At 35.5% G+C, this 144,179-nt stretch overlaps 1 long non-coding RNA gene across 1 annotated transcript; it reads right to left on the bottom strand.

Moving 5' to 3' along the window:
* Nucleotides 1-50,853: 50,853 nt before the first annotated feature.
* Nucleotides 50,854-123,934, bottom strand: LOC308654648. The gene is made up of 3 exons (XR_014023310.1): nt 123,852-123,934; nt 62,087-62,184; nt 50,854-50,967 (listed from the first exon to the last, which is right to left on the bottom strand). It is a non-coding gene; the product is annotated as an uncharacterized lncRNA (long non-coding RNA).
* Between the last annotated feature and the right edge of the window lie 20,245 nt (nt 123,935-144,179).

The following is a 144,179-nucleotide window of genomic DNA, read 5'->3' as shown; positions in this document are numbered from 1 at the left end:
CTCTCATCTTTCAGTTTAAATACCACTTGCTTCAGGGTGTCCTTACATCCTACTCCTAATAATACAAGGTGCCTCTTCTTGTCTTCCCTTTTCCCTCTGTACTTTCCCTCCTCTTGCTCTCAGCACACTATTCCAACAGCTTGCTCAATTACACAGTGTCCCTACAGCCTTATCATCACATTCCCAAGTCAAGTTTAGAGCCTGATGCGAAAGTCTATTTTCTGTAATAAATGAATGACAATGAGACTATATTAGGTTTATATTTTCTGAATAAAACAGTTAACAAAATAATGTCTCTGTCCTCATAAAATTGATATACTAGGGAATTAATTGAATAATACACATAACATGTTCTGAAATACAAGAAGAAAAATTAATAGCATATCAAATATGGAGTGATTTTTTTTTGTTGTTGTTGTTTGCTTGCTTTTTTTGGTTTGTTTGTTTTCAGTCATCTCCAAAGCAAGCAATCAACTGCATCAGCCATTCTGTATGGAATGTTATCCTTTGCATAGAATAAAACAACACTTAAGCATTTTATCAATTATGTTCTCATGGAGTCCTTATTATGGTGTTATTGGAAGCAGCAGAACTTGTGGCCAAACTTCAGATGGTGGGGGCCAGGGTAGTAGTGCCAAGTGTTTCTGATGTGATCATGTTGATAGTGCTACAGAAACTATTGGGAGGATGTGAATGATAGTACAAAGGGCAGCAAATGACAGTGATAACAATGTAGCCATCATGTGATAATGATGATAAGGCACCACATGGGTCAGATTAGGATGCCATCCTGATTTATGCACAGGACTTATCCTATCATCTGAGATGGTATTTAAGCTTTCTGATTATCTATAAAATGGAAGTAACACTGATTATCGCAACATTGAAGTGAAAATTAAGTGTCTTTTGTTTTGTTTTGGTATTGAAGATCCAACCCATTGCATTGAGCATGAGTGAGTGCTCTACCACTTAGTTACACTCCTAACCCTATATAAGATTATTTTCATATTATTAATATTAAATATTATTTTAATTCTTCAGACACCTAGCAGATGTTTACTAACAGCTTTGGGGGTCATTTTGTTTTCATTTCATTCCTATAGTCAATCTTCAAGATTCCACTGTCTCTGGCAGTTTAAATTCTTTGCTCCATTTAAATCTGTCTTGGGCCAATTACTTCACCACTCTTTTCAATATGTAGTGATAGTTCATTTTTATATATAACCTATATCATTCAAGAATCAGTGGAGGCCCTCTTCCTTTAACTGACTATGTGACAGTTTCCTCTCATCTGATGCAGCATTGTATCACTCAGGATTCTGGACCACAAACAACAAGAGCTTGACTTAAGCTTGTAGAGCAAAACACACATGTCCATGCTCATGCACACACATGCAATTTATTTTTTTCTACTAAACTAGAAAGTCAGAAAGTAATACAACAAAATTTAAGAATTTAAGCACACTCATTCAAATACTTCAACTAATTTTTATCAACCACGGGAAAACTTCATGTAGTACAAAAAGGAAGTTTTCAGAAAACTCTAGTGCTTATCTTTGGCAAAAATTGATGTTTCCTTAAATGTCCATTTCTAATTCTTCCCTAAATAATAGATTTTAAGGCATTTGGTTAGACAAGCAATGGTTTCTTTCCCAAGCCCTCCTTACGACTGTGTTCATATGATTATGGCTAATATGATCTGAACAGAGGTCAATATGATCTGAACATGCACATCTCCTACGAATGTCCATAAGGATAGGGTGTGCATGCCCCCTCCCCCATCCCTTTTGATTCTCTTCCTTCCCACTGGCTGTAATGCAGACACAGGGTGGAAACTGGAGCAGTCATCTTGAGCCATGAGACAGAAGCTCTGTGTTTAGTATTGCAGGATAACAAGATAGAATGATCTTGAATGCTTAATGACTTAGTTGACAAGAGTTACCAGAAAGCTCGAACTTTCTCACAATAGATTGGTAAAATTATATGTTGTTTAAACTAATGCTAACTTCAACTGAATTAGAATCTAACAAATGCAGTACCCTTTAAACATTATTAACCCAAACTGCAAGATTCATCTCCTAACTCCAAAATGAGAACTTATAGAGAACATAAACTTGCTTGTTTTGAGTCGCTTGCCTACTTTTGAGTCAATCAACAACAACAACAACAAAAAGAGAATTAAAATAAAATTTTAAAAGGTCTAGGTCTCACACCCATTCCTGTGTCCTAATGAGTGCAATATTATTCCAGGAAGCCTTGACAGAGTCAGACTGAATGGAAAAGCAGCCATTTGTGAGAAAAAGGATAGTGGGGCATCATCAAAAATGAGATTTTCTGTAGAGACTAGAAAATGTGAAAACTTTAGTAGTAAAGTGTATTTTCGTGTATTTGAAAATGCTGGGAAAGAAACAACAAAGCTTTTCTAATTGAGAAAAGGGTCCACCTTGCAAATAATGTTACCAAAATCAAGAACAAAATCAGTCTGAAAATATAGACCATCTATGGTATTTATGACCTGATGCCTTCTCTTCTGAAATTGTCCTCGTTTTCCTAGAGGCTTGATAAAACTAAAGCAAGCCTTCTAATCAGTGGTTTATCAATTTGCTTTTTGACTTTGATTCTTTTCCAAACAGCTGGTCCTGTTTTAGCAGGAGATTTTGAAGATCCTGGACTTTGAACAGGAGATGAAGATTCTAAATCCTCTCTTCTCTGCTACTAAGTTTTATCTTCTCGATGAAGTACCTCATGCACAAAAGAAAGAATTTATGCCTGGTATGCATAAAAGTGTTTAAGGATTCTCCTATCCTCCATGTGCTCCTTCACAACTGTCCCAATTTGTATAACGCTATCAAAGAGCTCCACTATCTGTACTACACATGCTGAACTTGGCATCAAATATTTTTCATATTCTTTTTGTGGACTTAGCTTCAGTCTGCATTTTACTTCTTTCTGTGTCTTCCAAAAGATCCTCTTTTCTTGATATATCTTCATCCATTCATTTTTGTGATGTCTGGACTCATAAAATCATTTTTTTCTGGATACTCTTAAGGATGACTTTGGTTCTTTTCTTTTCAGGAGTGCATACATCGTCTACATGGGTTAGGATCTTCTGGGGTTTATATTAGCTCCCTGAATTTTGTAAAGCCAACTGCTCCTGTAAGACTGCCCCATCATCAATCCATTCATTAGTGTGTCTTGGTCTGATGGCCATAGCCCATTTTACACCAGCATATTAGAGTGTAAAGGCAGAGTTAGAAGTTGAAACAGGTACATCATTCAAAATTTATTTGGTTTCTGATTCACTTATCTAAGCCCCCTTTTCAATCCAAGTTACAAATGTTATTTTTCAGAGAAATTTAATGTCTAAGTAGCTTTTCAATCCTTCAGTTAAACTATTCCAAAGAGTCTCCTAAGAAAAGGAAATGACTGATTTTCTAAAAGCAAATTCAGTTAAATAAGAAAAATCTTGAAATAGGTTTCAAACTTTGAACATGTTTTCTGAGCAGGATTCTATACTTAGCAAAATATTATCCAAATTTTGTTTATCATATTATTTGTTTAAACACAGTTGAAAGATAACAAATAACAGATAACATGTTCATTATCTTTTTTCTTCATGTTAAAGTCTTTCTTATAGGAAGGCTAACTTCTTTTCTTCAAGTAATCACATTGGACAATATCTTCCTTGAGAGATTTCTGGTATTCTTAAAACTCAGACACTGGTAATCATTTGATTTTGATATGCTTCCTTTTGTCACTAAAACAAACCAACCAATTCTGTGTACAAGAAGAATCCTTTTATATTGTGGCATAATAATCATAAATATTTTCTAAAAGTATGGTTGGAGAACAATTCCAAGTCTGGCAACAGAAAACTCTTAATTCCTGAAAAGTGATTGCCTCCTATAATGAAAACAGAAATCTTGTGTCAAACATTTAACATAACCCAAAATCATTGTTATAAAAAAAAGTATTCGAGTAAAGGTCAAAGGGCAGATTTCTAGATTTAGACTGATTCTTCTTTTTCTAAATACAGGGCTAACTTAAATTAAGATTAACATTTTTACTATGAATATCTCATAATTTAAACACTTTTAATTATACTGTGGTTACAAAATTGCATATTGTCTTTAATTTCAAAGTTAATGGTCAGAAGAAAAACCACTTCCTCTTCTGGTTCCTTGATGTTTTTTATTTCCTTGTTCAAGTTTCAGAAATAAAATTGTGATTGTCTACAAATCTGAAGATAAACTCAGTGTTGAGCAACATATGGAAATCTGGGACTGGATAGATGTCCAGTCTAACTCAGAACTTTAGTATGAAATAAGAAAGAATGATAATCCAGAAAAAAATGTCTAGTCACTTAATGCACACTATAAATACTAAAATATGTAGAATTAGAATGGAGAGATTCTTTGTGCATGCTAATCTGTAGGAAACAGCTTAATTTGCAAATTTAACTCTAAAAGGTATTGGTGGCCAGAAAAATCAAGATTCCTGAATTTATTCAAACTCTCCTTCATACCAACTAGCCTTGCCCTCCTACCACAGGAAAATGAGGAGTCCAACTAACAAGAATAAAGAAATAAATAATGAATTTCAGAGCACCAAAGAGGGTAGAAAGTTTGCATTATCATACCTAGAAATTATGGAGTTATTCCCGAGATAACATAGGAAAATTGTGTTTTCTTAAAAGACTAGTAAGTGAAAAGTTTACAATTTTTCCATTAGTGTGAGAAGTAGGAATTTGTAGAAAAAACTAGAAAGAGCAAAATTCTGAAGAAAAAATATAATTGCAAAAGCGAAAGGGTCAAGGAGCCATTGTACAAATAACAGCCTCCTTCAAAGTTGAAATTTGCACATTCTTGAACTCTGGTTTTCACATGTCCAGAAATAGTGTGCAAAACCTATTGTCAGTATCTGTGTATGGAACAGAAGTCTATTCATTCACTGTGGTTTATCAAAATGGAGTTAGGAAGGGTTATGCTTAACAACACAAATGATCCAAAACAGACCCTGTCAAAAGATTCATTATCCATCATAAAGAGCCAGACTTCACTTTTCTATACTTGGCTTATGACTAGCATTAGAGTTTAAGGCAAAGTTCAAAAGACCATGGGTATAAGGGTATTCATCAAACTGAAATGTGTGCCATTAGATTCCAAGCTTAATATTCATTGCTATTAGATATTTCATCACCATGACACTCTTGATAAAAAATTTTGCTTGTTGATACTGTGCATGCTTCAGAAGGCTGATAAAATTTCTAAATCTACTTATAAGGTGAAAAGAAGGGCCCCTGGACTTTCAAATTATAAATATCTCACTAAATAAATAAATAGTACAAAAAATTTTAAAAGCTCACTCTAATCTCATGAGAGATAAAAACACATTTGGAATTTTAAAAATCTTATCTGACTCTAGAAACTCAGGCTTATATAATGTTACCACCAGTTATGGTGGTAAGTTAAAGTCACAGCTTTGCTCTAAACTCTCAATATTTAATAAGCTTCACAAAAGCCAATTGTGTACACTTAATATTTGCAATTTATGGACATGTAACTTGCTTTGAGTTTATAAAATAAGATCTATTTGCAAACATTATGATTTACTATCTAGAATTTCCCTTAAGAACCAAGCCTAGGACTCATGAATATTGACCATTGACAGCTCACACTGAGTTCCTTCCCAGGAGTTACCTACAAAAATCTAAAAGAGATGACTAAACCAATATTCAGATCAACAGTAACCATTCAATCACTGGCCTAACTAGCTCCACACTCCTCTCTCTGCCCACTCATGCTTTCTTATTTTCCATCAGTAGTCTTGAATAAAATTTCTGCATGTAAATCTTTGTCTCAAACACAGACCTTCCTAAATTAATGATATACATGAAATATACTCAAAGATAAAGACATAATGTGGTTGCCACATAAAATCTAGAATTACAATATTAGTTCTGTTTGTCCCATTAATAAAAAGCCTGTGGGAAATTATAACAAAATAACTAAAATGTATTATTTACAATTTCCCAGAAGTAAGTGCCTTTAAATTTCACAACAAATCTGTGAGATAGATGAAATTATCTCCATTTTGTATATTAAAAAATTGAGATATGGAGATGTTAAATGGCTTGTTTGCTGTCACATGGCAGAACTAGAAGCCCCCACAAATATAGTCAACTAATTCGGACAAAGAGCAAAGGCAAGTCAATTGAGAAAGAATAAGTTTTCAATAAATGATGCTGATAAAACTGAATATCCACTTACAAAAAAGAATCTAATCAAAAATAGACCTTTAATCTTTCACAACAATTAACTCAGAATGGACCATAATGTAAAATGCAAAACCATAAAAATTCTAGGAACAAATCCAGGTAAGTTTGAGTTCGGTGAAGAGATTTTATGTGAAACACTATGAACATTATCTATGAAAGAAAAAATCAGTAAGTTGAACTTTATTAATATTAAAACTTATCTCCATAAGGCCACTGTTAAGACTATGAAAAGATGAGCCATAGAGTGGGAAAAAAATCTTTGCAAATCACATATCTGATAAAAGGTGCTTGCCAAAATAAACAATGAACAACTCAATTTAAAAATGGTCTAAGCCAGGCCTGGTAGTGCCCACCTGTAATCCCAGCTGTTCAGGAGGCTGAGGCAGAAGGATCTCAAGTTCAAAGCCAGTCTCAGCAATTAATCAAGGCCCTAAGCAATTCAGTGAGAACCCGTCTCTAAATATAATATTAACAAGGGCTGGGGATGTGGCTCAGTGATTAAGCGCCTCTGGGTTCAATCCCAGGTACTAAAAAAAAAAAAAATACTACCAAATAGACACCTCATCATAGATGGAAAGCAAGCATAAGAAAACACTATTCATCATTAGGTAGCTGCAAATTAAACCAACAATGAGATCCCATCACACATCACACATCACACATCTATCAGAAAAAAACAAAATCTGAAATTCTGTCAACACCCAATTCTGGCAAGGATATAGAACAACAGGAAATCTCATTCACTGATGGTGGGAATAAAAAATAGTACAGGCATTTTGAAAGATCACTAGGTAGTTTTATGCAAAACTAAACACTGTCTTGCCCTAAAATCTAGCAATCACTCTGTTAGGTATTTACCCAACTCATTTGAAAAGTTATATCAGCACAAAAAGTCTGCTTATGAATTTTTTCAAAAATATTTATTTTTTAGTTTTAAGTGGACACAATATCTTTATTTTATTTTTATGTGGTGCTGAGGATCGAATCTAGTGTCTCACATGTGCTAGGCGAGCACTCTACCACTTGAGTCACAACCTCAGCCCTGCTTATTAATGTTTATATTAATTCTATTAGTAAATGTAAAAACTTAGAAGAAGCCAATGTAGTAAATGCATAATAAATTGTGTTTATATCCACATAATGGTACATTATTCTGCGATAAAGAGAAACGAGTCATCAAAATGTAAAAATCATGAACAAATCTTAAAGGCATATTGCTGGTGAAAGAAACTAATCTGAGAAGGCCATATTTCATGTGGTCTCACTGAATTAGATTAAATTCTAAAAAATTAAGATTATAGAGAAATCTGTCTCTTTGTAGGATTCAGAGGAAGGAAAGAAAGTTGAAGACGGGAAGCACAGGGCATATCTCAGTTCAGTTAAACTATTCTTTATAATTTTGAATACACAATATTCTGCATTTCTCAAAAGCTGGAGAACTTTACAACTCAGAGAGTGCATCCTAATATATGCAAACTAAAAAATTCATTTAGGAGTCAGTGGATCCCAGAACAGAAAGCAGAATGCATCAAAACTCCATGAAACAACCTCACTGAAGAGGGTAGGGAAAAAGGTACTGACCTAAGAACTTTGGAAATGAGTGGAGTCCATATGACTAAATACTAAAGGAACTGTAGCATCACTGGACTCTATATGACAAAGTTGGTTCCCATGGGAGTATGGGTAACCAGGTCTGATACTACTGTACATGCACTCTGGAATAAAACAAGTAGGTAAGTGGATGGTGTCAGACGACATCAACAGTGATAAAGTGCATTGACTGTGTGGATCTTTCAGATGGTATGATGGAAATGGCACATTACCCATGTAGTCTCTCTTCAAAAAAAAAAAAAAAAAAAAAAGAAAAAGAAAAATTTTTAAAAAGTAACCCCCGATCCAATAAAGAGAAAATATTCACAAATTCCAAATGGGAAACATCCTGCAAAATAACTGATCAATAAAGGATATTTTACAAACTATCTCAGCCAAAGGAGCCTAAAGAACCATAAACAATGGTGATATAGTATGAATGAGATCCTGGAAAATAAAAATTACCTCAGGTAAAAAACAAAGAAAATCTGAATAAAATATAGACTACAGTTATAATAATTGTATCAATATTGGTCCATTAATTGTAACAAATCAGGAGTTGGAAATGCGACTCAGTGGTACAGCACTAGTTTGGCTTGCTTGAGAGCCTGGTTAAAAAAAAATAAAAAAGTACAACCAGAGACATGAAAAAAAAAGTGCTCTATATGTGTACTATGAATTGAAATGCATTCTGCTGTCATGGAAAAGAAATTAGAGTAAATAAATAATATTTTTAAAAAATAGAAAAACACTCCATTCACAATATCCTCAAAAAAAAAAATACTTGGGAATCAACCTAACAAAAGAGGTGAAAGATTTATATAATGAAAACTACAGAACCCTAAAGAGAGAAGTTGATGAAGATCTTAGAAGATGGAAAAATATACCCTGTTCATGGATAGGCAGAACTAACATCATCAAAATGGCGATATTACCAAAAGTTCTCTATAGATTTAATGCAATGCCAATCAAAATCCCAACAGCATTTCTTGTAGAAATAGATAAAGCAATCATGAAATTCATATGGAAAAATAAAAGACCCAGAATAGCAAAAGCAATTCTAAGCAGGAAGTGTGAATCAGGCGGTATAGTGATACCAGATTTCAAACTATATTACAGAGCAATAGTGACAAAAACAGCATGGTACTGGTACCAAAACAGGCGGGTGGACCAATGGTACAGAATAGAGGACACAGAGACTAATCCACAAAGCTACAACTATCTTATATTTGATAAAGGAGCTAAAAGCATGCAATGGAGGAAGGATAGCATCTTCAACAAATGGTGCTGGGAAAACTGGAAATCCATATGCAACAAAATGAAACTGAATCCCCTCCTCTCGCCATGCACAAAAGTTAACTCAAAGTGGATCAAGGAGCTTGATATCAAATCAGAGACTCTGCATCTGATAGAAGAAAAAGTTGGCTCCGATCTACAGATTGTGGGGTCGGGCTCCAAATTCCTTAATAGGACACCCATAGCACAAGAGTTAATAACAAGAATCAACAGATGGGACTTACTTAAACTGAAAAGTTTTTTCTCAGCAAGAGAAACAATAAGAGAGGTAAATAGGGAGCCTACATCATGGGAACAAATTTTTACTCCTCACACTTCAGATAGAGCCCTAATATCCAGAGTATACAGAGAACTCAAAAAATTAAACAATAAGAAAACAAATAACCCAATCAACAAATGGGCCAAAGACCTGAACAGACACTTCTCTGAGGAGGACATACAATCAATCAACAAATACATGAAAAAATGCTCACCATCTCTAGCAGTCAGAGAAATGCAAATCAAAACCACCCTAAGATACCATCTCACTCCAGTAAGATTGCCAGCCATTATGAAGTCAAACAACAACAAGTGCTGGCGAGGATGTGGGGAAAAGGGTACTCTTGCACATTGCTGGTGGGGCTGCAAACTGGTGCGGCCAATTTGGAAAGCAGTATGGAGATTCCTGGGAAAGCTGGGAATGGAACCACCATTCGACCCAGCTATTGCCCTTCTCGGACTATTCCCTGAAGACCTTAAAAGAGCGTACTACAGGGATACTGCCACATCGATGTTCATAGCAGCACAATTCACAATTGCTAGACTGTGGAACCAACCCAGATGCCCTTCAATAGATGAATGGATAAAAAAATGTGGCATTTATACATCATGGAATATTATGCAGCACTAAAAATGACAAAATCATGGAATTTGCAGGGAAATGGATGGCACTAGAGCAGATTATGCTTAGTGAAGCTAGCCAATCCCTAAAAAACAAATACCAAATGTCTTCTTTGATATAATGAGAACAACTAAGAACAGAGCAGGGAGGAAGAGCAGGAAGAAAAGATCAACATTAAACAGATACATTAGGTGGGAGGGAAAGGGAGAGAAAAGCAAAATTGCATGGTAATGGAGGGAGACCCTCATTGTTATACAAAATTTCACATAAGAGGTTGTGAGGGGAACAGGAAAATAAACAAGGAGAGAAATGAATTACAGTAGATGGGGTAGAGAGAGAAGATGGGAGGGTAGGGGAGGGGGGATAGTAGAGGATAGGAAAGGTAGCAGAATACAACAGTTACTAATAGGGCATTATGTAAAACTGTGGATGTGTAACCGATGTGATTCTGCAATCTGTATATGGGGTAAAATTGGGAGTTCATAACCAACTTGAATCTAATGTATAAAACATGATATGTCAAGAGCTTTGTAATGTTTTGAACAACCAATAAAAAAAAAGACTTGTTCTATTAGGTATGTACATATATGGATAAATTTTTGTTCTCTTTTACATATCCCAAGTTTACAAATGAATTAAAAGCATTTTAGTCCTTTAAAGGCATAATATTTATAATTTAGCTCTTCCAGTGTTACCAAAAATGATATATAGCACAAAAGTTATTATTTTAGCATATATACGAACATGTAAATTATATAGAATATATGAATATATATGTGTATGCAGAGACACATTTCTGACTGACTTTGTGTTATTTCAAATAAATTGAAATTAAGACTAAAAAAAATAGAAGCAAAGTTTCAAAAAAAAAAAGTACAAATCATATTGACATTAAACTAGTAATAGGGTAAATTGGTTATGGTGGTTGATAAGAAATCTTTTCACATTTTTTTTCTTTTGGTAAATCTAAAGCTGTTCTATAAAATAAAATTTTATTATTTTAAAAGAAACTAGTTGGAGATTGTATAACTAGAAAATGAATAAAAGAAATAAAATTGCCAATCAAGGACCACTGCAAAGTTAGAAACTATCATTAGTCAAAATGCATCACAGCAAAAGCAAAAGTACCAGTCCAAATGTTTTCAATAATTAATTATCTATATTTCAATTTTAAGATGAAATTTCTAGTCACAATATCTTACTTGCCTTGAACCTAGAAATGGATTTTAAAAATGTCAATAACAAATCTACTCTTAATTGTGAATGATACCAATATTCATAGGAGAAGTTTGCCTTTCTTTTATGCTCAAGTCTTCAAATAAATACTATAAATTGAGATGTAGTCTGATAATTACAAGCAACAAAGCATACTAAATATTTATTGAGAAGAGACCAAGGATTGGAAATTGAAATCAAGGGAGAAAGTTGAAGGTAAAGAAATAGTTGATAAGTTTGGAAGTTGGTTTAATAATTTTAAAAATTTCATAATTTTATGCATCAGATGCAGTCCACTCTGTTTAATCTTTAAACAAACAAGGAAAAGTATTTGGTTTTTAAAAATAGTTTAAAATGTATTATTGATTGAAATCACGAACACATTTTATATAAGACAAAAAAAGATAGCCTTATGCATTTTTGAGATATTTTGACTGATTGGTGCGCGCTTACTCATTTGTTCCTTCCAGAACATTTCATTATCGACTAGAGATAACATAGATGAAAGTTTGATCGCCCTAAGTTTCTAGCTACAGTTTAAAAAGCACACTGATACAACACTCTGATAAAATAAATCAGAATCACTATTAGGTTATCATCATTGAGTTATGTATATATCAGTAGATATCATCTTCAAAAGACAAAGAAAAGTAGATAAAGGGAAGCTGATAAGGTGGAGGCAGGTGCTTTTATAATTCATTAGCTATATTTGTGACAGCCTTTGAAGACAGATATGACAAGCATGATTATGACTTTCCTTTGAGGCCCACATTCAATGGCAGATTAGTAACCTGATAACTTTTCTATATTTATCTCCATAACAGAGCTCCATTTTCAAATCAGCTAACACAAAGCATGGTTTCTTTTTATGTTATTGCAACACCCAGTGATAGGAGGGGCCATCTGGACAGATTGGCTGGAGGTTGCAGATTACTCGGGAGATGCCTGTAATGAATAATTGTTACCTCTGTGAAACTGTTGGGAGGCAAAGGACATTTTTCCTGAATGGCCAGTATGCTGTTTACAATGACTTTTCTCAGAATAAACTATTGCTCTTTTAAGAGAAAAGAGTGCCTTTTTTTTGTGTGTTCACTTGCACAAATCAATAAACAGCAAAGAAAGAGCACTGAGCTCAGCTCCTATCTTGTCATGCATGGTGGGAAGGAGCGTGGGTGGGTGGGTGGGATGTTTAAAAGGTATGTATGGATGTTCTAAGTCTCACTTCAAAGAAGTAGGCTTCCTGTCCCTTGGACTGGAGAACAGCCCATTCCAGTCAAGAAACAGGAAACGGCCTGCAGTGCACTAGCCACAGAAAGACACAAGCCCCTTCAAGAACATGTGCTAATTCTTCTTCTTTCATCAAAGGTTTCTTCTTCTCAAGAAAAAAAGTACTTTCTCATCTTCTATCTTGTAGTCAGTCTGGAAGGTTTTTTTTAGTTTTATTTATTTATTTTTTTTTCAAGCATCCCTGATAGGCTAACCTTCTTCTGTGCATCTGAGTGCTAGTTGTCCTCTGTGGATTCAGAGCAGAGTTGAAAGAGACAAATGCAAGAATAGGTTTCTCTGCCATGCCCAGTGGAAGGCCTTTTAATTTTTCTGGTATAAGATTTTCTGAATCAAAAAGGGAAACAGAGGTCTGTAGTCCTTGTTATTAACTTAGAGATAGGTCTGGAATATTTACTTAGAATCTAATGACCCATTGACCAGTGCTTAACATAGAGGCAGAAATGTGTACTAAAATGTCTGTGCCTCTCCCTCCTCCATGTTTCTCCTTTCCATTTCCTGAAATAATCTCTTGCTTTAGGTGTCTTTGCAATCCACAAAGTAGAAGATGCTTGAAGTCAAACATTTTTCTAACTTTTGGAAAAGAATTTAAATTCATTGAAAAAACTATCCCAGATATTCCGGAGGGAAATGAAGTGACTCTGTGGACAATAAGGGATAGAGAAAATTCTTAGAAATTGGAAAGAGAACAAGGGTATCTGGGTCTTAACTGGAACCTGTATGGACAGGGAGGCCTCAGAGAGAATTGCTGGGCTACTTACCACCAAGGCCCAACCAGGGATCCTGGTTCCTAGGTTTTCCAAAGATGCAACCCCATTCCCAGATCAGTTAAGAGGCACTAAAGCTGCCACAGCCTGAGGGACTGCTCAGGACTAGGGTAACAGACTTCTCACTAATGACCATCAAGACTCCCACTATCTCCTTTCTGACATGGAAGACATCTGGCTCAACCTTGATGGGGAAGCAGGTTACAGAGAGAAGAGTCTGAAGTTCCTTTAAACTACGTGTCAAATTCAATTGATTAAATAAAAAATAAAGAAATTCACTGGGCGCAGTGACACACGCCTGTAATTCCAGTGGCTCAGGAGGCTGAGGCGGGAGGATCAAGAGTTCAAAGGCAGCTTCAGCAAAATCAAAGCACTAAGCAACTCAGTGACACCCTGTCTCTAAATAAAATACAAGACTGGGCTGGGGATGTGGCTCAGTGGTCAAGTACCTCTGTGTTCAATGCCTGGTACCAAAAATAAAAAGAAAAAAAATGGAATAATGTTTTCACAGATAAATTTTTAGTTAGAACTTCTAACTTGATACTTGCAGCTTGTCTTTCTTAATTCTCAAAACGACTCGTGACAGAAGAATGAATCAATGTCCCCTTTTATCTCCTGAATGACTGCAATAGTTACATATGATTTTTGTTCTAGATATCAAGTATAATGTTAGTTTAATCATAATTTTTGGCACATGGCACATTCTTAATATTGATTGAAATTGAACCTTTTTTAAGGAGTTAGCAAATTTTCAGTTATTTTTAATTCTATATTAGGCATATATGAACCCGCCCTTCAAAATAAAAGCTAGAACCTTGTCATAGACCTACTTACTTCCCTCTATTAGCCCTCTGCTTCCCGTATCCATGATAATTACCACTTCAAATCTTTGTCCTTTGCTTCCTTTTTAAACATGGTCTTATTAGCTATACTTGCATTCTTTTAAGGTTTGTTTATACTTTTACTGCTTTCAACATTATGAAAAGGGTATCAGGCCATATGTGAACTTTTTGAGTTTCATACTTAATTTGATATTACTATGTTTCATCCATATTACTGGGTGGGACTGTAATCTATTCATTTGACAGTTATACAATGTTCTATTGTATGACTATACCATCATCATTCATCCCCTCCTCCAAAGGGCATTTGGATTGCTTCCAGCTTTTCCTATTATAAACAGTGCTAAGAAATTTTTTGTATATGTTCCCTATTGAACACTGGACTCTGTACCTCTGTTTCCCACCACCTCATACTCCAGCCCATGCCCAGTACTACTTTCAAAAGAGCAAGTCTAACACATGCACCTTGGCTGGAATTCAGGGGAGTTCCACAGTCTGCAAAGGACCTCCTCTGCAGAGACCATATGGAAAAGTGATATGGCTCTATGACAGGAAAAGGGAAAAATTTATCAAAATGGAGAGAAAACAATGGTTACCATAAGCAAAAATAAATAAGTCAGTCCCCACCCTAAAGAAGCCTATGAGTGTTCAGTGATGTGAGCGTTGGGCTCCAGCAAAAGCAACTTAAGTTGCCAAGTTAGAGGTTTAACAGCCATGAGGTTTAGGGAGTGCAAATAATGGGAATTGGAGCAACCCCACAGATCAGGGAGTGTCAGTGATCCCAGGCTTGGAGGAGCCAGACACACAGTCAGCCTCAGCTAGCTTGGGCAGTGTACTCAAAATTGAACTTATGTCGCATGGGGATTAAGGCAATGTTCTCTTTTTTTACACCAATCTCAGAATTACCCTTGACAAGTTTCAATACACTATGTTACTATGGTATCCTATGTTTCAAATATTCCCAGGAAAATGGACATGAGACAAAAAAATATAAACCAACCTATCAACATCTAATTTGAAGCAAAATGTCTATAAAAAACTACTGTCATAGCAAAAAAAAAAACCCTGAAAATATCAATAATTTTTCAACATTTTGACATTCCCATTTCTACCATTAGGCATAAAGCAAAAGACCCCTCATCAGGTGACTCTTGTTTCTTTCCCATCTCCTCTCCCACCAATCCTCAAAACCTCCAATCATCCTAGTTATACAGATCTACTACTATGCCCCTAAATTGCCATGATTAGGAACGCTGTTTTGTTTGGGCTGTTCCAACTATCTGAAACACATTTCCCAAGCCATCCATGAACTTCTAAATGATCTCCAGCAGTTACCTCAAAGTCACTCCGTTTGGTTTCATTTGATTAGTCCTTCAGTAACCCTATAGAGTCTCTCTCTGCCATTAGATCTTGAATTCATTTGGATGAGAGTTGTAGTAAACAGCAGCTAGTAACATTCAACAAAAGTTGGTAAGTGCTGTAAGTGAACTACCCTACTCCGCTTCACCTTCTGGGACATTTCATCTTCCAGGTGCTGAGCAAAGTGTGGCTACAATCTTCTACAATCCCTACAATCTTCTCAGGACAATTTCCCTTGACTGACAGGAGCCAACTAGCCAGATGTCAACCTGAAGGAGGATAAGCCAAGCTTTTGTTGGAGTCTGCCAATGATTATGAAAGAGATACAAAAACTCTGCCTCTTTCTCTGGTGGGACAAACATTGCCATCAAATAATGTATGTCTTATAATCTGGTGCGTCAGACCAAGGCTAGACTTTGCCTGAGATCACATCCTTCCTGTACTCTTTCCACTTTTGTATCCTGGTTCCCTTTTTCCTTTATTGTATTTTTCTGAAGAGAACTCCCTCTATAAAGCATATGCACCCACATCCCTGCTTTAGGTTCTACATCAAGAGAATAAGCTTGGGATATTTGGTCTTGCTTAATTGCATTTCATTGAATTTGTATAACTTGCCCAAGGGGAGCTAATAGTTTAGCTTAAATCTCTATTACAGTAAAGTCCCTGGCTTCCCACTATATAAAATGTCTCCAACAGGTAAAAAGTTGTGAGTAATAATCATATGACATTAAATATGCACAGCATTATATACAATACTGTGTATCTCTGTACTCTTCACCACTCGCTAACAGAGAAACATAGGATAATTAATTTACTCCCCAAGTCTCAGCTTCTCATCTGGTAAATGAGGATGACTATCCCATAGGATTATTAAGTAGCTTATAATAGATAACAATAAATTACCTGCCATATAATAAATGCTCAGAAAACAGTATTGAATAGATTATTTTGGAAACCAAGTGCATAGACAACGGTGCCAAGAAAGAAACGAAATGGATTAAGGCAATTCTCTTATATTTAGTAAGACATCCACTCAACGTACAGGAAAGTGAAATGGGATCAACTTCTATCAATTAGAGCCCCTGAGAGTATTTTGTGTCAGATTATAGAAAAATGTGAGTTTTGAATTTGCACACTCATAAATTATAGTGAATAGGCTTACCGTGATTGATGATGTGCTTGCTACTGGGTGCGTACACACACACTTAAAATGAAATGTTAGTCTGTCTCACTGAAGTCTGGAAAAAAGAGGAAGCTCCTGCACTCCCACCGTTTAAATCAGAGGCATTTTTCCCAGCCCATGCTTAGGTGACATCTGGGAAATGTGTGTTTTGCTCTTAATTGGGAAGTTTTCCTCTCTTCCAAGTAGCCCTATTTTCCCAAATATCGTGGACTGAAGGAAACTGGTTTTTATTTCGAGTCTACTCCAAATCAGTAGCTCTCTGTCAAAAGGGGACAGGGGAGAAGTTGTAAAGGGGAAAAGCAGAGAGGTCTGAAAACTGAGTATCTCTACCATTCGTCTCAGTTCCCAAATTCTGATGTTCTAAAGTGAATTTTTTTCCTCACCATATAAAAAAGTAAAAATAAAACTTTGCCATTAGTTGGCTTCACTTAAAATAAACTCTCCAGGCTCCCATCTTTTTCTTCTTTCCCCATGACCAGCACCCACAGAGAATGTGGTGACAGTTCAGATGGGGGCAGGGAGGAGGGAAAGGGGAGCAAACCAGGAGGAAATGGCTCCCAGAGAAAGTTATTCTCACCTCCCAGGGCCTGGGTTGACTTACATCAGCAGCAATAAAGCTCAAGTATCAGAAAGGGGGACCGATTTCTTTGTCTTGAGTAAAATGCAGGTTATTTCCAATGACTAGAAATTGATGTTTATTAAGCTACTGTAGTCTGAAAGAGCTGTCATTTCATAGAAAGGAGCAATCACAGGAAGTGGACCACACAGAGTGCTCCAAGCAGAGAAGGATATAGATTCAGTCCCTGCCAAGATGTAGGAAAAAAAAATGCCTAGAAAAGGTCAATTTGATTTAGAGGGGATTTATTCATATTTTTTTATTTTGATTTTTTTTAAGCTCTGTTTAACTTTGCATGGCTCAGTGGAGAACAAAGAAAAACAACATATTTGGTTTTATTTTCCCAGGATGTGAAATGCTTTAACAAACAAAACTTCCAACAAATTTAATCAGGCATTGAATGATTGCCCATATTGAAAACATGCATCTCAACATAAACTGGCAAAAATATTTTGATACAACCTTGATAGTTATCTTCTAAACTAAATTATAGTGAAGTACCACCCCAGGCTTTTGGCGAAATCCTACAAATACTGCAAGTGGGAAAAAAAAAAAAAACCTTCAAATTCTATATTTGTGAAGTGCTTTCTTTTTCATTTTGTTTGTTAATCATCTTACCAATTTGTATAAATCCTAGATGAGGAAGAAGTTGTCCATGAGAAATACTCATGTGGACTAAGCAGTTGTAAATTGAATGTATATGGAATGAATTTGACTACAGGGAGGAACTGTTGAATGTAAATAGAGAAGATATAAAAATCAAATATATGTAGTAAGACTCCAAAGTAGATGTCATTAGCTAAAACTTTGTTTTTCTTTAAATATTTATTGACCTTGCAGGGTTTTCTCAAGAAACAGTAGCTTCAATAAATGTTTTCTGTTCACATTTCTTGTGTCAAATTAAGCCCCTAGAATTAAGTTATACAGGGATTTGATCGACCATATTATTCTGCCCCAATTTCGATACTGAATATAAACATTTCTTAATGTATCAGGCATAAAACTTCAAATCAGAAGAAAATTACTTCAGTGAGTTCTGAGTAATTAGAGATTCCCAAGCAGATTCTCCAGGTTCATGAAAGGTATATGTTCTTGAAAAGATTTGATTAGCTGTTCTTCATTTTTCCATTTGACTTTTAAGTTCTTACAAGCCTAAGATAAGGGCTAAAAATATAGCTCAGTGGTACAAGCACTTGCCTGGTATGGGTAAGGCCCTGGGTTCAATCCCCAGTACCACAAAAACAAACAAACAAACAAAAGTCTAAGATAAGATGCTTCTAGTACCATCTCTCCAGTGCACATATTTTTCAGCTACATCTCTGGCCACAGGCCATATTAGCCACAGCTTCTCCATTTCCATTAATGGAAACTACTACCTCAGGACAGAGCATGCCCTAACAATTCTAGATAACTCAGATGAAATGCTTTTCCCGACTTGAGCCTTGACCCTGCTTCCTGTCCCCTGCTTCTCCTCCTTCTCAGACCTCTCTCAAGGTCACAGCCTTCCTCAACGCCTCCCCTTTTCTCTCATTCTTCAGTCAGCTGTCTGCTCCATTTCCTCCAGTCTCCTGAAAACAGTATGGATATGCATCACTTACATTTTAAAAAGAAAATGAAAGGAAAAAGTAAATATACTAAACACATATTTTAAAACATAAAGATCATGCTTTGATAAAGCTATAAAATTTTTATAATACCTGCTATTGGCTATAGAATGGGGAAACCCATTCGTTTCCCACTGTAAGAATATGCATTGACAGAACATCTTTTGAAAGGCAATTGGGCAAAAGCAAAGTAAACTAGAACCATCTGCTCTTTGACTCAGAAATAACTCCCATTTCTGGAACTTTATTCTACATAAATATGTGTGAAGAAATATTCATTCAAGAATGTCCTTGTATTGCTGACTCTAAGAACAGCAAAAATAAAATATAATCATATAAACATAATAAGAAAACAGGAAAAAACCTGAAGATCCATCATCAGGGAACTGTGCAAACTAGGCACAAGAAATGTATGCAATAGCATATAAACAGTCATTAAATATGAAGCAGTAGATTTGTGTCTGAAGTAGAAAACCTATCCCCAGTATCTATTAATATGTAAAAACATGCAATTCATTGAATATATGATAAGCTCTTTGTGTGTAAATATATAAAGGTATGAGTATAAAGTGCATAATATTTTAGGAAGAGTAGTTTAAAAACCATGCATATTAGTCTACTTTCCATTGCTATTACAAAATACCTGATACTTGGTACTCTAAAGAATAGAGGTTTAGTTGGGCATGGTTGTACGCTCCTGAAAGTCTAATGACTCAGGAGGCTGAGGATAACAAATTTAAGGCCAGCTTTGGCAATTTAGGGAGGCCCTAAGCATTTTGGTAAGATCCCATCTCAATATAAAAAATCAAAAGGGTTGACAATGTGGCTCAATGGGAAAGTGCCCCTGAGTTCAATCTCCAGTACAAAAAAAAAGAAAAGAGGTTTGTCTAGTTCACAGTTTTAAAGACTGAAAGGCCAAGACTGGATAGTCTCATCTGTTTGGCCACTTGGCTGCATCACATCATGAAAGTTAGCATTGTGGTGATAGTACATGCAAGAGGGAGAGATCAAATGCCAAAACAGGAAACCAGAAAGGGATTCAGGGTTCAGGCTCCCTCATTTATAACAAATCACTCTCATAAAGACTAACTAGGGTCACCTAAGAACTACATTAATCCCTTCAGGGACAGCACCTCCAATGATCTAAGCACCTCCTGGTAGGCTCCACCTCCTAAATGTTCAAGTACCTTCCACATCACCACACCAAAGACCAGTCTTTCAACACATGCACCTTTGAGGGACACACTTTAACATACGCAAGTCATAGCCCCATGTTTGGTGGCAACCTCTATGGAGTGGAACCGAGATGAGGCAGTTCCAGGATGCTTTGAAGGGAGAGCATCAGGTTATTTTATGACCTTTTGTACTATTTGCATTATTTTCCAGATTATGTGGTCTCTCTTGTAACAACAAAGAGTAAAAAGTCTTTTACTTTTAAGTTTTTGCCCACACACAGTATGAAAGATATTTTTGCAGCCTGGCCTATTAATTTGATAATTCACATTTCCTTATCTGAGTTATGTAATCTTTAGATGTAAAAATTCTAGAGGGCTTTTTTTCTTTTCCAGAAACTGTTGAATTGTTGAACAAAAGTCGTATCAATGCCAATCCCTGAGAACCTCACTGTTTACCTTTTCTAACAAAAAAATGTCCATTTGTCACTACTCTTTATTCCTGTTTCTAGGCCAATTCCTACACACAACAAAACATTTTCCCAGTTCCATGGTGACATGATTTTTTTCCAGTAGCTTTTGAAGCAGAATGTTGCCAAAGGTTCTTGAAAAGTGAAGGTAGATTACATTTGAGCTTTATACTTGACTGCAGTCTTACATGCAATTCCTTTCCATTGAAACATGGGAGGTGATCAGGTATAATTTTCCCCTCCAGCCATGGCATAGCTTTCACCACAGTTTAAATTTCCAGTAGTTTTCACTTCCATTTTTAATTTTTCTCTAAGTTGACTACCTTCATAGAAGTGAAATCAATTAATGTGTAATTTCAGAGTCCTAGCTGAACCTCTTTCATAAATTCATAACCAATGACATCTTCAGATGTGGATATTTGTCACTGAAATCTCCTCATTTTGTTCTCTGACATTTGAACATTAAACATCTTCAAAATTACCAGTATTTCCCACCTTTTTCCTATACTTTCCATCTGGTTTCCAATTATACATAGATGTTTAAGAGATATGTGGAGGAATCAGAGTGTTAAGCATTAATCTTATATATATATATATATATATATATATATAGGCAGTACTAGAGGTTGGACCCAAAGTCTTGAGCATCCTAGGCAAATGCTGAACAAATGAGATGTCTCCAATTTCCCACAAATATCTAAAGTAGGAGGATGTATCCAAAAGGAGCGTGTATTCTTACTGTTTAAGCATAACTTTAGTATATCCAATTTTAAAGGATTGCTTCAGCCTCCATCTTGACATTATTTGTCAAATCACCAATGTTATTGTTTGGATCACTTTGTCATGGAAGTTCTTAGGTTTTCTTTCCAGGCATGCTAGAAACTTTCACAAAAATGCTAAAAAAAAAAAAAGATATTTATTAGGATGTTTATTAGTATGTGCCAGACACTCTAATTATTGCTAACAATACTATTGTGAGCAAGACAGGCACTCCCTTCTGTTATTTCATTATTAAGCTGATAGTCCAATGAAAATGACAATTTTTGCATAATCACAGAAATGTGTAATTACTAAGTTTGATAAATGATATAAAAATATGCAAAGAGGTTTGAGAGAATGCAATTCATCTGGGGATAAGGGTGGTGCTGTTGGAAAGAATATGAACCAGATTCAAACAAAGGCTGAATCATTACCAGAGGGTACACTTAACTATTTAAGACCCAAGTACACTTGCCAGTTTTCTTCTGTAAAAGAGCTGAACTGTTTCTATGCCTACTCTTTCCTGATTCAGACCTGGTGCACTCCTGATCATGGTTTAGGTTTAGTCCCCTCACCAACTTTCCTCTCCTTAACTGTCTTCCCATCTGGTTTATCCAAGACCAGGAGCCTCATGTGTCTCAATTGAGTATGGCTCTTCTGGAAAAGGTTTGCTTTTTTAGACAAAACTTGATTTTCAGTTAGCCACTTAAAATGAAAGCTCAGAAAAGCCTAAGTTTCTTTATCCACCATGAATATGTTTTACCTAATATCTGGCTTACTACCACTTACTCTATCCTTATAAAACCAATTGGTAGAGGAACCTTTCCTTAAAATTTTATACACTGGGGCTGGGGATGTGGCTCAAGCGGTAACGCACTCGCCTGGCATGTGCGAGCACTGGGTTCGATCCTCAGCACCACATAAAAATAAAATAAAGATGTTGTGTCCACCGAAAACTGAAAAAAATAAATATTAAAACTCTCTCTCTCTCTCTCTCTCTCTCTCTCTCTCTCTCTCAAAAAAAAAAAAAAATTATATACCCAAGTCTCAGGTAAAGAGCATACTAATATATCTTCTAACAATTATTTAAAAAAATAATTTATTGGGTAATGTTTGATTCCTACTTATAGATTAGGAAAATTTTATTTCCTATTTATAGTGGGAAATAGTTTTAATAATTATTTTAAAGATATTCAGTTATTTTTCTTTTATACAATGACACCTAAATTTCTACATATTCCTCTAGATGATCAATCATGTTCCCAAATATCCTAGATTTCATCAAAACAGTAGTAAACTCATAAGACAACTAAAAGGAAATTCCTATGTCCTGAATGTACCAAAGTAGATATTACAATAAACAGTATTTATACTATTTTCTCCATAGCCACCATGGCTGCCAATTTCTTCTGATCTTTCTTGGCCTATAATTCTTGATTTTCCATTTTTTTTCCACCCTCAATCACCTTTGCTTCCTCATGCTTAAACTATAACAAGGGCTCCCTTAACTTGATAAATGTTTATGAATGAATGGATGAATGAATGACAAATGAACGTGTGCTTTTCTTACATATCTAACCTACTTTTCCAGCATCCTCTTTACATTTCTTTTTACACATCCAGATCTTAACTTTCTTATAGGTCTAGTCTTATAAAATTCATAGTGATGAATTTCTGTGGTGATGACCTAGGATCTCATGGTCTTCAAAAATAATGTAAAATTATTTTCCAGTGGATAGAAGATAAAAGTAGTGATATCCACTAAACTTCTTTGGCATGGCATAATACAATATGGATTTAGATGTGAAAAATTCAACCAACTAAAAACTGAAATCTGTTACAGACCCAGAGTTGTAGTAACATCACTGATGACCCAAATGTCTTTTTATGAGTTTATGACTCATTGTTCTCTAACCAAAAATTTTGGCCAAAAATATAGAGAGGAAAAATCGTCCAAAATTGCTTACATAAAAATGTAAATTATCTGCCTGCACTTGTGGGCAGCGCAGTCTTCAAAGAAAAGTGTGTAGGGATATAAGTAGAATGAGTTCAAAGGAATCTTTAGATGTGTGAAGAAATATATACGCTATTCTTCCACCCCCACCCCAAGGAAATAGTACACAGCCAAATCTTTTTTTGTGGATAGACTGGGGGGCATGTAGTTTAGGGTCAGACATTTCAAGTTTGCTTGGATAAAGTGAGCCATTCAACTCCTGGTGTGTCTCATTTTATAATTATATCCTGCTCTTCTCATCAGGTCTAGAAGGAGATAACTTCACCTTCTGACCTTCTCCTCCTCTAGGTATTCTGATGTTTGAATGGGGATGAGAATGCTAAGATATTCCTTCTAGCTTAATCTACTATTCTATACAAAGTAAATCTTTTCTCCATCAGGACTTAGAAAAATCTAACTTTTAAGCATAGTGAATCCCTTTCCCATGTTATATTCCATAGGAATGACCAGGACACAATATAGCCATGAAGTAGTAGGTGATTGCTTCCTATCCTATCCTTCCGAAGAATCCTTCTCTGTCATAGGCTATGGTCATGCCATCACTGGATCAAAAGCCTCACATAGATTCTCATTTGTGATGTGTTGTATACATTTCCCATAAAATCTGCTATTCAATTTGCCACTTAAGGATTGTCCTAGCATGGTCCCCACTTTCCTGTTCTATTTCATCTCTTTGTGCTTTCATATTTTACTGTACCATACTATTTGCATTCCTCTGGACACTGCCTGTATTTCATGTCTATTTTTCTTTTGCTATTCCCTCTACCAGACGTGTCTTTTTCCTGACATTTTTGACCTATTCAAGTCCACACCAGAAAGGGTCCTATTTATCCTGCTAAGGAACTCAGACTTTAGTTTTATATATATTTTAGTTGTAGATGGACACAATATCTTTATTTTTATTTACTTATTTATATGTGTTGCTGAGGATTGAACCCAGGGCCTCACACATGCGAGACAAGTGCTCTACCACTGAGCTACAACCCCAGCCCTCAGACTTTAATTTTTATTGTTATAGACAGACATCTAATGATTCTTAAGCAGAAAAATTACATAATTAGTTTTGTATTGGAACAGATTGAGACCCAGAGAAGACAGCAATGGAGAAATTCTTAACGGTAATCATAGAAAGAATAGAAGAATACCAAAACTTAGATGCAACCAAGTAGGGAATAGAGAAAGAAACAATTGGTACTGATTTTAAGCTACCAATAAAAGCTGCTGGAGATGGATTGTATGCCAGAGGTATCAGAAAGGATAGACAGGATAAATAATGGACTTCTAGTGTGAGTGTGTGGTTGTGGTAGAAAAAGATCCTAAGTTGGACACTAGGCAAGTTGAGTTTGAGGAATCTGTGTATACCTTTGATGTGCTGGTGCTGATCCTCCAAATGGCTTACTTTTAAAGCCATGGTTGTGGGGGTGGAGGTTAGAAATAATAAGGAGGCCAGATAAATGAGTCCACCTAAACCCCTCATTCATTTGTTCTGATTCCAGCATTGAAGCTTTTGGAATGATAGGTTTTGAAACTACCAAAATAAACATCTAATATTAAGAGAAAAAAGATTTTGTCTTTTCATAGTCTTGAACATGCTCCTTATGGCTCCCAAATGAAAGCCTTTCCAATCAATTCTCCTTCTGTTGAAGGTAGAAAGGGGAAATTGGGAATTGTTCAATGTTAAGAGCTTTACAGAAATTGCATTTTTAATTCCTACAATAAACCTCCCTAAATTGGTTTATTATCCCAATTTTACAGATGAGAAACCCCAAAGCCCAGAGAAGCTAATAGACTTTCTCAAGGTCCCCCACCTGGCAGGTAGTAGAGGCAAGATATAAATCTACAGATGTCTCATTCTAAAGTCCAAGCTTCCTCCATGACTTGAGGTTGGATGTTGACTACTCAGGGAATATCTTGGCTCCAGAAATCATACTGAGGAAAATAGTGAATTATGGGAAAACTGAAGGGGCTCCCTGTCCCTTAAGCTATAACCTACTCTAAAAAAACATTCCTCGGCAGAAGCATTTCTGCCAAGTACACACACTCAATTTCAGAAATGATCATACTTATCTTATTCCATCCAAGAAATTCTTCCTATAATTTAGCTGAGTCTAAATGAAAAACTACCCCATCAAATAATGAATGTTTGGTGAGAAAAACATAATAGTTATGAAAAATTCCTTTCAAATCTATATGGAGTTTCACATCTACCAATTGGGATGTAATCCATACAAACTTCTTTAATGAGACAGTGAACCTGCCAATACTGGCTTCCAGTGCTTCCCCCATCTACTAAAAGTTCCTCAGCCCTAATAGGACTGGGGTGACTACAGAGGCCAGAATTCTCTCATAATCCCTGTGTTAAGAAATCAAAATGCCATTTAAACCAAGAACAAATACTGCTTAATTGAAGGATCACTCCATTGCATGTCTTCGTCAGCATTCTCCGCTGGTATTTATCATCCCAGATTACTACACTGCATGCCTCCATCGGCATCTCTGCTGGTACTTATCGTATCCAGCAAAGCACACAGGCACCTTGCCCTTATTCCAAGGAAACTTCAAAGCAGCCTTCCCCTGACCCTGGGAAGATGTGAGTGGTAAAACAACTGCTTGGAAAGAAGTTTGCATTCCCTTAATAGCTCTAACCACACTATACAACATATGTCAGAATTTTAAAGAGAACAGAAACTCCTAATGCTTTGTGCAATGTATACAGTTCCTGGGCTTTGATGTTTCTCTTTCTGCCCCTTTATTTGTACAAAATTGTCTGGTATTTTTTTTAAAAAATCTTTTATGTCTCACGACTGACCTGTCAAACATTATTTTAACTTTAAGAATAGCCGACTCCATGCAGTAAACCTTGAAAAGCCTCCTGTTTAAAAACAATCAGCCTTTATGCTATACATATTAAATATAGCTGTTTTATTACAAGCAACAAGTCACTGAGAGAAATTTTATACATAGGTTTGCACGTCAGAATGAATGCAGCCACATAAGAGTCTCAGCTGCCACCATCGCTTTTACTAATACCCAATGCCTGTGTCTCAGTGGATTAAAGTGGAAATTCAGAGCCTCCGACAAAGTCATCTGCACAATCATTCAGGGCTCCCTTCACACCCAAATTATTCTCTTAACAGCATTTTTCTAATTATGCATTTTCACAAATTTAAAGCTATCACTGTTGAATCAATTCATTCTCTTTGGAAGGAATTAAACATTTCTTTCAGGCTCAGTAAAAATCACTCCTCCCTTTCCACCACCACCACCAACACTCACATTTTTTTGTCATTGTTTGGCAAGCATGACTTGATTTCCCTTTCTTCCCCCCACCCCCTGGCCAGTTTTGTACCCCTCCAGAGCAGACTGTTTGAAGTGCTTCCCAGCAGCCTCGCTGAGGAGGTGGTAACAATGCACAGAAATGCTGTGTGACTTGGGGAGTTTGAACGATCTAGACATCAGAGGGAAGGAAGTGGGGGATCTGCATAAAAGAGGTTTTCTTCATGATTAAACTGAATGGAATTGTTTTGGAGGAAGTGATCCATGTTCCCATTCTCGGGTGGCAGGGTTCCTTCCACTGAAAGGCAGAAGGTAGCAGGAGATGCTATAAATGGACTCTTACAAATGTTTAAAAGCCCAGGCATCATTATCAATGGCACTTTTTCCATTTATATCCTGCAATTGTTAGTCATTGTTTCTGAGAATACTGGAATCTTAGCCTTGTATTTCTTTGCCATTATGGGAATTACTATAATTGATGAACAAGCTGTAGTCAGTTTCAAAGTCAGTCTTGTGTAATACCTCAGAGATACCCAATAGCCTCCATTGAGATGATGATAAATAAGGGTATGTTGGCAACAACACTAAGTAAAGGGTCAAATAAAAGTGCACTGACTTAGAATTTTCCTAACTTTATTTTGAAGACTGAATGAAAGTTTAGAAAAGGGAATTCTTAACTACAGGCCCTGTATTTTTTTTTTTTTTGAGTACCTTTCTCTAGGAGTCAGTGGCTAAATTTCTCCCTGATTTCTATCTAGTTTCAGTAATTCTTAAGACCTCAAGATTACATTCTCTTATACCCTTTGCTTCCCAAGTTTGATAACACACACTTACCCAGAAAAAAAAAATTTAAATGAAGCCAGGGCACTGTCTGTTGGACTCAGATCTGAATACACCCCCCTGTAACTCCAAGCATCTTGGAAGAAGTAAACCATTCATTGCTCATTAGTTAAGTTTGCACATTTCATTCTTGATCTATTTCATTCTCCATATATTTTTTTAATGAGCATGCTTGTGTCTAAGGAAAGCTGTAGTGAAAGGAACACAGGTTGAAAAACTTAAAAAGCCTGAATCTGCTGTAGGCGGGAATCTGCTATATGACCTTGGCTTCTCATCTCCTTAGTTCTCTCCTTTGTGAAAGAAGAGGATTAGACTAAATTCCTGAGATTTCATTAGTCTAGGTATAATACTCCAAAAATAAATAAATAAATTCAGAGTAAAGAACCAACTTGGGAGAGTAAAACCAGACATTCCTATTGTTGAAATCTTCCACAGATAGGCATTGAGTTGCTCATCCATTTTCTAATTCATTGACTAATTACTTGTTTATTCATTCATGCTTCAGCCATAGTCCTTGAACATCAGTTTCTTTAGGCTCTGAATTATAAATATAATTAGTATTCCCCAAGGGACTCTCACAGTGAGGAATCGGCATGCTCATAATTTTTCTCATAGCTCCGCCTTTTGCATTATGTGCTCAGAACATATTTTTAAAGTAATGCCATTTTGACTTCCCACTTGCCAGAAGAGGTTTTGATAAATAAGATCTACTTAACTAACATGGTTTCTATTATTTGAGAAGTAACATACTGATGAAAATTTTCATTGTGGATTGGAGAAGGGGTGAACATATTAGTAGTTTTTAAAACATCAGTTAAATTCAATATATATATATATATATATATTTTTTTCTTTTTCTCAACTACAAATGCTCATTTGTACATGTATAGGGAATGTTTTGTGGATTCCCAAAGGTCTTTCCTTCTGGAGTCCTTTTCCTTTCCTCTCCTTTTAAATATCTGTCTTCATATTTTTTAAGTCTAAATGAATGTAACTGGGGAATTATGAATTGATTTATTTTTGCTCCCTTTCATATAAATATGTCCAATTAGTTAATTTTATGATTATTAAGTATCAATTGTTTCTGACATAGGTGACTTCGCCTACATCATTCTTGCATTTTTCTGTTGGGGCTTCTCTTCCCAGGGAAAGTGCTTAGGATGTGCTTCACATGCTAGCATAGCAAATGTGGTTCACTTGCTCTTTTATAGTTGTTGCTATTTCACTTAAATCATGTTACTTCAACTTATTTCTTTTTCTTTTAATATTTTTAGTTATACATGGACACAATATCTTTATTTTGTTTATTTGTTTTTATATGGTGCTGAGGATCGAATCCAGAATCTCACATGTGCAAGGTTGAGCCTTCTACCACTGAGCCACAGCCCCAACCCTCAACTTCTTTCTTTTTCAATTACTTCTCTTTCTCTAACTCTAGATAAACTTCTGTGAAACATCAAAATGCTCATTTCCTTTTATTTTTAAATAAATAAATTGGACAGTAGAACTTACCCTAAAATCTCCCAACAGGAACTCTCTGACAAAGGTCAGGTTGCATAGAATGCTTTGGATTGTCTTCTTTAAGTGACTATTAAGTGAAGATGTATCACATCATATCTAGCTTGCAGCAATCTTTGTGCAAATAGAGGAAATTGTGAAAATGTTAAAAAGAAGTTAATTTTGAAGAAAATAACTGCGACTTGATAGAATTTCAGATTTTAAAGAAACAGTCAAGGGAAATAAAATGTAGTTTTAAAAAATAAAGCAAAGTAATGTCAACCATAGTTTCAACAGACTTGGAAGGTAACTGAAAAGATGTGCTAGGTAATATACTGGTGGTTTATGAGGAGATAATCAAACTATCGAAAAATTCATAGTTATAGGTGAAAACCAGAAGCTCTATAAGCCCTAAGACGAAACACCAACCTCTTCACAGAGCCCAGTGGTCATGCAGCTGTTACACTGATGTTTGTTTCTAATATAATGAATGAGCACAGCTCCTGGCATAATTAAAAGATGCTTTTCTATGTCCCTTTAAAGTGCATTGACTGGTGGCACCAAAAAATTTTTAGAACTGATAAGTAAATTTAATAAAGTCACAGGACAAAAAATCAAAATCACTCACATTTCCATGTACCAACAGTCTGGAAAAAAATTAAGCAGCTCCACTTATAATAGCATTAAAAAGAATCAGATACTTAAAAATTCATTTAAGAAAAAAGGTGAAATATTTTTATATTGCAAACTCTAAGACATTGATGACAGAAATTAAAGGAGATCATATAAGTTAAACAATATCCTGTATTTGTAGAGCAGATTTAATATTGTTAAAATGACCATGCTACCAAAGATTCAGTGTATTTCTGTCAAAATTCCAGTGGCATTTTTTCACAGAAATAGCAAAAATGATACAATAAAACTTATATGTAAACACAAAAGACCCAAAATAGCCGAAACAATTTTGAGAAAGAGGAACAAAGCCAAAGGCATCACAATTCCTGATTTCAAATTATATTGCAAAGCTATAGTAATTGAAACTGTAAGGTGACAACATAAAAACAGACACATAAATCACCAGGACAGAGTGGAGAACACAGAAATAAACCCAGGAACACAAAATGTGGGAAAGATGTTCTCTTTAATAAAGAGGGCTGGGAAAACTGGCTATTCACATGCACAGGAATTAAATTAGTTTCCCATTCAGCAAGATTCACAAAAAAAAAAAAAAATTCATTCAAAATATCTTAAAGTTTTACATGTAAGACATAAACTCAAAAAAACTCTATCAAGAAAGCATAGAGAATAAAGCTGCTTGACATTGTTCTTAGTAATGATTTTGGATAGAACACAAAAAGCACAGGCAACAAAAGCAAAATTAAATAAGTAGAATATCAAACTCAAAAGTGTCAGCAAAGCAAAGGAAGCCACCAATAAAATTAAAAGGCAACCTACCAAATAGTAAGAATTATTTGTGAACCATATATCTGATAAGGGGTTAATAGTCAAAATATATAAGGAACTCGATACAACTTCATAGCAAAGTAAAAAATAATTCTATTTCTAAAAAAGGCAAAGGATCTGAGTTTTTTTTCCAAAGGAGACACATAAATAGCCAATAGGTACATGAAAATGTGATTAGCATCACTAATCATCAGGGAAATGCAAATCAGAACCACCATGTAGTATCACCTCCTATCTTTTAGAACAGCTATTGTCAAAAACAACAAGTGTTGGCAAGAATGTGAAGCAAAGGGGATCCTTCTGTACTGTACTGCTGGTAGGAATGTCTTCCATTATGGAAAATGGGATGGGAGTTCACCAAAAAATTAAAAATAGAATTACGATAAGATTCAGTAATCTCATTTCTAGATTTGAATCCTGAGGAGACAAAATCAGAATCCCAGAGACATCTGTTCTCCTATGTCTACTGCAGTTTTATTAACAATAGTAAAGAAATGGAAGTGTCTGTCCTTGGATGTATGGATAAGGAAAATATTGTATGTATGTATTCATCAGCATTCATCGCACATGTACACACACACACACACACACACACACACACACACATTCACACATCCACACAATGAAATGTTATTCATCCATAAAATTTAAAGGGATACTGCCATTTGGGACAACATGAATGAAAAAAGAATGTTATGCTAACTGAAGTAAGCCAGGCAGTATCTGATATGAACCATATATCTAATAAGGAGTTAATAGTCAAATATTATAGGATCCTACTTATATGGGAAATTCTAAAAGTCAAACTCATAGAAAAACAGAGTAGAATGGTAGATGCCAGGGATGGTATGGGAGAAATGTGGAGATGTTGGTCAAAGGGTTCAAATTTTCAGTTATAAGTGAATAAGTTATAAAGATCTACTGTACAGCATGATGGCAATAGTTAATAACATCATATTTTATACTTGAAATTTGCTAAGAGAGTTGCTCTTAAGTGTTCCCACCACACATGCAAAAAGTGATGGATGTGTTAACCAACTTGATTGTGATAAGCATTCCACAATACATATACAGTCCCCATCATCGCATTGTGTGCCTTAATTTCTATAGGGTTTTTTTTTGACAATTTTACCTCAATGATGCTGAGAAAATATTAAACACATAAATAAACACATGCTGATATCTTCAATTAGAATAATAATATAAATAAAATGTATTCAGTGGTGATAATCTTCTGACCCTGATGAGAATTTGAGAAATCACATGCCTTTTAATGATGATATTAAAGTGCTAACATTCTTAAGGCCACTGTAAGTTGCAAACATGGCTTTGATTTGGTAAGTAATGCAAAATTCCATGTAATGTACTTTCAACGCGGTGTAGCAGTAAGTATTCTTTCCTTCCTAGTGAGCTAAAACCTGTGGAGTCTGGACTGGAATGTGTGGTGAGTTTTTCTTTGCTTTTCTCCTCCCTCTTCCCTCTCTTACTTGGACTCTCATCCTTGTTCCTGTGAGGCTGTCCACTCCTCCCAGCCTCTTACAATTGAGTCCCTACCCTCCTGGCTGAAGAAGATTCAGAACAGGTTCTCTTTTGATGGCTACCCTACATCTGGTTTGCTGAAAAGTTTTCTCCATAGGCAACAGAAATATAAGTACCACCCAAATGTGATGTTTCTCTTTCCTGCTTGAAGTGTTTTAAAAAAAAATTGTTCAGGAGTCACACTAAAATATAAATTCCCATAAAAGAATATCACTTTGTGAATATCTCTTTCTTACAATGCCTTCAAGAACATCCAACTTTCACAGGCCTGTGTTTGCTGACTCCAGGGAGAGTCAAGCAGGGTAGCTCAAATGCCAACTTTGTCCTGAAAATACAGCTCAGTGTGGAAACAAACATGGTGTTCTCTTTCTATACAAATAATACATGCAGGACAATCAGTGCTAATATGGAAGAGGGTGGGGTGGTGGGGTAAATGTACTTTTCTTGTTCTCGATGGAAGCTATTTTTTACCTCCTCGTGCATTTACAAATAGCCAGATGAATAAAAGAAACAGAACAGGTTTCCTTTAATCACCCTAATCCTGGACTAAGCATACTCCTCTTTCTGCTTTGCTTTGACTGTTCAAGTGTTGGTGCTGATATAAGTGTTGAAGGTCATTATCTACCAAGGGATTAACCCATTGAGCAGTTGCATTTGCAACCTAAATTCAAAACATTTTTTTACATGCTTTGAAACAACAGGGTTTAAGTTGCTGAATCTTAAATGCCATCCCAAGAACCCAAATGAAATATTATAATATACACAAAGTGGACCTCAACAGCCACTGTCCCCTCCTTCACCAACACATACCCAGGGGAGTGGGGGAGAATCATCTTTAAAAGAATACTTCTTGGATTGTGGGGAGAGGGGCTTCATTTTGTAGTATTCAGTCTACTTTTGTTTATGTTTAACAATTTTTATGACAAAATGTTGAAAATGCAGTAGATACTTGGTTATAACAAATAATTACCAACACAAGTGAAACCTAAGACTATTGGTCATAAGTGACTTTTATTTTCAGGTAAACTCATCATAATATAGTCATCTTGCCATGAAAATTGCATGTAATATCTCCCATTGATTCAACCCCAAACCAAATATTTACATAGCTACTCATTTCCATTGATTGCATTTGATAGGCTCAGGTAACTTTAGTTTTGATATATTTTGATGTATTAGTAACAGTGTTAACTCAGAATGGCTTAACAACTATATAAGGAATTGCTTATCTTAATTAACTTGATGTAGTTGCTTCACATTTCAGGTGGGTGCAGTGGCACACACCTGTGATCCCTGTGACTCAGGATGCTGGAGCAGAAGGAGCATGAGTTCAAAGCCAGCCTCAGCAATTTAGTGGGGCCCTAAGCAACTTAGTGAGACCTCTGTCTCAGAACAAAAAATATGAAAAGGGCTGGCTGGCTGGGGATGTAGCTCAGCGGTTAAAAACCCTGGGTTCAATCCCTGGTACCAAAATACCAAAAAATAATAATCATGTATACATATTTCAAAACATCAGAAAATGTATCTCCAGGTTGTTGACATACTTTGAAAATGACCATAACTATATATACATATGGATATGTATTTAAATAGAGACATGGGAACAGATGCATAGAGATTTCTTTTCAATCTTAGTTCTAAAGAGTTAAGCATTTGTTGAAATGGATTCAATTATAACACAAAATTGAATTGCTTAACACTCAAAATCTTAATTTATAACAGCATGTGCTAATTTATGGCACTCAACTTGTAATGTTTAAGGCAACATTGCTCTTTTGAGTGACACATACCTAAACTTAATAAGCTAAAATTTATACCTTCATTTCTAGAGTTTTTAAAATGACTTACAACAGAATAAAAATCTCACAATTTGGGGCTTCTGCAGAGCAAAAGTGGTAGGTTAAAACATTTTGTTGTTACAGTTTCTTCAAACTTTCAATATTAAAGGGAAAGATATTTTTATTAGAGTCAGAAAATGGAGAGGAGGAAACTCTAGCCAGAGCGTTGTCACATTAAAAACAGAGCCCTCTTGATTTTCTCCAGTTTTTCCTTCAAGCAAATCAAAGATTCCTCACTTATTTTAAGAGACCAATCTGCCTGTGATCTGCTTCATTTAAAAGCCAGAACATTTTGGATGGGCCTAGAAACACATCTTCATTAGCAGCAGCTTTAGAAAGTAAGATGTACAAGACAACATATGATCTGAAAGCTATGCAGAGTAGAGATGTTCAAGAAGGTTTGGTTAAGAAGAACTCTGAAAAGGAAGAGAAATATTTGCTGAAGCCAAGCACTTTTTTCAGAAAGATGACCTTTTCTACTTTAGGACAATAAATTATATGTTCATGGTAAAACAACACCAAAAGTCAAGCAGTTTCCAAAAAAATTTTCATTAAATGAATTGATATTCACATTGACTTTCAAAATTGTTGTCTGTAAGCAACATTTTCTGGGGTACCAGGTCCTGAGATATGGTTATCTGATTCATTTAGTAAGAAAAACTATATAAAATATGGATCAAGAGCTGATATCTTATAAGGTCCACATTCAAAAGTAGCATAAATAAGACAAATATGGCAAGTCTCTGATCAAAAGGTACAATAATACTCTATGAACTTTATGGCATTTCCCTTCAAAGACTTCAAAGCCTCTGATAAAAATATGTCATGAGCCATTCCATAGACAGGAGACAGATAAGGGGGAAAATACCATTCTTCTTACTGTGTGGGCATAAACTGAAAAGATGAAAAGAGAAACAACCCTAACCCAGGCTTCTCTTTAGTTAAAAAAAAAAAAAAAAAGCATAAGTCTAAATAATGCATCCAGCTACAGCTATGTGCTTAACTTAGGCAAAAACTACTGATATTCTTAGTTACTTTGATAATTTTGGCAAAAACAAATTGTTTCACTGAATTTCCAGTTTGTCTACTGCTTTCTTCTCTGCCCTATCCTCCAAACTGCCTGACAGGTTTCCAAAATATAATCTGGTCCTTTCATTATCTTAATTAAAATTTTTACTGGATCCGATTACTCTACATACACTAGATTAACTAACGCATCCTCTAAGTAGCAGTCTTCAGTTTATGCCACTCCTCATTCATTTATTCATTCATTCAACAAATATCTTCCTCTGCCACATTTACTGCAATACAACCATACCAAGATGCTTAATATTATTTGTAAAAGGTGACAGATTTCAATGATTTGGAATCAAACTAAAAAGTTTCTTCTCAGCAAAAGAAACAATCTGTGAGATGAACAGAGAGCCTACATCCTGGGAGCAAATTTTTACCTCACACATTTCAGACAGAGCACTAATCTCTAAGTATGTAAAGAACTCAAAAAGCTAAGCACCAAAAAAACAAATAACCCAATCAACAAATGGACCAAGGACCAGAACAGACACTTTCAGAAGAGGATATACAATCAATCAACAAGTATATGAAAAAATGCTCATCATCTCTAACCATCAGAGAAATGCAAATCAAAACTAAACTAAGATATCATCTCACACAAGTCAGAATGGCAGCTATTATGAAGACAAACAACAATAGTGTTGGTGAGGATGTGGAGAAAAAGGTACACTCATACATTGCTGGTGGGACTGCAAATTGGTGCAGCCAATATGGAAAGCAGTATGGAGATTCCTTGGAAATCTGGGAATGGAACCACCATTTGACCCAGCTATTCCTCTCCTCTGTCTATACCCAAAAGACTTAAAAACAGCATACTACAGGGACACAGCCACATCAATGTTTATAGCAGCACAATTCACAATAGCTAAACTGTGGAGCCAACCTAGATGCCCTTCAGTGGATGAATGGATTAAAAAATGTGGCATATATACCCAATGGAATATTATTCAGCAATAAAAGAGAACAAAATCATGGCATTTGCAGGTAAATGGATAGCGTTGGAGAAGATAATGCTAAGTGAAGTTAGCCAATCCAAAAAAAAAAAAAAAAACAACAAATGCCAAATGTTTTCTCTGATATAAGAAAGTTGACTCATAGTGGGGTAGGGAGGGGGAGCATGGGAGGAATTGATGAATTCTAGATAGGGCAGAGGGGTAGGAGAGAAAGGGAGGGGGCAAGAGATTATCAAGGGCGGTAGAATGTGATGGACATCATTATCCAAAGTACAAGTATGAAGACACAAATTGGGTGTCAACATACTTTATATACAAACAGAGATATGACAAATTGTGATATATATAAAATAAGAATTGTAGTGCAAAAAAAACCAAAATACTTGTATAAAGACATGAATTGGTGTGAACATACTTTGTATACAAAGATATGAAAAATTGTGCTCTATATGTGTAATAAGAATTTTAATGCATTCCTCTGTTGTGTATTTTTAAAAATAAAATCAATTTTTTAAATTTTTTTATTTCAAATAAAAAAATCAATGATTTTAAAGCTTTCCTATTCATTTTTGTTGGTAGAAATTCTTCATCTTTGTTCATCTGACAAAAGAAAATTCTAATTCATAACAAAATGAAATTCACATATTTTGTCCTTGAGAATAAATCCTGAATATTCTACCTAAGAAAATGAATTATTTCTTACTGTGTGCTTTCATACGCATTTATTCATATCATCAATAATGTGCTTATTGCAATATAGCTAGTTTTATACATTTTGGGGTTTTCTTTGTTGTTTTAACTAGATCTTAGGTACTATGATTTATTGACAGCTATAAAATTTAAACACTGCTAATGTTGCCTATAACATTGAGTAACTCAATGATCATTTATTAAATTGGAAGAAATTACAGAGAAATATTCCTAGAACACATTATATTTTTAACATTAATATTTTAGGTCTGGTACAGTGGCACACACCTGTAATCTTAGCAGCACATGAGGCTGAAGAAAGAAGATCAAAAGTTCAAAACCAGCCTCAGCAACTTAGCAAAGCTCTAAGCAACATAGCAAGATTCTGTCTCAAAATTAAAAATAAAACAAATAGAAAGGGCTAGGGATGTGGCCCCATGGTTAAGGACTCCTGGGTTCAGTTCCTAGTATGAAAAAAAATAGGAGTCAGTAGTGTATTTATGTTTCTGTCCAAGAAGGTGGGGATATTCTCAGGATGTAATGTCTCTGCTTTTGATAATAATCAGGTGAAAAGAAGACAAGTCAGTATCAATAACACCATTCTACCAGTGTGGTAGCTGATATCTGATTTAGACACTTCTGTTATTTTCATTTCATACTGCCTGCTAAGAAACATTATATATTATACTAAAGTTTATATCATTCTTTCTGAAGAAATTCTCTGTTTGTACCAAACAAAATATTTACCCAACTTTAGCCCTTATAGAGGTCCTCAACTCTAATTAATACTGAACATAATTGTCAACATGAAAGCTAGGACTCACATGTGTTCCTCTTACCGATGAATTTAGAGTGAAGGAAGATTATTGTTTTTTGCTACAATTTCTCTGAAGCATGGAGAAACTGAATTATTTTGAAAATCTCAGAGCTACAAATCAGGTAGTTTTAAATTTCTAAATGAATCTTCAGGACAGACAAACCTTCCAGACATCCCATCATACAAGATGGTACCATTTTTGCCCCTTGTTAGTGTTTCCACTTTATAACTGAATCATTCTTTTAAAACAAGCTTTCAGTGATGAACAGAACAAATAATTTTATAAAACTTGTTGATTTCAAATGATCACTCTGTGGAAAGTGTATTTATAGTAATGTTAGTTCACATGTGATTATTAAATGTAGTACATAATCCTAAATAAAGTAAATGGGCTAATATGAACTTCCTTTCAGTCAATCAAAGTTTTTGAACTTTTTGGACTCTGTAGAGGGACCTAAGTTACTAAGAATCTCTGACTTTGACGGTAAGCTTTATTTGTCAACATACCAATAAAAAGAAAGAGTGTATTTGAATCTAAATTATTCCAGGTCATTTCTGTACAAAAGCACACAATGTACTCTTTTAAGACAGGGGGATGACTTTACTTTTAGATATAAACAATAAAATTTCCTCAGATAAATATGATGCAATGTGAGGTATGACCTCTGATATGTAATGAAGCCAGCAATCTCTAGGAAAATTGCCATTCAGAGGACCAGTGTATGGGCTATATGCCAAATGAAAATTTTACTCTGTTGGAGCATGCTTGGGTTTCAATTCAAGGAAGGAAGAATAAAATGGTATGTAGGATTATGCAGGAAATTTACATTTTAGAGACATGATAGGAAAAGAAATATATCTCAAGAGACAACCATAGAGAAAAGGGTCATTCCTGAGACTTTCCACGTTTCCAGAAAGCCATTGCACAAATTCTTCCATACATAGAAAATCCAATGAGGAGGTTAGGGAAGAGGGATTGAAGATACTTAGATGGAGAATTCTTAATGTTTTTAAGTAAACTGATAATTTTGCAGAGCCACTGAAATCTTTAAAACATCTATCACTTATTCTAGATTTAGTAAACACAGAAAGATGTACTGTGGCATTTATTTATTTAGGCGTTACTTTTGTGATAATCTCTGGTATAAGAACTTGTTTTGGCTTTGGTTTGGCTCTTATTAGAAAGTCTCTCTCTCTCTCTCTCTCTCTCTCTCTCTCTCTCTCTCTCACACACACACACACACACACACACACACACACACATCTTCAGTCTCATTTGAGGCAGATGTAAACACCTAGAAAAAATTCATTCATACTAAGTACACATGACTTATCATTATGATAAATTAACTATTCCAGTCATATTGTGAGGAAAAGGGGATACATAACTGCTCTAAAGAAAAACATTTCAGATGTCCCATCACACAAGATGGTACCATTTTTCATTTTTGCCCCTTGTTAGTTGTTCCACTTTATAACTGAATCACTCATTTAAGACAAGCTTTCAGTAACGAACAGAACAAATAATTTTGTAAAACTAGTTGATTTCAAATGATCACCCCCGGAAAGTGTATTCATAGTAATGTTAGTTCACATGTGAATATTAAATGTAATACCTAATGTAGTATATTTCATTCAGATTATTTCACTAAAGTAACATTATTTATACAATGCATATAAGAAGTACCAGAGGGTGTTTTTGAAGTCAAAGAACATAATGCATTTGTATTTTTTACAATTTTTCTATTGAGTAAAACAAATTATTTCTCAGTTCTTACATTTTCATGCTTGTCTTGGAAATAAATTCACCTACTTCAGTGTTGATCCCAGTTATTTTCACATGTCTTATCTCTAAAAGGTGCCAACATTTATTTCCTTCTATGCAAAATTATTTCAGAGAAATTCACATGTATCCCAATCTTCAAATGACATTTGGTTATCATTAAAGAAATATGGTGAAACAGAAAAGAAGAAAGGAGAAGCATTCCAGTTCTTAGGCACAGTCAACTCAGAATTCTTGAACTCCTTTACAACCAAGAATTCTTTGTTCCATTAGCAGAACAATAGCTTTTTTAGACTAGGAAAATACAAAAGAGAGATCTGTGTCAAAAGAGTAGCAAGGCATAGTATTTTTGAGCTGTCATTAAAATATACATTCTGTCTCCAACTCCATGCCAGTTTTCTCCTTGATAAACGACAAATATATATTTCTTGGATGAAGGTTTTATTCAAAAAGGACATATTGGTGGCAAGATTTATTTTACTAGGTTTCAATGTTACAATTGGTTGAATCTTTTTCTTTCCCTAGTCCATTTGTGATTAAAATTAATCCAGAATAATATATATAGTTTTCTTTACTTTAGTTTGGCAAAAACTAGTTTTAATCTTGCCTCAATGATGTGCTGTCTGGGGCAGGTGCTCTCTATGGATCTGCTGGGAGAGCCATAGCTCCACTGGAAGAAGGGTGAAAGAAATGGACCACAAACTAATTATATGACAATTTTCAAGGACACAAAGGTTTTGACATTCTGATTCTCTCCACTTTCCTTTTACAGATTTCATCGATATGTTTGATGAGCAAAACTATGTCCAATATTGAGAACAGAATCAATTTTTTTTCTCTCTAATGCTTATGACAAGACTATCTTCACAAACCAACAGGGCTGTCCATGGGAAACTGGTTTTGCTTGTTAACTATTATCAGGAAAGATGGCTTAAAATCATTTACTTCAAAACCAAAATCATTATTTGAGTCAGTTATCTTTCAAAATGTAATTGGTTATATCAACACCATGTAACAAGATAAGTAATTTATTTGGTTACTTAAGTGTACATTTGTAAATAATTCATCTTGGCAGATTCACCAAGAAAATTAGTTTCTCAAAACCAGATGTTCTATCAGTGCATTTGTTGGGCTTTCTTTCTTTCTTTCTTTCTTTTTTCTATAGCCATAGTGGGTGGTTGGTAACTTATGCTTTGAAAATGTTCCAGTCTTAATCATCTTGGTCACATGGTAGGTTAAAGAACTTTGGAGGCATAATAATTCATTTATTTATATGCTAAAAAAGACTCAGGAACTCTTTCTTCCGTAAATTTTGGACCTGCCTGCTTTGTCAGCCCACCTCAATGAGGAGATTGGGTGGCCATCTCTTCGAGAAGCAGTGTTGACTTGGGATCTAGTTTTCACAAGAGGTTGTCAACCCTCCTATTCATCTGGTTGATTTTTAAAATCCAGAGTCTGTCCTTAATCAGTAATAAAGAACTAACTGTTCCTTGCCAGAGAACATGCTTCAAACTCTTTGTTAGCTAACTTCTATCAGAAGCCATTTGAAAGGAATTTCATTCCTGGAAATTGTTTTGAAAAATAAAATACATGTCTTTCTCTAGACATCCATCTTTTTAACTCCTAAATCATGCTGTACTAACAAAACATGGTACATTTAAACCATATTTTCTCAGCCTCTGACAAGACATTTTCTTTGTTATACTTGGCCCTCAGCTTACAGTTATGGGTGCCCTAGAAGCACCTGGAAAGGTTTACAAAATAGACAACTACTGCCACTTAATAGTGCTATTGAAATGTCACCCACTAGTACCCAGAGTCCTCCATGCAAAAACCCATCTACAACATGGGCTTCTGTGTGCGACCTTACAAACAGGGCGTTTTCTCCTTAGAGAGAACATCATTCTTGTAAAGCTATCCTGTTTCTGTTCAACTACCAAGAAACTCAGGGTTAAAGTTGTTAACTAAAAAGCACGGAACTGTTTAAGTTGTGTTTAAGTCATTACAACATGCCTTTCTTTGTTCTAAATTCTCCCTGAATTTGCTTTTCTATAGTTTTCATGGCCTTGACTTTTTAATTTAGGCATTTCTTTCTGGATTTTATACATTGAAATTTTGTGGAACAAAAATGAGCCATTGCTAAAGAGAGAAAAAAATAAAACTAGATACTTCAGGATATTGCAAAAAAAAAAAAAAAAAGATTCTGAAAGGGAGAGGAGAAAAAGGTGAGATAAAGGGATGAAAAAAAATCACTGAGCACTAGTAGTCAATAAGAGATAGTAATATCAATAGAGATAGAAATCCATAAACTTAGAAGTAAAGAATATGGAAGTTAGTACATGATAAGATTGAAGGAATCTCTGACAAAATCAAAGGGGAAAAATACATGCCAGAATGTAGTAAATTAAAAGAAATATAAACAGAGAGACAGAGTCTGTAGACAGGATAGGAATAAACTGAATACTTTGATATATCTATGGAAGTAAAGCCATTCAAAACACATGCTGACTGAAGAATGCACACTGTTCCTGTGTATTAACTAGGCTGTATTTCAGAGAAACCAAAATGAGGCTGCCATCTTCCATACCACCACTACAGGGTTGATTCAAGGTGTATCAAAGATCCAATTATTCCAAAGTTTTTCTTAATATTCCCAAGTCCATGGATTCTCTTTTTGATCAATAAGCTCAAAATCACTGAACTCAAAATGATCTGAGTCCTGACTCCTAAGCATTGAATTTTGAAGGATGAGGCAGGTCTGATAGAAGGGGTCATGGAGGAAAAGCTGATAATGATCCTTTTAGGGGCCCAAGGAAGCTGGCCAATGCTTCTCTTTCTGTAGAGCTTCCCAAATGATTCATTTGCATTTCCCTTTTCCCTCTCAATAATTTACTGTTGCCAATGAGGAAGTCACTGAATAGCTACAGCATTGATTTTTGAAGTTTGATCTCTGTGCTCGCTTCGGCAGCACATATACTAAAATTGAAGTTTGATCTCTGAGACCAGCAGCATCAGTGTTACCTGGGAATATTACAAATGCAAGTCCAGGATCTGCCCTAGATCTGTGGAATCAGAAATTCTAGGAGTGGGGCCTTGCACTTGGCATTTCAACAGCTCTCCAGGTGTTGTAATACACAGTAAAGTCCGAGAACCACTGGATGAGGAACCACAGTGTTTTGGTCTATTAATTCACAAGTGTACTGAACGTGAGTGACAACACACAAGAATAGAGCCAGGGTTCTTTCAACTAAGAACAGAACAGGGAGGAAGAACAGGAAGAAAAGATTAACATTAAACAGAGACATGAGGTGGGAGGGAAAGGGAGAAAAAAAGGGAAATTGCATGGAAATGGAGGGAGACCCTCATTGTTATACAAAATTACATATAAGAGGTTATGAGGGGAATGGGATAACAAACATGGAGGGAAATGAATTACAGTAGATAAGGTAGAGAGAGAAGATGGGAGGGGAGGGGAGGGGGGATAGTAGAGGATAGGAAAGGTAGCAGAATACAACAGTCACTAATATGGCAGTATGTAAAAATGTGATGTGTAACCGATGTGATTCTGCAATCTGTATTTGGGGTAAAAATGGGAGTTCATAACCCACTTGATTCTAATGTATGAAATATGATATGTCAAGAGCTTTGTAATGTTGTGAACAACCAATAAATAAAAATAAAAGTCATGCTGAAGCAATAAAAAAAAAAAAAGAATAGAGCCAGGGTTAGAAAAGGAGAATGCAGGAAAAATCTAAATGAAATATTCCTATTTCAAAAGCTCACATGTGAGCATGTATGCTCACACTCAAATTTTATTTTTAATTCACTATTTGTATCTTTGTGTCTCCATGGTTTTTATTCTTGGTGTATTACTGAAAAAAAAAAGAAAAGAAACTCTAACATTAAGTTTACCATGGAAAACTAGAACTAAGACTTTATATTCTTTAGATTTCTTAATTCATTATTCTCAAACAGACAACATAATTTACTCCCAGTTCCTAAGTCACTCTGCAAACGATCAAGTTTCCTCCCAGTTTTAGCTCCACGTAGGGATCAACATCACCAGTGCAATTTAGTCACCCCTAAGGTAAAAGTCTGCAGCTGTTTAAACAGTGCATGGCCCATAACAACATGACAGTGTAGGGCAGGAAGCAAAGAAGGATTCTATTTCTAATTGAACCTCTGACGGGAATTAAAATAGGTGGTATCTGATTTCACCAACGAGAGTTCATTTTCTTATCATAAACTTTTCAGCCACACACTTGCTGTCTTCCTCCAAGTACTATCACTCTTAACACTGCCACTCCTTAAGCTACTCCTTCATTATGGACTTCAATGTTGGATCTGATGCTATCATCTTTCAAAACAGGCAATTTTAGCTTTGAAATGTCTCCATGCTATTATGGACTGAAAATTACAAACTTCTTCATTATCACTAGAGAAGACTTACAGAAAAAAATATGGACCTAAAAAGATTTGCTTATATATTGGATGGTTTGGCCTGATTTCGAGAGGATAAATAGATAGGGTGACTACATAATTCACACATTTCCAAATCTGGGAAACATTTCAGAGATGGGAGGGGGCAGCTATCACAACAGACCCACACTAGGACTGTCTTGAGCTAACAGTGAAAGTGCTAATTCTATGAATAGGAAACACTATGAAGTCCATCACATATGAAATCAATATACAAAGGATTTTAACAAGGAAAATCTTTATCATTTACTCTCTCTATCCTTGAAAGACTAAATAAGTAGAAAAACAAGGGGAAACTTCTGTTGTCATTATTTATTCATTTATGTTTATTGAGGGCCTAAGTGCCATCATTGGGCTCTTTATCTCATTACTATATATGTTTACATAAATGAATAAGTTCATTATCCAGTTGTTAGACATAATTAAATCATCTTGACTTTCAAATATTAATGATATCAATAGATACTGAGGGAGGTGTAGAGTTGCCACCCATGGGAATTGCTGCTCCTGCTAATAACTGTCCTCAAACATAATAGAAGACCAATCAGTTTTGTGAATTATATTAAAATTATTCAAATATACACCTCTCTAGAAGCAAAATACCAAGATGTTATTTCTATGTTCCTTTCTAACCTACAGTGTCCAAGAATTCATCTCTGTTCTTTGGAAGCTTTGCATACATAGCTAACCCCTCCTCTTGTCTAGCACAATTGAGGATTGGATTACAGAAAGTCATTCATGAAAGTATAGCAAAGCAGTTCCACACTTTTCCGTCAGTATTATTTTTATAATATACCCGCCAATACTCTTTTCTGTAGATCATTTTTTCCTTTGAAGCATTTATGATCACTACAATATAAAGCCTGAGACTTATCTGATGGGTCAAATTAATTATGAAAATTGGCATGGTCAGATTTAATCATGAAATCAGACACTAGCAGAATCTTGACTTTCAGGGGAACAATTTCCTACCACATATATTCAGGGAAGGAAGGGAAAGAGGAAGGGACGAAAAGAGGAAGGAAGGAGGAGGGGTATATACACAAATTGTCTAAATCAAGACTTCTCCAAAATATTTTATATATCTTTAAATGTACTAGAAGTAATATCAACTTTTGTCGTATATTTTTAATTGAATCCAGATCTCTTGATATAAAGACAAAATTTTAAAATCATGAAGAATGGAGCACATGTTTTTATAAAGTGAAAAATGAGAAATATCTGGAATGATTAATAAGTTATACCTCAAAAAAATCATTAAGGCAATACAGTTGACCAATTCAGTGACTTAAAGATTAAAAACAACAATAACAATTCTTATACCAGTGTCAAGGATTCAAAATGAGCTGTTTGTTGAGATTTTATTTTATTTCCTTTTTACGTCTTAGTCAATTGACCTAACATTGGCTATATAAGCCCTAGGAATCATCACATACACAGCATGACCAGCCTTCAACACTGTTACCTGCTAAATACATATTTCCTCTTATCTCATTACAATATTACATGGAACTCACAATAGTGCCAAATAAGCAATACAGAGAGGTGATCCTTCATGGGAAGAGATCATTTCTATATAGGAGGTCCTTGGAAGGCTTCACAAAGTAGAGCTTTGTATGCAGTATATCAAGAGGTAAAGTGAGAGAAAATAGGAATCCATAGAACAAACTTGTTTTCCTAAAGGTTTCATTGGAGATAGTGATGTGAGAGAAAGTCATTTTATTGAAAGGAGGTTTCTTGCCAAGGGAATTAAATTATACCTTGTGATCTGAGGGAAACATTGAAAATTGGTAGAAGGAGATGTGGGGATCCATGAAAATTATTCTAACAGCAATGCATAGGTGAGACTAAGTTCAGAAACAAGTAAACCAGCATGGACTTTATGTCAGTTATACAGAGGCTAATGAAGATATAAATTAAAATACCGTAGAGTGAGAAAGGAAAGTATTAATGCAAAATATAATGTGAAAGAATAATCTAGATGATACTATTACTGATTGAATATGTGGATCTAATCAGAATTTCTAAAATTATCAGTCTCCTTTCTGGGACTATTGAGATACATACTGATGGCAGGTGGGGTGCAGAAACACTTTGAAGAGGAGGAATACGGTAAAACTGAAAATGATATCTGAGAAAAGAGATTTCTATTGTGGGCATATTAAATATAATAAGTTTATATAAAATTTCAGAACAGTTGATGATATGAATTGGTAGAAATGCTCTGTTTGAAGCTGAGGAAATGGAGCAGTTAGTTCTGTGATAGAGCATATACAAAGAGACAAATTGGTTAAGAAAAGAAACATGGGTGGAAGAAGAAAAAGGATCTGGTAAAGGAGAGAATTATCAGTCCACCCAGGTGAACAGAAAGTACATTAAGTATTTCAAAAGTGTGATTGTTAACATGGGACCTTGACTAATAAGTATTAGCTGTAAGAAAAGAAAAGAGATGCTGAAAATACACAGAGAGAGTAACTATAGGAAGCAGTCAGTGGCCAGAGGACTGGAAAAGAAAAGGAAAAGAGCCTATAATTCAGAGGAAGCACCCCCAAAGAGTTGGTGCTGGGTCCTTTGAAGAAAGCACTAGGAAACCAGGTCTCTGATCTCCAGGCTGGAGAAGGTAGAGTTAATCTAACAGGTACTAGGAACTCTGTGAAAGGTATGGAGCTCAGTTCCCAGTTGTGAGGGAACATAGCACACTATATACTTAAGTATTGAAGGAATCACATTCTGGTTGCTCACAGAGCCTGTTACTGGAAGTGGTAAGAAAAGCTACAGGCTGGAGTCAACTGTATGCATTGCTGGAACACGGCTGCTAGAAACTACAAAACCAGGAAGGAAGCCCCTCTCTCTATTGTCATTTTTCAACCTCTCTCTAGTGACTCCTACTGGTAGAACCTAACAGGAAGCCAGCTGATAAGCCAATCTGAGAGAGTTATTTGGGGAGTTCCATGCCCAACCTCATAGAAGAATAAGAAAAGGCTTCTTGAGAGACAATAGCTAAATAATCAGTACCAGAGAGGCATGTGTACCAGAAGCTAAAGGAAGAATGAGGTTTATACAAGAAAAGGGAGGAAAACTCCAACAAATGCAGGAAGTAGGTCAAGGAGAATAGACTTTTGAATCTCATGATTAAGTTATCAATGAAATGATCTTAAATGGGTAAATGTTGAAGTAAATACTCATTAAAAATCTTAGAAACATATAACTAAAAAGAACTTTTTTTAATCTTAGAAACTGCTTTTAATGCCTTTGAAACACTAGTTATGTCAGTTTTCCCATTACTTTAAGAACTTTAAAAGTATTAGATAAAACTTTTATTATATCTATAGGGAATGCAAGAACTAATATTCTGGAATACTTACAACCAAAACAGAAATGATGAAAGTATTATTAGTGAAGTGTAATGTTTTAAAAAAAATCACTTTACTAAAATTGTACAGGCTTGCCCAAGAAATGTATTTATAAAATATTTTGTTCTCCACCTTTTTAGTGCCAACACATTTTTAGAATTCTTATCGAATTCCACTGGAATAGTGCAAGTAGCCCTTAGGAAACATCAATTTAATATGGTGCTAGGATGCCACTGGCACTGCAGTGGATATTCTCAGCATGGAAGAGTGGCATAAAGAAAATTCTCTTCCTCCCTCCTGCAGAGACTAAGATTCCATCACACCATCCTCGCTGCTCTTTCCCTTTCCCCCTACAGAGCTTAAAAAAATCTGCCTAGAATGTACATTCCACAGTCCTCTGAAGTATTATAGCAATATTAATAAATTCTTCACATGACATTTGGACAAAAGCCAATGATAAATATAAAAACTTAGCCGACTTTCAGATCTAAAATGGATTTTTAATATCCATGTTTACAAAAAAAAAAGGAAAGCTACATTTTTTTAATGGCAAATTGCAGTCATTTTGTAATAAGTATCAAGTTACCAGCTTATGCTAAATGCTGTGGGTGCTATTGTATTTATTTGAGTGACAGAGCATGGAACTGGCACTGTGCTTTGTTGGTGGAATGGTGGGTCAGAAGTTGAAAGGTATGAAAATATTCTAATTTTATGCAAAAAAAAAAGGAATGACTGAATGAAAGTAGAGCATGATGATAAAGTTTCCTCTTTTGCTAAATTATTCCCCTTTCCTCTCTGGGAAACAACTTACATATACAAGGAGGTTGTTTTAAGCCTTTTAAGTGCTGTTTTCAGAAGTTGTGCCTCCAAACATCCTGGATTGGTTCACTATTTAGAAAGTGATATGCAAATGGAGTATACACACACACACACACACACACACACACACACACACACCTCACCCAGGGTTCAAAGAGATTACTGGACAAGTTACTGTTTGATGGAGAAATGGGGGCATACTCATGGCCAATGGAGTCTTGTCCAAGTTAATTCATACTGAGTCCATAAGTAATCGTTATATAAAATATACATAGTCAGGTAACACGTAATGATTACCACCTATAACTGCCGCCTTGTACCATTTCTGAATAAAAATTCAAAATAATCATATAAACCAGTAAATATTATTGCCATTTGGCATATGAAGAATTTGAGGCTCAAAGAGAATCATGCCTAAGATCAGAAAGCTAATAAAGGACAGAATCAGACAGAGTTCTCCATTCCAAGCTCTTTCCACTAAACTGTACTGCAAAAATGCCTCTCTGTACTTCTACCTACATACAGCAACCACTTATTTCTGGTCTTCTATGGTTTACAACACTGTTTGTGCTAGGGGGCATCATTGACTCATCTGTTTAGTAAAACAATGTCCTTGGATCCCTTCTTTGGAATTATTCTGCTACCAAGTATATTGATACTGTCCCACAAACTGCAATGAAAATCCCTTCAGGAAGATCTGTGCTGAGCTGGGAGTGATTGTGAGAGTGACTACGGCTCCATGTGAGCATATGGGTCCAAACATAGGAAAGAGGGATCACTGATATTTTTAAAGGAGAAGGATATTTTGTCATTAGGCCAAGAATACAGTATTAATGACACTGAAGGCATCTAAGATATTTTCCTGAAAGTTGTTCCTCAGGAACTCTATTCTTAATGTATTAAAAGTTGATTGTTAGACAAAGATTCATAATCATGAGAGTCTTGTGAGCTAGTGAATGACCAAGGAACCAATTCTATTTTCTTCATTTCAAAGCTAAAAAAAGTCCTGGTTGATAAGTATAAGACATCAATTCCTTGTACCATCTTAAAATATCTCTATAGAAATATTCTGATTGAAGGATGGAGTTAGTAATAAACAGCTGTAATTTCTGTGATAAAGAGAAAATATGTCAGTTTAGAAATATATTTCAGTTTTCTTCAGGATTTGTCAGATTGAAAAGGTAAGGGAGAAAAAAATAAGAAACTGGAGTGTTTTTAAAATATAAAAAATATTTTGGCAATATTCTTCAACATCTAAGTTACCCAAAGCTAGAATTGCTCTCAGCGGACCCAGATCTGTCCACTAAAGCTAAAATTCTGTTCCTTAGCCAATTAAATGCACACTACACTGAGATCCAAAGTGTGTCCTGCATTCCAGAACTAGTAAACTGACTGTTAGAGCAGTGCAGTCTCTATCAGAGCAAACTGCAACAGCTGAGGTTCAGCAATAGGTTAAAATGTGTGCAAAGACTAAAAAATAGTATAGTTTGAGCTGGGTTGACCAAATGGCTGAAAGTAAACATAAAATCATACAATAAGACTGTAAACTTCAAAATACTGGCATGTGAGTTCAAGTCACATTTCTGAAAGAAAGAAAGAGAGAGAAAAGGAGGGAGGGAAGGAGAAAAGAAAAATTGCAGGTGAAAGAATTATGGAAAATGGTCCATGATTCCATATACATATTAAGTATTGACTGTTATCTATTGACAGACAACAAAATTCATCATAATATGTGTACAAAATGTACGACATGTTAGACATTTTATATATATATATATATATATATATATATATATATATATATATATATATTATAGGTATTATATATATATTACATATTGTGTTAGCTTTTCATATCTGGGACAAAAAATACCTGGCAAGAGCAACATAGAGAAGAAAAAGCTTATTTTAGCTCATATTTTCAAGGTTCAGTCCATGGTTGGCCAACCCTATTGTTCTGGGCCTAAGATGAGGCAGAAGATCATGGTGGAAGGGTGTGATGGAGGAAAGCTGCTCAGCTCATGGCATCTGGGAAATAAAGAGAAAAATAAGAAGCCAGATGGACAAGATCTAATCCCCAAGAGCACAGTACCTACTTTCTCCAACCACACCCTACCTTCCTACAGTTACCACCCAGTATTCCATTTAAATTATTAATCTATCAAGTGGATTAATTCATGGACAAGGCTACAGCTATTATAATTTAATCATTTCACCTCTGAACATACTTGCATTGTCTAATATATGAGCCTTTGAGTGAACACCTCATATCAAAATACTATACCATATATTATGTAAACACATAATCATCTTTTAAACTTATGTAGGTATAGTAACATTTAAAATCAGACAAATTTAGTTTAACAGTTACTGTATATATAGTTGCTTTTATATTATTATACATCTTCCCCACTAATAGATTTTTTCAAAAGTGGTTTTAAAAATTGTAAAAAATGTGAAATTTTTATGTTAAAAATGATTCCCATACTCTGAAATGTTGTTCAGTCATGGTGCGGGTACCAAATGCAAAATTAGCAAAAGAATATTACATTTTCAAAAAAAGATACCTCCTACACCATATTTTTGTGAACTAGAAAAAAATACATCTTCCTTAAGTAAAAATGTTGATGTGTTACTAATTTCTTAATAGTAACATCATAACACTATAATTTATGGAAGTCTAATTATTTACCTTAAAATTGTAAGAAGTGAATTTTTAATCACAATAATTAGAAACAAGTTACTGACATATATTATTTTCATCATAAAACACTCAATGGTCTTTTTCATTAACTTACTTCTTTATACAAATTGCAATGTGTTCATGTTCCAATATCTTGTTTTCTATTAAAAAAAGGTTGCTAAATTTGATAATATTCACATTCGAGACTTCAAGTTATTTTTTAATAAATTTGAATATTAAGTTCAAAACTGTTTTCATTGCCATTTAATCAATTATTTGTGGTAAAGATAAATATACTGACAGCTAAAACCATATTCAGAAATATATCTAGTAAAGTATTGTTTCAATGCAATATCTTAGGAGAGTACTCACACAGTCTAGGATCCAAAACAAAGATCTTATATGTTCATCAGAAAATTTCACTTGTAATTTTTTTTTGTAGAGTTACAGTATTTCACTTTCCAATTAACTCTTCAAATTTTATGTGACCTTATGTCATCCAGAATCTTGCTTTGGCAGTGTGACCCTATAATGCTGAAAAAAAGGTGACAAGCTTGCATGGTTATAAAAACTACCTTTAAAAACTTAAATTATGCTATTTACAGTAGCACACATCCATAATCCCAGCCCTTTCAAATAAAAAGGGCTTGGAATGTATCTTAGTGGTAAAGCACTCTTGCGTCCAATCCTTGGTACTAAAAACCAAAACAAAATAACTTATATTGTGGTACCCATTACAGAAAAGAATGATTTGATTTTAAAATGCAGAAGAATTGATCATAGGATTAATTTTTCTCCTTACATCGGTACATTCTATATTATGAAAAGACATTGACATCAGTGCTATAGTTTAATTATTCAAAGAATTTCTTTTTTGTTGTAGTTAAATTTTAGGTGGACACAATATCTTTTTTTTTTTTTTCAATTTTTACGTGGTGCTGAGAATCGAACCCAGTGCCTCACTCATGCTAGGCAAGCACACTACCACTTGAGCCACATCCTCAGCCCAATTCGAAGAATTTCTTAATCTCAATATTTTCCAGTGCCATATGAATACTAAATTTTTTCCTGATATAATGGTACTTAAAACATCATGACCAATTAGAACTGAGAAAAAAATAATTTTTAAAGTAGACATTTTTATAATCCCATAGCTTGTGCCCTCAATTCTGTTTTTATTAATACAATCCACAGTTTCAAAAGAATCTATCCATATTACTTCTGTTATTTTCTAGTGGCACAATAATTTTCTGGTTTATTTGATAATCACTTCAATTTACACTGAATAGATGTATTTTCTAAATTCTTCACATTTTTTCACTGAGGCTGGAAAGTATGATTATAGTTTCTGGGCAATATTTTTAAGATCAGTGTTATTAAAAATATACTCTTTGCTGTCATGGTAGCACATAACCTGTAATCCCAGGGGCTCTGGAGGTTGAGTCAGGAAGATCTTGAGTTCTAAACCAGCCTCAGCAAAATTGAGCCACTAAGCAACTCAGTGAGACCCTTCTCTAAATAAAATACATAATAGGGTTGGGGATTTGGCTCAGTGGTCAAGTGCCCCTGAGTTGAAGAATGCACAGAATAAAGCACATGATACACCCAGAACTTTTTGCATAGTTTTTCTATTGCAAGTGCTTGTACTTTCCACTCATTTGGGGGCATTATAATAATGTCTTATTTTGCCTGGGTGCACATTTATGAGCAGCATCAGCAAGGATTATTTTTCACAAAAATAAAAAAAAATCCTAAAAAATGAAACACTTGGTATTTTTATCAAAAATATTTACTTTCTGTTTCATCTCTGACATGACTTCAGCCTTTCAACAAGAAAAATGGCAAACAAACTGAAAATCAGTGACTCTCCTGGACCTGACAGAGAACTCGAGGACACAAAGCAAATCACCACCCCAGATCTGGAAAGACAAGCAAATATAAGGAAACACAGCTGAGATGAGCTTAGCGGGGGTAGAAACCAATGACTCTTACATCAGAAGGGACTTAAATACTAATTAGTGAATGCTTAAAGCAGAGGACTGCCTTTAGAATGAAAAACTCCTATAGGGTATAGTCTTCTGCAGGAGGGGAGAGTTTCTTGGGTTTTTACCTCCAGGAGTTCAATCATGTATTTATATTGGAGATCAAAGAAAAAAAATCATTTTTCTATTTCTAGCAGAGTGAGGGGAAAAGTAACCACTTTGAAATATACCCCATGTGTCCTCCATAACAAAGGCCTATTCCAAAGTGACAACAGAGGACACACAAACAAGGACACTAAATGAAATTGAAGCTCTGTAGCCATAGGTTACACCAAGGTGTGTCATACTGAAACTGCAGAAAACCAAACAGAGAGAAAGTCTTAAAAGAAGACAGAAGTGGTGGTTTGTGTGAGGCGGGGGGAATCACCTTACCTATACAGTGGGGAAAGTAAGGATGACAGTAGATTTTTTACTTAAAAAATTACGAAAGGAAGAAGAGAACATACCAAAGTATTTAAAGCGTTGAAAGAAAAGACAAAATAAAAATCAACTTATAATTCTATGTCCAGGAAAATTATTCTACAAAAAGAAAGTAGAACCATAAAGACTTTCTCAGGGAAACAAAAACTGAGAAATTTATCAACAACTGACCCACTCTGCAAGAAATATTAAAAGATACTGTTCAGGGAGAAAGAAAATTATATATAGGTCATAAGCTGAGATTACATAAAAAAGGTAACGTAAGAGAAAGAATATGAATATATTCTTTTATTTTTCTTGTTCTTAATGTAACAAACAAGTATTAAGAGTAATAGTGTTATGTGTGATTGTAGCATATGGATGACCATTATCTTTAAGAAACAGGAGGGATAAATTTCAAATATGATCATAAAATTTCAAATATGATCATAAGCTTTTAACACTACCCAGAAAGAAGTACAGGATTTTTTAAAAATAGACTTAGATTGTGGAAAATTTAAACTGCAAACCCTAGAGAAACCACTAAAAGGATTTTAAAAGCAAGTATAATTGATGTGTTAAGAGAAGAGAAAATGAAGTCATATAAAATGCATAATTAAAACAAGAGAAGGCAGAAGAGGGAAAATAAAAAAGAAATGAAAAACAAGTGTGACAAATAGAAAACAGTTACAGACATGTTCGATGTTAACCCAACTCTATCAATAATCACTTTCAATATGAATGTTCAAAATACATCAATTAAAAGACAGAGACAGGGTTGATTAAAAACAGCCCCCACTATATGTCATCTCTTAAAAAAATCTTTATGAAGACATGGATAGGTTGAAGAGAAAGATATACCATGGAAACACCAATGAATAGAAATAGTTAGGATAATTTCAGATACTTCAAAACAAGGGGGAGTATGAGAGAAGAAGAGGCTACTATACAATGATAAAGGAATCATTTTTCCAAGAAAAAAGATCTTGAGCTTTTGTATGACTACCAATAGACCTCGAAGTCTGAACCCATCACAGCCAAGAGGATCCTAAGACATGAAAATTAGACATAATGATATGTCCTGGACTGGACTCTGGAATAGGAACAGACAGTAGGTAAAAAACTAAGGAAATTTAGTTAAAAATAATGTATAAATATTGGCTTACTAATATTAAGCACAAATGCACAATATTAACAATGGGGAAACTAGCTGGATGGATGTGTCGGAACTCTCTGTTTTAAATCTTCTCAATTCTTCCATAAATCTTAAACTGTTTAAAAATAAACTTACAACTTTCTTACAATGAATCACAATTTCTTTTTTTTTGTATTTTTTATGATGCTTTATTTTTATTCTTAGGTTTATTTGAAAACCCACTAAAGCATAAGACATTAAAAAAACCCATAAAACTTCCATGTATATTTTTTAAATTCTACTTTGGGATGGTAAGAGGAAAATGGGTATCAGAAAATAACCCGTGTCTTCCTTTTTTTCTTTTTTTTTTCCTGTTGTATTAATTGATTTATTTTTCTCATTTTTATTGGTGCATTGTAGTTGTACATATGATGGGATTTGTTGTTGCATATTCATACATGCCTACACTATAACAATATAATTTTGCCAATATCACTTTCCAGCACTTATCATTTTTCTTTATGATTTAATAAATCTCCATTCTGTATTCATCCATTTATGGACATCTAGGCTGGTTACATAGTTTGTATATTGTAAATTGTGCTGCTATAAACATGGGTATGCATGTATCACTACAGTTTGATGATTTTAATTCTCTAGGATAAACACTGAGGAGTGTTATAGCTGGGTCATATGGTGGTTCCCATTTTTAGCCTTTTGAGAAATCTCCATACTGATTTCCATAATGGTTGTACTAATTTACAATCCCATCAACAGTGTAACATTTTTCGCCACATCCTCTCCAGCATTTATTTTTGTTTGTATTCTTAATGACGGCCCTTCTAACTGGACAAGATGAGATCTTAGTAGAGTTTTGATTTGCATTATCCTAATTGTTAATGATAGTCAACATTTTTTCATACATTTTGTTGGCTATTTGCATTTTTTCTTTTGAGAAGTGTTTGTTAGTTCATTTGTCCAGTTTATTAATGATTGTTTCAGCTTTACAATAAGTATTAAAGTTATTATTGCTCCTTGTATCACAGAAAATGTTTGGCATTGGGTTTTTTGGGATTGGCTTATTTCACTTAGCATAATATTTTCCAACTACATCCATTTACCTGTAAATGCCATGATTTTATTCTCTTTTAATATTGAGTAATATTCCATTGAGTATATATACCACAGTTTCTTTATCCATTCATCTACTGAAGGGCATCTAAGTTGGCTCCACAGTTTAGCTATTGTGAATTTTGCTGCTATAGACATCAATATGGATGCATCCCTGTAGTATGCAGATTTTAAATTGTTTGTGTATAAACTGAGAAGTGGGATAGCTGGGTCAAATGTGGTTCCTCTATACGTTTTCCAAGGAATTTCCATACTGCTTTCCATAGTGGCTGCACTAATTTTCAGTCCCACCAGCAGTGTATGAGTGTGGCTTTTCTGCCACATCTTCGAAGACAAGATTGTTATATTTACTTTAAATTCTGGGATTTTTTTTTCTTTTTAAATTTTTATTTGTTCTTTTTAGTTATATATGACAGTAGAATCTATTTTGATGTATTTATACAAGCATGGAATACATCTTATTCTAATTAGGATCCCAATCTTGTGGTTGTATATGATGTTGAGATTCACTGTGGTGTATTCATATATGTATTTAGGAAAGTTGTGTCAGAGTCATCCACTGTCTTTCCTGTCTTTCCACTGTCTTTCCCCTCCTTTCTCTTCATTCCCCTTTATCTAATTCAATGAACTTCTATTCTTCCCTCCCACCCTCTTGTTGTGGGTTAGCATCCACTTATCAGAGAGAACATTCAACCTTTTTATTCGGATTGGTTTATTGCACTTAGCATGCTAGTCTCCAGATCCATCCGTTTACTGGTGAATGTCATAAATTCATTCTTCTTTATGACTGAGAAATATTCCACTGTGTATATATACCACAATTTATTTATCCATTTATCTGTTTATGAGCATCTAGCTTGGTCCAATAGCTTGGCTATTGTGAATTGTGCTGCTACAAATATTAATACTGTTGCATCATTATAGTATGTTGATTTTAACTCCTTTGGATATATATAGAGGAGTGGAATAACTAAGTCAAATGGTGGACCCATTCCTAGTTTTTTGAAGAATATCCATACTGCTTTCCAAAGTGGTTGCACTAATTTGCAGTGTCATCAACAATATATGAGTGTATTTTTCCTCCCACATCCTTGCTAACTTTTATTGTTATTTGTATTTATGAGAATTGCCATTCTGGTTGGAGTGAGGTAAAATCTCTGTGTAGCTTTAATTTGCATTTCTCTAATTGCTAGAGATGTTGAAATTTTTTCAAATATTTGTTAATCATTCATATTTCTTCTTTTGAGAAGTGTCTCTTTAGTTCCTTTGCCCATTTATTGTTTTTTGTTTTGTTTTGTTTTTGGTTTTGGTTTTGGTTAACACCTTTTTGGTTAACAGCTTTTTGAGGTTTTTGTACATCCTACAAATAAATACCTTATCTGAGGTACAGGTGGTAAAAAGTTTCTCCCATTCTGTAGGCTTTCTCTTCATGTTCTTGATTGTTTCCTAGGCCATGAAGAAGCTTTTTATTTTGATATCATCTAATTTTTTGATTTTTTATTTTACTTCTTGTGGCTTTAGGAGTCTTGTTGAGGAAGTCAGTTCCTAAGCCAACATGTTAGAGTGTGGGGCATACATTTTCTTCAAGTAGGTGCAGGATTTTTGGTCTAATACCTAGGTCTTTAATCCATGTGATTGATATATTTTTTTCTATTCTTTCACCTTCAGTCTGTGGATGTCTTTGTGTCTGAGGTGAGTCTCTTGGAGACTGCATATCATTGAGTCTTGTTTTTTAATAGAATCTGCCAGACTATGTCTTTTCATTGCTGAGTTTAGGACATTTACATTTAATGTTAATATTTAGAGATGATTTTTATTCTCTGTCATTTGATTAAGTTCTAGTTTCTAATTTGACTGACTATTCTTCTAGTGTAGTGATAGAGTTTTTTAGTGCACTCTCAGAGTGGGGTAGCTGTAGAGTTCTGTGAGAGGAGTTCTTACTGTAGGCAGACCTCCTAAAGGTGGGGTTTAGGTCTATTCAGGCAATTGGTGATTGGTCTAAAGATTTTAAATCAGTACCTCCAGGGCCTGGCAGCAGCTGCCTATGCAGGCTGGGATACTGCCACCCAGTAGTCCCCCCTGGTTCCCACTGCTATGGTGGAAGAGCCAATCCTTCACCTCTCCACCACCCATGGATCCTGTCCTTCCTGGATTCCCAGGCTCAGTTCCCAAACACATAGTCACTCCCACTTGGCCCAATCAAATCCCAGCCCACTATAGCGGGTCCTGAAAGCCACCAGACTCAAAGGGAGGGAGGGACCTGGTATTTTTCAGGTCTTTAGGATCCCTGTTCTCCTGGATTAAACAGTCTCCATGTTTAATCTCCTGATCTCCTAGGCACACAGTGTTGTGTGCCCCCTGTCTATCAGGTCTGCTTTTCAGACCCAGCTCAGATTTCCCAGGTCTGAGCTCCTGAACTTGCTCCCACTGCCTCAGGCTGCCCTAGTACAGAGGAAATATGACTCCTGCCCCAGATTTCCATGTAAAAACCAGGAGACATGTGGCATCTTTCCCACACAACAATATAGTGTGACACACCCTCTGGATCAGTATGTCCGTGCTCTTGATCTCTGGTTTCTCAGTACCAGAACATGCACGCCACAGTGCCACCTGAAATGCAGGTTCTCTTCGTCCCCTCCCCATTTTACCTGCAGTGGATCAGCTTTGGCAGTCACTGGCTTGCAGTGGGCTTTCTTCTTTTGTTTTATTGTATACAACCTTCTGAGTCCTGAAGCTGTTCTGAGAGGCCAGCATTAAAAATCCCTCTTTGACCCACCTCACTGAGAAACTGTTCATCTGTTTTCTTGGTCTCATGCCACAGAGCAGCTTCGAAAACAGCCTTCTCTACTCTGACATCTTCTGAAGGTCCTCACCTATGCCTTTCTTGAAAAATATCTTTCTTAAATTTCTAATTATGTAACATGGAATTCAGCCTCACTCATGGATTGCTTTCTGTTATCTGTGATGCAGGTTTCTGGAGGCCTAACAGGTCAAGTTCACTGCTACTCCTTCCTTTCTTGCTGAATTGGCATAGAAAAGATAGGAGTAGAAACAGACTAGACTCCTGCACTAGTTTCATAATTTGAGCAGAAAGATTTTCATGCTTACTCCTTCTCAGCCTTATCCTGTCAATATCACTAGAAGTAGATCATTGCTTCTGTTTTTCTTGCAGTCTACTACATGGGATAGAAGCTAGACAAATTAGTGGCTAGCTGCATATATGTATAATATAATGATATGCATAAGACCTTAGTTTGATTCTCCAAACACTCAGAAATATGAACTATGTGTCTAAAGTTAATCAGGCAACAAGGTAAGTCACATTGGCTTCAAACTGTATGCTTTAGTATTTTGTTCAAGGAAAACCAAGGTTCGTGGTTTCAAGTTGAAAGAGATAATATTTCACATAAGACAAATATTTGTTTTTAGGACTCTAAAAGCACAACTCAGAGACAGGTGTGATGATTTGGATTGTGAAAGCTCAACAGTCTGCCTCTCTGCCCTTCACATGGTTCTCCAGCATCTGCATGTCATGTGTAATTCTGTCCACTGGCCATGCAGTGCCATCACTGTGACGCTTTCTTTTGGTTGAAGATCAAAGCACTTCCTGATATGGAGGACACATTCCTTGAACAAAAAATGAACAGTTCTAGAATCTAAGGCTAGAGTTTACTATAGCTATTTATTGAACAGAGAAATAGAATTTCAGAAGGCTCGTGCTGATTAGGTTGTACTAAGCATAACAAAATATGAATGTAAAATACAATGGGTTTACCTATGCAAATGACTTTCAGAGAAACATCAAAATTTTTCTTTCTTCCTTAAATGTTAGTAGTTTGATATTCTCAGTATTTGTTAAAATAATCATTTGTTCATTCAAAAGTTATGCTTCATAACCGAATATTTATCTACAGCACAATAATCAATGTTAATTGTTTGCTGCTTCTCATTTTCCAATATGTTAATTTTTGTCCATTGAATTTACTACACAACATATGATCAAATACTAGTTTGAATGACATTGCTTCACAAATAAAAAAATTTCCCATTATTTATCTCATTATGGCAATGTGATCTTTTCAACCCTATTATGAGTCTAAGGGAGTTCTATCATAACAGTAAAATTGGTGAAAAAGTTAATTTTTTCCTACTTAAGAAAATTTAACCATACTTAGTCATATCTAATTTCATTGTATCATGTTTTGGTAACATTGCAATGTTTTCCTGAGATCCTAAAACTTTTATAACCATATACAATATTTATTTGTTTTTTAATAATAATCCCTCTTGTCTTTTTTTAAAAAAAAACTTTATTTTATTTATTTATTTTATATGTGATGCCGAGGATTGAACCCAGTGCCTCACGAGTGCCAGTTAAGTGCTCTACCACTGATCCACAACCCCAGCCCCTATATTCAACATTTGTATACAAAAAGTACATCCAAAACGTAGGGTCAACATTCCAACATATAGGCACAGTAAACAACATTCTTGTTAGGTGCCCTAAAGCTCAGAAAATAGTGTTAAGAGTTAATAACTAGGATGACACCCTAGCAAAAACCTTCACAGCAAAGGAAACAATTAAGAATGTGAAGAGAGGAGGCTGCAGACTGAGGGAAAAATTTTACTAGCTACTTTTCTGACAAAAGATTCATAACCAGAATATAAAAAGAACTCAATGAACTTAACACCCTCAAAACCAAATAACCCAATTAACAAATGGGCAAATAAATTAGACAATTCTCAAAAGTAGAAATACAAATGGCCAAAAATATATATGAAAAAAAGAATATTCAACATTGTTAGAAATTAGGGAAAAGCAAATCAAAACCACACTGTGGCTTTATCTCACTCCAGTTAGAATGGCAGTCAACAAAAATACAAACAGTAATAAACACTGAAGAGGATGTAGAGAAAAGGGAACACTTTTACATTTTGGGTAAGATATAAATGAGGATAATTGCTATGAAAATCAGTATGGAGGTTCTTCAAAAGACTAGGAATAAAACTATCATGTGACCCTGCTGTCCCACTCCTAAGTATTTATCCTGAAGAATTAAAGTCACCATACTACAGTGATACATGCATTCCTGTGTTCACAGCAGTACAATTCACAATAGCCATACTATGGAACAAGCCTAGGTGTCAGTGAATGGATGAATGGATAAGAAGACGCAGTGTATATGCACAATGGAGGGGGTTTTAGCCATACAGAAGAATGAACTTATGTCATTTGTAGGAAAATGGATGGAACAAACATTATGTTAAGCAAAATAAACCAAATTCAGAAAGTCAAGGGTTGTATGCTTCCTCTCATATATAGAAGCTAGAGGGGAAAAAGGAAAAGAAAGGTGGTGGGGGGCGAAGCCGGTGTGGGTTTGTGAAAATCAAAGACAGATCAATAGAGTAGAAGAAAGAGGGATGAATAAGAGGAAGGAAAGGGGAAATACTGGGAAATGATATTGGCCAAATTACACTGCTATGTTGCGTGCATGTATGAATATGTAATAATGAATCTCATCATTATAATGCAGCAATACTAAATATGGGAAGAAATTTTAAAATAACAATAAAAACTACATCCAACAACAACACAATCAAGACAAATTTAAAGCAACGGAGGGCCAATATTAAAAACACAAGCACCCACACATACATATGCAAATTTTTATGTAACTAGAAGCAAGATGAATACTTTCAAAAGCATACCTATTTATTAGGCATGAAAATTTAGAGGTAACATAAATCACTTGTAGAAAAACAAAGACTACATCACCTCCATGACATAGTTAACGATCATACACGCAGAGAAAGAATGGAAAAAACAAAGCAGAGGGAAAGAGAACCAAGTTTTTTAATGAACTTTGTTATATTACAGCCCAAACAGCAAAAATAAACTGGCCATATTAACATTTCCTAATTTTTCAAAATTGATTTTATTCCTACCATTGTACTGTGGACAGCTTTTATGGAATATAATTCACTCCAATGTATTAATTCTAAATCTTTACAGCCCTATTAGAGTTGATTATCATACAGAATTTAATTGCAGGAATTTCCATTTAACTCACAATAAAATACTATTAATAATTGTGCTTATAAACTTCATTTAAAAAAATAATTGTAAAGTACATTGAAGAGAAAACTGATATGTAGGAAAGTCACTTGTGAGGGCAAGACTTTGAGATGGCAGGACAGCAGGGAGAAGGGCTGAATTGAAAATCTTCTGATTCTTTATTCCCTTTCCACATTCACTGGTGAAGAATTTTGGGTAAGTGTTTAATCTCTCTAGATCTCAGCTATTTCCCTCCTATAAGTGGACATAATAATACTTATTACACAATATTATTTTGAATATAAAATTAGATATATCAAATATTAAAATCAAATATTAAAGTGTTAAATCAACTGTAACTGGAGATATATATTATTATTCAAATAGAAACTTGTGTCCCTTTGTTTTTTGTTTTGCTTTGTTTTTGTTTTTCTTTTGCTGTACTAGGGATTGAGATCAGACCTCACATTATATGCCAGGCAAGTGCCTTACCACTGAGCGATATCGCCACCCCATTTTAATTTTTACTTTGAGACTGGGTCTCCCTAAGTTGCTCAGATTGGCCCTGAATTTGTCATCCTCCTACCTCAACCTGCTGAGCAACATACACCACTAAGCCTCATCCTTTGTTCTTTTTAAGATTAACAAATTAGCAATAAAAAGGAGTGACTTCAGTTTTTACCATAATATCTGGCCTACCAAATTCCATTTGATTTAGAAACATGTATGTCATAAGTACCAGTGGAAAATGTATCAAAAGCCATGTGTACTTAATCAATGGCTGCATTGACATGCAATATGTTGTTAGTCAGCATTGACTATATTAGACTATGATAACAACAAAACCCCCAAACTTCAGTGACTTGCAACAAAGATCTATTTCTCACTCACATATGTTTTCTGTGAGCTCTCAGTGGCTCGGCCCTGTGCTTTTTCTGTGTTCCTTACTCCGGGCAGAAAGAGTAGCACCACCTGGGAAGCATTCTGCTCTAAGAGAAGAAAGAAGAATAATGGCAGCACGGTGTAAGGACTCTGAAACCTTCTACTCAGATATGGAATGCATCCATTCTGCTCACATTCCATTTGCTAATGGAAGTCACATGGCTAACACTGATGTCATCTTGATGGGAGGAACATTTCTGCTAGAAGGAAGGTCAGCAGGAAGGGTCCCTATAGATATCCATATTTAAAACAAACAATATGGTCTACTACACAATAGATACAGTATAAATAGACACAATTACACCCAAGACTTATTCTTACCATCTTCCTATATACTCACTTTTATAAATTACCTGAAAAACAGAAGTAGGAAGTCTGTTAGGAATGTTCAAGCCACATCTTATAAAATGATATGGATAGTTTTTTTTTTTTTTTAATCTCAGTTTTGAATACTAGTGGTAACAGAATGAGCATTTAAACTTAGGGAAAAGTAGATGGACTTTTCACAGTTTCAACAGGGAAGAATTCTGGGAAGTACCCACACCAGACTGAGTTGTCTTTCATGCCATGATTCTGTAGGAGTATTCACAAATATCTTAAGGGACTTAAGGGAGGGAGAAAAGTTTAAGCAGGAATTCAAGGGAAGAACTGCACTGAACTTAAATTTGATTTTCTACCTAGGAAAAATGACTTTGACTGGGAAGGAAGCATCAATGAGCTTTCCAACATCTGGTTGGGAGGCTATATTTTACAAAACAATTGTTTGAGCATATTGATTTCTTTCCCTTAGGAAATGTTAATGAGATATGTAAAAGTTCTTTGAAGCATAGTCAAAGATACTAAAATAACAATTGCTATCAATTTAGTGACACACCAAATGAATAAACCATTTTGGTTGCCTCTCTACTGTAAGTAAGTAAATATACTCCCTTGCCTACAGTAGACTCTAACACAATTTTGCAGAGGATAGAGAAATCTATTGGGATCTAGTTTTTTTCTGGATATTTATTGAAATGAAGCTTTCAAACCATGACAAAGCTTAGTGGATAAAGAATAAATAACTATAAAGGAAAGTACCAGTCTTGAGGCAACTAACCTACAAGAGCCTAAAAACTACACCTTTTACGCTAAGAACATGACATTTCTTAAAAAACTGAAGTCAAATGCAATGAAGCAGAATATTTAGTGATATCATGATACATAACCCAGTAGTAAAAGAAACTGGGAACCTAAAATATATTAACTTTAAAAAACTCTATGACATAATGGGTTTATTAACCAAAATAAAAACAAATAGATTTACAAAATATTTTGGATAAATATCATTATGGCTCAGATTTTTGTTCTTTCGCACATGAGACTCAAGTGGAGAAAATTTTACCAAAAAACAAAAGAAGAGCCCAAAGGACAATTGTTTCGCCGAAAATGTCAAATTGTACTTGACAAAACATTTTAAAGACTTCCTTCCAGGAGGAAGTTACATCCAGGAGGAAGCTGCTTCTAGGAGGAAGTTTCTTATGATTTGGGACTCCCTTGGGCTGACCCTTTCCCCCGGGTTAGACAAAAAGGATCTCTCTTCTTTGTTATCTCTGAATGTTATATTTTGTTGCCCTTTAGCAGAATTTGTAAATGGAATTAGCATGGCAAGGACCTATTTCTCATATTTTAAATACATTGTGTTAGGGCCTGTATGTACTACCCAGGCAACAGGCTCAAGTATTCAAAAGCATATGGTGAACATATGTTGGTGTATATATATATGTTTTCATTTAATAAGTACTCCATCCATGAACTAAGCAGATAAAGTGAAAAGTAGTTTGTACTGTCTAGGTACATCAATGATTTTTGTCCTTGGTTTCTCTCTTTTGATTGTCAAAATGTTCATGTAAGTCCCCATTTCACTTAGAAAAACATTAATATTTAGACAGTCCACATACATTTCTTATTAGAAAAGCATTCCTCCTTTAATATGTGGACACAAATCTACAATTTCACTTTTTGCATGCGATTTTTCTTAAGTATAAATAATAACATAATCATTTTTTAGAGTTCATTCTTTTACAAAATAAACAAATGAAGTTCCCTCAAATGTAAATTTATTTCAAAGAAACAAAGTGTACTGTGGTTAGAAAGCTAATACCTTTTATAAAATATGAAACAGTCTTATTTAATTATGTCTTCTGCAATCTAAAAAAAAAATTCATTTTCTAAAGGGGTCTTTTTATTTCAATGTCAAGTTTATTGACTAGCATTAAGCAGTATTAGAATATTACCCTATTTTTAAATGATCACTCCAACCTTTTTAAAGAAACAGGAAGATAAACTTAGGATAGAATTGTTTTATTTAATTTTTGTTCTCTTTTGGCATTCTGAAAATGTTTACCTTTTTCAATTTGAGCAAAACAGTGGAAATAATTAGAATAAAAGAGATTTCTATCAGAATATTTGATCATCTTTAATGAAACTATTTTTAGAACCAGAATTGAAAAAACATAAGTAAATATTTTAAAAATCTAAGTATTTATATAAGTATTTGAATAAGTGCATTCAAAATATTAATTTAATAACTGGCAAATTTACTAATTTGTTTCTAACACAAACATGAAAATTAATTAGGACTATATAAATACATATATGTTATATCAATATAATATATATGCACAAGTAATATATAAACCACTATTACCAGAAAACAAAGATTGCTCTTACCAAAAAGTACAGAAAATCAACTATCCCACTATTTGCTTGGAATATTTTGATTTTGTTTTTTCATTTGTTTAGGAGAATATCACTGCCTCATAATTCCCTCATTTCAAAATGTTATCTAATTACTACTTGGCCCTTTCTAGCAATCCTTTACACTCCTGTCAAAGTGACATCTGGGGATGACTATGTCCTATGGTTAACATGGTTTCCCTTATCTACAGGATGAAATCCATGTTGCTGGAGCACATCATTCAAGGGTATTGCTCATCTGACCTCTGCCTACACCCTTTCTTATTTTCTATTATTTTCCCCACCTATTAGCTCTTGTCCAAATGATAACACACCCTCACCTTTCTGTATGTTTTCACAGATCTCATTCTCAACCTAAACTAGTCAATGTCAACCTCATCCTGCCTCCCCACTTCAACCCAGTTTAATCCTAATATGTTTTCTTGATTCAACTCAAGAATCACGTCCCCCTAGATGTTTTATAGACCACTTCTCCTTTCCCATGCTCGTGTCCATTTCCAATTCCCAACTCCCGCACTAACATTCACAGTAACCTTTAAAACACAAAAGCTAACAGATTGCAACACAGGAAAACTATCCACTCACATGAATCAATCATTATGTAATGCCAAATCTATTCTTGCTTTGGCTTTATTCTCAGTGACCCGACATGAGAGGGTATACATCATAGACACACCACCACCATCACCACCAGCACTGGTATCAGAGGTTAGATTAGGACCAAGGACCAGCAGATGAGTATTCAGAATAACTGCATTTCTTTTTAGCGCCCCCCCCCCATCTTATTTTAGCTATAAGTCTACGAAACTACCTTCTGATTGAGAAATGGATGCAAGAATTGCATTCATCAACACTGAAAGAAAAAAAAATGCTTACCCAGTAGAGAAAATATTCCTCAACCCTGAGAAATCCTATACAAGTCAAATAAATAATGCAATTTCATAGCCACACAGAACTGGCTCCAGGCCACAATTGTGTTTGAAAATGGGTGGGACCTAGTGGAAGCATCAATGTGGTAGGGAAGAAAGAGTTTCTCCAGGGCCCACCTGTGTCAGCGAGCAGCATCAGGTCACACGTGTTCTCTCCCATGATGCCTATCAAAGCCCATGCACTCCCCTGCACTGCCCAGCTATTCCTGGGGCCTGCGGTCAGACTGGCATCTCAACCAAATGAAAGGAGACCTCAGCCATTTGGAAGCATTTACTTGTTTTTGTTTTTTGTTTTTACTTCTGGAGCAAATCTCTATATTGCTCTGAGACCGGGAGCAATGTGTCCTCTTTTTAGATAGCACAGCATTGAGATAGCCAAAGACTAAAATGTGAAATGGAAAAAAAGAGGCAGTAGGCAGTAGGCAGTCCATTTTAAGTGTCTGCCAAACAGAAATGAGTATAGTCACCCCAAAGCTTTCCATTTTTCCTTTGAAGCAGTCTACAACTTTTTCAGTTAAAAAATGATCTACCTAAGTGAGCAGGAAATTGGGTATCTGGGTTATGGAAGAGTCTACCTAAAAAGGCTGAATATTATTTTCCTATTTCTAAACAAGTATCTCCATATTACTATGCCATATCAAAAACCAATTCTTTTGTTAGTGAGGAGTGACTTTTTTTTCCTGCTGAGGATAGAGTTTTCCTTGTAATAATTAAAAATGCAAACATGGAGGTATGGGGAATAAAGAAGAAATTCAGTAACCTCACTTTCCCGCCTCTACATAAAACTTGCCAGACTTCAACCAACTGTGTTCTCCACCTACAAAATTCAAACATTTCCTGGATTGGGTTTATTCTCACTGAAAAGACATTTCATGAACTGTATAACATTAATCTACATGCTGATTAAAATAATCTTTCTAAGTTTTAATCTTTCAATGGATCAAGCAGGGAAAAAAATGATATATAAAGAACATTTTGAATTTTCTCCTAAAATCAGCCAGAAATAAAATAACTTAATTGCATCTAAAAAGAACTTTTTGCCTATGGTAATCTTTATGTCATGAATGTATCCATTTGAGACATATTCTGATTATTTTGTATATTGAAAGCAAGTTCGGAAATGTTTGAAAGAGCACATTAAAACAAAGTATAGGGCTGGGTTTGTGTCTCATTGGCAGAGTGCTTGCCTAGCATGTTTGAGGCACTGGGTTCAATTCTCAGCACTGCATAACAATAAGTAAAATAAAGTTCCATTGACAAAAACAACAAAAAGCCAATTATATTATTTAAAAAATAGAGTTTAATCCTCCTTAAAATATTAGAATGCTACTACTATTACAATCTTTATTTTTTTAAGAGAGAGAGAGAGAATTTTAATATTTATGTTTTAGTTTTCGGCGGACACAACATCTTTGTTTGTATGTGGTGCTGAGGATCGAACCCAGGCTGCACGCATGCCAGGCGAGCGCGCTACCCCTTGAGCCACATCCCCAGCCCCTACTATTACAATCTTAAAACTCATTTTTACTATTCAGTTTTCTTCTTACCTGCAAGTAGAATCAAGTGAGTGGAAATAAGAGGTTGTGACAAAAATGTTTGATAGTGTTAGGTTTCAGAGCTCAGTCATGGTGGGAAGAGGGGAGTATGAAGAATTCTAAGACCACGCTGATGCTCAACAATCCCTGGACAGAGGTAAAACATGAGTGTGCTTGATAGGAAAGAACCACATTTCCTTTAGTTAAATTTCATCTTCTTACTGAACATATCCCTGAAAAGATAATTACTGAAACTCCACTTAGAGATAAGGTAATTGAGCCCCTAAATCATCACAAGTTATACAGCTATTAGCAGATCCAAGACTCAGGATTCTTGTGCTTTTTTTATTATATCATGTTTTTCTCATTACACCAAGTTTTTCTTTATGAAAGAACTGTGGCTTGGTAATGAAAAGAACACAATTTTCAAGAAAGCTTTACTTGCCCAAGTTCAAATCCAGAATGTTCTCTGATAGGAACAATGGAAAAACCAGAATTTTTCTTAGAGAAACATTTCAAATTTCAATAATAATGTCTCTCAGTGAAATCTTGTTCCAAATCCCTTTGAACCAACAATAAGAAATTATAACAGGGAAAGAGCACATCTGAGTCCTGTTTCCCACATATAAGAGCAGATAAAAATGTGCCCTCAAAAGAAGGCACTTCCTAAAAAGTGTAATAGACATTGTGGACAAAATAACTGACCACAATTGCTATTTTCCCTCTTTCTCATTTTTCCCTTTTGTCCAGTTATCTTCCCCTACAGCACATGCAATGAAAATAACACTTTTGGACCATGATTTGACAGCCCTAACGTGGAGGCTCTAGTTAATGAGAATCCATACATCAGTTGGATTTCTGGATCACTAAGAAAGCATGTGGTATGCCCACTGCAGCCACTGTGCTTGTCACCAAGACACATATCCTCCACTCCTGTCAGGACCAGCTGCTTACTGCTCTGTGTCCTCCAGATTGTCACATCAAAATGCTGAGCATACTATTTATGGGCTCATTTCCCTTTCAGATCTGCTCATAGGAAGAAGGGTTGATCATCATTGATTGACCTGTGGTTTTTCTTAGAGGAAAATTATTATGGGAATACTGGGAATTGAAACATTCTTGTAGTTGATTAGTAAAGTAGTACTCAAATTATTTTCTCAAGGAAGGACATCCGAAGGCAAAATGCATTCAGTTTACCTCTCCCTACAGTAATGTTCTTTAGAAAATTTTCCATCTGAACCTACATAAGAATAGAACTAGATCAATTAGTTACCTGATAATTCATGCAAATTTTGTAAGTCCAGATGCTGGTGATATAAAGGAAAAACTCAAAGGCCAGTAAATATCTAAGCAATAAAGAAGCCTCACTTAGATAACTAAAAAGATCACTTTTAGATAACTCCAAAGATCTCATTTTTTTCTTGTGGAAAGCAAATTACACCTCTAAAATTCACCCCACCAGTGAAATACTCACGGCAGATGAAAAAAATGCTTTTATGTTACTGGAATATAAGAGAACTTTGTGATTGTATTAATGTTGACATAGCTAAACTAGGATGAAATTTCCCAGAATCCTCTTCCCGGTGTAAATATTGCAGAGAGGCAACCAAAAGACAACTGTTTGTAATATTTAAAATGCTGGAGTGAAGCTGCACGTGTCTAGCTCTGGGGTTGGTGTGGAGCATCAGGTATCACTAATGCTTGTGAACTCTTCAGTAATCTGTGGGCTCATTTGCTGAGAACATGGCTGGGAACAGGCACACTTCTGCCTTTCCAGCTCCTACCCTCCTGAATTCAGCTTTCCTGAGTCCAGAGTCCTGAGTCAGATGCATGCATGCACCTTCTTGTCAAAGGGCATTGGCTTCTTCTGCAAAGCTCCTGTACTGTTAAGATCAGAAGCAATAAGGGACAGTTACTCCACTATACCCTCACATGTTCTACATTGTCTATATTCTCCTCTATGTCAGGACCAGCATTTCCTTATGACAGCCGGCCTATGGCAACTTCACACCACCAGCAGCCTTCCAGCTGCCACAACTGCATAATGTGTATTTCTTCAGCAATTTCCTTACTCCATCTCACTTATACTGGCTCCACTTCCCATTTTCACCCCTGAATCACATCCAAGAACAGAAATGGATCCTAATCAAGGAACTGGTAACAAGACTCTGGCTGGAATTTAAGAAATGGTACTGACCAATAACTACCATACACCTTTTGTTCTCCCCTGTTGGACAAGGGTGTCTTTTGCAGTTATTCTCTGACTACCCCACCATGTGTATGTGGAAGTAGATGATTCATCTCTTTAGGTCACAGAGCTTCATATTGAAAAGAACTATCCTTAAAGAACACACGAGGAAACTCTGCATATCAGAATCTGAGTAGATGATGAGATCCTGGACTTCAAACCTGAGCCTGTTGATGTTAGAGAGATAAGATTCAGCCTTGAGAAGGTACCCAGAGAACATTGTATGTGGAATAGATAATAGAGTTGATGTCAGATGGTGGACTATCCTTGCTAGTTTCTAAAGATTGTCCCCCCAATCAGTCCCAGCAGCCAGTACCCATGCCCTTATATAGTACCTCCCTTTGAGTCTTGACTATCACTGTGACTCACTTTGCTACTTGAGCAATGGCTTGTCTCTCCCACTTCTCCACTCTTTCTGTTACTTTCATTTCCAGTTTCGTTCACTCCAATCCACTAACCACATCATGGCTAGGTTAAGTCATCTAAGACTATAATCCTCATTACATCCCTTTACTATTAAATAACTCTTCTAGGGAGCCCATTACACATGAGGGCCTATCTCCCATCTTTATGTATACCCATTTTCTAGTACCCTCCAGAATGATTTTCCCTATTCCAGCCAAGATAATACTTTAATACTTCTATCTATGCCATGGGTTTGCCATCTCTGTAGGTTTGCTTACCTTGTTCTCCCAATAGAAGATTTTCAATCCTGCTTGTTACCTGCATAAGCTCTACCCTTCAATGTTCAACTTAAGTCCCATCATCTTCTTGAAGTTCCCTAGCTCCTTTTTCTTCCCTTTCTATCACACTTCTTATAAAAATCTTAATAATATATACATATGTATCATTTATTAATTAGCTTATAGTTATCTTGGGGAACTGACATGTTTTATTTATCTTTGACTTCTCAATGCAAACAGAAGTAAGTACCTCTTAGATTGGTAAACTTATTTTTCATTTTATACTCTTCAATTAAGTATTTTAAGGGAAGATAAATTTCCCAACTCATACTGAGACAATCGTACTCATGACTTTTAATGAAATTTTTAGTAAAACTATTGCTATCTCTGGTATTCACACTCAGAAGATGACCACAGAGTAATTATGCTTAATCTTTATAAGCATGAAAATCTCTTTTTAATTAAAAATGTTATGAATTCCCTTGCTGCCTGTGATTGTACTTTTGACAAAATACATAACAAAAAGTCACTCTGCATTCCCTGATAGTGTAAAGTGAATGTATTTTTATTAAACCCATAGTTTATTAAACTCATAAAATTAAAAATCATAAATCTCTGACATGTGCTATTTATTTATTTTGTCTATAGTTAGTTATTGAGGAAATTATCAATTCTAGAACACCTTGAAATAATTTCATTGCCTCCAAATCCCTCTATTGGATTTTTTTAAAGAAGCATGACTATTTTCCTCAATATCACTCTAGAAAAGCTCAGCCTAATATAAAGAAAACCTAGATGCTCATAAATAAATGATTGGGTACATTACAATAGATACGTGCAGTGATCATGAATGTAATAATAAAATTAAATTTTTATAATAATGTAGAAAATTATTTTTAGTGCTCCATTAAATGTGTGTGTGTGTGTGTGTGTATATATATATATATATATATATATATATATATACATGTATATATGTAAACATGTTTATATATACACATATGTATATAATTAACAGACTTTTTAAAATTTTAATCTAATTTATTCTCTTAAACTCCCATTGATAAACTTACAGCTCAATGATAGCATGTTCATGTAGCAACAATTCAGATGAAGTTATAGAACATTACTGTCATTGCCAAAGTCTCCATTTTGTCCCCTCCCAGTTATTACCACCTCTCATAAGGAAACACTACTTTGATTTCTGGCATTGTAAATTTTTCTTGCCTGTGTTTGATCTTTATACAAAGGAAATCAGATAGAATGTGTCATTTTCATCTATATCTTTCACTCACCTTATACTTATGAGATTTCTCATGTTGTTTCACATAGCTACAGTTTACAATTCTATTGTTGATGGATATTTGCCTTGTTTGAAGTTTTTAGAAAAGTTGCCATGAGCAGTCTTGGTCTAATTTAATAGTGAATAGGATTTATAAGCTGAGCTTTTGTAAATATTGTAAAAGTATCTTCTAAAGGACTTGTACCAGTTTACCTTCCAACCAGTAGAGGATAAACTTTCTGTGTGCTCCATATCCTCACCAACTCTTGGATATCATCTTCTGTAAAGGGTAAGTTCAAACTTTATTGATTTTATAAAATTCACAACATCCTTTTTTATTTCCTTTAAAATTTATTTATTCTTCAAGTAAGTCCTTTGTTATATATGAATAGATATTTTCTTACTATATGACTTTACTCTTTATCCATTGGTTTCTTTTGATGAACCATACGCTCTAATATTAATGGAATGCAATTATCAATCTTTTTCTTTACTGTTAGAGCTTCTTTTTTCCCCCATAGCTTTATTGAGGTAAAATAAAATGCACATATTTGAAGTATGCAAGATGATCAGTTTTAACATGTATGTAACCAATACAATCAATATAAAAAAGTATTTCTATTACTTTTTTTAATTTGAAATCATGCAGACTAGAACACATTTTTTAAAAACTCTGAGTGTGAATACCAGAGATAGCAAAGTTTTACTAAAAATTTCATTAAAAGTCATCAGTATGATTGTCTCAGTATAGGTTGGGAAATTTATCTTCCCTTAAAATACCTTAATTGAAGAGCATAAAATGAAAAATAAGTTTACCCATCCAAGAGTTATTTACTTCCGTTTGCACTGAGAACATAACACTTTAATCTGTTTTCTCTTTGTTTCCCATATCCTTCATGAAGTGGACCATTCGTACTCTAAGGAGACAGCTGCAAAGTTTCCTAGGTCACTTTGCTGGGTCTAGCTACCACCTTGAAGCCATCCACTCTCTGCCTTTTTGTTTGTTTGTCTCTATGTATTTCCAACCTACATATACATTGCAGTTCATCTGTTAGTTTGTTACATTCTATAACTGAGAATTCACCTTTAAATATATTCCTGCACCTGGAATCTTTTAGTCAAAATCATGGGACGGACTTCTATTGGAGATTTGATTATTCACACTATTTACTATAAAGTTAATAATCATTTTAAATAATATTTATTCTCTCAAGGACCTCACCATAACCATTCTCCACCTCAGAAAGTGCATATTTATTCACATTCTTTGTTTTCTCTCTCTAAATGAGTACTCAGCTCACACATAAAAAATATATATTTTTTTTCCCAAAGCCATGGTAACTATTTTTAAAAGGTTCCTCTGCATTTTGTCTTTATCTAATAGCTTATTTTTACAATGTGTATTAAAGTAATGTGACCATATATGATAGATTCTAACAACTTGTCAAACATATAGTTGAAAGTCATTTATTACATATTCCCACAAAATGCATTAAATTCAAAAGATTCTAACTCAGAAACTTTCATTGGCACCTTACAGTTGCTTATTAGAAAGTTTTCCTTCATAACTCTGTGTTCTGAATCTGAGTGATTCTGGAATGAATTAAAGTACATTGGAAGGACATTGCTTCTCAAACTCTTCTTACAGCTGACCTTTCCTTGTTTGTTTGTTTTGACTTTTTTTTCTAAATGATGTAGTGTGAATATTGTGCATAATTTTATAAAAGACATGGGTGCACATATCAATGAAGTTATAGATATAGGAAAATAATCAGACAATATTTTTCCAAGTCTCTATGCTACTAAATTCATCCAAGTCGATGATCAAAACAATTGTAACTCATGTGATAAGAAAGGAAGGTCCCAGTTTTGCATTTTACTCCTTAAAATCCCTGGAAATTGAGATGGGATATTTATATTTTTAAAAAAGTGAATATTGACCGTTATATAGCACCTGACAAACATCAAATGATCATGGAACTAAATGTTAAAAACACACACACACACACACAAAACTATAAAGTTTCCAGGTAAAATGTCTGAGAAAATCTTGGCAAACTTTGATTCGATGAAGATTTTTAAAAGACAACGAAAAGGAGAAAACGTAAATGACAGAATTGATTTGAGGCTTCATTAAAATTTAAAACTAATATACTTCAAAACATACTGAATTGTAATTAAGCTGTAATTCCCAATGTGATGCTATTTGGAAATGGGGGCTTTGGGAATTCACTGAATCTAGATGAGGTCATGAGGGTGGTTTGGTGCCTTATTATAGGATTAGTGTCCTTATAAGAAGAGACACCAGATAGCTTGCTTCTTCTGTCTCTCTTTGCCCTAAAACCATCCACAGAGAAAGTAGCTGACTATAAGCCAAGAAAAGAGGACTCAGAATGAAACCTACCTCATTGACACCTTGATCATAGACTCCTGAGCATCCAGAACTGTGAAAAATAGATTTCTAGTGTTTAAGGTACCAAGTTTATGCTGTTTTCTATGATACACGAGCCTTTTAGTTTTTAGAGTTTCCATTAAATGTAAGGAGGGACTTGGAGTGCACTATAATGTTCAAATACCTTTATTCCATGCCAGACCTTTTATAATTAATATTAAATTATGATGGAGCTGTGTAGTCTTGAGCAAATTATTTAAAATCTGAAGCTCAGTGTTTTCACTAGCAAAAGAAAGAAAAGCAATTCTCACCTCAGGGTTTTCGTGAGCACTAAATGAGATATTATATGCACGAAATGTTTTGTATATAGTAGGTGTTCAATAAATGTTAGTTCTTCCTGTGTAGCAAAAGCTGACCCTAGGAAGATAATTCATTGAAGTGCAATTAAAAAAATTTCAATGAACTCTGTCAAATACACATAAGCTGGAATCCATGCCCAGCATTAACCCTTTTAGGTAATACTTAGAGTAGGTGAATCCTTGAAGTTAAAAATTAAAACACAGTTCCTGTCATATTAGATGCAAACTACAAATGTTTGTAGTAGAAAGGACTGAAGCTCAGTGGATTGGTTTAGAAGGACAAATGTCAAATGACAGAATGACAAAGCCTCTGTATCTATAAAGTAGAAACACGTTTTAGGTTGTGTGAACATAGAACTATTATCAATGTACGCCAAATCACACCAACTCTGTCCCCTCCATTTATTTCTCCATTGTGGTTGTAGACTGGCACTCATTACAACGTGTTTAAAGAGGAGCAAGTAGGGAAATCTAGAGCTCACTGAGATATCCCTTGGAGCAGGAATTTGTTGAAGTTTCTAAACAGTTGAGATATATAGATAGATAGATAGATAGATAGATAGATAGATAGATAGATAGATAGATAGATCCAGGAAAGAGAAATAATACTAAATAATATTCTTGAATATAGTCAGCCAAATTCAAATTAGTTTTAGTAAATACTTCACATAATACACAATTCATAACGGACTCAGCATCCGTTTAATCTCAACCAAAGGCACAAAAACCTACTCTTGTAACTCTGGACATCCAGAGTGCAGAAGCCATTGCATTGGATTCACTCTGTGAATGGTCAGCACTGACCTCTAGTGGCAAGCATGATGAATCGCAGCTCTGTCCTTCTTCCGTGACCCCAGGGTAGACACCCACTCCAGGGCAGAGCTTTGGTAGGGAGAACAGTACTGGACCCCTTCGGCTCTAGGTGCCAAATGGAATCACGTTTATACTTTTTTTGATTGAGAGTAATGAGTACTTCTCCCATTTCCTAGTAGAAATCTGAAAGGGGTGGTTTGTCTAGCTTGAAGGGAACACTTTAAGAAACAAGATAATCACTCTGACCTAAGATTTAGAACCTGGACACTTGGCCTCAGGAGCACAGCACCCATACAGACTAAGCAGATAAACACAATGATTGTACATAGGCGTCTATTTGTTTCCTTACATTTCCTAGGGAGCATGTAAAGACAGTGTTAGAAACTGCTCTACGCAGAAAAGCAATAAGACCTTGTAAGGAAGGCACAGAAGAAACAAAAGGACAGCTCTGCTCCCAGGCACATTGGAAACTAATAGGGAAGAGAAAACTCAATTTGATTTTTCTACCTCTCCTAGAGGAATCCAACATGCAAGCAACTGTAAATAAAAACGAGGAAGGAGAAAGAGAGCAGAACAAGGAAATAAAAGAGGAGGTAACTTTAAACTGAGGCTCTTCACTTTTATGGGGCAGGGAATACACATGTTATCTATCCCAATCCTATCAAAGACAGGAAAATAATGAGTAAAGAATTTGACTCTTTTTTTGTGGGGGAGGGTACTGGGGATTGAACTCAGAGGCACTCTACCCTGAGCCCCAGCCCCAGCCCTATTTTGTATTTTATTTAGAGACACGTTCTCACTGAGTTGCTTAGCACCTCGCTTTTGCTGAGGCTGGCTTTGAACTCTAGGCTCCCAAACTGCTGGGATTACAGGCTTGTGCCACCTGGCTAGGAATTTGACTCTTTTGAAGTCCCAAATCTTTAAATGGGACAAAGTGAGTCAAAAATCCCACTGCAGTTTTTCTGCCCCTCGACCTACTTTAAGGGAACTAAGCTTCTGTTCAGTTTGGACTTTGAAAGGAATCTGGAATGTAAAGTGGGCTATTTTAAAGAAAATCATTTCTCCTCTAACTAGAGAGATAATGTCATTGCATTGAAATATACATTTATCACTGCTCAATGCAAATGGGAAAAGGATGAAGGGAATATGGGATAATTTGTTCTTATTTTATTTATCTTCTGTGTTACACATCAACATGACTCCAAATTTACCTCATTCAAAGTGCAATGTCCTCTTCTTGCCTTCTTCTCTTGAATATAAATATCTGCAAAATTCAAATTATTTCCAAGAGAGTCTCCCTGGCCTCTCCCTCATTAACACTACTTATTTTTCTGTTTTCACTTCGGACAACAAAGCAAGAGGGGCTGTTGAACATTGTTCCTAGAACAACATTTAAAAGTGAGAAATAGGAGAGTAGAAATTTATGGGAAATCCCTTTTCTTCAAGATTTCCATCTAGGGGTTTTGGAGTGTTTGGATAAGTTTCAAATAAACATCCTTCTTCTTAGAATAGTTGATGCATTTTTTTTAGCCTCCAGGGGGGAACACCGATCTGTTAAAATTGTCATTTTTTAACTAAATTATAATTTGCTAATCCCTTAAGGACATCTGACAGGCTTCATGGCTACTCTGACAGACTTCAATATGTTTTAAATAAAATTGAGAAAAGCTTATTTGGAGAACATACTATAGCACAGAATTGGGGTGTTGCTTATACAATACTTCTACTTTACTACATTAAGTAAGAATAAAATGCATTCAAGGATGTAATAAACTCTATTGTTAAACTTAGGGCTGAGCTTTTAGAATCAACTGACTATTCATTATAAATAATCAAAAGGTACCATTCAGAAACAAAGGAATTGCTATTCCAAAAGAATTAGAAAATTAGAAATACACTAAATTCTATATAAATAACATACAATATTAAAACACATAATACAAAAACTGTTGAACATAATTTATTCATTTTTGGTGACCAATTTAGGATTTTGAAGTCTCAGTATTACTCTGCAAGTATCAATTATCAATGGACAGGGATTCTAATGTCAATTAAAATAAAGATTTTATTAACAAAATATTGGAAAAATGACCATCAGACTTGATAAGTTTAGACCATTAACTCCCATAGAAAAAAATGACTTTCATTAGAAATTCAGTCACTCAAAGTAACACAGGCTGAAGATGGTGTCAAACTGGGCTTTTTTTAAAGAGCCTGAAACGACCTGGCAACTTTTATATAGAAACTTTGTGAATGAAACATGCGTAGTTCTGACTATGAGAACTTTTTTTCTTTGTCAGTCATTTCACTTCTAGAAATACATTCTAAGAACATTCTGAGGCAAGCAAACATAAAAAATATGTCTGAAAATCATCATTCCAGCATTATTTAAAAGGCTAAAAGATTAAATGATGCTAAATGTTCCACAGAAATGAATGGTTACAGACAAGTGTACAGACATGGGACAGTTACACTGTGACCACTCTAAATTTTGCTTCATGAAGTGAAAAAAAATTTATGAGAAAATATTAATAATAATAAAAAACTAAGAAAGGGCTGGGGTTGTGGCTCAGTGGTAGAGTGCTTGCCTAGCATGTGTGAGGCACTGGATTCGATTCTCAGCACCACGTACCAATAAATAAAATAAAGGTTCGTTGACAACTAAAATTATTTTTTCTAAAAACTAAGAAAGAAAAAAATGTGTATAAATTTGAATTTGGTTTTATTAAAATACACAAGAAAAAATACTAACAACATATTAAGCATCATTTTAACATGAGAGCAGATTACTGATTTTTAACTTTCTTCTATAAAAGGCTGCATCTTCGAGATATTTGGGGTCAGAAAAACAATAAATATAATTGCATTTGATCTATAACTAAGTCACCACATTCCTGTCTCTTCAGATGAAATTGCATACATAGTTCATTCATTTTCTTTCTTCTCTCTCCCAGCATGCATCCCTTGCCAGATTGTAAGGGCACACAAGAAAAATGAAGCTTTAGTGCACATGATTCTATATAGAGCTTACATTCCTTTCATTTCTTATTTTATCTTAATAATAATCTCAATAGGAGTCAGGGTGTAGGTATTGACAAAATTCTTGGATTTTCCTCTGTTATTAATGCAGGCATTTTAGTATTTTCGACATGGAGTAACTATTATAAAAATAAATTATTAGAGTATTGAACACCAGGCTAATCATAAGTTTAAATCCTAGTTACTGTTTGGACAAGATAGATCTTAACTTGTCACCATTCCAGAGAGACCCTCTGATGTGCACCCCCAACGCCAACCAATCCTCACGTTACCTTGTATTGTCTTCATAGCACTTAAAAGTATCTGAGATTATTTGTTTGTGGGTTCTTTACTTGTTTAATACTTGTATCTCTTGCTACTACCATGCCCTAGAATGCAACTTCATGAAAATGGATCTTGCTTCCCTTCTCCCTGCTATTGCTTTTGCTCCAGTAACTGGGTCCACGCCTCCTAGAGAAGTCATTTCATAAACATGACCAACCACACAAATGAGAAGGCATTTCATAAATATGACCAAAAATACAAATCTCTTTGAGATTTTCCCCTTCTATAAAATAGGGACAATCATATTTTCCTTACAGACTCATCACAAATATGAAATTAGACAATATGTGAGAAAAAATGTCATCCCTGTATTATTCTCCTGTTTAATTATTATAGCATGAGGGACCCTGCACAAAGTTTCTGTCATTTCCTGATAATGTTGCCAGCATTATATCCTAAGAGCTTCCATGGAACTTTCTTTGAAATGGAAAAATCACATTTTGTACACTAATAAGTATACCTATTAAGTAAGTCTAATTAAAGCCACTAATTGCCATATTCATAAGCAATAACAGGAGTCAGTATTGGCTCTAACTATACTGAACATGATCTTTGAAGAAATGTACGAGTCAAAGAAGCTTCTGTAGATGGCTGAGGTCATGCTTGATAATACTCTTTAAGGGCTGAGAGAAATAAATAAAAAGGTGTCAAATAATTGGCAATCATTTCTTCAGGACTTAACCTGCTAGGTGATGTACTAATAAATAGAACAACTGTACATTCTGGCAAGTATACAGTTTATTTCTTTTGTTGCCACAAAGGGGTACTTGGTCCCAAAGAAAATAAAGACTATGTTTTGACTTTCATAATTTGTGAAGCCCCAAAAGATTTATAATTCTATAAATCAAGACATTGTCACAGTGTAGAGCCCCAGAGAGGCTAAAGGAATTACTCAAATACAAATAGATACGTAGTGGCTCAGTCATATACACCATTGAATTCAGCTAAACTTGATTGCCATTAACTGAGGGCTTGAAGGGTCTGTCCTTGTTACTAACCTGTTGTGGTTTGGAAACAACCTAGCAACAAACAGTGTTCAGCATTAAGCAAACAGAGTTCATTGAGCAGTTGCTTGGTTAGTAGGTTGGTTAAATGAATATTCCAAATGTCTCTAATGTATCCTAACCTGACCATAGAGATAATAATGACGATTGTATATTTTCTTACCTAGTACTTCCCAAAGGCTTATTCTATCTTCTAACTTCAATATAGCACTCATATTCTTTATTCTAAATGTTTTGCACAAAATAAGTATCTCTTAATGTCCTGCCTTCAAAAGAAGAGAACTCTCACTTAAATGCCTTTATTGCAAACCCATGTTGTGAAGATAAAAATCTCTTTGCATTTGTTGCTTTAAGTTCTAAGAATTTTCTATGTATATAATTTGCCTTAACTTTCTGCTAGATTATATTTGAACTCTTTCTCTGTTAGACTATTCTAATTTCAAGTGAATCTTTAAAAAAAAAAAACTTATACATTGTGGTATGTATAACTACATAGCTACAGACAAAATAGAAAAACATACAAAAGATTTGTCACACATCTGGAGAAAATAAATTCTTTTCAATGCAGGAAGAGACATTCTACATTAAAGTTAACGTCTCATTTTGATGTGCTACTATGTAAAAGAATCAAATAAAAGTGAAAATTCAGGAGTCTTTATAATGTGATTTCTTGTGATATTAGTTAAATATTATAGGTAACAGCTTTTGTGGGAAATTCATGATTGTATAAAACACAAACACCCAGAAATTCCAGTAATGTACTGCTTGAAGTATTATAAAATACAATGTGAAGGTTATATCAACAGTCCAATTCTATTATTTTAGTGTTGGAATTTCAATTAAACATTTATTATCTATTATGTAAACCATAACTGTATAGAAGAATCTTTTGCTACTCAGACTATTTAATTAAGCCAGAATTGTTTTCTGTTGTCTAGACATTTGAATGTATACTAGATTACTGACGTATGAAATCAATAAGAATTCAAATGTTCTGTCTTTCATTTCTGCCATTCCCCCCCACCAAAAAACCTTCAACTTAATTCAAATCAATAATTATTTTGTGAGTCCCTAGTATTTATGTGTTCAGCATTGCTCTTGGAATAAAATTCTGAGCTACTTGAAATTTGCTAGAAACTTTGGAGTAATTTTTTACTATCAGTCAAGTTTGCCTCAGGCAAAAATTTCTATCATGTATATATGGTTTAACTCAATATCAGTTAAACCATATATAAATGATAGAGTGGTGTGAGATTTAGAAAATTATTTTCAGTATGTTATAATTTAATGTGTTAGGTTTGCATTTATGCTGTAAAATAATTATCCCCAATTATACAGATGACATAAGACAGCAGTTTAGTCATAGATCATAGTCCTAATCTTAGGAGTAGAAGGTACTGATTAGCTGGAATAGCCTACTGTCTTCAAAAACCTTTAGACCCTATCACTTGGAACTGATTTCAAAGAAGATTGATTCCTCTGATCAGATCACTCCATCCTGATTTCTCATCCAGAGGAGAGCCAACCATCAACCAACTAGGAAACTGGATCTTAAAACTGCACTTAAAATCATATTACTTGGAACCTTAGCCTAGAACAGAACTAGAACATACAGAGGTGAAATGATTGGGTCATAAGATCCTTAACCTGATCAGTGAGTTAATCCACTGATTATTTGGATGGTGACTACGGGCAGATTGGATGTGGCAGGCGGAAAGAGGTCGCTAGAGGTTAGTTTGCTTTTAGGGTACATATTTTGTCCCTGATGAGCAGAGTTCTCTCTGCTTCCTTGTGCCTTATCCTGAGCCGCTTTTCTTTTCCACATCTTTCCTCCATAATATTCTGCCTCATCTCAGGCCCAGTGCAATGTAGTTTGCCGTCTATGGACTGAGAACTCTGAAATCATAAGCCCCAAAATAAACTTTTTCCCCATCTAATTGTTCTTGTCAGGTCACAGTGACCAAAAAAAAAAAAAAAAAAAAAGCCGATTAAAACACCTTGCACATGTGTGTTCACCTCCTGCTAGTTTTATCACATTCATTTGCAGACAGGAATAATATCTTATTTACCTGTGTACCTCATGAAAGATTAAAACAGAGGTATATGTGTAAATTTACTCAAGAAATACTTTGTGAGTTAAATAGAAATTATTAAGACAGAAACGGCCAGTCACTGTGAAATATTTTTTATGTGGCAGTTTTTTAATAATGTAGTTTATTTAAAAAAGACATTGTTTTCAGATCATGATTCTATTAGTTACAATATATGCTGGACTCAATTAAATGACCTTGGCTTATACATGCATCTGCATTCAACTGGAAGGTCCACTAAGGGTTGGCTGGTTCACAGAGACCTGAGATGGGATGATTCATCTCTGCTCCACATGGTCTCTCATTCAGGACAGCCTGGGTTTGTTCTCATGCAGTGGCAGGACTCCAAGAGACAGGGCAGAATTATGTAAAATCATTGGAAATCTGTATTTATAACTGAGATACAGCAATTTCCACATAATTCTATTGGCTAAAGAAATTCATGAAACCTGCACAGATTCAAGGAATGAGGAACTAAACTTCACTTCTTGATGAAGAAAACTGCAAAGATTTCTTGCATCATCGGTGCATATGGGGAGTGAAGAAGATTCAGGTGCATTTTGGAAATCAATTTAGTGCAAGTATGTTTCACTTATAAATATTGATTATCATAGAAGTTACATAAAGAGTTCTCTGATTAAAACATCAGCATTTCAGAATTTCTATAAGGGTATAACTTTCTCATTTTTCTTTCTGTCTTAAGGCAAGTTTTCTACTTCACAGAGAGCACTAAAATATCCTAAATTCATTTATTTATATATTTTTAACAATAATTTATTGAGTAAAAGCTACATTCCAGATGCCATATTAGGTGCTAGGCATACTAACAACATGGTTCTCTTCAAACTCCAATTGAGGAAGATATACAAAGAAGTAATTAAAACAAATTGTGTTTTCTTAGTGCTCTGAAAGTATACAAATAGACATCTCTTGAGAAAGAGATGGCTTCCCAAAAGAAGCAATGGTAAAACTCATTTTTTTTTTTTTTTTTTTTTTTTTTTTTGGCCAGCAAGTAGGACATTGATGCAGGAGAACGAGCTGGCATCTTGGCTGTTGTATCAGCAGATGATGGGGATGGAAATATCATGGAGGCTTCTGGGACCAGTAAGTTGCTCAATTTGGAATTGAAATACATGACAGAGTGGAAGAGGAAAACAATAAATTACAGAGAGGAGGCCGACAGTGAAGGACTCGAGGAATCCTCCTATGGACTTTAGATTATTAACCTTTGTTAATGAACAGCATTTGAACAAACTTTGAGCAATGAACTTATGTGGTCAGGTTTGCAAGTTACAAAAGTATTTCTGATGACAGTGTCAACAAAGAAAGAGAAACTTAAGTGAAAAGTAAGTTTAGAAAACCAGGTGGAAAAAGAGCCCCGGTATATGTGTGACTCTACTTAGAAAATGGAGTCTTTCATTTTATTTAACGGTGTAGACATTTAATAATCACACAGGACATTTAATAATTACACAAATTTTTAAAAATAACTCACTTTGAGAAACTCCATTTCAACTGAGAATGTCATAAAAGGAAACAAGCATATCAAAAAGCAGGGGCTTAAGTTCATTGTAATAAAAGGCAGGTACCACACTCTTTTTGCCTGGAAGAATATGAAGTGCCCATTCTAGAAACTGTTCTTCCTAAGGATCCAGGCTCAATGAGAGAAAGACATCTGGCAAGCCCCTCTGCTAGACTTCTTCTCTACCTAGCTTTCATCAGTTCTATGAAAAGTGGTACTATTGCTTTTGGAGGCAATAAATACTACTCTGTGCTAAGAAGTAGTAAAGGTTCTGCCATGATCATGCGTTTATTCTATCCTGTCCTCCATTGAAGTTGAATTTCTAAGTGAAACACTAGAGGGAAGTTGAAAACAACAGACAAGTTGTAAAAGGAAGCTAGAGAATATCTGAATGATTTCTACCTGCTTATCCTTCAAGACTCGTTTGAAAGTCTTACACACTTCTTGTATATTTCATGTTGCCTCCTGCAACAGGGCCCCATGACCCATGCTGCTCTCTGTGCCTGAAAAATGCTCCTTCTGTCCCTTCCCCTGGGTGACTTCTATTCTTCTTCAAATGTTGTAGCTCAGACAATGTATCCCTGACCCCAAACTATACGAAGTTTGTTCTGTTATAGACAACAGGTTTTCCCTTTGTAGCATTTATCTCAGTTTGCACAACTATGCGATCATTCAGTTGAGACTTGTCTGTCAGAGACTAAAAGCTTCCTGAGGACAGACAGGATTCTGGTCCTGGTCTCCGTTGTATTCTTGTTGTATCACACCAGGCTTAGCTCATAGCAGATGCTTCCCATGTACAGGGTGTGATTAATGAGTGAACACAACCATGAATTAACAAATAATTAGTGGTAGGTTCATTTAAGAAGATGTAATCTTAACATTTATAAAAGATACGCTTTAAATATGTTAATGCTGTGAAATCAGGTGTTCTCCATGTCCAGAGAGAAGATATTGTTTGAAAATATTTTTCCCCAATCTGCTTCCAGATTGGGGCCGACAGATCGCCCAGATTGGAGACAGGGTAGTTCCGTCTCAAGGATCACTTGGACTCAGGCTCCAACTTCTCCCTGAATCAGTGCCAGGTGTGGTGGTGGCTCTTGCGATGCACATGGCTTTCCTATGAGGTCATTACTGATGGAAACTATCAACACCTCTGCCCCTTAGGGAGGGTAAGAAGTCAGCTCCATTCAAATAAGCATTCCTCCAGGCTCCTGCTTCGGAAACACTCTCCTGTTCCTACTGCAGATGTTTTAGTTTGGGGGACAGAATAAAGGATGACACTGTGGGGTGAAAATCGGAACAGACCCAATGCAGCTGCATAGGGAATGGAACCATGGATGAGTTTCCAGGTGTATTAGTTCTATTTTTTATCACCCCTCAGGTCTGAGCCACTTGGCAAGGAGATGCCAATCTATTTCAAGTGGGTATCAAAAAGTGGATCCTTATCCCATCTCCCATAGAATGAGAATTTCTTAATAGATAATAAGATGTTTTCTTAGCCTGCTAACGCCATGATATCTGTTTTTAGGACTAGATTATTCCATAAAAACAGTCATTGTATATTCTAGACATTATTATTGTTGTTGTTCCATACAGACTGGTAATAACCAAATGGATATATAAACCAATATTGTCAAATAATACAAAGTGCATAGGTGATCAGAGGGGAATGCAAGATGGAAAATATGACCAAAGTACAAATCTCTTTAGTTATTTGGCTATCTTGATTTCCTCAGTGGGCCATTTGTGATAGACTAAGATAGTCTGCCTAAACATGGGATCTGATTATAAAAGGACCATCTGTCTTCATTCAACAAACATTTACTGCATACCCACTATGCACTGGGAACTATGCTCTGTATAGGATCCAAAAACATATAAGATATTCCCTGATCAGAAGGAATTTACAGTCTGGTAGAACTGTTTGTCAAATGAGGAGTGAGAGCGTAGCTGTCTGGGAAAAAAAGAATGTAAAGAAGATGAAGTATTACTTGAAAGTGTAAAAATAAATTATGTTTGGCAAAGAAATTTTAAGAATATGAACATAATTGGAGTGTTTATGAGAAGGAGAAAGCTCATATTACTGCAAGTGATTTTCAAGAAGCTAAAAAGGAAAAGCTGGTATTTGGGAGAATGTAGACTCTCAGAAACCTTTGGAGGAGCCTTTGAAGTGTTAGTGTGTGGGGTTCTGGTTAATGTCACCACAGCGTGGCTAGGGGACAGGCTGTGGACACAGCATAGGAGGGAATGAACACCTCACTCAGTCTTCAAAGCTGACTGCTCATAAGGAGGCTATAGTCCAGGTAAAGTCAGAAGACACCACGGTGTTTCTCCTGAGCCAGAAACTGAGGGACTTGAATAGCCATTTGTAGATAGAGAATTACATACTTCAAAATTAAAAGTTTCAAACAACACAAGAGTATAAAAAGGATCCTACCTTAAGCAATAAGGGGTAAAAGGGAATGGGTGATGGGAGAAAATATGGAAAGACAAAGAAGAAAGAGCTGACTCCTGTTTCAAGAGAAAAATCACACCACAGTGACGAGCCTGCTGTGCAAAAACCCATTTAGCAAGAACAGCCCAGACCTTCATTCCAAATTTTATCAGAAGCCATCGGCCTTAAAGTATCACTGGCGCCTACTGAATTTTCACCAGGGACCTAACAGAAAACATCTGTTCCCTTACTTAAAAGTAAATCAATTGATTAGATCAACGTTTGCTTGCTTTCTTCTATTAGAAGCCCGGCTATTTCTCTTTTTCAGGACTCCTTTAATAACTTACTTCTACTTGTGAGTTGAAATCTGGGATAAAGGTGTGTTTTGTTCTTTGCCTACATGGGGAAATTTACCACAGGTCAAGCTAAAATCATGTCGGAAATCCAGGGATGTAAACAATTTGGTATTATTTTATATGTAAATTGAAAGCTTACCTAACCACATAAAATGACCTCAGGCTACAAATATGTGTGTGCACCAGCATCTGTGTGTGTGTGTATGTGTGTGTGTGTGTGTGTGTGTGTGTAGATATACACAAAACTCTCACTGACTTGAGAAAACCCTGACCATAAATAGTAAAATTTTTATTTTGAAATTTGACCTTCTTGTTTAAACTCATTCCATAGTTTTAATAAAGGAAATTCTACAACATGAGAGGATTGGGCCTGAAGGTTTTTAATTTAAAAATGGAATCTCGGTGGTAAAACTTCTGTGATTGGGATCCATATTGTCTCAGTATTTGAGTTAACAGGAGTACCCTCTTACCTGTACCAGTACCCACTACACAACAGGATCCACAGAAAGCAGGACATTAGAAACAAGCGGCAGGACTGGTGGCTCAGGCCTGTAATCCCAGTGGCTCGGGAGGCTGAGGCAGGAAGATCGCCAGGTCAAAGCCAGCCTCAGCAACAGTGAGGTGCTAAGTAACAGAATGAGACCCTGTCTCTAAATAAAATGCAAAATAGGGCTGGGGATATAGCTCAGTGGTCAAGTGCCCCTGAGTTCAACCCAGGGTAACCACCCCCCCCCCAAAGAAAAAGGGAACAAGTGTAAAAATAGCAGCCAATGACGTGGCATGGAAGCAGTCATCTACAGAACTAACTCATCCAATACATAAGATGTGCCGAGCGCTGTTTCAGGCCCAGGGGATACGTGGATGAATGGTAGAGTGTTTGCCATGAAGAGTTTCACAAGCTAACAGGGAAGAGAAATAAAACTCTAGTCATCATATCCTGAGATAAATGCTGTGCTGAGGGATATATAAAGTGACATAAGATAATACAGGCCCAAGGGAATAACTAACTCTGCCTTTAGAGAATGTGGAGGGGAACTCAGGAAAGACACAGAGGCAGTGAGATTTGAGCTGGACCTCCAGAGGGATAAGCTCTGCTGCAGAAGAATTCCTCTGTCATATGTCAATGAACTTGGCAAGCCATTTCACTGCGCTTTTCCTTGATACTTCGTCAACTAACCCAGAGAAGTCTTCGTAAGTCAAGTGTTGAAAAGACACGTTGGAAGAGTCTACTTCCCAAGCATGGTAAACGCGGAAGGGAGTGACATATCTGAAGTTAGGGTCAAGGGTAGGGAGAGTAGAATGAGAAGAAACGAGAATAAGAAGAAAATACAGGGGTAATGGGGACCGGAAAGATGGTGGAATGAGATGGACATCATTACTCTAGGTACATGTGTGACAGCACATGTGGTGCAACGCTACATTGCAGACAACCAGAGAAATGAAAAGTTGTGCTGCAATTGAGTGCAAGGAGTCAAAATGCATTCTGCTGTCCTATATACCTAATTAGAATAAATAAATTAATTTTTTAAAAAAAGAAGAATAAGAAAATACAGGAGGATGGTGTCTGAAGTATGGAGAGAAATAACTCCATACGCACTTTACCTCTTTTTCCCTTTGCCACTTGGGGTTTACTGGCAGCATCAAAACCATTGAATGGGAAAAAGAAATAAGCTGAATATTAATAATCCCTCAATCATCATCCAACAATAGGGTATAAAGTAGACATGATGTGTTAAAAGCGAAGGGGTTTAAAACTGAGAAAATCACATAATATGGCAGGAACAGACAGGAAATTCCAGGTTAGCAAGCAGATGGGAAGAGCAAACAGAGACATCTGGAGAAATTGGGTGAATAACACTTAATTCATATGGTTGCTGTGTGGATTAAATAAAATATGTATGTAAAACACACAGAACCTTGCTTGGCACAGACGTAGCATGCAGCAGCTAATTATTTTTGTAGTTGTCATCTACCACCATCTAAAAATGTACTTTAATAAGAAGACAGGGTCCTGTTCAACCTCATCATCAACGATGGAGGAAAACTGAGATGAGTGGTAGATTAGGAAGAGAACATACATACAGACTGCTGGGGCTACCTCACTATTCCTCATACCCTGAAGCAGATCGATCAGAACCCAATATGTGACTCTAAGGAGGCCCCCAGGTGTGATTCACCACCCTAAGGTCTTGACCTGGAAACACCTTTATGTAGGCACCACAAGAAAAGAATAAAGAACAAAAATGACTAAAAAAAAAATGTGCCAAGAAAAGTTCCACCAAAGAAAAGGATATAAAAATATGAAGATTTTAAAATGAAGAAAAACATGATATTTGTCAACGGCTGTACCTATAACTAAATGCTGGCCAACTCTTAGGAGCATTGGTATGAAAGGGGATAGCAAATCAGTAGTGATTCCTGCCCAGAAATAATATAAAACACAATGCAGATACATCGTGGCTGAATTTGCCAGAGGATCCTGGAACGAAAACAGGAAAGAAAATAGTTGTTTTGCTCACTGGAATGCCCCCAAACTACTCTGTGGTAAGAATACCACCGCCCTGGCATCTGTCACAGGACCTTTGGTCATCTCCACAGGGTATGCGCTGACACTCGATACGACCACAGCTAAACATAGAGATGCACATGATAGAAGGAAAGTAAATGAAAGGGATTTGTTTTTCACATCAGTGTCTGAGGTGGGAAAGCCAGACCAAGAAAGAGATAAAGTATCAGAATCTGACAAAAAGATACTGAAAGCTCAAAGCTTGGGACGCCATCAAAGCCAAGCACAGTAGGAAAGAAACTTCAGATACATAATTCATACATGGAATGGGAAACAACAAAAAAAAAGCTGGTCTTAGTTACCTAAAAACAGCCAAATCATGATATCTTTAGCCCTTAAGAAAGTTTTTAATGAAGCCTCATCTAAAAGTAACTCCTAAAACGTGTGTTGTGGTCCAGTGCTGAGTGGCACACTTGTAATCCCCGCTACTGGGGAGGCTGAGGCAGGAAGATCTTAAGTTCAAGGTCAGCCTGGGCAACTTAGGGAGACCTTCTTTCAAAAAAAAAATTTAAAAGGCTGTGGATGTAGCTAATTGGTAGAGCACCTGCCTAAGCATGTATGAGGCCCTGGGTTTGATCCCCCGCACCCCCCACACACACACACACACATACACACACACACACACACACGTTACAATAATTTAATGATTTCTTACACCAGCATATATTAAGGCATTAAGGCACTATCACATTCTCAACATGTTTCTTGGTTCTGGGAAATAAGATCCCTGCCTTGTAGGAACTTACAGTCAGGTGTGGGAGGTAAGAGATACATTCCCCAGCCCTGGGTGGTTTGGGTGAGGAATTCTTCCAGATGATGTCATATGGCCAGGTAGACATCTTATGAATGAAAGGCTGGAGCTTAGAAAGGAAACCATTTAAAGGGCAAAGTATGCAGCTCAATGACTCCAGAAAAACTCTGCATAGGAGAGGGAAGTGTGTGTTCTCGAGAAGGTTGAAAGTGTTGACATAACAGCCGTCTTCTATTTCAAAGCATTTAGACACTACAGAAAATTGCTGGGTAAATAAAGAGCTTGTAAAAGAAACTTAAAACCATCAGCTCCCCTGGAAAAGTGGGACTCTGGCTGGGTCAAGATGGTTGTATAAATTATTTTCTTTCTCCCTGACTTTCAGGTTCCCTAAGAAATATTGAGCTTACAGCGTTTCTTGAATTTGAATCCTGTTATTGAATCTGACTCTGTGTTCTATGGATCTTCGAGAACAGAAAAAGAAAAAAAAAACCAAAAGGAATACCCTGTGATCATAAAGGCATGATGTGGCATATAATGGAAATGAGGTAACAAACTACAAATACAAGAAAGGTAATTTACACAAGGTAAGTGAAAGTCTGGGGTTTAAGAGCTGAGGAGAAATGGTCCCTAGAAGGAGTGGCAAGGTGAAGGATCTGCAGGGAGCTATCCTAGGGAACACAAGTAGTGGAGGTTTCATGGTCTACCTGGAAAGACAATTGGGTATATTGATATAGTCTAAAAAAAAATAATAGGAGAAGACAAGGTGATGAAAATCCAGACCCGAATTTAGACAGAAAGTGTGGGAAAAGAGGAAATAAAGAAACTTAAGGATGCTTCTAGGAAAAAGTCATCTTATTTTATAACTCTAGTCAAAATACCTTGGTGCAGAGAGGAAAACAACTTTTGAGAATTACATGAGTGGCCAAAAGTTAAGATTTAAGAATGAAACGGAAAATATTATACAACACATAGGCTCCCTAAAATATTTATAAGTTCCATATATATGTTTTCATCTGTTCTAAAACTGAAAGTATTATTGAACTTGTTCCCATGGATGAAATTGCAGAGAGAAAGTCTGGAAGTCTCTCTGATGAAGTCTAAAACAAATTCAAATGAGGGCTACTTTTACCCCCATAAGTATCCTGTACACCAACAGAAACCACAGTCTTTATACTAAAATTCCTTGTAAACTATGGCATGCCACATACCATGAAATTATATGTATGATTTGGTATTTGGAATATGAAAAGACACATGTACACATGTGTATATGCACTTTCCAGTTGGTGATGAGCATACAAACAGTGTAGGGATGAAAGACTGTTAGACTTTAAACTGGATCTGAATGGACTTGAAGTTTGGGAAATAACCTTGCAATTAGGGTAGAGGTTGAAAAGTCCTCAGTGACTTTATTCATGGTTAGAATTCCCAAATTTTAGAATTTCCATGAGGCTTAAAGATCATCTAGTGTCGTTATTTTTAAAATTTGCTACAAGGAATCCTCGGAAGTCAAGAATATGCCTCAGTATTCTACAAAGTAAATATCTACCAGGGAAACAACAGAATAACTTTACCCAAGAAGCACATTCATTACTTTTAACTATCTTTGAATTTAAGGGTCTATTTAAGATTTAATTTGTTTACAACAAATAGTTCTTCAACTACATAAATAGGAAAATTATCAATTTAGTCTAAATGTCTTCTTTGATATGTTAATCAAGTTAGAGCCTGAAAAATAAAATGATCTCCTCAAAGTCTTAGAGTTATTTAAGTGTATAGTTGGTACCATGTATTAGTTTGTGTTCTCCTCAAAGCAAATCCTAAGACTATGGCTTGGGGGAGCTGGGGATGTGGCTCAAGCGGTAGCGCGCTCGCCTGGCATGCGTGCGGCCCGGGTTCGATCCTCAGCACCACATACCAACAAAGATGTTGTGTCCGCCTAGAACTAAAAAAATAAATAAATAAATAGTAAAAATTCTCTCTCTCTCTCTCTCTCTCTCCCTCTCCTCTCTCACTCTCTCTTTAAAAAAAAAAAAAAAGACTATGGCTTGGGTTCAAGTGGCTTCTCTGGGAAGTAATCTTCAGAAACACGAGAGAATAGGGACAGTGATACAAGGAAGGAAAAAAATCCAACAAAAGGCATCCAAGTGGAACAACAAGTAGGGCAACAAGTTTCTCTCTGAGAAACCATGAAGATCACTCCTCTGAATTATCCAAGGATAGAATTGGCAGACTGTGCTTCTGTCTACTCCCTCCAATGCCCTAAGGACTGAGCATTGTCATTGGGGTCTTCAACACTTCTGCAGTTATGAACACAGAGTAAGCTCCCAGTGCTCCAGAGAAAGTGCTGCGGGAAGTAATAGAGAACCACATATACTTGACATGAGAATCTTCATGTAGAAAACTGTCCATCACAGCGGCAGATGAGCTCAGGTAGGTTTGGGAGCAATAGGGCAGGGTATTCACAGCAACTGCTATCACCTGGAACCAAGATCTCCTCATTGCAAATCCCTGCCTCATCAGAGTGGCACTAAAAGAATGTGTTTATACTACAAGGGGCTCTTTTATTTCTCATCAAGCACCCCTTCCTGATGAACTCTTATTTTCAGACGCATAGTGACCAAAAACTACTACTTCTTTCCAGCGTGCCACAGAATAAGCATGATTTCACATACACTTTAGCTATTGATGCATTTGACTGTTTCAACTTCAGCTCGTTGAATGTTTCTCTGAAAGAGGGATCTAAGATTTCATCAAATGAAAGGGAATTAGGTGATAACAGAGATCCAGCCAACACTTTCCTTCCAAAGGAATATTGTCCTGTGACAGGGCCAAGTGAGAAGAGTTCTGAGAGATGCCTCAGGAGTAAACAGAGCTGAAAAGCTCCAGTGTGAGCTCTGCATGGGTTTAGCCCATGAATTGGACCAGAGACTGTAACAGAGAACCTCCAGGAAACCACAGTTATTAGGGATGACAAAGTGAAATAGAAGGCAGAGCGATTAGATGAGAAGATCCCTAAGAATGAGAATGACACAGATACCTGTCATTTCCTTCTCTCCCTTTATTTAAGATTCTGATGCTTTTACCATCATCGGTGCTGATGCCAAAATATAAGATGTTTTCCAGTCCCTACACCACTAACGATTTTTATCTTCTTTGAAGGATTTTAGAAAATTTTTCACAATTAAATACAAATCTTGGGCTGGGGCTGTAGATCAGTGGCAAAGTGCTTGCCTAGCACATGTGAGGCACTGGGTTCAATCCTTAGCAGTACATAAAAACAAACAAATAAAATAAAGGCATTCTCTCCAAATGCAACTCAAAATTTTTTTTAAAAAAAATTAAAAAATAAATAAAAATCTTGGAAATGTCATATTTTCCTGAGTAAATCGCTTAAAATAATAATTTGGAATTAAGTAGGCATGATTTTTTTTATGTAAATAATGTTTTTCTGGCACAAATATTTCAGTGGAAAGAAATTTATCAGATGTTCTTTTTCAATGATATAAATCATCTTATGGTTACAGAAAATCCTTGTACTCTAACTAAACATATGTTTATGGAACTTTCATCCCCTACGTAAATTTTACACATGGATATCTGGATTCACATGAACACTCACAAGCTAAACCCATGACAGAAGCTGCTTGCAAAAGAGTAATGCCAAATAATGTACAATGAACTCTAGACATTTGCTGAATTCAAAGAACTCAATGATATTATTTCCAATTCATGTTAATTAAACACATTTATCAACAGTCCAAATACTGGAAGGTATAATGCTAGACTCCGTAGTAGATTAAAAATGGATCCAGAATAATCCTTAGCTCAGGAATTTAGTCTAGTAAAATCAAAGAACTTTAATATAAGTCTTTATTTAAGATGCTGATGCTTTTACCATCATCCATCTGTGCTGATGCCAAAACATAACACTGAAGTTATTATAAATAAGTGGTATAACAGTTCAAATACAAAACTGTTGTGATGTGGAATGAGAAAGCTAATCCTGTTGTGGAGAAAATGATAAAGTAAAAAAAAATACCATAGAGGGCCTTGGAAAATTTGCAAGTACATCTAACATTCTTTGTAGTTGTGAATTTATAAATTTCATTTATTTTCTGGAAAACTGCCTGAGGTCTAGTACCTTTATAGACTTGACTCTGTTTGCCCCTTTATTTTTTTGTCACTAGGCTTTAAAAATGTTTGAAGACCTGAAGAACAGATTTTAGCTTGATCCATCTCATTTCAGACTCACAAATAATGTCTAAACTTCCTTAATATAAGTCACAGAACACGTATCCAAATTACATGTATTTTAAGGCTAAAGAAGCACAGACCAGTGGACTGGGATCAGGTGCATGGATGTAATAAAAATTTCTCCTTTGTTAAAATTACTATATGTCTAGAAGAATTTTTTTTCCATTCTTTTCCAGTGAAATTTTTTTCTTAAAGTAATATTCTAATGAAATTGCCATTAAACATTAACATTTCTGGTAGGAAATTAAACAAACAAACAACAACAAAAAGAGCCCACTTAAAAATTTTATCATAAAGAGAAAGAAAATATAATCAAAATTAGTATGTATTATGAAAAGTAGTTATAAGAACTTTTCATTCCTCACTTTTTCCAGTCCTTAAAACAAACTTGTGAAATAATTGCTCATATAATTATCATTGTATGAATGAAGAAACAGCCTTAGAAAAACCATCATGTATGAATGACAGAGGATGTAGAAATTTGACTCTAGATCTGTACACTCTTAATCTTGTAAACTTAACCACTGCTAACAGTTTCAGGTTCCATTAGCAAACCAGAAATGAAATTTTGGGGGACTAAGTATATATGCACAATATTAATTAGTATGCCAAAGAAGTTGATTACTAGATCAAGATATAATATCTCCTTAATGTCACCATATTGTGCATGGCTTAATCAATATCAATACAGGGTAATACACTGAGTGAAAATAATAAAAAAAAAAAACTTTAGGGATGCCCCTTGATTCATTCCTAAACCTGCAACAACTTCACCAGTATGAAATGTTACTATGTATGAAGCATGTAAAAATACCTGCTACTGAAATATTTTGAGCTATTTGTGAAGAAATGTCTAAGTCGAGTATCAGTATTAACAGTTACTGAGAAAACTAGTGTTATTGATTACAAAAAAATGTCTAGTAAGTTCCTTCATAGAAAAAGTCTCGAATCACATGGCCCTACCCTTAACACTCATGCAGGTCTATTGCTGAGGGGGGTGTCTGTGTGTATGTGTGTACACATACACACACACACACACACGCTTTCTTACTTCATTCAAGTGTGATATTCAAAACTTTGAGTAACTGGTATGACATAGACACCAACTATGTAAAATAGTGTGTCTACCCTAACAGGAACTTCAGAATGCCTTGCTATGCAAGATGTTAATAATTCAATGTCTGCGTGGATGTGAGGTTGAAATAGACAAAAAAAAAATCAAATATCATTATAATGATGTAATTCTAATTTCACCATATTTGCCAATTTTTCCCAATTGCCACCAATCTGTCATCCCAATATCTTTCCTATGTAGAAAATGCCACAACAGTAAAAAATAATAGATCCCTTATATATTCATCAATAAATTACTATTGAATCAATGTGTACAGAGAGCTAAAGGTGAAGTGGCAACATGGCTTAGAGGTACAGCATTTGGCTAGCATACATGAGGCCCTGGATTCAATCCCTAGCACTGCAACAAACATACAAATGAAAAATGATAACTAATGCTGCAAGGTCATAGCGTCAACTAAGGACACTCAGGAGTTGAGAATAAAAATGTAGACTCAAGGCCTCTCAGCCTCTGGTTTAACTGGGAAATCCAAGAAACGTGGCTATATCTTCTTCTACTTGTGTATCTGTACAAATTCTCCAGAATTCTACCCACTTTGCCTCTCTTCCCTTATATTTTAAAGTATAATAGGATAGCCCTGAGTCTATGTTCTTCTCCTTCTACCTCACCTGCTAATCAATCACATTCACAAAAGCATAGAATGTCCTGTGCTTTGCTTATGTGCTGTACTACTGGAGAAAAGGAATATATGTGACGAAAATTTGAACTATCATTTCCATCTCCACTCACCAATTGCTAGTCATACTGGTCCCCAAGGACAGATGGAGCCTAAGGAGAAAGAAGGACTTAAGAAAATATAAACAATGAACATATTCCTACCCAGAGCATGTTCACAGAAGGACACTGACCCTTTCCTTATTATTTTATTACTCAGGAAAGAATAAATAGCACATTTTCTTTCCCATCTTTTCAATACATGTTCTGAGGGTTTAGTTGTTCTACCATTAAAGATATCTGTGGCTAATTTTAATGATTTCTTATTCTGTGATTAACACATAGAAAAATAATTAATGGAGAATATCAAAATGTATTGTGGTCACCTCAGCCTCTTACAATCAGTAGTATTGGCAGAATCAGTGACAGTTCGCAGGTTTGTTTTTTGTTTAGAGCTATAGAAACATGGGGGATTAACAGCTGCATATAGCACAAATGATAGTATGCATTAGTATTTCCACATAACCTGCATAGAACAACGTAGCTCCTATAGCACAACCTATTATAAATTACAAGGACAAGGCATATACTCACCCACATGTGAGCACACATACACACATGCACACTATTTGGATACAGAAGGGCAAAATTGTAAATTGAGCTGAAACTGGTCTGGCTACTGTTCATAGGAGGTCTGAGGGAGCCCACCAAACAACATTCAGTTGGACCACATCCTCTTTCAAAATGCTAAAACAATTAGGATGTTCTTTACTTGGCCCTTAGCATTTTTTCTCTGGTACCTTTTCATAGCCCAGTTAGAATACTGGAGGGAGGAAGCAGTCAGGGAAAACAAGATGATGAAAACTGCAAAATGGCTTTGTAAAATCAAAACTATGTGGAGTCACTGAAGCAGGGGATGGGGTATGAATCTTTCGGGACTCAAGAATCCTGTCTACTATAAAAACAATCCTCTTCTATTGCTTACAACAAAGACAATGATGTCTCCAACACTGTAGCATGGCTGCCTAAGTTTGCAGCCAGCACTGCATGCAAATGCTACTGCTGCAATCCCTGAAATGCCTGGAGACTGGAAGGAGATCTGCATTGACAGGGCCTCAGTGGCTTTCAGTCTTGTTTGCCAAATCCACTGCCATCTATGGACATAAGTTACTGACATATTGTCAAAGTTATGAAAACAGAAGAAAAACAGCAACTGTAATCACTTCAAGGAGTTTTGAGACCAGAACAGTTGGTGTCTGTTGGGAAGCTAGTTGAGGGGCCACAAGCTGCTGCACGGGACAATTAACCCAGCCTGTGCCCTTGGCAAGGGAGCACACAGCTGCCCAGGCTCAGAGCAAACAGCACCAGTGTGCTCACTCACAGCTCACTCCCCAGTTTACACAGGACTTCATCACGATGACTTTGGAATCTGAGCTTCCCTCTGCTGCCTCCTGGTTATTCTGTGTTGGGGTGATCTGCTGTGTCTACCTCATTACCAGCTATTACAAGCCTCTTGTGTACATTCCCATTTCTTCTGCTGCTGACCAGCTAAATTACCGTGCACATGGAATAGATAACTTTGTACTCTTTGCTGAATACGCTGACAAACCTCTAGAAGAGAAATTCCATGTGAAAGAGCTTGCCAGGGATTTAATCTGGCTAGCAGCACAGAATGTTTGCATCAAGACACATTTGCTTCCCTGTTCAAGTTCACGAGGCAACCTGAGCTCACTACTGAGCTTCAGCATCACTGGTCTGGGGCTGTAGAGTCCAAACTGAAAAGGAGCAGCTTTGGATGTAAAGAAAATTACATTCCAATAGTTCTATTTCCTTCCAAGGTACCTGTTTCTTGATATCCACTCAAAAGGCCCAATAAAAATGATGAAAGCAAGCAAACCTCAAAGAGCAGCTAACTTCAAAAATAGGTGGGAAATGAGGCATTTATGTGTTCTTATGTGTTAGTAGCTGTGTATCTGATCAGCCCCAGAACATGGACTGTGAGAGATGGGCATGGAAGCAGCAGCACAATTTACTGCATTAAACAGACTGCTTTCCAAAGTCTGCAATGGACAATTGAGTCTCAACCACCGAGTGAAGTGTGGATAATAGAAACAGGAAACCTGGGACTTCCAGTGGAACTAATCTCTGTAAAATAGTCATAGCCTTAGGAACCCATAAAAAAGCAAAGCCACTTCACCATGTTATTTATTCCATACTAGCATCTTCTGGATAAAAGGAAAAAGCAAAGGAGAAGAGGAAGAGAAGAGCACATTAGAGCCATATAGGCCAAAATTTGAAAAGCCCGTTCATGTTTAAATAGTTGTATATTTCCCTGCAAAGCTTCACTCAAAATCTTTGCTGGCTTTGGGCTTTCCTTGCCCCTTCACCAAAAAGGTGATAAATACAATTTTGCTATTATGCTATTTTTTTACAATAAAAATTACTTGTTTTGATGACTAAAAGAAACTTTGGTATTTCTTATACTGAATAATATCCTAACAAAGTAAGCATTATAATTAGCATTTTCAAAGAGAATGGAAATCATTTCAGCTTGAGAACAGCCATTTGTAGAAATAGATCTAGAAGGTGGAGTATGCTAAATCTAATATGCTTTCACCAGCTGATGGTTTTACTGTGTCAGGATTCTTCTAGGAAATTTCTTCTCTGAAATATTTTTTTATTCAGTCCAAACAATCAAGTGATCTTACATGATATAAGTACCACAAAGCTCTGTCCCCAGCACAGCACATGGCATGAAGCTAGCATACAATAAATTCAAGGAAACCACAGAAAAGTAACATGAAATAAAATAAAATCTAACATGGCATATTGTTTTACTTCTTCTCAGGCTTCAAAATAACCCTTTCACTGCTAAATTAAATCAGGACTGTTTTACTCCCAGTTGCGAATTAAAACTGAGTGATAGAGCCAGTATGGTGATTTTGGCAATTCATTATGAATGCAATTAAAATTCAATTAAATGGAAACAGGAAAATGCTGTGGTAAAGACCTCAGGTTCTCAAAGTGACCTTTTCAACTCACCTGGCTTTAATTAAGTTATTATTAAGCCTAACTCTGGGCAAGGACACATTGATTGAATATGATTTCTTCCAATACTCAGTCAACTGAAGAACTTAAAACGACATTTTCTAGAGCTGTTTTCCCTGATTATTTTGTTGTTGTTTTCTGGGCAACATATATCTATGGCATAAGAAGTAGATTAAGAAACACATGTAGGCAAATGCTGATGATTTCCTCTAGTGAGAGATTCAGACAGTCCAACACCTTTGGTTTTGATGAGGAAATGGTGGAGCAAGTAGCATTCAAGGTCAAGGACCATTATATCTTAAGCACTTGCTTTTCCCACTTTTTTTTTTCCTCTTTTTGCTCCCTAGGTAAATATCTAGGGTAAGACTGTGCAATACAAAGATGGTCCAGAAAGGGAACTAATTTCCCAGAGCTTTGATTGCTGCCCATTCCCACTGAGCTCCTAAATGACCACCTTAGGGAGACTGGAATGTAACTTGGACATTACCTGAATGACCTCATCTTACTGCTTGTCACTCTAAAAGCACTCAACCAGAAATTTGGGCAACATTGACTAGAGCCATTGGCCCCTGTGCCCCTACACAGGCATTCGTGCCAAGTGGCCCCCCTGAGTTAACCTAAAGACCGGCCTTGTGCAGTCATAGGTTTGTAGGAACAGCAAGGTGGCAGAAATTAGTAATGAAGCAATGAAATGGGCAGATGATTTTTCAACCATCTGTTCTGCATATGTCTAGCAGATCATTGCTATCCTGCATCTTACAGTTTGTACAGATGTTATTCTCCAAAGGGAGAAAGAGTCTGAAATGAGTCAGTGCAAAGATGAGTCTTGGTATGAGACAATAGATAATTGCCTGTCCCATCATGTTTAAAAATGAATTATCTTGTAACCCACCACTTTGAGCATGCACTATGAAGGTTTCCAGTTGTTAATTTGGATTTGCTGCTATGTGATTCTAAACTCGCGCCCCATCAAGTTTAGGGACATAAATAAGATTGCTGTTAAAGACTTCAATTTTATTAATAATGTTCACTAAGATTATTCATTCTTTTTGTAGTAAGAGCTGGAATTTGATTTATTTTGCCCCTACAATAAGTGAGGTTTTCAGTAGTTTGATAAACATGTATTCTACCTCTTTGGATCTGCGAAGAAAAAAAAATATGTGCTCATCACAGAAAAATGTACTGCAAATGAGACCCAGAACTGGCTACTTCTTAGGGTGCCAGGACATCCAACTTCCGGACTTTCATCATGAACTTGGCTCTTGTAGATAAAAGGAAGATAAAATGCATTAATCAAAGAGCAAAGATCCAGGAAAGGCTCTGTGAAGTTGGGGGAAAGAGATGAGTGAATGCTGACCAAAGAGAGAGACCTGGACTTCAAAAGACCTCTGGAAGAAGATATAAATGAGTACATTTTGAAAGATATCCAGAGGATTTTTCAGAAAAGACACAGGGAAGTAGATGTAGACATACACATCAGAACTCTGTCCCTATGTCTTCTTGAGTCATCACAAAAATGTAACTTTGTAGAATATGAGCACCTCTTAAGCAAGGGCCCTGAGTTAAGTAGATAATCTAACTCGCTTATTTTCAGTCTCTGGAATTTTCCATTTTTCTCTACATTTATATATTTAGAAGAAGACAAAACTTAGAATATAAATGCATGCTTGTAGAGCAACAGAATTAAGGACAAGAGAAAATCAAATTAATGGAACTGTCCATAATGACTTCCAGTGGAAGGTTGGCTTCAAGATGGCTTCTTGGATGTACCCAGTTGGCAGTACAGAGTAGACAGGAGAGGACAGACTGGGGCTGCCTTCCACAGCCTTCTGTGCTTCTCTGTCTTCACAAACTTAACACTTCACTGAAGTTGTTTAAAAATCTGACTACCCCCCAAACCATATACTCCGCAAGAGCAGACACAATGACAAAATTATTTAATTTGATAACTCAAACAGAATGCCTCAATTAATGTTTACTGAATAAACAGAAGCACAATCACTTTCTCTGATATAAAATACCTCCATATACTAAACTTCAAAATTAGTTCATGGTTAGTTATCTCTGTTCTCTTTGACATGTTCAGCTATTTCTCCTTCTTTTACCATCACCAGTCCAACCTGTGGCCATGAGTTTCTTCCCAATTATGAATAGTTTGGCCCCTAGACCTAAGGTTGGAACCACAACACCCAATGGCTGCTGATCACCTCTATCTGTAACTTACTCAGCTTAGCATTAAAATATTCCATGCAGAATCCCTTCCTCACTTAAACCACCCATATATCTCCTCTTTCCAAAACTGACCTTATGCTTTTATTTTATTCCTACTTATTAAGTAAACATGATGATGATGATGATGATGATGATGATGATGATGCTATCCATGCACTTTTTTAAGCACTTTGTGTGTACTAGTTTAATTTTCACAACACCACTGTGAAACAGGCAAGGTTATTATGCTCAGTTTAAAATGAAGAAACTGAGATACAGAAGATGTAAGTAGTTTTTCCAGTTATAGATAGAAGAAATGGGCACCACTTACATTTGAACCCAATATCTAAAGTTCATGCTCATCAACATTATAACTTTCTCCAATGCACCTTAATGAATGTCTACTACATTTGAAGATATCAAGGATCTTTTCTTATCCAATATTTGCTTTTCCTGTTTCTCAGCTTGTTTTTGCTACCTAGTTTAGGATAAGACTGTGCAACATCAGGTTGGTCCAGAATGTGGAATAAAGTTTCCAGAGCTTTGATTTGCTGGTCATTACCAGTGAGCTCCCAAACAACGACCTTAGAGAGACTAATGTAACCTGGGCATTACCTGAATGACATTCCTATGGCTTAGATGTGGTGTCCTCCCAAAGCTCACATGTGAGACAATGCAAGAAGGTTTGAAGGAGAAATGACTGAGTTTTAGCCTTAGCCTAATTAGTGAATTAATCCCTGATGGGATTAATTGAAGTGATAAGGTGTGGCTAGAGGAGATGGGAATTGAGGCGTGGCTTTGTGGTATATATTTGTATCTGGTGAGTAGAGTCTCTCTTTCTCTCTGCCTCTTCATCACCCCGATGTGAGCAGCTTCCCTCTGCCACACACTCTGCCCTGATGTTCAGCCTCATCTCAAACCCTGAGAAATGGAGCCAGTCTTCTATGGACTAAGACCTCTGTAACGATGAGCTCTCAAATATACACTTCCTCCTCTACAGCTGTACTGGTCAGATCTTTCCGTCACAGCAGTGAAAACGCTGACTAAAACAGACATCATCTCACTTTTTGTCACTTTCTAAAAGCACTCAGTCAGCTGAGTGCCATGACACATGCCTGTAATCCCAGAAGCTCCAGAGGCTGAGGCAGGAGGATGTGAGTTCAAAGCCAGCCTCCGCAAAAGCAAGGCACTAAGCAATTCAGTAAGACCTGAATAGGTATGGGGATGTGACTCAGTGGTAGTATGCCCCTGAGTTCAGTCCCCAATTACCCCTCCACACACACATCAAAAAGCACTCAGTCAGCGACTTAGGAATATGTAGCAATTGCTAAGGGAGACACTAAGATTGAGTGGAAATAGACCATGTCACTATGGCATTAAGCATGAGGAGAAGACTTAAATATAATAAGCAAAACACATTGAAAAATAATTTTTCATATGATGAGAAGGATCAGAACCAACACTATTTCCTAGAATTCTTAAGAGCCCCTTCCATTCTCATAGAGTGACTAAAATTTGGTGAAGAATTGTGGTATGTCTACTGGATAACCTGTGCAAAGCCTACACTTCCCTCAAGGCTACTCTAAGTCTTCCCCTTCTAAAAAGTTACCAGTGACTAATTCAGCCCCACCATGGCCTTTCTCTTAATCTGAATTTCCTGCATATGCATACTCTGAGCCTGACTCACCCAATTCAAACCTAATCCAATATTGGTTAAGAATTGTATTTTAGATGGTGAATGCAAAAGCTATAACCATAAAACCACCTCTTAAAGTTTTTAAAATTCTCAGTACAGTGCTAAGCAACTTAACTATTCAATAAGTGATGAATGTCTAAGTAACAAATTAGTAAATGAGTGAATGGATGAGTTGTTCTGTTTTTCTGTTTTGATTTCATAGTAAATGATATGGAGTTTAAGGGGCAAGTGAGAGAGAGAGAACATAGGAAAGGGGGCAACACAGGCTCTGGCCCTATTAAAATGTTTAATCAGACAAACAGCAGTGTCTTAGCAGCAGAACCCCTCCCCCCCCCCCACACACACACAATTCCCCTTCATGCTTATATATTTGGTGACAATAGTCAATTTCCTGGCATATGTTTCAAGTCTTTTCTGGAAATAATTACAGTCACAAATACACTTTTAGTCAAAAGTGTTAAAAAAATAAGAGAGACCATGCAATTCCCACTTTCTCTTTATGATGAACTGCTAAAAACATAATACAAGTGGATAGAAGATGAAATAGGAAGGGAAAGAGAGAAGTAAACTGCAGGAAATCAAATAAAAAGTTCAAAGTAGCAAGCACTACAAAAATAACACTTCATCATTCCCAATTTTACTCTTGGGTGTTGGCTAATTGGAGTATCGTTATTACCCATGACGGGCCACTTCCAAAGAGTTCAGGGTATTCCTTTAAAGTCCTTGGACCTGGGCTCAATTTCAAGGATATATAAGTAAAGCCTTCAGCCTTTAGGATTTGCCCATATAGTTCTACTAACCTATCCTAGCGAAAATATCAACTGACTCTGAATGTTTACCAGGTCTCAGTGAGCAGGTCTGGGACATTCAGAAAAAGACACCATTGTCCAAAAGAGTGGTGAATATTCGAAGGGCAGAAGTCAGAAGCTTATACTTTATAAGGACATCCTTTGAGGCCTTTTCTAAAAGAGGAAAGTCTAGGACATCATCACCCACTCTAACCAACAACCACTCACTCACATAAAGTCGTCATAAAAATCTAAGTATTTGGGGGGATAAAAAGCACTTCTCTCTTAAGATAGAGCCTTTAGTTAAGCAGAGAAACTAAGCCCATTTATTCCCCATCTCTTTGTCATTTTTATCTCTTCAGGACTTACTCTCTGGAATTTTTCTCTTTTCCCCTGGGTTACTTACCTCATCTTATCCTTTAAACGTCCCAGGAGCATCTGTGTGTTATTAATTCACAGATTATTTTTCCTCTGACCTGACACCTAAACTCCGAACTTCTGTACTGAATCACCTATTGGACATTCATTTTATTTTTATTTAGAATCTCAAGCCAAATATAACCAAAGCATGAATCTAGACTTCCACTTATTCTGGCAAACTATTTCTTGCCCAAACATCTACAGCCCAATAAATATCAGAAATAGTCACCAAACTGATAAAGGCTAAAACCTCCAAGCCATCCTTAATTTCTTTTTCTTTCATCTCACATTCCTTTTTTCTATTCTGTTGGATTTCTCTCTAAATAAATCCTGAATTTTTTTGTTGCTCTGTCTGTAATGCTATAGCCCTAGTTCAAGCCACTATCATCTCTTACTTGCATTACTGCAAAACCTTTCTTAACTCATATTCCAGTTAATGTCATGTTGTGAAGTGAATCATAATCATTTATTTTGGTGCCCAAAATAAAGCCTAAGTCAATTATTGTACTTACTTGTAAACTCATTGTGTTAATAATAATGCAATTAACCTCCATGTAGAGAAATTGATTAAGACAGCCATAATTATTACAAATACTCTACATTTTATTAAGCTTTACTATGATTTCATTTTCCAGTAGAGAATTAATACTAGTTGCTAGTCAATGTGCCAACACCCAAGAAACCACCAACATTAGCTATCTACTACAAATAATCTCTTAGTCTCCACATTTCTGCTTTTGCTTGCACTAAACTCTGTTATCCACAAAACTGTTAGAGAAAACTTTCTGAGACACAGATTAAAATATATGACTCCTGAATTTAAAATGCAGTGCATCAGATACCAGTCCCCCAATCTCTCTGCCTCCCTTTACATAATAATCCCTATACACATCAAGTTTTAGGGAGTACTAGCATTCTCAATAGAAGAATTCTCTCTCTGCCTCTTTTATTCTAAGGTGAAGAGGCCGTGGAACTAAGTCTGGGCTACTGTCTATGAGCAGAATGTGAGTCACTTATCTGAGGTCCCTCTTTTCCTCCTTCTTGAGGGATAGAATGCAGATATGGTGGTGACAAGCCAGCAGGAATCTTGTCTATCTTATTTTCAGACAAAAAAATAATAATAAAAAAATAAAAGAGAGAGAGAGAGAGGAATAGTGCAAGATATCCCCTTGATCCACATAGTTACTGGAAGTCTGTCTAATAGTAAACAGCATAGTGTTTCTGCAAAGAAGAATTTGGCAAAAGTGATGAGGAAAAAAAAGGATAATATATTAAAATTTGACAAAAAATTACAAGAGAGATTCTAATAATTATGGAAGATAGGAAAGCAATGACCAGGTACTTTATGTAAATGGCCCATGCCTAAAGAAACTGAGATTTGAGCTGCACCCAAGATCAAGGCAAAAGCACCATAGAGACAAGGAGGCTTCATTAAAGGAGAAAGTGGTTTCTCCTTTAACATTCAGAATGCAACAAAATCAAAAAGGGAAAACAAATCAAACTGACTTATCTTCAGGGAATTCTACATTAGTAGGCTCAGGTATACATTGCCCAGAGTAACAAAAGAGAGATAGAGAATCTTATTTTATTTTAGTACTTTTCAGAAAAGAGGGAATGTGTCTCCCCTGGCTATGCTGTCGGGAAAAGATTGTCAGGCTTCAGACAGAGCTGGATCCAAAAGTTAAAATGATATCATCAGGAATATATTGTTCTCTCTATTTGGAGTGGGGTGGGTACCAGGAATTGAACCCAGGTGCACCTGGCCACTGACCTACATCCCCAGCCCTTTTTTTGTATTTTAGTTAGAGACAGGGTCTCACTGAGATGCTTAGTGCCTTGCCATTGCTGAGGCTGGTTTGAAATTGCAATACTCCTTTCTCAGCTTCCGGAGCTGCTGGGATTACAGGCATGCGCCACCACATCTAGCTGTTCTCTATTTTTTAACATTTTTTTGGAAGTAAATTTACCCCTTTTATTTACATCTTATATAAGCACAGTACAAAGACCAAAGCTAAGAAATTCATATTGATGCAATACTGTTAACTAACCTTGAGACCTTACTCAAATTTTACCAGTTTGCTCATTAATTGGCATTTTCTTTTCCAAGATCCAACCAGGACCCTACCTGCATTTAGTCATCATACTTCCTGAGTCCACTTTTATCTATAACATTTCCTCAGTTTTTCTATGTCTTTCTTTATATTGACACTTTTGTAGATTACTGATTATTTTGTTGACTGTCTCTCAGTTTGGGTTTCTCTGGTTTTTGATTCATGGTTGGAATAAGGTTCTACATCTTTGACAATAATGTCCCAGAAATGATGTTATTTCTTTTTCAAGGGATAAGATCAATGTTATCAATTGTACACATGTGATCATTACTTATGTTGATCACTCAGTTAAAGTGATATAATGCTGAGTTTCTCCACTGTAAAGTTACTATGTTTCTCTTTATAGGTAATAAATAAATAAATAAATAAATAAATAAATAAATAAATAAATAAATACTTTGGAGGAGATTATTTGCAAGTCCTATTTCTTCCCCAAACCTCTACCTACTAATTTTAGTAAGATACAGAATCTAAAATAGGAATTTTTTTTTCTTTTAGTAACGCTACATGGAAAATTACAATCTGAAGCTTATTGAAAAATTATACATTAAAAATTCATGCATATATCAACTTATCTTTTTAAAATTATACTACTAACTTTTGTTTTTCATTGTGCTATTAGTGGTCCTTGTACTTTTCTAGGTCATGGAACCACTAAATTATCTGGTGAAAGATAAGAACTCACTCTCTCTCCCCCAGAAAAATACTGATAAGTACATGTTGACAATTTTAGGAATTCATAAACCATGGTTTATGAATTTATGAGACAGTCAACAAAATAATCAGTAATCTTCAAAAGTATCAATATAAAGAAAGACACAGAAAAACTGAGGAAATGTTATAGATAAAAGTAGACTCAAGAAGTATGATGACTAAATGCAAGGGCCTAGAGGCAAAATATCCCATTCTTAATACCAAGAATAGCTGTGAGTTGATTTCGTAAGTTCATGTACACACCCTTCATGATGGTGTCCTTTACTTAGGAAGAAAGAATGAAAGGAGGGAAGATAGAAAGGAAGAAAGGAGGGAGCAAAAGAGGAAGGGTAAGAAAGCGGGGGGCATAGGAAGAAATAACTCCTACTAGCCCATGTCTCATTACTTCTCATGACCAGAATAGAAAACATTAGTCTATGAAAAAAAAAAAAAGCCAATTCTGCTCGTTAACTTTTTTCCTGGACTGTTTACTAAGTTGAATCTTAGTATGTAAGAGAAACTATCCATTGTGCCCCATTCATCTTTTCTTTCCTCTCTTATTCCACTCAGCTAACTCTCTTACTCTTTTCCTCTGTTAGCCCATTGCTCCCCAAAAGCCTTTTGTCCACATGTTCACAGAACTTGTGCAGGAACAGTAACCATACACCTACAATGAAAAAGTCAAGGAAGTTAGGTAGACATCTGCTTTTAAAAACAAATTGTTACCAAGATCCAACGGTTGTTGTGACCACTTTCCACATATTTTATTAAAGGCCTAAAATAAAAGAATAGGGGATCTTTTTCTTCTTTGAAATATTTCTCTTCTAAAGCAACTGACCCATCTAATAGCATTTTTGCCACACACGCAAACTGTGTTTAGACAATTTCATGAAAATTCTTTCTGTTTTTGCAATATGTTGGGATGCTGAGAGTGGGTCAAATGCATTTCATTTGGAAATTAAAATCAAATTTCATAGGCTACTTGCTCGACAGCTGAGGAATCTGGGTCAGTTAGCTTCTTTCCATGGTTTGGGGAATGTCATGAAACTTCCACGACTTTCCTATTAGGCCTCTACCCCTCTCACCTGAGATAGTTCTGAGTGTTGGTTATTGCAAGTATTTCTTTATCCTAGGGTCTTTGGGCCTAATCATTGTTCTAGAAAATCTTAAGGCAAGTTTACTGCGATAGCCTTTTACATAATATATTTTGGAAATATTCTTCTCAGCAAACCTAATTCAAATGAGTCAATCTGCTAAGCCTAAAATATGAGCTTTTCATAAAATGCAGATGCAATAACAGACCCAAAGCATAAAAGACAACATTTATACAATCCATTAAACAATAGTCAAACCCTTCCTTTTGTGAGAGAAACTAAGTGTATCATATTCTAGCCAATACTATAAGTCCTCCTAGTTTAAGCTTTGAAGTTGCCATATCAAGCATTCTTTCTCTGCTATGTCCAAGACCATGCAGAACCCTTTGATAATAAGACTTGTCTTTATGACCTCCTTTGATTTCCTGCATTAATACAAAGGAAATAAAGAAGGGAACTTTTGAAGCCTAAGCTCCCTATTAATCCATGGAACATTTTGCTTCATTGAATTTTTTTATAAGAAACACAAGAACAAATATTCACCAAGCAGTTTAGCCCCACAAGGTCCTCAAAAGGAAAATCTAACACCAGATTTAGTGATAACAGGAACTTGGACATACACAGCTGTGTAATATAGAACCTGTTCTCTATTTAGCATCTGTACTATTAATTTCAATAATATGACATTTATGGGTCATGAATTACACATACCTTTAGCTATTTGCTTTCTGAGGTGGTTTTTCAGTATCCTGAAGAAGGGACTTCTCTTGGGGATAACCAAGGAAAAACCAATCTGGATTCCAACACGTCTCCCATTTCAAAAATCATATAGATATGTCTTGATTCAAACTTTTGCATTTGACTTTTCAAATGCAAATGACTGTTTCTTTTCATCTTGAGGAAAGGAAAATTTTAAAGTTGAAAACACTTTGGATACTGGGTGAAAGCCCTTATGATTTACACCATTGGGAGAGAAGGCAGAGTTTCTGTTGTAATTCTGCAGCAAAGACTGCAATTCTGAAAAAGTTCAGCTGCATCAGTTTCCTCTTGACTTTTGTCTTAAAAGTGACAGCAGAAAGCATACCACATGCCCGAGTTTAGAGTTGGCTTTTAGGAGATTATGCTCTCAAAGCAGAACAAAAGGAGCAAACATTAAATTACAATGAATTGTTGCTTCCGTGGCCTACTTTACTAGGATTGGAAAGAGAATAAAAATGGTGAAATTCTTAAGAGACCCATTGAATTTACTAGGAATTTTCTAAACATAAATTCTCTGTCTATATGCTACGGAAAAAGAAAAGTGTTAGAGGTTCTGGAAGAGCGCCAGTACTAATTGTCATTTTAATTCATGGAGTCAGGGTGTGATAAAAAGAATACATAAAAAGGATTGAGGAGATGCTTCTCTTAATTAACTGCTTCACCAAGACAGCAGATCTTAGCTTCCTTGTATCTCTCTCTTCCAATCTATGAATAATCGGAGTAAATTCTTGGGGTCATTTATCATTTATAGCTGTTTGAGTTCTATCACTATTTTCAAGGTATGTATAAGAGATTTAAAGACAGCTCTTCTTTTTGCGGTATCACAGTAAGCCTTAAAATATACCAAATGGCTACTCATCACTCCAATTATGCCTCATTCCAATGTCCCCCAACATATTTTATCCATTCATCATATGGAGAAGTCCATAATGTAAAAAATCTCACTAGGTGATACATTCACTAGTTTCAAGGAACAGCAGCTGCCTCTCCAGAGACCCGAGAGGAAGGGCAACAAGCTGACAAATAATCAGTCCACCTAGTCACGTGTGACTTTTCCATTCACCCTGGAAAGATTTAAAGACACAAATCTCAATCATTTCTCTAAAAGTAACTGCTGAAGTTCATTCTCCTGTTGGCCGCTAACTAGGCAAACAATACAAAATAGTAACTGAGCGTGCACAGAATAGATTGCATTTGCTGGATGGTGTGGAAACATTCCAAACAAAATAAGATTTAGTGCTTTTCTTTGACAAGCTTGTTGTGTATTTATAGCAATTGAGAACTGGTAGAGAAAATCATTTTTCTTCCACTCTTACTGCTTTCTTAGATATACAACCATTTACTTAATTCTTCTGACAGATTGGTATAATGGAACACTAGAATAATTTAAACTCCCATACTGATTCAAAAATAGATCAATGAAAACAAATAATAACCTGAATTAGTGTTTTTAAACAGATAAAGCAATCACAAATCAATTAAGTGAATTTTCTAATTCAACCAAGAGTTAAAAGAACAGATATCTATCGAGAGAAAAATCAATGTGGGATCAATGTATGTTTTTATGCTAGAATAATCTCTATGTGGGTTGAAGAGTTAATTCGAAATATTAGTTAATTCTAAATATTTGTGAAGACAAAATGCTGTTGAATATAATTTGATTTCTGCATAGGAAAAGATCACAATGCTTAAAAGCAATGGAAATTTTCATTAAGAAAAACAGATAAATTTAACTACATGAAACTTACAAATTTTACATACCAAACTGATCAAAATCAGAAAGCAAACAATATGAACTAGAACCAAACATTCCCCCTCAAAAAGTTATGACAGGGTGAGAAAACCATTTCCATATAAAAGCTCAAAGAAATTATCAAAACAAATACCAAAATTCCCATAAATAATTTCACAAAGAACTAAGAACAATTATTGTGCCAAAAACCACTATACTGTTAGATAAGCAGTTTTTTTTTCCAGTGATACCAGTCAATGTTGAGAAAAAGGTAATCAGCACTTTCCTAGCCTATTGCTGGGAATTTAAGAGAAATGTGATAATATATTTCAAAGGCCCTAAAAATCCTCATACAATTTGACATCGTGAAACTCAGCCTAAGGGATAAACTGATGTGTGGACAAAGGTGTGTGGATACAGATATTTAATGTCACAATATTTATAATGGCAAATTAAAATAATGGTTTAAGTAAAAGGAACTATTTTGAAAGCCAAATCATAAATGAATGATTAATAAATTATGTTTTTAAGCATACTAATTAATTCTCTAATTAAAATTAACTAAATTTAAATTAAATTTAAAAAATTAAATTTAAATTTACATACTAATTAAAATTAACTTTCAAACTACTTTAAAGATACAGAGCATCAAAAGCTGAAATCAGATTTGTGTGCATAAAAACGTATAGTAAAAGATTTACAGAAGTAAAACTAATCACCCATGATAATACCAAAGGTAACATATGAACATGTTTCATACTATAGTAAATTAATATTGTGTCAATTGTAATTTAAGCAAACTAACATATCTTTCTCAATAAGAAAAGCTGAAAGCAGGACAGCCAGGTGGGTTGAATATGAATTCTGGAGCCATCTCCTTAATAGTACCACCACTCATTAAGTCCCTTAACCTCAGTTTCCTTCTCTCTAAAATGGAGAAAATAATTTTACCAACCATATTGAGTTGGTATGAGAGTATAATCAGTTATTTTTTAAAATACATTAAAGTGCTTAATGCAAAACCTGGAACATAGTTAGCACTCCACAAATATTAGCTACTATTATGCTTGGTAACACTGATGCTTCTCCATAATGTTAGAATCCATTAGTTATCTAAAGTACATTTAGGATGTAATAGGCATACTGCTGTAAGGACAAAGGTTTATGGACACAGATGTTTAATGTGACATTTACAATGTCAAATAAAGTAATGAGTTAAGTACAAGGAAATATTTTGAAAACCAAACAATAAACAAATGATTAAATAAATTATGGTTTGCCTTGTTATCAGTGTTTTAGTGATTTTGTTAGCTTTGCATCACTGGGACCAAAATACCTGACGAGAACAACATAGAGGAGGAAAAGTTTATTTTGGTTCATGGTTTCAGAAATTGCAGTCTATGGACATTGTACCTCATCCGTCTAGTCCCAAGATGAAGCATGACATCATGGTAGAAGGGCATGGCAGTGGAAAGCTGTTCACCTCATGGCAGCCAGGAAGCAAAGGCAGAGAGAGGGGGTGGGGCTGCAGGGAAGATGAACCCTTCAAGGGCATGCTGCCGGTGATCTGCCTTCTCCAGCCATGCTCTGCTTTCCCATGGCTTACTCCCAGTTAGTCCATTCACATTAGGATGAATTCATTAGTTCTCACAATCCAATTATTTTACCTCTGAAAACCCCTGCATCGACACATGAGCTTACAGGGAACAGCTCATACCCAAACCATAACATTCCTCCTCTGGTGCCAACAAAGTTCATGTCCATCTCACAATGCAAAATGCATTTACTCCATCTCCAAGTGTTCCCATAGTCTTAACAGTTATAGCATTGCTGAAAAATTCAAGTTTAAAGTTTCATCTGAGATTCAAAGCAAATTCTGGGCAAACTCTGGGCTGTAAGCCCCTGTAGTCATAAAAAAGGGGGCGGGGGTGAAAGATATATACATATAATCTCCAATATACAGTGGCACAGAGAGGCACAGAAAAAAAGAAGGGATGGGACCAAAATAAGATTAAAACCCAGCTGAGTGAGCATTAGGTCTTATAACTCCATGTTCAGCATCAGAGGCACATGGTGGTGAAATGTGATCTCCAAGGGGCTTGGGCAATCCCACCCCTTTAACCTTGCCAGTTGCAGTGTTCATCATCTCTCTCTTAGCCTGTCTCTCCCTGCAATCTGCATCCATATGGACTATCTATATTCCTGGGGTCTCCATTTTAGTTCTGTCTTAACCTTTACAGCTTCACACATTGCCCTTTCGAGGGCAGCCCACAGGGATTCCAACCCTGCTACATTTTTCCTGGCCTCCCAGGCCTTCCTTTGAAATCTGGTTGAAGCCTCTATGGCTCCATAACACCAGCATCCTGCATTTCTGCAGAACCAGCACTGTGTGTACAAAGTTGGCTGACAGTTCAAGCAGCAGCCTCTGAGTACCTGAGCAGCTGGCACAGTGAAACAACTTCCTGGTACCCCCTGTGTGAGCAGGGTGCCCTCATGGTCTCCTAAAGGAGTTGTCACTTTTACACCCTTGAGCCTGTGATGGATCTGGTCTTACTGATTCCTAAAATACCCTTAGGCATCTTTCCTATTGTCCCTTGGCAAAGTATTCAACATCTCTTTAGGGCTGTAATCTCTTCAAAAACCACATGCTCTGTGACCCCAGTTTTACATGTACTTTTCTGGCCAAACTGCAAGTTTTTTAAATCCTTCTATTCTGCTTTCTGCTCCTGATTTTTACAGTAAACCTGACTAAAAACTGATAGTAATATCTATGATTGACTAAAAGCTGTGATGCCTTGAAATTTCCTCTACCAGATCAATTCATCATCTTTGAGTTCAGCATCACAGAAAGTCTTAGAAGAAGGGCAAAATACAGACTAGTTCTTTGCCAGAATGCAACATGTGTGTCCTCTATCCCAATTCCTGAGTCCTCATTCCTTCTAAAACTTCATGAACACAGTCTTTACTGTCTGCATTCCTATCAGCATTCTGGTTGCCATTAGAATCACCTATTTAACTCTGCTTACAAAATTCTAAGTCTTCTCCAGACTTAATTTCCTATCTTTCCCAAACTCTTCCCACAAACCATTTCCAAAGGACTCTAAAACACATAATCAGGTTAGTCATAGCAATGATCCCACTTCTTGGTACCAATTTCTGTGTTGGTCAACTTTGTGTTGTTGTGACCATAATATATAACAAGTACAATTTGGAGGAGAAAAAGGTTATTTGGGGCTCATGGGTTTAAAGGTGTCAGTCCATGATGGTAGACTCCAGTGCTCTGGGCCTGAGGTGAGGTGAAGCATCCTGGCAGAAGGGCATGGATGAGAAAAGCTGCTTACCCCATAGCAACCAGGAAGCACAGGCAGAGAGGAAGAGGCTTTAAGGAATGACATGAAGGACATGTCCCCTGGGATCTACTTCCTCCAGTCATACCTTTACTAACCACAGTTATTACACATTAGTATATTCAAACTAGGATGGACTAATTAGGTTACACCTCTTATAAGTTAATCATTTCACTTCTGAACTGACACAGTAGCTCTTGGAGGACACCTCATATCCAAACCATAATAGTGATATAGAAAAATTTTGTTATAATAGTAACAAAAAACTAAAATAAGGATGCATATGTAAAATACCTGTTTTTGCCTTTGCAGTGATAGCTAAGCACTTCTAAGGTAATTATTAAAACTTCCTTCATCACCACACTGAATTCAAGTACAAATTGAAAGTAACTCTTACATGTCTACATGCTTTAAAAGTTAATGGATTATTAAGTAAAATAAAAATTATATCTTTCTTATTTGAAAAATATATTTCACAATAATCTGGAAAGCCAAATTCAAATTTAGACTGCTTAAAATCCTAAGAATTCAGTATTTATGAATGGCTGAATAGGGAGAACCCCACCAGCACTACCAACACATAGTGTATGTGCACGCACCACACACACACATAGTCCCAATTGTAGCATCCTCCATATAGTCCCTCACCTTAGCACCTCTTTCTACCCCAGCTCTGTCCCATGCTGAAAGGTATTCATATTCCAATGTGTGGTCCTCCCAGGCTGCACACTCAAGACTTGGTCCACCATTGCCCTCCCACCACCATATCTCCAACCTCCTGGCCTTCTCCAGCCTCCAGCAGAACAAATCCCTAACAGTCCCAGATAGCAATCTCCAGTTGTTTGGACAGGGAAGCCTGGGCTCCCAGGTACTCAGAGAATAATCCAGAAGGGAGCATGGGTACAGGTTCTGGGTTAACATCAACCCTTCTCCTCACAACCCCTTTTCCCCTAGAAGGAATATGGCTCAAAAGAAGGCTGGAGCAGGACTCCAGGGCCCTTTCCTAGAACATTACTATCTGCAAAATGCAGGAATATTTACCTAATATTTATTCAACTTGTGAGTATAAATTCTAGAAAGTATACTAGAAAATGGAGGAATTATGATATCATCAACATACAAGTAAATATTTGAGGAGTTAGGAGCAGACATTTTTATAAGCTTGAATTTTTTTGTGACTAAAACCAGCTGCTAAGGATATCGCTTGTCCAGTCAGAATTGCCAATTACACAGTCTCATAAGCACAGGAAGAAAGACCCACAGGACCTGCAAGAACTGGTCTCTGCTCACGTTTCTCCTACCTCTCCAACCACTCTTCCTTCTGCTGGTTGCCTCTAGGCCTCCTTCTTTCCTGAGATCCCTCCTCCCATTTTAGGGACTTCACCTGGAATGCTCCACCTTAAAATATTTTGATTAATACTCTTGAGATTTCTTGATCTCTTCCATAAAGAAACTGTCTCTAAACCTCTAGACCAGAAGAAATTCTGCATATTTTTTCCTTTAAATGTTTATGTTTTAAATTATTTTTCTATAGTTTCTTCTCTCCTCTGTTTTCAGATGTTCTTTATATAACAGATATACTAATTCTTTGCTTCTAATACAAGTTACAAATATATTTCCCATATTGTTGTTTGTATTCCTAGTAAAAGTATAATTTCTCATGCAAACAAAATTTAATGCATTCAAAATTTTTAAATTTTTTTCTTTATTGGGTCTGGATTTTAAATCAGAGCTAGGAAAGTTTTCCCATTCCCAAAGCATAGAAGAATTCCCTCAGGTTGAATACTTCCAGTCCTTGTGTGGTTTTGTATTTTTTTTCTATGTAATCTCTGATGTTTTTAGATTTTAGCTTTATGTAAAGTTAAGTAAGAAAGGAAGCAATGTCATTTTTTTCTACATGGCTATCTCCAAAACTGCTAATTAAAACTTTTACGTTTTCCCATCAGTTAAAATGTGAGTGGTCTTTATGATATACTAAATATTCATATACAACTGGGTCAACTGCTGATCTCATTTTATTCCATTGATCAATCCATTTATTTGCATACTATTAAAAAACTGCCTTAATTACAAAGCCTTTATAGTTTATTGTAATTTCAGGTATGTCTAATTGTTCCTCTATTATACACACACACTTTCCTCTTCTTCGTTAGTTTTTTCATATTTATTCATACTTATTTTTCTTTCAAACAAATTTTATTATCAACTCATCTAGTTACAGAAAAAAAATCTGATTTTTTGAGTTACATTAAACTTAATAAGCAATTAAGGTCTAACGTTTTTATGATATTGAGTTTTCTATCCAAGACTGGAGTATGTCTTTTTAGTACTTCAATTCTAATCCTTCAATTTTTGTGTCTCTCAGGAACTATGTATAGTTTTTCTCATCTAAGTTTGGAACACGACATAACATTTATACAAATGAATTTACTTTCTATTTAGATATGATGAGATTTTCATTTTAGAGTACAATTTTCATGTGTATTTTTGCATAGTAGGCCTGCTGTTTTTTGTATACTAATTTAATAATCTATTATACTATATTCTTCACTGTTTATTGTAGCTTTCCATTGTTTCTTTTTGGATTAACTTATATATAATTATATCATTTCCACATAGGTATAGTTTTATATTATTTTTTCTGATTCTTATGCCTAAAATAGGTATTTTCTCTCGAGGTATTTGCATTTTACATTATGCTAAACAGTAGTGAGAAAATGAATAATCTTACTTGGCTTTTAACTTCAGAGAAAAAAAATCTCTGTTTAAGATGCTAGATTCCTAGATGCTGACTTTTAAGGAAGATAAAGAGATAATGTTAAGCAAGTATCCATTAATTGCTGGGGTTTTTGCTTATAATATGAATGCATGTTAAGTGTTATAGCTTACCTTCTCTGTATATTTGGAGGTAGTCATTTAATTTTTCTGTCTAGTCTTGTAAATATGTCATATCGATTTCATGGAATTTCTAATGTTGAGCTATCCACCACTGTTAAATTCCTGGAATTAATCCCAACATTATTTTATATAATAATACATTATTTTTTAAAGGTTCTATGCAATTCTATTTGCCAGTATTATAGTTCTTTTACCTTGGTATTCATTAGATAGTCTACACTTTTCTTGGTGCACTGTCAGCTTTTGTGATCAAAGTTATAGTAGACTCAGAAAATAAAATTGTAAGAGTTCTTTTTCTACATGTTGTGAAATGCATTAAATGAACTGGGACCTCGGATCTCAGGTTTGATAGGATTTTCCTATGAAATCAACTAAATCTGGTGCTTCTCTATGGGAGAGTTTAATTACCTTTTTATTTCTTTTATGGATACTATTCAGGTTATAATTTCATTAGAATCATTTATGATAAGTAGACTATTTTATCCATTTTTATCAAGTTTCAAATCTATTTCCATAGAATATGGCAAAGTAAATCTTTTTTAATTGCTTGGTTTTTTGTTGTTTTTTTTCTTTTTGGTTTTTAATTTTGTGTATTTTGCCTTCATTTTTCTTCTAACCTTTGATTATATTTTTTATTGAAGTTAGGTACATCAAATTTAATAAGTAATTAAAGTCTATCTAACATCTTTTTTATTTTTGTTTTATTTTTGCTTCATTTTTGTTGTTTCATTTGGTTTGGTAATAGGGATTAAACCTAAGGGCACTTTACCACTAAGTCACATCCCCGGCCCTTTTATTTTTTTGAGATGGGGTCTTTCTAAGTTACTTTGGGCCTCACTAAGTTTTGGGGGCTGGCCTTAAATTTGCAATCCTCCTGCTTCAGCTTCTAGAGTCATGGGTATTACACACATGTGGCACCCAACTCTATCTAACATTTTTATGATATTGAGTCTTCTACCCAAGAATGGAGTATGTCTTTCTATTCATTCAATTCTATTTTGGGGTCTCTCAGAAATTTTGTGTACCTTTTCTCATCTAAGTTTTGAACATTTCTTATAAATTTCTTATGTAATACTTTCTCAATTTTTTATTAAAGAAATTGCTTAAAATGATTTTAGGATTATTTTTGTTTTACTGTTTTTATCCATATAATTCTTTTTATGCTTTCTTTTGATTTGCTTCATTAATTTTTCTAGATTTTTGAGTTGAGTGTTTAGATCATTTTCACATACATATTGAATGCTATAAATTTTTATTTGGTAACTATATTCCCACATATTCTGTTTTCCTTTTTCATTATTGTTCTTTTGTAGCAATTCTACAATTTTGAGTTCCTTCTTTGAACAAAGTTGGTTTGAATGAAGTAGCATTTGTATTTTTAAGAAAATAAAATTTTATTTTCTATTAGCATACCCTCCCAACCTGCAGGGCAATTGTGTATATATACACATATTGCTCTGCAGAATAGACTTCTTTATTTTTAGAGAGAGAGAGAGAGAGAGAGAGAGAGAGAGAGAGAGAGAGAGAGAGAGAGAGGAGTCAGTTCTAGTGAGAAAATTCAAAAGACAAGCAGAATGAGAAGATTCTTCCTCTTTTGTGACCATCACTTCCAAGTTCATTCCTTGGCCTTTACCTCCAATCCCTGAGACATTCTGCTTGCTGCTAAACCCAGGACATGGACACCTTTGGTTTACTAGCTATTTTAATACTGTCAGAGTAGTCCCACTCTGCAGTAGACAGAGTGTATCAGTCTCTGACAAATTAATTTGCACTACAAGATCTCCTACTGAGGTGAGAAACAAGAGGCATTGCTTTTTTAAGAAGGGGATTGGTGAAACAATTTCATATTCTGCTGCTTCACTAATTTCTTTTTTCTGTTTTACTAGACTTGTAGCAATGGGATTTAACTTCCACTTGTTTATGGGGGGCTTTCAGCAACTCTTCATCAGCAATTCCAAGCAATTCCTTCCAAAGGAAAGATGAAAGCTCATACTGACTCTAAGCACACATACTAAAATGAATCTCCTCACCCCCTTCATATTCAAGTCAGAATCCAAACCTTGGAGAGTGTGTTCTTTTCTTCTGCTAATGTGGCTCAGAGATGAGTCAACCTTGGCTTCAACTTTCAATCTGGGAACCTATTCCTGCCGTTTCATCTCAGTGGAATTGGTACCTCATATGGGGGCAGCAGTTGAAAGGTGTTTACAACTCAGGCTTGTTGGGGGATTCGGAGTTTCACAGGGAGTGAGGAGAAAACTGATCAACATTGCAGAGAAACAAAAGTCAACGTGGCGAGACCCAAGCAGATCAACCACTGCGCCAGAATGGGGGCCCACACCAGTGCCAGCAGCTGGGGAGAGCTAGAACCCTGTGGCATGAGAAGAAGAGACCACATCAGAGGGCCAGTAGCCAACCTGGAGCTGCGGAGGAGTGCAGAGAGCGAGCTCACTTTCCCAGCTGACCAAATGGGATCAGATCAAAGAGCCCGATGGAATTATTTTATTCAGCATGAAGTACCCTTCAGAACCAGAGCCAGGGCTGCACAGCTGTGCCAAGGGCACACTGAAGAGACTCGGATGAGCGATCCACGGGGAATCCGTCTTCAGGACTGAATTGGCAAGCAGTTTTAGAGACTGCCCTGGAAGACAGCATTGAAATAACCACAGCTGAACCCAGTAAATTGAACGCTGCTTCATGGCTAAGAGTCACTTTAGAAGGCAAACATTATCAGCACCCAGCAACAGAGAGCAGAATCGCTGCCTGCTCACAGAAAAGGACAGAGAAATGAAAGCAGGATGAGCATGTGTGATTTTTCCATGGCAGTAGATGAGAAATGTCCCTGGTTTAGGTCCAATCAAGAGAACTTTATTTCTAAAGTGAGCTCCCTGTCTAACTGAAATAACCCCTAGCTAAGGACAGCTAGCCATCTCTACCTCCTTTTGTCTTTTATCTAAATTTTCTGATGGAACACAATGTAAAATGCAAAAAAGATTAAAATTTATATTTAGAGTGACGTGATCCATACACTGGGAGTGAGCCTTCCTATTTCCAAGACCAACATCTTCAGTGAATGTAATATGGTTGGAGAAGAAAAGCAGGGTGATTCATTCTAAAGTAGTTGGTTACAGCATGATGTCAACATAAGTCAACCCATTGTGATGCTGCCTTATAATGCAGATATTGTTTTAATTGAATATAAAATAGATTTAGGAAAAGGTGTTTAAAAAAAAAACTCTGTTCGATGTGTGTTACTTTGCCTTTTAACACTTCTCTATTTCTCTATATGTACTACCTTGAACTAAGAATTACAAAAACCACTTTCAGGTCTTATCATAACATTTGTATCTAATTTATTTTTATAGTTCTATTATCTTTGTCTAAATGATAAATCAAGTATATCACTCTGTAAATTCTGAGAGTAAAAAGTAAAATATCTAGTTGCCTCTTGTATTCAAGAAAGATAAGGTTGGCATTTTTTTTTCTAATGCAACCAAGGGCCATCATATCACACTTCATTCAATAATCTACAGTGGCTGTAAGGTCCAGGATAGCTCAAACTAATGGGACCTCTATTTGTCTGGGGTTTTTTGTTTATTTGTTTGTTTTAGGAAATATTTCATCCATGTAAAATATATATTTAAATTAATAAAATTAATAAAATAAATAATGTTCCTTTAGATTAATAAAATTAATAAAATATTTATTAATAAATTAATAAAATATAATAATATTTTGTAAATTTTAATATTTTATACATTATAATATTATATATTTAATTATATAAATATAAAATAAGCATATATTTAAATTAGTAAAATATAATAATACTCTCAGTGTTGGGACACTGGTTGAAATCCCTGGTAAGCATTAAATTTATCATAACAACACTAGAAGATATCATCAGCTGCATTCTTCATGTGCAGAAACTGAGGAACAAAGAGGCTAAACAAATTGTCCAACATTACAGCTAGTAAGTGATGAATAAGGCAGCATTGAGTTTAGGGATCTCGCCTAGGGTAAAAGAATATGAATTTTGCTGACTGTATCCTCAAAGTATTTTTCCTTCCTAATTAATAAAAACATCTTAAAAATATTTTAATTTATTTCTACACATTTTATTGTTTTGTGGTACTTAAATGTGACATTGATTCTGAGCACCAGAATCATGCATTATTATTATGACATCATGTTATTGCAGTCATAGCATTATGTGACATTCTGTTAATGCTCCTTTAGATTTACCCAAAGTTAAAAAAGGATAAGGAAAACAAATTACCCATACATCTTTCAGTGTCTTTACTTACTAGTGAAGCTTCCTTCAATCCTTCCTCTCAAGCTTAGCTCCAGTTTGGTGGAGGGGGCATTGAAAATACAAAGTTTATCTATTCTTTCAGCAAGATTCTGAGGATAATATATTAAGTTTTTGTCTCCTTTCTTTAAATGTAGCTTTACTCAGTATAGAAATTGTTAAGAATATTTTATTGCAGCACTTTTTAAACACATTCCATCCGCTGTTTTGGTTTCTGTTGCCATTGCTGACACGTCTGCACCTTCTCTGACATTAATTTGTAGGTTATATGTATTTACTCTTTAATTACCCATAAGATTTTTTTTTATATTTGCTTTACTGTAGCTTGTTTTCTTTTTACTGACACAAGAATTAATAGGTTCACTTTCCTTTTTTATCACTCCTTTAGCTCTCAACAAGTTCTTGATAATAACAATTCATTATAGCTAAACTGTGGAACCAACCTAGATGCCCTTCAGTAGATAAATAGATTTTTAAAAAGTGGCATATATACACAGTGGAGTATTACTCAGGAATAAAAGAGAATAAAATCATAGTATTTGCAGGCAAATGAATGGAATTAGAGAAGATAATGCTAAGTTATGTTAGCCAATCCCAAAAAACCAAATGCTGAATGTTTTCTCTGATATAAGGAAGCTGATTCATAGTGGGGTAGGGAGAGGGAGCATGGGAGGAATAGACTAACTCTAGATAAGGCAGAGGGGTTAGAAGGGAGGGTCAGGGGATTAGCAATGATGGTGGAATGTGAAGGACATCATTATCCAAAGTACATGTATGAAGACAAGAATTGGTATGAATATACTTTGTATACAACCAGAGATATGAAAAATGTGTGCTCTATATGTATAATATGAATTGTAATGCATTCTCCTGTCATATATATAAATTAAATTTTTTAAATGATTAGCCCCTTGACCTTTGATCCTCTAGTTTACTGTTAAAAAACACATTTTCCTGAGTGGATATGCCTAAAAATTATAAAAGAGGGCATCTTTAAGAAATAGCATCATGTTAAACAAAACAAGTCAGACATAAAATATCACACGTTCTCTCTCTTATATGAATACTGAAAAAATAAATCTGAAAATAGAAGAGTGTTTACTAAGGACTAGCAAAGGGGCAGGAGAGTGGAGCAAAGGTGGAAGGGTGAATAGATATGATTAATGCATGCTATATGAATTGATGGAATTCCATTAATATGTACCCTTATGTGCTAATAAAAATAAACAAAATTTTTAAAAAGAAAACAAAAATAATAGTCAAAAATGGATCTAGAAATATATTAAACATGTAATTAGTATTTAGCATTTTTCTCTTTATTATTTCAGCTATCATATAAATATTATATCAAACTTCTTAAGAAAAGGAACTTATTTTTCAGTTCATTTGTATCATCTAAAAGAGAGCTCTGTACCCAGTAAAAGTAATCAATGGATGATCCTGGATTGCCCTTACTTCTTGTGGGACTTGATGTTTTAAGATTCAGTTACTGATAGTAAAGGACTGTCTCCACACTCTTTCCTTCCTTGTTCTCATTGCCAAACAAGGAATTGAAACCAGTGTTCAATAGAATAATTAGGGTTTAAATATATACTTAAATTAGATCAAAATATTGATTGTAAACCACCTCAAGTACATTTAAAAGGCCAAGATGGTAAGATCAAGTTTTTTAGAAACATTTCTTCACTCCAAATAACCTGAGATTCCATCTCAGATCTCTCCTATAAAAGTGAATTCTCTGAAAGATGAAAATATTTTAAGTGAAAACTTGTCTACATCCAATAAATTCACACTATCATGCCAATCTTTTTCTGTTGCATGAGATTAAAACTAGTGAGAGCCATTGAATTATGACTTTGTTGAGATTGGAATTGGAAGCTCAATCACCATACTGAAACATCACAGAAATGATCCATCTGGATAAATGTAGGGAGGGCCTAATGATTTATCAGATATGATATGAAAAACCAGATGATACCTGTTATTTATTTTATTGTGATTTTTTAAAAAGAAATTTACTGAACATTGGTGTAATTTTCTTCAAAATTTTTACAAGTACAATAAGAATAATCCAAGGAAGCTGAATATTTTTCCTGCTTTTAAAGTATTTTAACATAAACTTTAGATGACAATGTACTGAAAATAAGTAATGCTTTTTTTTAGGCATGGTGAGGTCTAATTACAAACCAAACTGATTCAACTTCCTTATGTTTAAATGAGAATGAAAGAATTAATGGCCTGTTTTATGTGACTATTTTGGAAATGACGGTCTAACATAGAACAAGGTAAGGTAAACTTCAGGAACAATATCACACCCTGATGATTTCACAATTAAAGGAAATACACTAAATTTTCTAAAAAGTATTCTGATATAGAAAAGATAAGCCAAGTATGAGATTATCTGGGTTTTTAGAAATATTTCCTATCAGGGAGCATCTATAAGTTCCCACAAGACAGCAAATCATCTTTAATGGAATGAAAGAAACTTCTGAGATCTTTTAGTTTAGTCATCCAACTTGTGGTTGTTGGACCCATGGCAAGCTGTTAAATTACTACCAGTGATATACCAACATGTAAAAATCAGGACTTTCTTTAGACAAAATCAATAATATGTCTCACACGTATTTTGTCATGGTTTCTGATGTATAGACTTGCAATTATGTCAGAGAAATAGAAAGGAAGCATTCTGAATCCACAGAAATTATTGCCCCATATTTTCTTCCTAATTGATTGACATAAAAATAAATTTTCCTAACAGGAGAATTTGGGGAGCTTTAAAAAAGGTAAATGATGGATCTGTTTTTTCCCTACCTGCTCCACTTCTTTCAAGCATATTTGTATCCACAATGTAAACTCCATAAAAGTAGGAATTTGTCTTTGTTTACGGCTTGTCTTCCCACAATATTGCCTGACATCAGTGTTCAGAAATAGCTGTGATTGAATGAATGTCGACTGAATACCTTAAATCACCCAGCACTGGATAGTCAAGAGCTCTAAATAGTCAACGTGAAGAACGGGGCTACATGGAGGCTGTTAAAGAGGCAGCCCTAGAGTCTTCCTTTTTGGCAATAAGCTATACCTTAGCATAATAAATGTGTGTGTGTGTGTTTGGAGAATAGCTGTTCAGACTCATCACAATTTATTGCTTCTTTTCATGCTGAGATAAAGACTTATTGTGAAACACATTTGCTTTTAGGTGCTTTGGAGCCTGCCTGCTCCTGGGTGCCAATTACACTCTGGCAGGAGCCTGATGGTCTCCATGGAGCAGCTGGTGTCAGCATCACATAAAATATGCTCCTGAAATGGATCATTCTGCTGCTCAGGGAACATGCAGTAGAGGCTTAGCTGAAATAAAGAAAGAACAAAGCTATGGCATCCAAAAATAAAATCAAAGGGGATCAAGTGAGGGTTATTTATATATACTGATACTGGACTCAGTATTCCAAACACTTCACAGCTGTTCAAAATTTGAGAAGAAGAAATCAAATATATGACTAACCTCTCCTCCGCTGGTGGGTTCCTGGGCCAGGTATATCTGTCTTCCAACTACCACTAGCCACCCCCGCTAAACGGACTTGTCTCAGGTCTGCTCTTCAGATTAAAGTTGTGGTTAAAATCTGGATCTGACACCAAACAAGTGGGTTAAAATCCCAGCCATGTAACTTCCTGGCTCTGTGACCTTGAGCAAGCTATTTCATCTCTTTAATCCCTGCTTTTCCATTCACACAATGAAAAAAATTGTTGTTACCTTCTGGAATTCTTGGGAGATTCAATGAAATAATCCATGTATGGCACACTCACTTTAGCTTCTGGCTTGTAAAATACACAATAAGCAGTAATGATTACTATTATTACTATAAAGATATAAAACCAGGCCCATGGTTAGTACATCTCAAACCTCTTCCTAACTCTGATTGGACATGAAATGATGGGATGCAGGCACTACTCAATCTTCTTGGAAATAGACACCTCTGTTTTCCTCTCCAAATGCCCACATCTTACCATGAGTCAATGTTCTGGTATCATCCCAGACTTGATATTTTTTCCATATATTCTAGTACTTCACTGATAGACCATGGACCTGATTATCCCAAAATGAAAATTAATAAATCATAACATCGCTAGGAATTATTCTCTCTGAACTCACATCAGTCCAGGAATATGTTAAATCACCAATCCATGGAGAGTACCATTACCTTGCTTTGTGCCATGGTCCCCTTCTCAGTTGAAAGCCCTGTCCAAATCTTAGCCTAAATCCTGAAACTTTCTGGTCCTAGAGAATTATTAATATTTCATACCTGCTTTGTGTCTACTCCTGTCATCTTTTATCCCTCCTTATTTAACATCCACTATTTCACTCTACTATTCCTTTCTGTCCACCATTCTTCTTCGCTATATTTTTCTCATTTCTTTCCTACTACCACCTTTTGACATGCTTACACAATTATTAAAGAAATATTATTTACAAAAAATAAGGAGCAGTAACTTTTCAATGAACCACCACAGAGAGACCACAAAGGGGTACCAGAGGGTACAAGAATGCCCAAAGAGTATATGGAAAAACAATACATGTGATGGAGATGGATGAGTGAGAAGAGAAGCATGTGGGTACTTGTTTTACTTAGTAAAAAGTACATTGAAAACTTCTTTATTATTAAAATTGATAAGAACCTCTGTTAAGTTAATCTGAAGACTATAGGATTATTTTAATGTGTATTTACCATTAAATAATGAAAACACGAAGATGATGAGCTTCCAACAACTATTTATTGTGTTAAGGAAATAAGTGGACCTAAGCCTTTGCCCTCAAGATGTTCACAATCTACCAAGGAACAAAATTTAAAAATAAGAATGGAGGTATTTCATTATATTTAATTTCTATTTCTGCTTTGTTTTGGTTATCATTCTTGTATTTTATGTTAATAAATAGTCTTCATAATCTAAGAGAATATGGAAGAAGCTTGGGATAAGAAAATCTTGAAACAGCCAGGTATGTTACAATAAAGAAAATAAATAAAGCAATTTGGGGAAAAGATGGTTTTGGGAATTAGAAAAATTATACTTGAAATTATCACTAATCAGATGATAATATAGGCGAATAGAGATGGGGGACTAAGGTGATTTTAGTGATGTAACTGACATCCCTAAGATGAGAAATTTAAGCAGCCCCAAGGATATGTGCTATATTTTAAGGAATTAGAAAATGAATAGGTTGTCACTAGAGCCTGGATGGTATGAAAGAGAACAGATCAGAAGGAGACAAGGGAAGTTTTCTTTACAGGAGACCTGAGCACATTAATTCAGAGGATTAGCCACCAGTCTTCTCTTGTTCCTTCTAAGTATGGGAACATCCCTTAGAGCAAGTTATGCTAATGTCCTTTTGATTATTAAAGGATGCACTCAGTGCTTAGTTATGACTGTTCAAGGACATTACAGAGATTTATGAAAAAGCTACACCTACCACTTGTTTCAAAGCTCAGTGATTAAGCACAATGAACAAATAGGAATGACTAAAAACAGATCTCAAGCTTATTCACTCCAGACAGGGGTGGGGGAAAAAAAACCCACACATCACTGCTGAGCCCACAAAGGAAGACTGAAATGAGAAGTCATTGGTCAGCACGGTCTTCTAAATGTAAGTAGACAGAAGTGTGGAAAATCATACAATGACAAAAAAGAAGAAATGGGTTTTCATCATTCAGTTCACTAGGCACACTGATACTTTGGAAATCCTGACTTAAGGAAGAGTCAGAGATTTGTGTAGTGGGATAAAGCTTTCATGACAGTGAGGGGGGAAAAAATTCTGAAACTTCTGGCTGAGTTTCAGTGGAACTGGGCCACCATCCTGGGCATCCCAGAATTTCTGCTTGTGGCCAGAGCTCCAAGAAGAAGAAAAAAAACTGTCTTCTAACATTTTCATATCAGTAAATACCCACTGCCTGTGGGTATTTAAATAAACCGGAAAAAAGTTTTCTCAGGAAACAGGCAATGCCTAAATATTTACCTTTTAATGTATTCCAGCTTATGTGTTAGATGAGGTAAGAATAAGACACAGGTGGCAGTGGAGAAGTTATTCTAGACATAATCCTGATAGAAAATTGCTAAATGATTTATTAAAGTTAGGTATAAAATAATTCATATAATTCTACAAAAATATATGTGTGTGGAAAATACAAGAAAATAGCAAATTAGATACAGATGGGTGGATAGAGAGATAATAATGAGATATCCTAATACTTCCTTAATATTTCCACACAGCTTTGATAACTAAAAAAACAAAAAACAAACAAAAAAACACATTATTTTAAGAAAATCAACTTAAGGATAAATCTTTTTTAAGTATTTTTTGTTTCAGTTGTAGTTGGACACGATACCTTTATTTTATTTATTTATTTTTATATGGTGCTGAGGATCGAACCCAGGGCCTCACACATGCTAGATGAATGTTCTACCACTGAGCCACAACCCCAGCCCCAAGGATAAATCTTAATGTAGCTTTTACTGACCTAAATGGTTGATACTTCCATTTGACTTATAGAGCTCAGATTTTAAATCTAGGCCTTTTTTTTTTTTTTTTAAATATCATAATGTCATTGGATGGCTAAGCACTTACTATAGTCTTTAAACAATTGAGGGGGAATTGTTGAATAATAACATTGCACAAATAACTCCTAAAGGTAACCCAAAGCCTCCAAGCTTATTAAGGAAAAGAACAAACTAATAATTGTTTCTCTCACCACTGTCTTTCACCTAAGGCCATGTAGGGCATTGTGAAAACAGAGTATGCTTAGAATAGCTTCAGGACACTTTATTTCAACCAGTGAGAGAAACAGAATGATCAAGCCAAATAATGGTAAGAACAGTACCCCTGGGCTGGAATGTGGCTACTCATTAACTGTTCCTGGCGAGGCCATGACTTTAGGTGCCCACTGGGGAGGAATGTGAAATGTCAAAAAATGTTCCCATAGAATCTATGCCCAGAATGCATCTATTTTTAAAAAGAGGAACCTATCCAGCCCAGCTCTATATTCAACGAGGCACAAAGATTTCCAGGTTGGAAGGATGAAAGGGTGAATATAGCAGCTAAGGCCAGATGGAATTGTGCCTTTCCTGAGCTCAGAACAAACAAACCAATCAATAAATTTTAAAAATCCAGAAAGCTGCATGATATTAACCTTGCCACCAAGAAAAATCATAAAACACACATCACCATTATCTAAAATGGAAAATTGCAAAATGACTGCCTCTGAAGGCATTTTATCTTAACTTGGCAGAAACAGATCACCACAGGAATGTACCCTGGGTGTGAGAGATCAATGATTTCATATAAAGTAATGGACTATGTTGGAAACAAGTAAATAAAGGGTATGGAGACCAGGGGCTGATTGGGTCTCATCTGAGAGTCTTCTCAGTTGCAATCTGTTTGAGTTTGAGGTCCTTTGATTTCAAAGTCCAAGGGCAATATGCTGTCATTGAGTGGCATCCCAGTGCTGGGTGGGCAGACAATAAGCATTCCTCTCTGACAATCAGCTGGAAGATTCAGACAATGTGTTCAGGCTAAAGCCTGGAATTGCTGATACTACTTCTTTGATTCACTTTGCCAAAATGACTGCAGAGAATGGTGACACATTGTGAGTAGGAATAGGGCTTGGGAAAAAAATTCTTATTTTAAAAATTCTTATTTTAAAAACAGAAAGAATGAAAATCAGAAGGGGAAAAGTTTTTGAAATTTCTATATCCTGACTGAAAGAAATTGTGGATTTTTTTCCAACCGAATAAACAGAACTGAATTGATATGCATACATTATTAATTATTATTAACTATTTTAGTAGATATACACACATATACAATCTAGAAAGAAAAAAAAAACATTTTTTCAACCTTCCTTTCTTTAATCGAGTAGGTGTAATCCAGTGCTTGGCACAGAATAGACAGTGAGAATATATTGAATAAATAAATTAAAGAATAAATTCTTAGCTTCATTTCCTGAGCATTACAGGTCCTATTGAGAAATTTGTTGCTTGCACCTCTGTGCTGGAGTGTTGACCCTACAATTTCTTCTAGGAGTTGCATAGTTTCTGATATCCATTTTAAGTTGATCTTATGTAGGATTAGAAAAAAGGGTCTAGTTTCATTCTTCTACATATGGATAACCAATTTTCCCAGCGCCATTTGTTAAAAGACTCTTTTCTCCATTGCATGTTTTTGGCACCTTTGTTAAGTATCAGATGACTCTGTGTTGTTCTGTCTCTGAGTCTTGCATTTTGTCTATGTGTCTGTTTTAATACCATTGGTCTATATGTCTGTTTTAATACCAGTACCATGCAGTTTTGATACTATATATAGCTCTGTAGTGAAATTTGAAGTCAGGTACTATGATGCCTCTAGCAATCCTTTGTGTGTGTGTGTGTGTGTGTGTGTGTGTGTGTGTGTGTGCTTAGAACTGCTTTGGCTATTCTAGGTCTTGTATTCTTCTAGATGAAGTTGAACACTAATTTTCTAGTTCTGTGAAGAATGTCATTGATATTTTGATGGGAATTGCACTAAATCTGTATATTACTTTTGGTAGTATGGCCATTTTAACAGTATTAATTTTGTCTACCCATGAACATGAGAGGTCTTTCCATCTTGTCTCTTCTTCAATGTTCTAGAGTTTTCATTGTTGATATCTTCCACCTCCGTGGTTAGATTTATTCCTAGTTTGTTTTTGTTGTTGTTGTTGTTTGGTTTGTTTTTTGTTGTTGTTTGGTTTGGGGTTTTGTCTTGAGGATATTGTGAATGGGATTGTTTTCCTGATTTCTTTCACAACAGATTCATTAATGCCGAGAGTTAATAAATGGGTTGCCATCAAATCAAAAGTTTCTGCACATCAAAGGAAACAAGAATATGAAAAGAACCTACAGAATGGAAGCAAATCTGTTCTAGCCTCTCTTCTGACAGAATATTTGTATTTGGAATATATAAAGAACTCAAAAATGCAACAAGAAAAAACAAAATAACCCAATGAATAAAGGGGCAAATAAATTAAACAGATGCTTCTCTAAAGAAGAAATACAAATGGTCAACAAATATATTTAAAAATGTTCAACATCATTTGTAATTAGAGAAATGAAAATTAAAACCACATTGAGATTTCATCTCACTCCAGTTAGAATGGCAACCTGCAAGAATATACACAATAATAAGTGCTGAAGAGGATGTTGAAAAAAAGGAACACTTTTACACTGTTGTTGGGAATACAAATTAGTACAATCACTATAGAAATCAGTATAGAGGTTTTTCAAAAGACTAGGAATGGGTTATATTATATATCCCAGCTATACCACTAAAGAATTAAAGTCATCCTAATATAGTGACAAATGTTTATCCATGTTTAAAGCAGCATAATTCACCATAGTCAAACTATGAAATCAACTTAGGTGTATGTCAATGAGTGAATGGATAAAGAAAATGTAATTATATACATATTATATATGATGGAATTTTATTTAGCCATAAAGAAGAATAAAATTAGGTCATTGTAAGAAAATTGATGAAACTTGAGACTATTATGTTAAGCAAAATAAGTCAAACTCAGAAAGTCAAAAGCTGTATGTTTTATCATATATGGAAGATAGAGAGGGAATAGAAATTTTCATTATTTTTCTCATGAAAATCAAAGGGGAGCCAGCATAGAGGAAAGAGATGAGGGGGTGGAGGGTGAGGGAAAGGAGAAATACTGGGGAATGATATTGCCCAAATTATATTGTTATATTGTGTGCATGCATCATCATGTAACAATGAATCCCACCATTATATACAACTATAATGACCAATAAAAATATAGAAAAAATAAGAAGTTGTTCTTGGATTCCACTTGCCTAAAAAAAACTTTATAGGAGTTTAAAGATATGATTTCCACCTCAAATTTTTACTTCTCTTTCCTCTTCCCAAATTTCCTGAGGAAAAGTACCAATAAATAAATAAATAAAATTATAAAAATCAAAAGTTTCAAGATAGAAAAACAAGAGAAGCCAAGCAAAACCAAAATTCTAAATAAAAAATTTGGATTTTAAATTTAAATTGCATTACCATTCCATTAAAATTCAGAAAATGATACCTACTGTGCAAGGAAAGAAACTGTGTTCTACAGATTTATGCCTCCCACATAAAGATAATTCATTTGTAGATCTTATATGATTAAAACTCAACTATTCTATTAACTTAGAGAAATTGTGTGTGTGTGTGTGTGTGTGTGTGTGTGTGTGTGTGTGTGAGAGAGAGAGAGAGAGAGAGAGAGAGAGAGAGAGAGAGAGAGAGAGAGAGGGGTGGGGAAGGGAGGGAGGGAGGGAAGGAGGGAGGGAAAGATAGGGAGAAGGGAGAGAGACAGAGAGAGCATGTGCGAAGCAGCTCTGGGCTGGGAACAGAGAGAGACTGATTCTGTGTGTGTCTTTTCTTGTGTTTTTGTTTTAGTTTGGTTTTGTTGACAATGGTTTCAATTATGCACTGATTTATATAGCCATAGTCACCACTGTCTGAATATAAATTATTATTTGCATAACTCTAGATAATTTAGGACAACTTTCAATTTAATTTATAGTTGAAAACTAGATTTTTTTAGTATGAATTTTTTTCCAAGAGCGAATAATATTGAATTTTCCAGGAAAGATTCCATTCAGTAACCACTTAAGGTCTTTGCCAATTGTTATCTACAAGGAGCTTTTGATGTCATATGGTCTCTAACAGTTTTGTTTTTCACTGTGTAGCTTCCTTCCCCCTCCTTGAGAGTTGTCTGGCTTTACTTGGAGAAGCCATCTTTCCCAGTGTGTAAACAGATCAATCTTAATCCTATCCTGCTTTCCCTTGACACTTGTTTCCCCAGTTTTTTCCCTCTTAAAACATCACACTATTGAGAAGGCGACAGATGAGCAAACCTTGACTCATTAAATTCCATCATTGAAGATGTTGAATTTTGAGTTCAGGGAATAAACAGTGTTCTGTCCCTTTTGGGTGGAACATTCTTTCATTATAACACTCCCCTATCCACCTCCTATAAGCTCAGAGTCTCCTCTTTGTTTACCCAACATTCTTTCCTCATGTTTTGCTTCACCTGCAGACAGTTGAGATAGTCATCCTTCTCAGCTCAAAGCGTTGTCATCACTGGATCGTGCACAATTTCTCTCTTGTCCATTTATCTAGTCATCCATTCAACTACACGTTTTTTTTTTTATTTTATTGTTGGTTGTTCAAAACATTACATAGTTCTTAATATACCATATTTCACAGATTGATTCAAGTGGGTTATGAACTCCCATTTTTACCCCGTATACAGATTGCTGTGTCACATCAGTTACATTTCCATTGATTTACAAATTGCCTTTCTCAACTCCACATTTTTAACATGTAACTTTCTCCTTCTCCCCATGAGTCACCACTGTAATGCGTATAATGTATTCCTTTCTGATTAGATGAATACTTACCAAATGTATAGTACATATGTTTTTCATTTATATAAATGGAATCATTGTATACATATAGAATATCTATTTATGAGGTTTACATTATTGCTATTCAGAATTATTTTTAAGACTTACCTATGTAACTATATGACCATCTTAGCTGATGCTTCTAGCTATTGTATAACATCCATAATAGGCATTTTTTTTACATTGTATCCATCCACTATCTCAGGGGTGAACACCCAAGTGGTCTCCAACTTCCTGCTTCCATAAAAATACTGACATTAACATCCTTAAGGACATGAGCTCTTTGGGATACATATTGGTCATAGGGCATGTATATATTTCACTTGACAAAGCACCAAGATAATAATTTAAAAAATTGAGAGCTTACTCTGTGCCAGGCTGTTTCAAATATCAGGAATAGCAATGAACAACATAAAATCCCTGTCTCATGAAGCTCATAATTTTGAAAGAAAACAGACAACAAATATATAAAAGAATGTGCAAATGGAGATGGTAGATTGGAAGTAGAATATATAAGTATATAAAGTCCAGCATTCATAATAGAACACTGGATTAAAATCATAAATTTGAGATCAGGCCCTGAAATGGTATAAAACCACCAGAATAAGTATAAATGAAGACAAGTCTAAGGACTGAGCTCTGAGTCATGTCAACATCTAGAGATTAAATATATTAAAAGAAGCCAACAAAAGAAACCCAACAATGAACTATAGGTGAAATGAGAAGAGAACCAAGAAGAAATGTTTTTTTTAAAAAAAAAACAGTTTTTGTTTTGTTTTGCTTTTTAATGACAACAGTGTTATGCCACTGATTGGTCAAATGAGATGAGGACTGAGCTTTAATTTTGAATTTAAAAATGTAGAGGTAATCATAAGATTTCATTTGATACAGTTGCTCTTAAACAGTGAAATGTGTTTGTGAGAGTTAAAGGAGAGAACTCAGAGACAATCTTCTTTTCAACATCATATGCTATAAAGTGGAGAAGAGAAACGGGGCAATAGCTAGAGGAAGATCCCTGGTGAAAAGAGAATTTTTTTTTTTTTTTTTTTTTTTGGTACTGGGGATTGAACTCAGGGTCACTCAACCACTGAGCCACACCCCCAGCCACATTTTGTATATTATTTAGAAACAAGCTCTCACTAAGTTGCTTAGCACCTCCCTGTTGCTGAGGCTGGCTTTGAACTCATGATTCTCCTGCCACAGCCTCCTGAGCCACTGGGATTACAGACCTGCACCACCACACCCAGCAGAGAATTTTTTAATAAGATGAAAGATATCGCAGCATGCTTTTAGGCTTCGGGAATCAGTCAAGCCAGTGGAGACATTAAAATTATGATGAGGGAGAGAAGAAAGAACTTCTGAAGCACTCTCCTTACATGAGTGAGGGGAGATGAGATTTAAAGTACAAATGGAGAGGATGCCCATGGTGTGAAAATGAACAATCCATCTATAGTATGCAGGTGGAACAAAGAATCTATGCACACAGATGTTAAGTGGAAAGGGAAACAACACTGGGGAATAAATACAATAGTGACAGAATGTGGTACTTTTTGTTTTCTTCATCAATTGACCACTATCTAACTCCCAGCCTTCTCTATTCCTATTCCTTTCCCTCTCTGTACCCACTTTCAACTAGCCTTTCATGCTTCCAATTATGAACTACCTGCCCAGTACATTCTTCATGACCCTATACCTTCCATTGTTCTGCCTTCCCCCTCCAATGGGTCAGCTAACAAATTTGCACTTATGTTTAGTACAAGTCTTACTTAAATTTTTTATTCACTCAGTAGCCTCATTGCATAATTTAAAAAGTATCTTAATATAGCTATGATTCTTCAGTAAGCTATGCCTACAAAAAGTACCTATTATATGGAACTCTGTCATTAATTGATTCCAAATATTTATCCAGTACCTACTATGAGCTGGACACTGTCCCAGGTGTTTGGATAAAGCCATGCACCAAAGACTCAGCTTTTATATAGATTATGTTCCAGTGCCTTCCCTAGACTCTGAGTCTTTAATGAAACACCATGCCACTTTGATGGCAAATCAACCTCAGAATTAACATTTGCTCACAATCTCAGTCTTGCTTTATCCTCTACGACCAGGATAAAACACAACATGAAAGTCAGGTGTTTCATTTTTGCTATATAACATAACCAGAAAACAATAAGTTTTGTAACTATGCACCCAACAGACTCCTGACTTTTGGAAATGTGGTTTTGCAGCCTGAAATTCTAATCAAAAAGCACCATGTTTTGAGTTTTCTCCACCTCAGATTGCTATCAGTTTCTAAATCTGTCCTCAGATTTACAATAGAATTTATGAGAGAGCATACACTTCTTTGGGCTAGCTGAAAAGTGACATGTTGGGACACCAACTGCTCCATGCTATGTTTTGTCCGCAGGAATTTGATCATATACACCAGCCTATAATAATTAGATTCATCATCCTTTCTAACACTAGGATGATGAATCTAATTATTATAGGCTGGTGTATATGTTCACTGGTAGTCATTTGTATTTGAAAGGTAATTGTCAAGTGTGAAGTAAAATTACCAAACAGTAATTCATTCTCCCTAAACCTAGGCAATCTGTTTTTTGTTTGTTTGTTTGTTTGTTTTGCTATCAACAGGATTATTTTAAAAATACACAATTCTACCGAAACAGTGATCCATCATAACAAAGAAGGAAAATCTTACACTACTCTGTTCTAAATGACTGGAATCACTAACTCTATATCTCATTGCAATCCCAGATGCAAGTTTGTTTTCTATTACCTGACATGGGTTTAAAAAAATTAATGAAATCATCTTCAATCTAGTTTATATAATTCAAAATATTGGCTGCATGCTGGTGCCAATTTATTCTCTAGTCTCAGGGAAAATTTGAGCAAAAACTTTGTAATCATCTATTGTTAAAGAAATGGTGAGAATTTAAATGAGCATTGAAAATCAGTAAAATGTAAAATGAGTTTTAGGCTTACAGTAGTACTTTCTGGCTTTTGGAAAATTCATTTTAAACTAAGCCCCCTTGTTGTTATTATTGATTTCAGAATTTCACCCTAAGCTAATTTAACATATTGGGTTAGTGAATCCTTTTTTTCCCCATAGCACAGCATTAGATAGTGTCCCTTCTCCAACTAATAATGGAAAGGAGTCACCTACCCAAAACCTTCCATTCAAGATTATTTTAATGAGGGGAGAATCCACATCAATATATTTCAGCCAGGAAAATAGAGGTCAGGACTCTATCTAATGCATATTCCTCCTCCACTGAAATCTACTGAAGAGAAAATTGCATTACTCTTCTCTAATCAGTATTGCTTAACTCTCCCTCCAAGTTTGCAGCCTTCAAGTACAAAGTCAAAGCCTGGAGGGGCCTCAGGTGAGCAACTGCACAAGGGAAAAAGAGAACCACAGCTCCCCTCTCCTCCTCAAACTCTCAACCTGCTCAAATCCATGCATACTTTTTCATCATCTAATATAACACTGCAGCCATTCTTACCTTGCCTTCTTATATCAATTTATCTGGAAAAGAGAAAGGAATAAATCCTCAATCTCTGTATTACTAGGGAGAAAACATGAAAATTAGTTAAATAACAATTTTATCATCTCAAAACCTACTGATCCACAATGAGTTAATATCCCCTTCTGGGACAGCAGCATTTTGAAACCTCAAAGTTAACGAAAGGCAACTAGTTTAACACAAACTAGTTCTATTGTTTTGACTGAATTATATATAAAGCTAAACCAATTATTCAAAGGCTGTCAGAAAGAACCTTTATTTAAATAATACAGGGTGTGTTTATCCAATTTGGGATTGACTTGGCAATCATAACTCATCTCTGAAAGAAAGAAAGAAAGAAAGAAAGAAAGAAAGAAAGAAAGAAAGAAAGAAAGAAAGAAAGAAAGAAAGAAAGAAAGAAAGAAAATGTCGGCATGAGGTTGTTTCCCTATGCAGGTGAAATCCAGGAAGAAGCAACATCCTCCTCTGCAGAGGCTATTGATTTGAATTACTTCTGGATCCCATATCATTAGTACATATATCTTAAACATTTTAGAACATTTTTCCAAGTGATTGATTCTCAACTCTTTCCTCCCTAGAGTTGTTTCAAAATATTTTATGAAAAGATAAAATGTATATAGAAAAATGTGCATGCCATGGGCAGCACTGGATGAATTGTCACAAAATGAACCTACCCAGGTAAGTGAGTACCTAGCCTGAAAAGCTCAGTGTTCTCAACATGCTGAAGCCAAAGTTTAAAAAAAGAAAATCCCAGACCACTTCCCCAATATTTCCAAATGTATGTATAAAACGCATGTATCATCTGCTCTGCCCTAATCGAATCCAGTTTTGCCTGGATATGGTGATACTGGATATGGTATTGCAATTCAATTTTCTCTTAATGATTAACATAAGTATAAAGTAAACAAATCAATTATCTACTCATGCAGAAGATCCTGAAGTCCTTTCAAAATATGTGGGTTTATTTACTTGGTTCTTTGGTTATGTTGTGTCTTAAGCTTCCTTATGTGATTTTCTTCACTCATTAAAACACAAGTAGTTGATCTACATTTGTTTTCACATCTACCCTTGATTCCCTGGGTAGACCCACTCTCCTTTCAGAGGACCAAATACTTCCGTCCTTCTCTTCTGAATGATTGACTTCTGAATTGCTTATAAACTGATGGTAATGATAACCAATGTTTCAGGAACTAATGCTAAAATGAAATATGCCTGCAATTTCCTAGTGAGGAGGAGGGTCTGTTTCCTTCTTTCCAGCTGCTTTCTGCCCTTCTTTCCAGCATCAGCACCAGCATTAGTTTTCTCCTGTTGTTTCCCTGTTGGGATCCAGCCAGGCTTCATCATTTCCTGCCTATACAATGATCCATCCCAGCCCTGGTAATCAGCTGCTCTGCTGTGACCCCCTCTCTTCTGCTTTTTTTTTTTTTTCCTCAGGCTCAGGAGACTTTGAGGTTGGAAAACCTATGGTTCATTTCCATCCTCTTTCTCTCATTTCCTTCAGTCTTTCACACAGCTCCACATGAATATTAATAATGGTGTTTTCCTACTCAGAGATGTTCAGATAGGAAAAGAGAACATCTTTGCTTTGGTTTAATCCGATATAAGAAGACACCTGTGTATACAGAAAAAAACTGCCTTTTTAGAAGTGTTCCTCACAGCAAGATTTGAAGAGATGATACATTATCATTTCCTCAAAACACACATTATTTTTGGTTAAATATATATATATATATACACACACATACACACACACACACTCTCTCTCATAATTAGTTAGAAAAGTACAGCTTAAGTTCACTTGGTAAATATGTCACAAAATGTATCATAAGTTCATCACTGCTAATTGCATGTTCTTTATAAAACATTACCCAAGTAGCTTTATCGGTTAAAATATTTTGCCTTTATATAGCCCCAGAGAGGTTTTCCCATTGTAGTCTATGCTATGTTAGGGAAAAGACAAGAGTGGTGACATTCACATAGACTACAATTTGTATACAGTGCCCATCCAAATCCAGGACACAGGTTGCAGGTTAGATCTGATAAGACCCTATAATTAAATTATTCTATGACACTCCCACTACTATTAGATTAGTAACTTGGTATTCCCTACTGACATTGGCAATAGTGTACCTTGAAAATAGGAAGACGAGTTTATAAACTGGAAAAATTACTATTGCATATCAACATACTATCGTTAATCATAATTAAATGACACTATAACTCTTTTCTTCTCACGACATACTGTTTAATTAGTAAGAAATATCTGTACTTCACTACATGCAACAATTTTACTTAAGGGTAAACTGCAGTCTATCAAATAATACTTAAGAATTCTATGCTGAACTTGATTTAGGATTCACATTAAAGTCCACTGGGAATGAAAACATGCATTTTCTTCCTTCAGTTCACTATATTAAAGAAGTTTGTATTCTGGGCAATTTCAGAACCAGAGAAACCTAACATAAATTTCTAGATGCTGTCGTCAACAATTCACAAGAAAAACAAGACCAGGAACTTCATTGATTGAACAATAGCTAAGTATATTTCTACAAAACCTTGTAAATAATCTCCCATGATTGGAAGATTTCTTGTATAAATAAATTCTTCCTAGGAAAAAAAAAGTTAAATAAGTTTCCATTGCAATAGCTGGCAGTATGGTTCATGATGTGGTGGTTTTAAATTAAATTCAAAGTTATTCCTAGCTGTCCTAGGGTCTTCATCATTTAAAATTAGTAACTACTTGAAGAGAAATCAAATACTGGCTAGGATATTCAGCTTAACTCTCATTCTTTGCTGTTAATCAAATATTTTCCAGTTTTAATGTTTACATTGCCAAGGACAGATCTAATTAGTCTGGTTTGTAGACATACTTCTCCATTTTCCTAATCTAGTATCCAGGATATTAACTTTAAGTTAATAACAAATTTACTTTACTGCACCAATTCTATGAGCCATCTGTAAATTTCAGACATTTCCACTAAATAGAAGATGAGAAGAATATGCAGAAGGTATGCAGCTATTCCTTGGTCCAAATATAGCAGAATCAATCTAGTTTATTCTTAGTAGAAATAGTTTGGCAGTTCATCTTAATGCCCCAGATCAGGATAAATTAATCTAGATATGCAGAAGCCTACAATGTGCAAGGTTCTGTCTCAGGTACTGGAATGAAACACAAAGATGAATTAGACATGGCCATTGTCTGCTTGGAGCCCACCCTCTACTATGACTTCTGTCACCATATATGCCACCGTGGCAATTTTTCTTCAGGAAACTTTCACTACTTTAGGATTAACCCAAATACTTGGGTAGAAATAGAATTTCTTATTGCTTTGAGACAAATTGTGTACAAGAAAACTATACGAGCATTTTTGTTCCTTAGCCTGATCAATCCTGACTTACTGAAACAAAGAAGGATGGAAAAAAAACAAAAAACTAAACATCTACTATGGATATATCTCAGCAAAACTGACTTTTCTTATTTATTTTTATTTTTTATTTGTTTTAATTAGTTACACATGACCATACAATGACCTTGACATATCATACATTTGAATCAGATGGGATATAATTTCTCATTTTTCTGAGTATACAGGTTGCAGAATCACATTGGTCATGCAGTCACATATATACACACAGTAATAATAATGTCTGTTTCATTCTCTATCCTTCCTATCTCCCTAACCACTCCCCTCCCATCACTTCTCTCTACCTAATCTAAGGTAGCACTATTCTTTTTTTTTTTCCCTCACATCATCATACCTGTATTCTGTATAACGAGAGGGGTCTCCTTCCATCTTCCATGCAATTCCCCTTTTCCCTTCCTTTCCCTCCCATTTCTCTTCCATATCTAGAGGTAATTATCTTCTCATGCTCTTCCTCCCTACCACATTTTGAGTCACCTCCCTTATATCAGAGAAGACATTTGGCATTTGTTTTTTGGGGATTGGCTATCTTCACTTAGCATAATTTGCTCTAATGCCATCCATTTCCCTGTAAATGCCATGATCTTATTATTTTTTAGTGCTCAGTAATAGTTCACTGTGTGTTTATGCCACATTTTTTTTTTATCGATTCATCCATTGAAGGGCATCTAGGTTGGCTCCACAGTCTAGCTATTGTGAATTGCTGCTATAAACATTGATGTGGCTGTGTCCCTGTAGTATGCTGTTTTTAGGTCTTTTGGATATAGTTCAAGAAGAGGAATAGCTGGGCGAAATGGTGGTTCCATTCTCAGCTTTCCAAGGAATCTCCATACTGCTTTCCAAATTGGCTGCACAAATTTGCAGTCCCACCAGCAGTGTATGAGTGTACCTTTTTCCCGAATCCTCGACAGCACTTGTTGTTGTTTGTCTTCATAATGGCTGCCATTCTTACTGGAGTTAGATGGCATCTTAGAGTAGTTTTAATTTGCATTTCTCTGATTGCTAGAGATGGTGAGAATTTTTTCATATATTTGTTGATGGATTGTATATCCTCTTCTGAGAAGTGTCTGTTCAGGTCCTTGACCCATTTGTTGATTGGGTTATTTGGGGGTTTTTTTGGTGTTTAGCTTTTTGAGTTCTTTGTATACCCTAGAGATTAGAGCTCTATCTGATATGTGAGGGATAAAAATTTGTTCCCAGGATGTAGGATCCCTATTCACCTCACATATTATTTCTCTTGCTGAGAAAAAACTTTTTAGTTTGAATTCATCCCATTTGTTGATTCTTGGTTTTAAATCTTCTGCTATAGGTGTCTTATTAAGGAATTTGGGGCCTAGCCCCACGTGATGGAGATTAGGGCCTACTTTTTCTTTTATTAGATGCAGAGTCTCTGGTTTAATTCCTAGATCCTTGATCCATTTTGAGTTAACCTTTATGCATGGTGAGAGATAGGGATTCAATTTCATTTTGTTGCATATAGATTTCCAGTTTTCCCAGCACCATTTGTTTAAGACGCTATCCTTTCCCCAGTGCATGCTTTTAGCACCTTTGTCTAATATAAGGTAGTTGTAGTTTTATGGGTTAGTCTCTGTGTCCTCTATCCTGTACCATTGGTCCACCCACCTGTTTTGGTGCCAGTACCTTGCTGTTTTTGTTACTATTGTTCTGTAGTATAGTTTAAAGTCTGGTATAGCCTTTTCTAGGAAATAAAGCTTTGAAGAAAAATGAAGAGAAATGGCAAATTAATTGGAAATGAAATGCAGTGAAAGAACAGCAGAGGTTTCAATATTAAAGATGGTAAAGAACATTTTACATCTGAAGCCCATGAAATTAAAACCAGAACATATTTGCTGGACTCGATATTATTCTGTGTTAGAGGATGAAAAGGAAATATCCTAATTCGGGGAAAGCTAAGTGCACATAATACAATTGAAAGTTATTTGAGCTGAAAGGGAGGATGACAGGCAGAGGGAAAGAGAAAAACAGTTGGATGCTAGGGCAAGAATCAAATGTAAGGAGCTATAGAACAACTATAGTCCTACTGGACATGTCATATTTGAAGAACACAGCAGCTCCTAAAGAATGACACAGTCACTACAAAAGAAAGAAACCATTTATAGAGCACACAGAGCATGACCTTTGTACATTATGTTGAATATAATATTCTTACTAATGGAAAAAATCTTGTAAAATATAAAAAGCACAAAGCTATGTGACAAGTGATGAATAAGAATGGTTTCACATTCAAATCTGTCTATCATATTCTTATGCTAGACAGACCTCACCAAAACACTCTCCACTCACATTTTTCACAAGAGAGTACAGTACCAACCAAAGGTAGTTAAATCTCTGCTAATTCTTTTTCCATAGTTTACCTGAATTGAGATTTAAGATAAGACTGAGTTTATAGCTTTTTATAAGAAAATCTACATTTTGAGATGCAGTAACTGCTTCCTGAAGTATCCCAATGCAGAACATTCCTGAGGGATAACACAACTAGTTCTCAGCCAAATTTCCTAGCTCTTCCACCACCTGAGGCAGTAATTTTCTCTAAATGCAAACCCTACAATAACTAATTAGTGGTTCTAAAACTAAAATTAGAAAAAACAAGGCAAAAGTTTCGTATGTATGTGCTTCCTTAGATTGAAGGAACAGTTTTGACCTCACTGACCGCCAATCAGGATAAAACAAATATGTCCAGCATCCTCCAGCAACCACATAATTTACATAACAATGAGATAAATATCATAGACTGCTATTGAGTGAGGAAATGTGTTGACATGTGTCATGAAATCCTTAAACCACCATGAATATGTTAAAAATGATTTATATTGTTGTTGTTAATCAAACTCTGAGTTTCATTTATTTGACATATAGAAATACGAAAATTAAATGTAGTAGAGGATCTAAACACAAGTTGTTTCTGTAGTAAGAACAAATATAAAATTGTTATGAAATGCCCAAAGTTTTCTTCCTTTCTTTAAAGCTAATGAGTAGTCTCTTTAAATGTGTTAACTTATGCAAAGATTTAAAGTAGAAAACTTTTAATCGACATGATTTAAATTAAACTAAATAGAATTTCATTTTTATTATATTCAACATTAGGTATGAACAGAAGTCATGAATAGTAATCTTTCTAGATAGATATGTAGATAGATATCACACATATACACATATATATATTACAAATATACATACGTAAAATCTATATATACATGAATATATGTGCATACATAAACATTCTTTAATAAAAAAACTAAAGAATTGGGAGATCTTCTGTATAACTTTATACTCAGAGTCAACAATAATGTACACTTAAAATTTTATTAAATTTATAGATATCATGTTAAATGTTCTTATCACAATCAAAAAAGAAGGGGAAGTTACAGTTTTAATGAGTAAATTAAAATGTTTGAGTTAGAAAAGCCTTCATAAGACTAATAACATATGCTGAATTAAGTGATATTGCATTGTATATAAGTGCTCGAAAATTCTGACAGAAAAATCAGTGAGAATATTTGATCATATCCAAAAAATTTAAAGCTGATGCTTCCAAAAATGTACACTAAAGTAATTCTTTAATTTTACTTCTGGGACTGTCAGAACAATAGAATAATAAAATTTTTAATACCTTTCACCAGTTATTATTCTAACTGCTTCATAAGTGTTAACTCAATCTTCACAGCAAACTTGTGAGTTAGGTACTATTGCTATCACCTCCATTGCATATACAAGAAAACTGTGGCTTGAAAGAATTAATATAAAATTTCTTCAAGATCACTCCACTAGCAAATGCCAGATTTGAGTTATGAACTAAAACACTCTCAAGAGTCCATAATCTAAACTACTTCACCACCCACAATGCCTCCCACAAAAGGCTACATTACAATTCTCTCTACAGTGTAGGAAAGGAAACCACTTGAAACTTTCCAAAGATATTTCCAGTATTTTTCATCTAACACAGATAAAGGCTATCTACTCAGGTACCTTTTTATTCACCATTGATAATTCCCTCTTGAATGTTAAAAATGATTCCATTTATAAGCATGTGTGCCTGGGGAAATGTGGGTGGCATTGAGATAGACTTAGAAAGTTGAGATTGACTACTGGGAGACTTAATGTACTACTTTCTATATTTGTTGGGTCTACACAATCATGCACTGAGATTGTAATAAGAAAGTTAAGGCCTAGAATTCAAGACTAGAGGCAAACAAGAGCTAATATAGGTTTATGGACTTCCTCATGGACACCAGCTTATTCTTGCATGCTTTCCAGCTTGTTCTTGCTTACCCCACCTTACTTACAGCAACAAATATTTATTGAGCACCTGTTGGAAGGAAATCGCCATCAACAAAAACTTTATTTGTGGAACTTTCCTCCTAATGGAAGTAATAACCACTAGATCTGAGATCATGACAAATTATCTATTGGTTACATACAGATGATGGCTAGAAAGTCAAATAAATGCATGAATCTAGAGTTATAGATTTGGGATCACTAATAAAGAAATAATAATCAAATTTTTGAAAATTAACTTATGCTTCTAAATTGTAATAAGAAAGTTAAGGCCTAGAATTCAGTTTTAGGAAATAGTTAAAATTAGCAGAAGAGGGGGATAAAAAGGAAACTAAGAAGTCTGTGATCAAAGACATAAGGAAACCAAAAAGTCACTTCAGGAAATAGATTACAAGTAAAAGTTTTAATCAACCATGTCAAACATGGCAGAAAGCCAAAGAAGAAAGGCTTTTGCAAAACCCTTTTATTAGAATTATTAGTGTAACATTTCCAGAGAAATGTTTCAATAAATAGTAGAGTAGATGCCAAATTACAGGGTAAAAAGAAATATGGTTAAAGTAAGATATTCAGCAACAGAAAGAGAAAGAGAATAAAGAAAGGGAGAAAGGGTAGGAGGGGGAACGTGCTAGAGAGAAAAGAAAGGTCAAATATGTTATCTTGTCGTTGTTTTTAAATGCATGGATAAATTATCAATGTCTGGAAGTAGAACTGTTGGCTTCCTAATTTGTCCACAGGACGAATTTGAATAGCATTTTCCAGAATCCTCTATTCTGCCTGCTTCCATTCAGGGGGTTCACAGGAAAGATTCTACAAAAGATTTGGAGCACCAAAGAAACACAGCAGCAGCCCATATGTAACTCATACATTCCATCACATGAATTTCTATATTTGAAGATTTTAATAAAGATATAGAGTATAATGAGGTGGTTCTAACAATACAAAAGAACTTGGAGTGAAAACAATGAACCTTGTTCTTTAAATTCCTAGTTCAAGTACTGCATGAACTAGATTAAGCTCAAATCCATTACATGCTAGGTCCCTAAGTCTCCTGTGACTATTTTCCCAGATACAGAATGCAGAATTTGGATAGACATACTCAGCAAGTTCAGAGTATAC

The sequence above is a fragment of the Spermophilus citellus genome (genome assembly GCF_964194105.1).
Source record: "Spermophilus citellus genome assembly, chromosome: 8".
Taxonomy (NCBI): domain Eukaryota; kingdom Metazoa; phylum Chordata; class Mammalia; order Rodentia; family Sciuridae; genus Spermophilus; species Spermophilus citellus.
This window is presented reverse-complemented; position numbering and strand designations above follow the sequence as displayed.